General features: G+C 41.7%; 1 long non-coding RNA gene across 1 annotated transcript; it reads left to right on the forward strand.

Annotated features, from left to right (window-relative positions):
* The first annotated feature begins 48,159 nt into the window (after positions 1-48,159).
* On the forward strand, positions 48,160-110,394 carry LOC133576356 (uncharacterized). The gene is made up of 4 exons (XR_009811624.2): positions 48,160-48,274; positions 67,545-67,686; positions 109,911-110,002; positions 110,131-110,394. It is a non-coding gene; the product is annotated as an uncharacterized lncRNA (long non-coding RNA).
* Positions 110,395-130,000: the final 19,606 nt, after the last annotated feature.

Consider the following 130,000-nt stretch of genomic DNA (forward strand, 5'->3'; position numbering starts at 1 on the left):
GATGGGTGGCCATAGTGTATTAAGGGGGCCACAATTTCAAGAGCCCAAGGTATCTGGGACCAGACTTAAAAATGTGGACGTTTCTTTACAGGTAATATTCCTTTGAGACTGCGTTTACTTATTTACAAAGTAAACACGTCAGCTTTCACACTGCACTGTCAATAATTTCATTATTTTTCCCTAGCTACTCATTTGTAGCGTGTGCAGCTAGACAGATAGTTAACAGCATGACGAAAGAGAAGCTAAGTTATGTTGACGTTTGATGTTCCTTCTTTTTAATTATTTTATATGTCTTCTTTTATTTAGGTTTGAAAGACAAACAAAATTAATGTTAGAAAAGTATAATATCCATTGTTAATTTTACATGAATAATGTCCATTGTGTATTTTCCATGAATAAAATAGGAGGTTTAGTGTTAATACACACAGCAAACGTTGCACACATGAGGTTTAACACAATTGAACCTAAGGTGTAACTAGATGTTATTTAACCCCACCCGTTTCTGTTTCGTAGCAATTTCTAACACACTTTCTGTGCACAATTAAATGAAGTTCTCATGAATTGTTTTTTTTAAGTTGCGATTCACATAATGAGATTAATAAGATTGTCTCAGGTTTATCAGGATTCCTCTTCCTTCTACTTTGTAAACACTTTGAGTTTGAACACTTTCCTAAACAGGATCATATTAGTACTTAGTTTGACTAATCCATTTCATAAGTCAATTCCACGTACTGATGGACTAAAGGTTTTAAGTGTTGTACGTGCGCACAAATGTTTTAAGTTAGATTTCTCTATAAGGTTTTATTTCTCCTCTTTTTATTTAGAATTGTTGTACATTTTTTGATAGCACGTCGTCGTTAGCTCTGTGCATATATTTTGCTGTTTGCAAATATATTTAAATTGAATTTCAATATAAGTATAAGGATTTCAACATTCTCGATAACCGAATTTACATGTTTTTATTATTCTAAATGACCGTTTTTGTAACACTCAAGAGTGCTTTTTCAGTTATTTCCCCACAATTCTACTCAATAACTCGTGAGCAGAAGAGAATATGGAGTGATTTTTGGTCCATAACTTCATTAATTATCGAAGTATTTCTGCCACGAAATGTTCATTAGATTTCCTGTTCAATTTATCAGCTATTATTACACCTAAACATTTGATTTATTTTACTCTTTCATTGTCTACTCCGTCTTTTCTCTTCTCCTGTTACTGAATAACCCATCCATCCATCCATCCATTTTCTACCGCTTATTCCCTTCGGGGTCGCGGGGGGCGCTGAAGCCTATCTCAGCTACAATCGGGCGGAAGGCGAGGTACACCCTGGACAAGTCGCCACCTCATCGCAGGGCCAACACAGATAGACAGAAAACATTCACACTCCCATTCACACACTAGAGCCAATTTAGTGTTGCCAATCAACCTATCCTAACATTATTTTAATTTTACTTTGTCAAACCATCTCTTTATTTGTTAATTTCTGATATTATTTGCGTTAGCATCTGTGTGTTCTGTCCTGAACAAAACACGGTGGTATCCTCTGCAAATAGGAATAACTTTAAATCCTTCAACTTTACAAATGTCACAATGAACAGTTTTGGTCTCAGTATTGATCCCTGGTGTACGCCCCAAGATCAATTTAGCTCTGTACTTTAGTTGTGTGTTTGCCTGGCTTTCTGCTGGTTACATAGCTTCTTACCCGGTTCAAGATGAACCCTCTGATAGAGTACTGTTCTAATTTGTTAATTAAGATTTTATGATTAACAGTTTTGCCAATGCCTCCTTGTAGGACCTCTTAAGCTCCATCAGGTTAGATCGGAAGTGTTGGTTTTCATCCAATAAGCCATAGTAATTGTGATTTATTTTTTCCTGTTGGTCACAGTACCCTGAACTTTTGAAAGAAATAATTCCAAACATACGCCAATGTCTTCACATGACATCACATTTTCCCGATGTGAATCCTCAGGCGCTCTTTTCCACATTTTGCCGTTGATTTTGTGGTATCATTTTAATTTCCAATTTATTGCCTGGCTTATTAAACGGATTTTCAAAGTGTTGCTCGGAGAGCTTTCTTGAACGGAAAATTGCATTATGATCTGAAATACCAGTCGATACGTTTTGTGATTTTATAATTATTTCAGGCTTATTAGAGAAGAGCAAATCAATTGGAGTTGCTGAATGAGATGAGACTCTGGCAGAAAGCTGTATTAACTCAGTTAAATTGCGTTGATGTGTGATCTGTTTGAGTTATTTCCTTTCCTTTTTATCATTCCAATTTCTGTTAAAATCCCTTGATAAAAGTGTTTCTTCCGTAAAATTGTCATGTCTGTGTAATCATGTTTTGTCTTAGTCATGTTTTGTTTAGTTATTGGACTTTTTAGTTTCTGGCTTTTCACTCCCTTGTCTTGTTTCCATGATTACCCATTAGTTTCACCTGTTCCACGTTTGGACTCTTTGTGCACTCTTGTTTGTCACCATAGCAACCCATTAGTTTTCACCTGTCACGTCACGCACCTGTTTCACGTTTTGAGTCACGCACCTGTTTTCGTTAATCATGTCTGTAGTATTTAAGTTCATTGTTTTTCAGTTTGTCTTGCTGGTGACATCCCCGCATTTATGCTCTGCACATTTCTGACTCTTTTTTCATGTCCATCGTTCACGCTGCTCCTTTTTGTCCATGCCAAGTAAGTTTTGTTTATTATTGCCACAGTTAGTGTTTTTTGTTGTTCATAGTTTTTGCCTTTGTGCAAGTATTTGTTTTCATAGCCAAGTTGTTTCTCCGCCACTGTGCGCGCTTTTCGTTTGTGCTTTTTTTTGTCCTTTATTAGTGTAAAAAATAAATTATGTACTCTCATTGCCGTCTCGCCTGAGCCAACTTTCCGTTGCCTACTAGAAAAACTAAACCCCAGGACCAAGTCATGACAAAAATTACGCATATTTAAAAGGGCTTTAAATGGTCATGAAAATCGATTTTCTTTTTTAGTGGATTTACAATACAAAGTTAGTGACATTTCAGCAGAGAAGAAGATACACTATATTGCCAAAAGTATTTGGCCACCCATCCAAATAATTAGAATCAGGTGTTCCAATCACTTGGCCAGGCCACAGGTGTATAAAATCAAGCACTTAGGCACGGAGACTGTTTCTACAAATATTTGTGAAAGAATGAGCCGCTCTCAGGAGCTCAGTGATGTCGTAGGATTTTTTTGTATTTTTTATTTTTTTGTCCTGTCTAGCTTCTCAGGCAAATCATATAGTTGATGTAGATGCCCATATCGGCTGTACAAATTTACCTTACAAATGAGAAGTGTGGGATACTTCTCTTGTTGCCTTATTTGTATTTGACTTCATTAAATGCATTTATATTATTATTTGGTGCAGCCGGGCCGGAGCAGGAGGGGATAGAAGGAGAAAAAAAAGGAAGACAGAGGGGGAAATTGTGGGGATAAGACAGAGAGACAACAACAGCAAACACAACAACAATAACAATAGAGCAACATCAGCAAATAGGATCTGTACAATTATGATGGTAAAAGTGATAGCAAAGAAGCAGTTAGTGAAATAAATAATAATACAGAAATGACTGAGCATTATTAAACTACAAATGAAGCGATACAAATACCAATAGAAATAGCACTATTGATAATGAACAATACCAATAATTTACCTCTATTATCAACAATACAGTTGTTCAAATGCAACAATACATATACGTAATGATAACTAGAGATACAAAAGAAAGCAAAAAAGTGGAGAGGAAGGAAGAGAAGCCAGCTATATTAACCTTATAGATTGTTATAGCAAAAATAAGTTAAGCTTCATCAGTGTGCCATGTGTTACCCAGTTTACCCTAAGGTAACAACATTAATTTATGTTAATTTAATTAATTAATTTAATGTTAATTTATGACGCTGCTTTCGATACCGTCGATCATAATATTTTATTAGAGCGTATCAAAACACGTATTGGTATGTCAGACTTAGCTTTGTCGTGGTTTAACTCTTATCTTACTGACAGGATGCAATGCGTCTCCCATAATAATGTGACCTCGGACTATGTTAAGGTAACGTGCGGAGTTCCTCAGGGTTCGGTTCTTGGCCCTGCACTCTTTAGTATTTACATGCTGCCGCTAGGCGACATCATACGCAAATACGGTGTTAGCTTTCATTGTTATGCTGATGACACCCAACTCTACATGCCCCTAAAGCTGACCAACACGCCGGATTGTAGTCAGCTGGAGGCGTGTCTTAATGAAATTAAACAATGGATGTCCGCTAACTTCTTGCAACTCAACGCCAAGAAAACGGAAATGCTGATTATCGGTCCTGCTAAACACCGACATTTATTTAATAATACCACCTTAACATTTGACAACCAAACAATTACACAAGGCGAATCAGTAAAGAATCTGGGTATTATCTTCGACCCAACTCTCTCGTTTGAATCACACATTAAGAGTGTTACTAAAACGGCCTTCTTTCATCTCCGTAATATCGCTAAAATTCGTTCTATTTTATCCACTAGCGACGCTGAGATCATTATTCATGCGTTCGTTACGTCTCGTCTCGACTACTGTAACGTATTATTTTCGGGTCTCCCTATGTCTAGCATTAAAAAATTACAGTTGGTACAAAATGCGGCTGCTAGACTTTTGACAAGAACAAGAAAGTTTGATCATATTACGCCTATACTGGCTCACCTGCACTGGCTTCCTGTGCACTTAAGAAGTGACTTTAAGGTTTTACTACTTACGTATAAAATACTACACGGTCTAGCTCCGTCCTATCTTGTCGATTGCATTGTACCATATGTCCCGGCAAGAAATCTGCGTTCAAAGAACTCCGGCTTATTAGTGATTCCCAGAGCCCAAAAAAAAAGTCTGCGGGCTATAGAGCGTTTTCTATTCGGGCTCCAGTACTATGGAATGCCCTCCCGGTAACAATTAGAGATGCTACCTCAGTAGAAGCATTTAAGTCCCATCTTAAAGCTCATTTGTATACTCTAGCCTTTAAGTAGCCCCCCTGTTGGACCAGTTGATCTGCCGTTTCTTTTCTTTTCTCCTCTGCTCCCCTTTTCCTTGAGGGGGGGGGGCACAGGTCCGGTGGCCATGGATGAAGTGCTGGCTGTCCAGAGTCGTGACCCGGGGTGGACCGCTCGCCTGTGCATCGGCTGGGAACATCTCTGCGCTGCTGACCCGTCTCCGCTCGGGATGGTGTCCTGCTGGCCCCACTATGGACTGGACTCTTACTACTATTATGTTGGATCCACTATGGACTGGACTCTCACAATATTATGTCAGACCCACTCGACATCCATTGCTTTCGGTCTCCCCTAGAGGGGGGGGGTTACCCACATATGCGGTCCTCTCCAAGGTTTCTCATAGTCATTCACATCGACGTCCCACTGGGGTGAGTTTTTCCTTGCCCGTATGTGGGCTTTGTACCGAGGATGTCGTTGTGGCTTGTGCAGCCCTTTGAGACACTTGTGATTTAGGGCTATATAAATAAAGATTGATTGATTGATTGATTGATGTTTGATGAAATGTGATTATATGCATGCATGTATGTATATGTACTTGTATATGTACAGTATGTGTACCGTATTTTTCGGAGTATAAGTCGCACCGGAGTATAAGTCGCACCTGCCGAAAATGCATAATAAAGAAGGAAAAAAACATATATAAGTCGCATTTTTGGGGGAAATGTATTTGATAAAAGCCAACACCAAGAATAGACATTTGAAAGGCAATTTAAAATAAATAAAGAATAGTGAACAACAGGCTGAATAAGTGTACGTTATATGAGGCATAAATAACCAACTGAGAACGTGCCTGGTATGTTAACGTAACATATTATGGTAAGAGTCATTCAAATAACTATAACATATAGAACATGCTATACGTTTACCAAACAATCTGTCACTCCTAATCGCTAAATCCCATGAAATCTTATACGTCTAGTCTCCTACGTGAATGAGATAAATTATATTTTGATATTTTACGGTAATGTGTTAATAATTTCACACATAAGTCGCTCCTGAGTATAGGTCGCACCCCCGGCCAAACTATGAAATAAACTGCGACTTATAGTCCGAAAAATACGGTACATGTATGTTTGTACAGTGAATGTATATGTACATGTATGTGTATATGTTTGTACAGTGAATGTATATGTACATGTATGTGTATATGTATGTTTGTACAGGGAATGTATATGTACAGTATGTGTATATGTATGTTTGTACAGTGAATGTGCGTGTGGATGTACAAACTTTGAGTATGTAGGTATGTACTGTATTTGTGTATGTACGTTGGAGCGTATGTCTGTATGTATGTATGTATGCATGTATGAATAACGGTGTGTATGTGAGTATATGTGTGGGAGCCAGAGTACGGCCCCAGCCACCCAGAGAGCCCAACCCACAAACAGCAGGTGTGGCGCCCAGGAAACACCCGCCCCACGCAGCCAGACCGGCCAGCAACAGGAACCCCAGAGCCCGGCCCAACCGTGCCGCCCGGAAGAGCCAGCAGCAAGCCACAGACGGACACGCCCGGCAGAGGACAAGACACGGGAGAAGCAGGGGACAGCCAGCGTGGAACTGTCATAGGATGCTACCTGTGCAACAAATCCAGTCCTGAAATTTCCTCGCTCCCAAATATTCCAAAGTCAACTGTCGCAGAGAGCTTCATGGAGTGGATTTCCATGGCCGAGCATGCCTGCATGTAAGCCATACATCACCAAGTCCAATGCAAAGCGTGGGATGCAGTGGTGTAAAGCACGTCGCCACTGGACTCTAGAGCAGTGGAGACACCTTCTCTGGAGTGATGAATCACGCTTTTTCATCTGGCAATCTGATGGACGAGTCTGGGTTTGGAGGTTGCCAGGAGAACGCTACACTTCGGACAGCAAATTTGGTGGAGGAGGAATTATGGTGTGGGGTTGTTTTTCAGGAGTTGGGCTTGGCCCCTTAGTTCCAGTGAAAGGAACTTTGAATGCTCCATGATACAAAAACATTTTGGACAATTCCATGCTCCCAACCTTGAGGGAACAGTTTGGAGCGGGCCCCTTCCTCTTCCAACATGACTGTGCACAAAGCAAGGTCCATAAAGACATGGATGACAGAGTCTGGTGTGGATGAACTTGACTGGCCTGCACAGAGTCCTGACCTGAACCCGATAGAACACCTTTGGGATGAATTAGAACGGAGACTTAGAGCCAGGCCTTCTCGACCAACATCAGTGTGTGACCTCACCAATGCGCTTTTGGAAGAATGGTGGAAAATTCCTATAAACATACTTTTCAACCTTGTGGACAGCCTTCACAGAAGAGTTGAAGCTGTAATAGCTGCAAAAGGTGGACCGACATCATATTGAACCCTATGGGTTAGGAATGGGATGGCACTTCAAGTTCATATGTGAGTCAAGGCAGGGGGCCCAAATACTTTTGGCAATATAGTGTATTTATATTTATAAAGTATTTATAAATATTCCAGTGTTCATATTTGAGTGGGCCCCTCTGTAGTGGAAAAGTCAGGCCCCCAAGTCAAAAAGGTTAAAGGGGAACATTATCACAATTTCAGAAGGGTTAAAACCATTAAAAATCAGTTCCCAGTGGCTTATTTTATTTTTCGAAGTTTTTTTCAAAATTTTACCCATCACGCAATATCCCTAAGAAAAGCTTCAAAGTGCCTGATTTGAACCATCATTATATACACCCGTCCATTTTCCTGTGACGTCACACAGTGATGCCAACACAAACAAACATGGCGGAAAGAACAGCAAGCTATAGCGACATTAGCTCGGATTCAGACTCGGATTTCAGCGGCTTAAGCGATTCAACAGATTACGCATGTATTGAAACGGATGGTTGTAGTGTGGAGGCAGGTAGCGAAAACGAAATTGAAGAAGAAACTGAAGCTATTGAGCCATATCAGTTTGAACCGTATGCAAGCGAAACCGACGAAAACGACACGACAGCCAGCGACACGGGAGAAAGCGAGGATGAATTCGGCGATCGCCTTCTAACCAACGATTGGTATGTGTTTGTTTGGCATTAAAGGAAACTAACAACTATGAACTAGGTTTACAGCATATGAAATACATTTGGCAACAACATGCACTTTGAGAGTGCAGACAGCCCAATTGTCATCAATTAATATATTCTGTAGACATACCCTCATCCGCGCTCTTTTCCTGAAAGCTGATCTGTCCAGTTTTGGAGTTGATGTCAGCAGGCCAGGGAAGCTAGGGTCGATAGGGGGTTTAGCTCGCTCGTCTGCGGGAACAAACTGCCGCCATTGCTTGCCGTGCTAGCGAGGTCCTTTGTCCCTGAATTGCTCACACACTCCGGCAGATTCAATGGGGGTCTGGCGGCAGATTTCTTTGACTTTATCGTTGGAAATGCATCTGCTTTGAGTGTCGCAGGATATCCACACATTCTTGCCATCTCTGTCGTAGCATAGCTTTCGGCGGTAAAGTGTGCGGAACAAACGTCCAATTTCTTGCCACTTTCGCATCTTTGGGCCACTGGTGCAACTTGAATCCGTCCCTGTTCGTATTGTTACACCCTCCGACAACACACCGACGAGGCATGATGTCTCCAAGGTACGGAAAACAGTCGAAAAAACAGAAAATAACAGAGCTGATTTGACTAGGTGTTTGTAATGTGTTTGAGAAAATGGCTGATTGCTTCCCGATGTGACGTCACAACGCTTCGAGAGCGAATAATAGAAAGGCGTTTAATTCGCCAAAATTCACCCATTTAGGGTTCGGAAATCGGTTAAAAAAATATATGGTCTTTTTTCTGCAACATCAAGGTATATATTGACGCTTACATAGGTCTGGTGATAATGTTCCCCTTTAAGAACCCGGGATCTAAAAGATAGAAACCATTGGTAAGTTTTCTATGTAGGAAATGCCTTCCAAAATATCTTAAAAATTGTAAAATTTCTTGGGGCCCCTTATACCCCCAACTATTATTTTTCAATTCCTCTATTTTTTCTAACCTTTCTGGGATCCCTGAATTATCTTTGAAGCTGACACATATTCCAACTAAAGCATGCCATGTTTGCATCATATTAAAATGGTGGCATTATCATTACACTTTGGGACCTTTTATTATATTGTTGGCCCCTAAAGACAAACGGTCAAAAAAATGTCCGTTTTTTTCCCGCCCATGCGTCTCCTCCAGTTGTGCTGACAAGCACACATTCCCACTAAAGATGTTTCATTGATGTGCAAACATCTTCCCGGGTGCTAATTTTTTCCTCCCCAGATTAGTTCAAAGACTCGCTGCTATTTGTAGCGTGAGTAATTATTTGGTTAATGTGGGACTCGAAGAGGACGAGCAGTATGTCACTGCAACAACAAGCAAGGTCCACAGAGAGCCCTGCAAGGATGAATGACTGTGATAATGCTCACGGTCTCCCGGCAACAAGGAGACAGTTCCTTTGGACCGGATGGAAGCTGGAGGATGAAAATGTATTAAGCAAATTAATTTAAAAAGCCAATAAAAGAGAGGAGGGGGGAAAAAAACCAACCCGGTGGATTTTCCTGAACAGCATGTGTCCTCCCGTGGGAAGATGTATCCGTGAACAATGAATTTGCTCACAATTAGTTATCGGACCATTACTCTGTGGACAGTTTAGTCTAGGACTTTTTGTGTGGAATGCATTCAAATTATGCCAACTTTAGTTTTTTTTCCTCCATGTATTACATTCTAACTGTAAGGAGGGGGAAAAAAAAGAAAATAAATTCCACATTGTTATGCAGAAATTTACAAATGCACTCGAGAGAGCACACGCCTGTGCCAAGGCTGCGTCTGTACAGACCTCCAAGTGGAAAAAATATGTTTTGTTCATGCATGTCACAAGATAAAAAAAAACTGTGAGAAGAATAAGGCAAATTTGGTTCCTATATTCCATGCTTTCATGAAAATGAGTATTCTTCACAATCAAGCATCGTCCTTCCGTCTAGCGTAGTGGTTCTTAACTTTGTTGGAGGTACCGAACACCACCACTTTCGTATGCGCATTCACCGAACCCTTCTTTAGTGAAAAATATATATATTTTTTTTTAAAGGGGAACATTATCACCAGACCTATGTAAGCGTCAAAATATACCTTGATGTTGCAGAAAAAAGACCATATTTTTTTTTAACCGATTTCCGAACTCTAAATGTTGAATTTTGGCGAATTAAACGCCTTTCTATTATTCGCTCTCGGAGCGATGACGTCACAATTTTCACAAACACCGAGTCATCCATCCATCCATCCATCCATCTTCTTCCACTTATCCGAGGTCGGGTCGCGGGGGCAGCAGCCTAAGCAGGGAAGCCCAGACTTCCCTCTCCCCAGCCACTTCGTCCAACTCTTCCTGTGGGACCCCGAGGCGTTCCCAGGCCAGCCGGGAGACATAGTCTTCCCAACGTGTCCTGGGTCTTCCCCGCGGCCTCCTACCGGTCGGATGTGCCCTAAACACCTCCCAAGGGAGGCGTTCGGGTGGCATCCTGACCAGATGCCCGAACCACCTCATCTGGCTCCTCTCGATGTGGAGGAGCAGCGGCTTTACTTTGAGCTCCTCCCGGATGGCAGAGCTTCTCACCCTATCTCTAAGGGAGAGCCCCGCCACCCGGCGGAGGAAACTCATTTCGGCCGCTTGTACCCGTGATCTTGTCCTTTCGGGCATAACCCAAAGCTCATGACCATAGGTGAGGATGGGAACGTAGATCGACCAGTAAATTGAGAGCTTTGCCTTCCGGCTCAGCTCCTTCTTCACCACAACAGACCGATACAGCGTCCGCATTACTGAAGACACCGCACCGATCCGCCTGTCGATCTCACGATTCACTCTTCCCTCACTCGTGAACAAGACTCCGAGGTACTTGAACTCCTCCACTTGGGGCAAGATCTTCTCCCCAACCCGGAGATGGCACTCCACCCTTTTCCGGGCGAGGACCATGGACTCGGACTTGGAGGTGCTGATTCTCATCCCAGTCGCTTCACACTCAGCTGCGAACCGATCCAGTGAGAGCTGAAGATCCTGGCCAGATGAAGCCATCAGGACCACATAATCTGCAAAAAGCAGAGACCTAATCCTGCAGCCACCAAACCGGATCCCCTCAACGCCTTGACTGCGCCTAGATATTCTGTCCATAAAAGTTATGAACAGAATCGGTGACAAAGGGCAGCCTTGGCGGAGTCCAACCCTCACTGGAAACGTGTCCGACTTACTACCGGCAATGCGGACCAAGCTCTGGCACTGATCATACAGGGAGCGGACTGCCACAATCAGACAGTCCGATACCCCATACTCTCTGAACACTCCCCACAGGACTTCCCGAGGGACACGGTCGAATGCTTTCTCCAAGTCCACAAAACACATGTAGACTGGTTGGGCAAACTCCCATGCACCCTCAAGGACCCTGCCGAGAGTATAGAGCTGGTCCACAGTTCCACGACCAGGACGAAAACCACACTGTTCCTCCTGAATCCGAGGTTCGACTATCACCGAGTCAAATCAGCTCTGTTATTTTCCGTTTTTTCGACTGTTTTCCGTACCTTGGAGACATCATGCCTCGTCGGTGTGTTGTCGGAGGGTGTAACAACACGAACAGGGACGGATTCAAGTTGCACCAGTGGCCCAAAGATGCGAGAGTGGCAAGAAATTGGACGTTTGTTCCGCTCACTTTACCGACGAAAGCTATGCTACGACAGAGATGGCAAGAATGTGTGGATATCCTGCGACACTCAAAGCAGATGCATTTCCAACGATAAAGTCAAAGAAATCTGCCGCCAGACCCCCATTGAATCTGCCGGAGTGTGTGAGCAATTCAGGGACAAAGGACCTCGGTAGCACGGCAAGCAATGGCGGCAGTTTGTTCCCGCAGACGAGCGAGCTAAACCCCCTGGAGGTCTTGGCTCACACCGTCCCTTATGCCACCGAAGATGATCAAGAGAAGAATATCGACCCTAGCTTCCCTGGCCTGCTGACATCAACTCCAAAACTGGACGGATCAGCTTTCAGGAAAAGAGAGCGGATGAGGGTATGTCTACAGAATATATTAATTGATGAAAACTGGGCTGTCTGCACTCTCAAAGTGCATGTTGTTGCCAAATGTATTTCATATGCTGTAATTCTAGTTCATAGTTGTTAGTTTCCTTTAATGCCAAACAAACACATACCAATCGTTGGTTAGAAGGCGATCGCCGAATTCGTCCTCGCTTTCTCCCGTGTCGCTGGCTGTCGTGTCGCTTTCGTCGGTTTCGCTTGCATACGGTTCAAACCGATATGGCTCAATAGCTTCAGTTTCTTCTTCAATTTCGTTTTCGCTACCTGCCTCCACACTACAACCATCCGTTTCAATACATGCGTAATCTGTTGAATCGCTTAAGCCGCTGAAATCCAAGTCTGAATCCGAGCTAATGTCGCTATAGCTTGCTGTTCTATGCGCCATGTTTGTTTGTATTGGCATCACTGTGTGACGTCACAGGAAAATGGACGAGTGTATATAACGATGGTTAAAATCAGGCACTTTGAAGCTTTTTTTAGGGATATTGCGTGATGGGTAAAATTTTGAAAAAAACTTCGAAAAATAAAAAATAAGCCACTGGGAACTGATTTTTAATGGTTTTAACCCTTCTGAAATTGCGATAATGTTCCCCTTTAATATTGTTGACAAAATAATAGAATGGAAATGTACACAATATGTTACTGCATGTCATGTCTGTGTGATCATGTTTTTGTTTTAGTCATGTTCGGTTTTGTTTTTGGACTTTTTGTGCACTTTTGTTTTGTCACCATAGCAACCATTAGTTTTCACCTGTCACGTCACGCACCTGTTTCACGTTTTGAGTCACGCACCTGTTTTCGTTAATCATGTCTATAGTATTTAAGTTCATTGTTTTCAGTTTGTTGTTCTGACGACATCCCACAATTATGCTCTACACACTCTTCATCCTCTTAGATCATGCTTCATGTCCCATGCCAAAGTAAGTTTTTGTTCCATGTTTATAGTCTTTTTGGTTTCATAGTTTGTTCTCCGCCATTGTGCGCGCCTTTTGTTTACTTCTTTTTGTAGTTATAGTGGTTAAAATAAATTATGTACTTACATTCCCGTCTCGCCCGAGCCAACTTTCCGTTGCATCCCGGAAAAGCAAACACCCAGGACCAAGTCATGACACTGCATATGTCAGCAGCTAAATTAGGAGCCTTTGTTTGCTTACTTACTAATAAAAGACAAGTTTTCTTGCATGTTCACTATTTTATTTAAGGACAAACTTGCAATAAGAAACATATGTTTAATGTACCCTAAAATTTTTTGTTAAAATAAAGCCAATAATGCAATTTTTTTGTGGTCCCCTTTATTTAGAAAAGTATCAAAGTACCGAAAAGTATCGAAACAATATTGGTACCGGTGCCAAAACACTACTATATATTATAGCCATCATTTTTGAAGTCTTTCCGAGCAACAATAACATCTAGTCCTCTGCAAAGGAATACATGTGTATCCTCTAGCAATAGCTGCATGGTCATTGAATGCAATACTGAAATATGCAGTGTATACTTTATTTACAGGGAAAGTGTTCTTTTGTTATTAAATGTGGTAATAATACCGGCCTGACAGCCTCCTCTCTTTGCTTAATCGCCATAACCGCCGCATTCTCCGAACAATCTCCATATTTTCCTCATTCCGTCCCTGACACCGGCACAGAGGCCAAACCCCTCGTCTGTGTTGTTGCCATTTTTTCCCATCAATGCAGGGAGATCGTTGTGTTGCTTGGAGAAAATTATTTAGCTCTCTCTCTTTCTCCTCACCCACCCTCCAGCTCCGACTTGCTCCCCGGACCCATGAAGAGGCTGGTTGGACCCTCATTAGGCACATCCGGGATTACAGCTCCTGGCCAAGGCTATTTCCAACTACATGCGAGTGCATTGTAATGAGCCTCTCTGCGCGCAACCCAAACACACTCAATCTCCCGCTTTAATCACAGAGGAGGAGGCTACACTGCCAGCCCTCGGCGACGGCGGCACAAGGGGTAAGGGGGGGCGGTGGGAAAAAAAGGAAGGATTTGTAAATTCCTCCCTTCTCTGATGACATATAATCTCCCTGGGAGATGAGTGTTCTCTCTCAGAGCGCTGATTGACACGCCTCACATTGTCAAGGAGCAAAAAGCTGCAGGAGATGTTGAGGCGGGTTCAAGAGGTCAACAGTGATCCTTCAGCTGTCTTTTCAGGATGCGGGTCTGAGGAACACCACATGCACTGCAAAAAGTCACTGGTCAAAAACAAAGAAAAAAAAATTACAAAAATTAGGGGTATTTAATTTGAACTAAGCAAAATTATCTGCCAATAGAACAAGAAAATTCGGCTTGTCGAGACTTTCCAAAACAAGTAAAATAAAAATATGGTGAGTTTTGAAGCATGTTAAGTGGGTCAAATTAGTGCTCAAAGAGGCGGCGGAAGAATAAGAATAATAATAATAATAAAGAATAAAACGTTACAAATTCAATAGGTCCTTATGTCCCATTGCAATAGGACTCCCGTTGGGATTCATTTTACAATGGGCCATGCGGGCCCTAATAATTAGCTAACCTCAATGAACCCAATACCTTAAAATAAGTATATTCTCACTAATAACAAGTGCACTTTTCTTGGTAGAAAATAAAAATGAGACCTCTTTGCTCAATATGTTGAAAAATATTCTTAAATGAAGTAAATGCTAGTGCCATTATCTTGACATAATGATATGCGCTCGACATTACATTTCTTGAAACCAACAAACTTATACAAAAAACTCATTTATTGTTCTCAATGGAAAAGCAACAAGGCAACCGCTTGTTACTCTCGGGGTCTCCTAGCCGCTCAGGCAAATCATATGGTCTAAAAATAATTTTTTCCATCGATAACATGACATCATCGCGCCAAGTGCGTGCTCTTTCAGTCAATTAGTGCGCATATATACAGCCCGGCCCCCCCGGGCGAACATTTTTTAATTGTAATTTTGAAGAATTTATCTGAATGTGCATGAACTATTTCTGTTCAAAATTGTTAGAAATGTCACATGTTAAATGTTTAAAGGGGAACATTATCACAATTTCAGAAGGGTTAAAACCATTAAAAATCAGTTCCTAGTGGCTTATTATATTTTTCGAAGTTTTTTTCAAAATTTTACCCATCACGCAATATCCCTAAAAAAAGCTTCAAAGTGCCTGATTTTAACCACCCGTCCATTTTCCTGTGACGTCACATAGTGAAGCCAACACAAACAAACATGGCACATAGAACAGCAAGCTATAGCGACATTAGCTCGGATTCAGACTCGGATTTTAGCGGCTTAAGCGATTCAACAGATTACGCATGTATTGAAACGGATGGTTGTAGTGTGGAGGTAGGTAGCGAAAATGAAATTGAAGAAGAAACTGAAGCTATTGAGCCATATCTGTAATGACTTGGTCGCATCGTGATGCGGGTGTGGTTCTCCCAAGGATGCAGACGGCTTTGGACACAGCTTGCAGGTAGGAAAATAATTTATTGAAAATATAAATCGTACGGGGAACGAACAAAAGACGTGCAAATAGCAAAAGGCAAAAACAAAAGGACTAGCGTGGGAGCTAGCAGGCAAAATGGCATAGCGTGAAAAGCTAGCGGGAATCTAAGTTGTCGTTATCAGTTGTATGGGTACAAACTAGGAAGCCAGACCGAGTGAGGCCAGGGCAAAGACTAAATAGCCCTCTGATTAGTGCCCGGGCAACAGGTGCGCGTCCTGAACACTAACCAGAGGCAGGTGAATGTAATCAGTTGACATGGCAACTGAACACAAACAAAATCAAGGTGCTGAAAACATGTGACTCAAACATAAACAAACTATGATCCGGGCAGCGGATCGTAACAGTACCCCCCCCTTAAAGGACAGATTCCAGATGTCCCTTGACACGAAATAAAACTAGAACCCAAAAAACAAGAAACAGTTCAAGAGTCCAGGGAGGGTGGAGGGAGGATTTGGTGGTGGGTCGCCAGGCCACGTGTCCCCGAATCCACCGGGGAAGAGTCAGGTGGCGACGGCGAGTGGAACGCCGCTGCCGCAGGCGAGGCGGGCGACCACGGAAAGGCCACATTCGTGGCTGCCGAGAAGGTGGGCGTGAGTGGCGCCAGAAGTTCAGCAGCCGCAGAGTTCTAAGTCTATGTCTCGGGTGTCGCTGCTGTTTGCGCCACAGGCGTCCATACAGAAAACTCAGAGAGCGCCGCTTGCGCAGCCAGACCACTCGAGGTTGCTGAGACGACGATGAGGGCGAGGAAGGTGGCGGCGTCCTGGAAAAGCCCACCGGAGACGAGGAGAGAGCAGAAGTCGCCGTGGAAGCAGGAGGAGACGTCGTCGCCGTGGAGGCAGGAGGAGACGTCGTCGCCGTGGAGGCAGGAGGAGACGTCGTCGCCGTGGAGGCAGGAGGAGACGTCGTCGCCGTGGAGGCAGGAGGAGACGTCGTCGCCGTGGAGGCAGGAGGAGACGTCTTCCCCGTGGAGGCAGGAGGAGACGTCGTCGCCGTGGAGGCAGGTGCAGGTTCTGGTACCAGCCGTGGAACAGGTGCAGGTTCTGGTACCAGCCGTGGAGCCGGCGCTGGTGTGGGTACCAGCCGTGGAGCCGGCGCTGGTGTGGGTACCAGCCGTTGAGCCGGCGCTGGTGTGGGTACCAGCCGTGGAGCCGGCGCTGGTGTGGGTACCAGCCGTGGAGCCAGCGCTGGTGTGGGTACCAGCCGTGGAGCCGGCGCTGGTGTGGGTACCAGCCGTGGAGCCGGCGCTGGTGTGGGAACCAGCCTTGGAGCCGGCGCTGGTGTGGGAACCAGCCTTGGAGCCGGCGCTGGTGTGGGAACCAGCCTTGGAGCCGGCGCTGGTGTGGGAACCAGCCTTGGAGCCGGCGCTGGTGTGGGAACCAGCCTTGGAGCCGGCGCTGGTGTGGGAACCAGCCGAGGAACTTGGCATGGTGGAGCTTGGCGTGGTGGAGGTACAGGAGACGAAGCTTGGTGTGTCAGCCGAGGTGCAGGAACAGGTGCTAGCCGAGGTGCAGCTGGAGGTGGCCTAGCTGGCGGTTGTGGCTTAGCAGGCCAAAGGACTGGTGGCGGTGGCCGTGCAGGAGGTTGCGGCTTAGCACGCCGAAAGACTGGTGGCGGTGGCCGTGCAGGAGGTTGCGGCTTAGCACGCCGAAAGACTGGTGGCGGTGGCCGTGCAGGGGGTTGCGGCTTAGCACGCCAAAAGACTGGTGGCGGTGGCCGTGCAGGGGGTTGCGGCTTAGCACGCCGAAAAACTGGTGGCGGTGGCCGTGCAGGAGGTTGCGGCTTAGCACGCCAAAGTTGTGCCACCGCACTAGCACAGTTCCCAGTACCAGCCCCCCCCTCAAGACGCGGGTACCAGACGCGCTCTTTGCGGTTTGGAACCGTCTTCAAGGGTGGGTGGAGGGAGGTATGGAGGCGGGTATTCTCCTCCTCTTTAAATTGTCCAAATTGACTATTATCACCCCTCACTTGAGATTGGGTGGGAGCACAGGGGGAAAAAATATGTGCAGTGGGCGGAGCAATAGTCACTGGGGGCGGAACCAAAGTCACTGGAGGTGGAGTCTGAAAATCAGAATGTGACTGACTAGACTTACACTTAATAAAAATGTCCTGATAATGTCTTATCTTAGAATGAAAGTCATTTGGTATTGGCTGACAGAAAGAATTAGAAGATGGAAAAAAAAATTCTTGCTCAATGATGTCATCGGGAGTGGGCGGAGTTACCTCTTCGGGTGGCGCCAATGAAATGACGTCATTGTTGGAAATGTCCATGTGACTGACAGCCCAATCGGAGAAATGTTTGGCGAAGTGGTCGATTGGGTTGCCAAACATCTGAGGAGGGTAAGTTTGAGCTGCATGTAGCTTGCTTCGGTCCGGGGGAGGAGTTTGCAGGAGCGGCGCGTCTTGGCGGCGAGGGAAAGACCTTCTGGCCGGCTTCCGTCTTCGCTGACGCGTCCCGTACTGCGGGGGTGTGGCGATGTCCTCGGGCCAAACGGAGTGGATTGGGACCAGCTTTCCGTTGGGACCCCATATCAGGTCCTGGCGCTCCGAGGGGGAATAGCGAAGAGTTTCCGCCTCCATCGCTCGCAACACCTCCCACGTACCTTCGTCGAACTCCTCGATGGCCGCCGCGGGAGAATTATTTGCTGGCTTCCTACTGTAATGACTTGGTCGCATCGTGATGCGGGTGTGGTTCTCCCAAGGATGCAGACGGCTTCGGACACAGCTTGCAGGTAGGAAAATAATTTACTGAAAATATAAATCGTACGGGGAACGAACAAAAGACGTGCAAATAGCAAAAGGCAAAAACAAAAGGACTAACGTGGGAGCTAGCAGGCAAAATGGCATAGCGTGAAAAGCTAGCGGGAATCTAAGTTGTCGTTATCAGTTGTATGGGAACAAACTAGGAAGCCAGACCGAGTGAGGCCAGGGCAAAGACTAAATAGCCCTCTGATTAGTGCCCGGGCAACAGGTGCGCGTACCGAACACTAACCAGAGGCAGGTGAATGTAATCAGTTGACATGGCAACTGAACACAAACAAAATCAAGGTGCTGAAAACATGTGACTCAAACATAAACAAACTATGATCCGGGCAGCGGATCGTAACAATATCGGATTGAACCATATGCAAGCGAAACCAACGAAAACGACACGAATTCGGCGATCGCCTTCTAACCAACGATTGGTATGTGTTTGTTTGGCATTAAAGGAAACTAACAACTATGAACTAGGTTTACAGCATATGAAATACATTTGGCAACAACATGCACTTTGAGAGTGCAGACAGCCCAATTTTCATCAATTAATATATTCTGTTGACATACCCTCAACCGCTCTCTTTTCCTGAAAGCTGATCTGTCCAGTTTTGGAGTTGATGTCAGCAGGCCAGGGAAGCTAGGGTCGATATTCTTCTCTTGATCATCTTCGGTGGCATAAGGGACGGTGTGAGCCAAGACATCCAGGGGGTTTAGCTCGCTCGTCTGCGGGAACAAACTGCCGCCATCGTTTGCCGTGCTACCGAGGTCCTTTGTCCCTGAATTGCTCACACACTCCGGCAGATTCAATGGGGGTCTGGCGGTAGATTTCTTTGACTTTATCGTTGGAAATGCATCTGCTTTGAGTGTCGCAGGATATCCACACATTCTTGCCATCTCTGTCATAGCATAGCTTTCGTCGGTAAAGTGTGCGGAACAAAGGTCCAATTTCTTGCCACTTTCGCATCTTTGGGCCACTGGTGCAACTTGAATCCGTCCCTGTTCGTGTTGTTACACCCTACGACAACACACCGACGAGGCATGATGTCTCCAAGGTACGGAAAACAGTCGAAAAAACGGAAAATAACAGAGCTGATTTGACTCGGTGTTTGAGAAAATGGCGGATTGCTTCCTGATGTGTCACGTTGTGACGTCATCGCTCCGAGAGCGAATATTAGAAAGGCGTTTAATTCGCCAAAATTCACCCATTTAGAGTTCGGAAATTGGTTAAAAAAATATATGGTCTTTTTTCATGCTTGAAGTAAGAAATTATTACTTTAAAAAAGTTGTTTTATACTCGTGAGTGTTGATGACACAGCTTTGCAACTGTCATGTCTGTGTGATCATGTTTTGTTTTAGTCATGTTCGGTTTTGTTTTTGGACTCTTTGTGCACTTTTGTTTGTTTTGTCACCATAGCAACCCATTAGTTTTCACCTGTCATGTCACGCACCTGTTTCACGTTTCATGTCACACACCCGATTCATTTGCACTTGCACACCTGTCACTAATCATGTCACTGCTATTTAAGCCTGTCTGTGTCTTTTAATCGTCCTGGTGACATATCCGAACCATCCAGACTACCTCTGCTACCCATGATATTCATGTTCCCTATAGTTCATGCTTTATGCCATGCCACAGTAAGTGTTTATTAGTTTCACGTCCATAGTTTTGCCTTTGTCCTAGTTTTTGTTTTCTTAGCCAAGTTTATCTCCGCCTGCGAGCGCGCCTTTTGTTTGTATCCTTTTTTTGTAGTTTGTTAGTGTTTAAAATAAAAGATGTCACTACCTTCACGCCATGTCCGGTCCAAGTTCACTTGCATCTCGGGAAAACAACCACTCCATAGTCTACGTCCTGACAGCAACAGTGGATGTTCTAGTTTCAAGCATGTTTTACTCAATATAGGTCATCAAATCTCAGCAACAAGCTGTAATATTTTACAGTACTAAAAAGTCAGAGAAATGTGACCTTTAAGTGAGCTAGTAAAAGACTAAGTTCATGCATGTCAATGGCAAAACAAGATCCACCATCTCTTCAGTTTGACAACAAAATTGTCGAGCCTTTGTGTCTCTGAGCTCCACAGTGACAGACAACGTGGACCTAAAACCAGAGATGATCCGCAGCGGAGCCCTGGCAGTATCAACCCTGCAGTCACTCAGGAAACAACTCTGGCAGCATCGCAACATCTTACGCAAAACAAAGCTATGGATTTACAATCCGGCAGTGGTCTACATCCTGCTCTAAGGCTTGGAGTCATGGCCCTTGAACAAGACTCTGGCTGTAAGAATGGATTGCTTATTCCAACCATCAAGAACAACAGGTGGGAGTCTGCACATGCCAGCCCAGAACATCCTGTCTGTTTGCGCAGTGTCATACCTGCTGGTTTGGTCGTATCCACAGCTTACCTCAAGACCCAACAAAGCCATTCTCCAGTTAGACCCCAGGGCTGTATGATGGGGACGGCAGCGAGACAAGCCCCGCACTCGATGTCTTGACGTCATTGCGGACAACACAGAGTCACCGTGGAAGACACAGAACTGCTGGCACAAGACAAAACTGGTTGATCTGGTCGGCTCAAAGCATAGTGACAGGGCGCCATCCCCTTTGTGAGGGCTCCTATCCCAAATTGAAAGCAAGACTTCTATTCTATTCTAATAATTGCATTTATAATGATATTCTCTGAAGAGAGGCTCATTGTGCCGCACTTTGAAAACCTTGCTCGAAAGAATAGAACAAACCTGAATGTCCGTAGTAGACCGGTCAGCAACATCATTTGAATTGGATACAAAATTAGATGCATCTATATAATCCGACCCAGAATGTAAGATGAACAACTTTCTCAGTGATGTATTAATCATAAACAATCAATAAAACTCATTTTCTGGCACAGAACGAGCCAAGCAAAAACCGCATGAAATCAGAAGACCAGTAAGGCAGCTTGTCTGATCATTGTTGCTGTACGTGTTGTGTCCTGGGCATGACGTTAAAGTGCATCCGGCAGTGGAGGTTCCTCTATGGGGTCTTGGGGCACTAGGAGGTTAACCCATTTACTACTGTTACCCCAGGTGGCCCTTGGCAAAGGCCTAGTACCTGACTGCCCCCTTGGCAGGGATACGGTGAAGACCTCAACGGCGGAGCAGGCGGAAGACGATAGATGTAAGAACTACCAGAAGAAGGCACCCCCACATCCATGTGGGCCCAGTTATGGGGAAATAACAACCCAAGACCTCAACGGTGGAAAAAGCGGAGGATGATTGCTAACCCTATGGAGCATCACAACGGCTGGGATGGCGGATGAAGGCTGCAACAGAAAAGGGTTCCCAGTCGTCTTGGACTCCATGCCACTGGACCCTGACCCGGATCTGTCAAGAATCGTGTGGTGACTGTCTGTGCACCAGTCTCCCCACGTTAGACAAAGTCACGCACAGGCATCCTCCATAAAGGGATACGTCCCTACCAGGAGGATCGTTATACTCGCTTCGAGTGACCGCCGATGATGTGTACAATAAATGGATCACCACAGATTGTAACTTGTTTGGAGGAATAATTGCCAGAAAAGGCTAATTACGCCTAAAAGTGTTCCCACATAAATACAAAGAAGAAAAGTGGAAGGTGCATACACGTCTTGAGTAGATTTGCCGCTTGTTTGCAACAGAGCCGGCGGGTGTTGGCTTTACGCATTCAGGGGCGGTCAATATAATCCGTCTTTGAAAGAGGGACAGACGTGAGGAGTGGAGCGAGGTGCCGCCCCCGCTAACTGGAGGGGGGGCGGGGGCGCGCTGTGTTACATGCGGCGCGGGTAGCAGCAGTGATGGATTGACGCCAGCTGGTCGGAGGCAGTCCTGAATCACTTACGTTGAGTTCATGAAATTGAAAAAAAGGTAAAGCCACGGATGTGGCGGCTTGTCTTTTTCCACGGGTAATCTGATCAAACCTGTGTTCACCCGATCCCAAATGAGCAATAATGGATGACGGATGCGTTACTTTGCGCAGTTGAAGGAAACACCGAATCCCAAAAGGTTAATATTGTAACTTTTTAGAAATGTTCCACTCAATATTGGAAAGTCACTGAACCCTAAGAAGACTTTATCCTCTCTCTTTGAATATGGCTTTTAGATACCATTGACGCTTCCGTTCCGTTTGCCCTCTGATCGCACGATAACATCTCTGTTGACATTTTTGAAGGTCACACAATTCATCGCGTTTAATTGTCTGTCAGCCATGTCGAAAAGAAAAACACATCTCTTTTTTTTTTTCTTTTTTTTGGTAGGGACTCCGAACCGCTCCGACAACATTTCTCATGCAAATTGGGCAACAATTATCTGCCGCATCAGTGACAGAGGAGAAGGAGGAGGAGGAAGAGGCATCACTCGTTTGTTCCTGATGACATTGTTTGTGATATTGAGCGTGTCATTAAATCCTTCAATGCGGAGGATGCTGTCAGGGAGGAACGCCCCCCTATTCTTCCATCCGGAGCGCTCAGATGAAAAGGCCACCGCAAACTTGACCTCAGTAATACATGCAGACTGTAGTATTAATTCTCCCTTGAAAGAAACAATACACAGTTAACAATGTGATGTTCTTGCTTCAGCAGCAGTCCTCAATAGGTGGACTCCGGTCCAGATCTAGACAAAAACGCTTTTCTTTACAGTAGGGTTGTACGGTATACCAGTATTAGTATAGTACCGGGATACCATACTTGCCAACCTTGAGACCTTCGAATTCGGGAGATTGGGGGGGGTTGAGGTGGGTGGGGTGGTGGGGGTTAAGGTGTGGGGGGGCAGGGTTGAAGTGGGCGGGTTTGGGGGGGCGGGGTTTGGTGGTAGCGGGGGTGTATATTGTAGCCCGGAAGAGTTAGGGATGCTGGGTATTTGTTCTATTGTGTTTATGTTGTGTTACGGTGCGGACGTTCTCCCGAAATGCGTTTGTCATTCTTGTTTGGTGTGGGTTCACAGTGTGGCGCATATTTGCAACAGTGTTAAAGTTGTTTATACGGCCACCCTCAGTGTGACCTGTATGGCGGATGACCAAGTATGTCTTGCAGTCACATTCCTGCGTATGCAGAAGCTGCATACAACATGTAACTGGGCCGTCACGCTGTTTGTATGGTGAAAAAGCGGATGTTAAAGACGGTGCCATCACAGCACGCCCTTAATATTGTTGTCCGGGTGAAAATCGGGAGAAATTTGGGAGAATGGTTGCCCCGGGAGATTTTCGGGAGGGGCACTGAAATTTGGGAGTCTCCCGGAAAAATCGGGAGGGCTGGCAAGTATGCGGGATACTATTGAATCATATTCGGTACTATACCGCCTCTGAAAAGTACCGGTCCACCAGCGGCCCCGCGCCCTCGTTGTCATCACGTCGTGTCATTGCTGGTTTACGAGCAGACGAGCATGTTCGGCAGCGCACAATCACAGAGTACTTACAAGCAGACACAGTGTGTAGACAGAAAAGGGAGAACGGACGCATTTTGGCTTAAAAACAAACGATAAAGGTGAAGTTGTAACACTGTGTCAGGTTCAAACACTGATGACATCTATTAAACAAGACAAGAGGCAAAGAATCAAACAGAGACAGAATTACATTTGGATTCAATATTGACGAGAAATATGGCGGCTGTACTCTCAGTACAGTCTTCAACCACGCTCTGCCACAAGATTGCACTTCTGCTTCTTTATTTGACTTTCTTCCCCCACTTGACCACAGCTGCTTCCAGAGGGAAGTGGGTCGTAAACAGCGTTGCTTTCGGTTACCGAACAGTTCAAAGAGAGTTCCATAAAATAGTTCAAAAAGAGTTCGTAAAATACTTCAAAAAGAGTTCCTCTGGAAGTGGAGCAGATCCCGCCATTTGTCCGCTTTTTGAAGTCCCAGTGGAGTTTTACGAGCCTTCTTCCTCTTGGTAGGCCTCAAAGACAGCCCCTGTCCTTTTGCCTGGAACGTATTTCATCACAAAGTTTTTTGTGATAACATACAAACAATTATTCTAACAGCTGAAACGCATATCGGAAGAGGTGCTTTAAGACATGGCTAGCTCGCTAGCGGCGAACGTCCATTCCCAGTCGGCAGTGTTTTAGCTACTTCTAAATCACTAATCCTTGCCTCTATGCACTTTTTATTATCATAACAATAATAATAATAATTACAGCTGCAAGCAGCGATGGACGGGACCGACTTTGAGGGCTCATAAAATCTAAACCGGAGCAGTAATTAAAACTCTTTCATCAACTTTTAATCAGAAGGGTTCAATCTCTCTCCTGTGCTATTTTGAAGCCGACACAACAAACGCGCTCAGAGGAGATAATGTTTGAAAAAAGGTGACTGTTTTTACTCAACTTTTGTTTTGAAGGGGGCATTGCAAACTTCCTGTTGATTTTTGCTGGGGGGTGTCAGTGTATGAAATCTAGGTCTAAGTGAGACCTACATAGAGGTTTTTGTTTCATGTCTCTACGACATTCCTACTGGGAGTTAAAGGCAGTTTTGTCTGTGTTTTCTTCCTAGGGGGCGCTAGAGCGCAATTTTAATTTTTTTTAATTTTTTTTTATTAGATCGCAATTATTGCCAGTCCTGATGTGTGTGTCTAATTTGGTGAGTTTTGAAGCATGTTAAGGGGGTCAAATTACAGCTCAAAGAGGCGGCGGTATAATAATAAAACGCTAGAAATTCAATAGGGTCCTCTGTCCCAAAGGGACTCGGTCCCTAATAATAATAATAATAATAATAATTAAAGCTGCAAGCAGCGATGGACGGGCCCGACTTTGACGGCACATAAAATCCAAACCGGAGCAGTAATTAAAACTCTTTCGTCAACTTTTAATCAGAAGCGTTCAATCTCTCTCCTGTGCTAGTTTGAAACCGACACGACAAACGCGCTCAGAGGAGATAATGTCTGAAAAAAGGTGACCGGTTTTTACAAAACTTTTGTTTTGAAGGGGGAATTGCAAACTTCCTGTAGATTTTTGCTGGGGGTTGTCAATATATGAAATGTAAGTCTAAGTAAGACCTACATAGACGTATTTGTTTCATGTCTCTACGACATTCCTACTGGAAGTTACAGGCAGTTGTGTCTGAGTTTTCTTCCTAGGAGCAGTTGTGTCTGTGTTTTCTTCCTAGGGGGCGCTAGAGTGCAATTTAGAGTTTTGGGGTTGGGTTTTTTATTAGATCGCAATTTTTGCCAGTCCTGATGTGTGTGTCCAGTTTGGTGAGTTTTGAAGCATGTTAAAGGGGTCAAATTACGGCTCAAAGAGGCAAAAGTGACTGTTTTACTACACTTTTGTTTTGGAGGGGGAATTGCCAACTTCCTGTTGATTTTTGCTGAAAGAAATTAATGTATGAAATATAGGTCTAAGTCAGACCTACATAGAGGTTTTCGTTTCATGTCTCTACGACATTCCTACCGGAAGTTACAAGCTATTTTGTCTGTGTTTTTTCCGAGGTGGCGCTAGAGCGCAATTTTGAGTTTTGGGGTTTGGTTTTTTTATTAGATAGCACTTTTGGCCAGTCCTAATGTGTGTGTCAAAATGGTGAGTTTTGAAGCATGTTAAGGTGGTCAAATTACAGCTCAAAGAGGCGGCGGAATAATAATAATAAAACCTTACAAATACAATAGGGTACTCTGTCCCAAAGGGACATTGCGGTCCCTAATAATAATGCTACAGTAGAATAGTTATTGGATGAAATATTCGACATAGGCTAACTTACTCCTATATTCTTCCTCACTGTGATGCCATTAACTTTTCCATTCCGACACGCTGACAACTAGCCCACATTCCCCTTGTAGTTAGCGGCAAAGGTGATACAATTTGTCGGTCCTGATGATAATAAGGCCGACACATTGACCGTCTCCCACGGGCTTTGCGTGCACGTCTAAATATAAACGGCGGAGAGTAGGCCTGCAGAGCTTGCCAAGTTGACGAGAGTTCACCGAGCCCTCAGCAGAGCCAGAGCCACTCGCTTTCTGCTCCCGATGTGAAATGTTAATTCATGCCGGGGGGAGCCGGTGGAGGGTTCCAGAATTTCGGTGCGAGAAGTCGCAAGCATGTCTCCTCTTCAGCTGAGCGCATCGTGATAGTCTCCCGTCGACTGACCAGGATGGACCTAAAGCCTCCATATAGTCCCTTCCAGTCAATATCCACACAAACAAACAATAAGTCAACAACATATGAGTTTACTAAGAAACGCCACTGATATGTTGGCAGTGGCGCGAGGCCAAGAGATTGAGGCAGTGCTTGTCAAAAGTTGTTAGCACGCAGTGGGAGATATATGCTAATTGGAATTGCAAACTTTTTAAGGCAGGCTTTCACTGCAGCACTCTTTCTTACATTGCCTTCAGCTTCCAACCAGGCAACTAGACATTAGTTATTTGTGAGAACTTATTGAAGTAGTTTGCAATGTTACTTAAGTTCTGGCTTCTCCAAAGGACACCATGTCTGAGTTCATCAAAACTGGTGATGTGCGATACCATTGTTCTGATACCAAGTAAAATCTCAGGCTGGTATCGGCGATGCCGAGCCAATACTTTGTGCAAATATACTTAAAGCGTCTACTAAAAATTGTATCAATTGTGTATTGTTGTTACGTTCCACGTAGTGGTGGTTTGTTTGTTTTCTGTTTCTTCTTCTTTTGTTTGTACAGGTCACACTCAATCACTGCCTCTGCTGCCAATCAACCGGTTCCTGTTCCCAGCTGCTCCTCATTTCACCTGTTGATCAGCCAGCCAATCCCGGTTCACCATTCATCCTCCTTTGCTGCTTAAAATCACCTGCTCACCACTGGATGAGGTGGGTTCTTTTTCTGACATGCTGTGTGGAGCTTTGAGAGACGCTACTTTGTCTTTGGCGCTACTTTGTTTTGTAATCATTTTTGTTAAACTCTGCTAAACTTGTGCCACCTGTTTTTTTGTCTTCTTTTTTGTTTTACCTTTCAACTTTTGTAAGTATCTGCAGCCTAGTCTTGGGAAAGGTTAGACAGAGGCCTCTATACACTACACACTAGTGATGGGTTGATGAGGCGTCATGAAGCGTTTCGACACATTGCAAAACTGTATTGATACTGTGTCACTAAATACTGACATCTGCTGGACATTAAAAATCCCTACAGGCAACCTATGGACCGACTCAACTGACACTGAATTGTTGCCCTAGTACAGGGGTCACCAACCTTTTTGAAACCAAAAACTACTTCTTGGGTACTAATTAATGCGAAGGGCTACCAGTTTGATACACACTTAAATAAATAAATATATTGTCATTTGTAAGTTACACGTAAGTGTGATTTAAACAAGAATAGCTAAATAAATAAATGTATATATATAAAAAAATGGGTATTTCTGTCTGTCATTCCGTCGTACATTTTTTTTTCCTTTTATGGAAGGTTTTTTGGTTTTTTTTGAGAATAAATGATAAAAAAAAAAAAAAACACTTAATTGAACGGTTTAAAAGAGGAGAACACACGAAAAAAATTAAAATACAATTTTGAAACATAGTTTATCTTCAATTTCGACTCTTTAAAATTCAAAATTCAACCGACAAAAAGAAGAGAAAAACTAGCTAATTTGAATCTTTTTGAAAAAATTAAAAAATAATTTATGGAACATCATTAGTAATTTTTCCTGATTAAGATACATTTTAGAATTTTGATGACATGTTTTAAATTGGTTAAAATCCAATCTGCACTTTGTTAGAATATATATAACAAATTGGACCAAGCTATATTTCTAACAAAGACAAATCAGTATTTCTTCTAGATTTTCCAGAACAAAAATGTTAAAAGAAATTCAAAATACTTTGAAATAAGATTTAAATTTGATTCTACAGATTTTCTAGATTTGCCAGAATAATTTTTTTGAATTTTAATCATAGTAAGTTTGAAGAAATATTTCACAAATATTCTTTGTCGAAAAAACAGAAGCTAAAATATTTATTATTCTTTACAATAAAAAATAAATAAAAAATTACTTGAACATTGATTTAAATTGTCAGGAAAGAAGAGGAAGACATTTAAAAGGTAAAAAGGTATATTTGTTTAAAAATCCTAAAATAATTTTTAAGGTTGTATTTTTTCTCTAAAATTGTATTTCTAAAAGTAATAAGAAGCAAAGTAAAAAATAAATGAATTTATTTAAACAAGTGAAGACCCATCCATCCATCCATCCATTTTCTACCGCTTATTCCAAGTGAATCCAATCCAATCCACTTTATTTATATAGCACATTTAAACAACAAAATGTTTCCAAAGTGCTGCACAACAATATTAAACACAATTAAAAACAATATAAAATAAATGTGATTAAAAACAATTTCAAAGGGTAAAACCAATTAAAACAGTAAATAGAAAGCAAAAGCAAAATTTTAAAAACACAGAGGACAACAGAGGACCACACAACTCACGTAGTGTTAAAAGCCAGAGAATAAAAGTGGGTCTTAAGACGAGACTTAAAACACTCCACTGTGGGAGCAGTTCGAACATGGAGGGGCAGAGTGTTCCAGAGCTTAGGGCCGACCACAGAGAAGGCCCTGTCTCCCCTGGTTTTAAGTCTCGTCTTGGACACCACGAGCTGGAGCTGGCTCTCGGACCTCAGAGCGCGCGCAGGATTGTAAGTTTGGATGAGGTCCGAAATATACTGAGGTGCCAGTCCATGTAAAGCTTTAAAAACAAACAGCAAGGTTTTAAAATCAATTCTAAAATGAACAGGGAGCCAGTGCAAACTCTCAAGGATTGGGGTTATATGCTGGCGTCTCCTGGCCCCTGTTAAAAGTCGTGCTGCCGCATTCTGGACTAACTGCAACCGGGAGAGAGCTTTTTGGCTAATGCCAGCATAAAGTGCATTGCAGTAGTCCAGGCGACTTGAAATAAAAGCATGCACGACTTGTTCAAAAAGGTTAAAAGATAAAAACGGTTTTACCTTTGCTAAAAGACGAAGATGATAAAAACACGATTTTAAAACGCCATTGACTTGTTTGTCAAGTTTAAAATCGCTGTCTATAGTGACGCCAAGGCTGGTGACTTTGGGACGCACATAATTTTGCAATGGTCCCAAGTCAGTGAGGGCCGGACCAAACACTAAAATTTCCGTTTTTCCCTCATTCATTATTAAAAAATTCTGGGCTAACCAAGCCTTGACGTCGCATAGACAGTTGAGAAGGAGTGTCAGGGGGCCGTGGCTTTTTGAAATAGGCATATAAATTTGGCAGTCGTCTGCATAAAAGTGATAAAACACTCCATGCCTCTTAAAAATCTCTCCAAGAGGAAGAAGGTACAGTGCAAACAGGATGGGGCCTAGAATAGATCCCTGGGGGACACCACAGTAAAGCGGAGCAGAAGAAGAAGTGGCGTCCCCCAGCCTGACAGAGAAAGACCTTTCTGACAGGTAGGATCTAAACCACTCTAATGCAGTCCCCCTGACACCCACACAGTCTCTCAGGCGATCTAAAAGAATTGTGTGGTCGACTGTGTCAAAGGCAGCTGTAAGATCTAAAAGCACTAAAATGGCAGAGCTGCCAGAATCAGATATTAAAAGCAAATCATTAAAAACCTTTAAAAGTGCAGATTCAGTACTGTGCAAAGCTTTGTATCCAGACTGAAATGGATCTAAAGTGCTATTTTCATCTAAAAAAGGTTGTAGTTGCGCCAAAACACATTTCTCCAAAATTTTTGACACAAAAGGTAATTTAGAAATGGGCCGATAATTTGACAAACTTGTAGGATCAAGACCTGTTTTTTTGATCAAAGGCTCAACAACAGCTCCTTTACAAAAAGAGGGCACACTGCCAGAAATCAAGCTGCTGTTGATGATGTCCCTAACAGATAAGTCAATAGAGTCCCAAACTTCTTTAAAAAAGCGAGGGGGGACTGGGTCTGTGGGACAGGACGAGGGTTTTAATTTGTCGACTATTCCTGTAAGCTCAGGCATGGACACAGGCTCAAACTGACAAAACACAGCCGAGCACCGAGTGGCCACATTGAAACTAAATGGAGAAGGAGAAAGATTTGCCCGAATAGTAGCAACCTTGTCGTTAAAAAAGGAGAGAAATTTTTCACAAGTTTCCCTTGTCATCTCTAGTGAAGTGGCTGGATTCGGATTAAGAACAGAACTAATAGATTTAAAAAGAACACGTGGCTTGTTGATACTATTTGAAATTAAGTCTGACAAATATTTAGTTTTTTCAGCTTTAACCACACTTTGATAGTTCTGACAGCTTTCTTTTAAAATTTGATAAGAGACCTCCAAGTGGTCCCTTTTCCACTTACGCTCCGCCCTTCGCCACTCACGCCGAGCTGTGCGTGTGGTTTCATTGAGCCAAGGCTCCTGTTTTGACTTTGGACGTATAGCTCTGAGGGGCGCTATACTGTCCAGAATCTCAGAACATGTGGAAATAAAAGAGCACATTAATTGTTCAGTGTCTGCAGAGTGTGATATATTCTGCATAGACACAGTGAACAAAGGAGAAAAGGCGGCTGCAGTGTCAGTTCTAATAACACGCTCATGACGCACGGCAGGCGGTTTTACATCAGGGTCCAAACTTAAATTGAACATAACAGGACTATGATCGGAAAACACAGCATCACCAACAACGACATTGTCAACATTAAAACCATAAGACAGTACAAGGTCTAAAGTGTGTCCGTGTACATGCGTTGGGCCAGTAACATGCTGAGCCAAATTAAAACCTTCGATCAAGTCCAAAAACTCTCCGGCCATGGGTTTAGAAGGACAACAAACGTGTACATTAAAATCCCCGACGATTAAAATCTTGTCGTAGCGCACCAGACTAAAAGCAATGAAGTCCGAAAAGTCCTTAATAAAATCTTTGTTGTGCTTTGGTGGTCTGTAGATCACAGCACAAAATACTGGATCAGTCTGTCGCAGCTCGAAACAGCTCAGTTCAAAGGAGGGAAAAGACCACTCCACGATCACCTTGTGATGAACGCTTTCCTTTAAAACAATAGCTAAACCCCCGCCACGACCGCTTGTTCTCGGCGTGTTAATGAAAGTACAGTCTGGAGGTAATAGCTCTGAAAAAGCAGCAGACTCACCGGTGCCGATCCAGGTTTCTGTCAAGAACAGTATATCCAAAGAGCATGATGAGAAAAAGTCCTGAAGAACGAAAGTCTTGTTCATCACGGATCTCGCATTCACAAGTGCACACCTCGTAGACGTTGTTGTAGCCACGTACGGTGCCCAGCTCAGCGACCGAAGATTAGCCAGGGACACGCCACCTGAGCCCGGGTGAGACGAGCGAAGAGGGCGCAGCGCGCAGGGATCCTCCCGCTGTCCGATGATTGGCACCAACCAAGACCCGACCAGCCGAAGCGCGCGGCGTGACAAATAGCGACCAAAACAGTCGCTGTACTCCCGGGGAATTGCCGAGGACCTCACTGCGTCAGGATACAGTGCCAGCCAAGCTTTCACCTTTAGCAGTCGGCCGGATCGTACTCCTCGGCGTTTCCGCTTCCTGGGCAGCGGCGCGTTCACCCGACGGAAGCACTCAGGTAGGTTAGCATGGAAACATGAATCCGGGTCTCTTGCATTGTAAAGTTCACATGACTGTACTGACTCCCCAATCCTCAACAACTCCTGGCGTTCATACACTAGAAGTGAGTCGATGGTCCTCGAAACACACGTCAACATAACCACAAAACAGACAATAGTGATCATAGACAAGCGGCGAGCCAGACACACCGGCGCCATCTTGTTTCTACCGCTACCACTTGATTGAAGCAAGTGGTAGCGGTGAAAGTGAAGACCAAAGTCTTTAAAATATTTTCTTGGATTTTCAAATTCTATTTGAGTTTTGTCTCTTTTAGAATTAAAAATGTCGAGCAAAGCGAGACCAGCTTGCTAGTAAATAAATAAAATTTGAAAAATAGAGGCAGCTCACTGGTAAGTGCTGCTATTTGAGCTATTTTTAGAACAGGCAAGCGGGCAACTCATCTGGTCCTTACGGGCTACCTGGTGCCCGCGGGCACCGCGTTGGTGACCCCTGCCCTAGTATATACAATAATATAAACCAAGTCATTGTATTTCATTTAGGATTATTTCATATCTTCATTTAAATAAAAATATATTTTTATCTTTTTTAGATACAGTCAATAAATAATGTGAACATGTATCATAACATGGAAATCTAAGAGAACGTGTTGTGGATGATTGTGGTCTGGGAATTTTTTTAATTTTATTTTTTTACACATTTTTATAAAAAAATAAATAAAAAAAAAGTTTTTCTGACGTATTACATTTTAGACGATTTCTCTTCTTAGTTATTATTTCTCCGGCTGTAGAAAAGACACGCTCACAGGGCACAGAGGAGGCGTCAGTGCGACACAGTTTGCGTATCGGTCACGTGACCAAAACAGCTCATGATCGGTCACATGACTTTCTAAAAGCGGTACGCGCAGGGTTTTGCTCTATGAGCTCGACGCATGCGCCGATGCATCGGTGTTGCCGGACCCATCACTACTACACACGTAGGATTTGTTTGTGTGTAGAGACACTAGGCTTAGTGGTGGTTGTCACCCTTGTATGTTTTGGACCCCTCTTTGGCTAGAGTAGGTAAGTAGGTTTTTGGTTTATGCTAATTAAATAGCTTTAGTTAGTCAGCGTAACATAAATTGGGGGCTTGTCCGGGATAGATAACGTTTATATCTAAAAAATAAACAGTAAAAATGTAAGAAAAAAGACGAAAAAAATCGGAATGTAATGAGAAAAAGCTGACATTTTAAAAGATGATCCCCTGCTGGCCTCCCAATGGACTGGACCTTCGCATGAAGTCGGGACCTGGGGGTGGACAACTTCTTATGCATCGTTCGGTTTCGTCTCTACGCCCCGACTTGTCTACATGCAAGAGGATCACCTGCTGGCCCCACTATGGACTGGACTCTCACATACAGTCGTGTCATGGCTGTCTTGAGTTTCCAATAATTTCTACAACTCTTATTTTTCTGTGATAGAGTGATTGGAGCACATACTTGTCGGTCACAAAAAACATCCATGAAGTTTGGTTCTTTTAGGAATTTATTATGGGTCTACTGAAAATGTGAGCAAATCTGCTGGGTCAAAAGTATACATACAGCAATGTTAATATTTGCTTACATGTCCTTTGGCAAGTTTCAATGCAATAAGGCGCTTTTGGTAGCCATCCACAAGCTTCTGGCAAGCTTCTGGTTGAATTTTTTCACCACTCCTCTTGACAAAATTGGTGCAGTTCAGCTAAATGTGTTGGTTTTCTGACATGGACTTGTTTCTTCAGCATAGTCCACACGTTTAAGTCCGGACTTTGGGAAGGCTATTCTAAAACCTTATTCTAGCCTGATTTAGCCATTCCTTTACCACTTTTGACGTGTGTTTGGGGTCATCGTCCTGTTGGAACACCCAACTGCGCCCAAGACCCAACCTCCGGGCTGATGATTTTTGGTTGTCCTGAAGAATTTGGAAGTAATCCTCCTTTTTCATTGTCCCATTTACTCTCTGTAAAGCACCAGTTCCATTGGCAGCAAAACAGAACCAGAGCATAATACTACCACCACCATGCTTGACGGTAGGAATTGGTGTTCGTGGGATTAAAGGCCTCACCTTTTCTCCTCCAAACATATTGCTGGGTATTGTGGCCAAACAGCTCAATTTTTGTTTCATCTGACAAGATGATAAGATGATAAGAACTTCTGGAGGAAAGTGCTGTGGTCAACCGTAATTACTCGGCATCCATTGCAACAGTCACCCACATCTACCGTCTCTTCCAGGGTTCCACGTTGCTCCCATTGGGTTGAGTTTTTTTTCTTGCCCTGATGTGATATCTGAGCCAAGGATGTCGTTGTGGCTTGTGCACATACTTGCCAACCTTGAGACCTCCGATTTCGGGAGGTGGGTGGGGGGGTTGTGGTCGGGGGCGTGGTTGGGGCGGGGGCGTGGTTAAGAGGGGAGGAGTATATTTACAGCTAGAATTCACCAAGTCAAGTATTTCATATATATATATATATATATATATACTTGACTTTCAGTGAATTCTAGCTATATATATATTTATTTTATTTTATATATATATATATATATATATATATATATATATATATATATATATATATATATATATATATATATATATATATATATATAAATAAGAGAAATACTTGAATATCAGTGTTCATTTATTTACACATATACACACACCTACTCAGTGGCCTACCTACTCAGTGGCCTAGTGGTTAGAGTGTCCGCCCTGAGATTGGTAGGTTGTGAGTTCAAACCCCGGCCGAGTCATACCAAAGACTACAAAAATGGGACCCATTACCTCCCTGCTTGGCACTCAGCATCAAGGGTTGGAATTGGGGGTTAAATCACCAAAAATGATTCCCAGGCGCGGCCACCGCTGCTGCCCACTGCTCCCCTCACCTCCCAGGGGGTGATCAAGGGTGATGGGTCAAATGCAGAGAATAATTTCGCCACACCTAGTGTGTGTGTGACAATCATTGGTACTTTAACTTTAACTTTAACATAACACTCATCTACTCATTGTTAAGTTAAGGGTTGAATTGTCCATCCTTGTTCTATTCTCTGTCACTATTTTTCTAACCATGCTGAACACCCTCTCTGATGATGCATTCTGCTTCGTCTCCTTGATGTGTGCGCAGTTGTGCACTGCACTCTCTAAAAGCCCTAGATGTTATTGCCACATATGCATGTACAGTAGATGGCAGCATTGTCCTGTTTAAGAGTGTCACAACATTGCTGTTTACGGCAGACAAACTGTTTTACGGTAGACGAAAACGTGACTGCTGTTGTTGGGTGTTGTTACCGCGCTGGGAGGACGTTAATGAAACTGCCTAACAATAAACCCACATAAGAAACCAAGAACTCGCCCTCGATCATTCTACAGTTATAACGTGATTGGGCAGGCACGCTGTTTGTATTGTGGGAAAGCGGACGTGAAAACAGGCTGTCGACACGTCACTCAGGTCCGCATGGAGCTGGAGGGGGCGTGGCCTCCAGCTCCGCCTGAATTTTGTGGGGTTTTCGGGAGAGGCGCTGAATTTCGGGAGTCTCCCGGAAAATCCGGGAGGGTTGGCAAGTATGCTTGTGCAGCCCTTTGAGACATTTGTGATTAAGGGCTATATAAGTAAACTTTGATTGATTGATTGATTGATTGATTGATTGATTGATAGAAACCCCTTATCAATAATACTAGAAGCTCTCAAAGTAAAAACACAATATAATTAAAATCTAAGCAAAGTTTAGTCAGGAAATTAAGAAATACAATAATAATTTATGATTTAATTTGAAAAATTACAACACAGGGACATGTGTAACAGAACATTATTTTCACACAGGCAGAATTTTTGACACACTAGGTTTTGCAGTTAAACAACCGTATTATTTATAGGAAATTATTACATGGGGGGGAGTAAAAATGTAACAAAAAAATGGTAAAATGGTAAATGGGTTATACTTTTATAGCGCTTTTCTACCTTCAAGGTACTCACTGCGCTTTGACACTATTTCCACATTCATCCATTCACACACACATTCACACACTGATGGCGGGAGCTGCCATGCAAGGTGCTAACCACGACCATACTTGCCAACCCTCCCGAATTTTCCGGGACACTCCCGAAATTCAGCGCCTCTCCCGAAAACCTCCCGGGACAAATATTCTCCCGAAAATCTCCCGATTTTCAGCCGGAGCTGGAAGCCACGCCCCCTCCAGCTTCATGTGGACCTGAGTGAGGACAGTCTTTTTTCATGACGGGAGGACAACAGGGTGACAAGAACTAAATCATCCAGACTAGAGATAAATTGTATTATTATGTTTATCTTACCTAAAAATAAATATATTTATTAATTAAAAAAAACAAAAAAACGAAATACATTTTTACTATATTTTGCTAAAAACATCAAAATTAATTGTATTTTTATTTGTATTTTTTTGTGACTCCTTATTACATCCAGCCATAGAATTATACATTAAAATAAATATATTTGACATAATTGATTTTAAATTATCATAATAATTCATTTAAAATGACCATATTTAATTATTCAAATAATTGCTTGTTTATCAACAACTTTAGCATTTTATTCATTACATTTTTGAAACTCTCAGAAGTCAAGTTATGATATATTCCTTAATATTTATTTATGCAAGTTTGAAGTATCAAGTATCTAAACACAGTTTTGTTTGCATATTTTCAGGATGTAGATATACATGTACTCAATGACCAATAATACAAAGCTAATGCAATATCTGTTTTAAATTTTTATTTTTTTTAGTAAAAAAAAAAAATATCAATCTAGGCTTTGACTTTTTCATATGCGGCCCGTGGTGGAAAATCTTTGGGCACCCCTGGACTAAAGTATCAAAAGTATTGATATTTTGATTGGAGGATCCATACTAGAGCATAACGATATGGTATTGCCGATATCGATATTTCAGTATCGATCTGCACATCACTAGTCAAAAACAAAAAAACGCCTCCTCTCAAATGGAGACTCTCTCTGGACACCATTGAAGGAAGTATGGTGCTACCACTCTGGGATTAGGAATGAGAAATTTGCCGACACATTCCTCCTTGAGACGTGTGAGTCACGAGGATTCCCAATAGGAAAAAAAAAAAAATGCACGCTTCAAAATGTCAGTAAAAAGTGAATTCATGCTTAACTGTCTGCCAGTCTCACACCTCTTCTCCTTTTTTTCCACAGTGACTGATGGAAGTCATATCTAAGTGTTCCTGTAAAGCCGCATTTAGTCCCTCTTGCAACTTAACCAAGGTTGTGCACGTTCGACCAGGCGTGCATAGCAACAGAAAGTGACTTGAAAACCTGTGCTGGGAGGATTTTCGACACCAGACAAACTGCAGCATCTTGTATGGCTCGTCATCAAAAGTACATACAGCCACATTTTTATATGCAAAAAAGAAAAATCATATATACGTCCACATTTCGTAGAAATATTAATAGTTTTTTTTATAAATCAAATATTGCTGGAACATAATAAAAACTGTTTACGACCTTTTAAATACATTGTCAACATTCTTAGAGCCTCCCAGACGTGAAATAACGCCCACATAGTCACTTTTAAACCAATATTGTAATGCTGTCTGTGGCTGAGCCAACCAGCAAGCAGGAATCGGCGCGTTTGGTTTGGTCCCATCTAGTGATCAATACTAGAGATGTCCGATAATATCAGACTGCTGATATTATCGGCCGATAAAAAAATTTAAAATGTAATGTCGGAAATTATCGGTATCGGTTTCAAAAAGTAAAATGTATGACTTTTTAAAACGCCGGACGTAGGGAGAAGTACAGAGCGGCAATAAACCTTAAAGGCACTGCCTTTGCTTGCCGGCCCAGTCACATAATATCTACGGCTTTTCTCACACACACACAAGTGAATGCAAGGCATATTTGGTCAACAGCCATACAGGTCACACTGAGGATGGCCGTATAGACAACTTTAACACTGTTGCAAATATGCGCCACACTGTGAACCTACACCAAACAAGAATGACAAACACATTTCGGGAGAACATCCGCACCGTAACACAACATAAACACAACAGAACAAATACCCAGCAGCACTAACTATTCTGGGACACTACCATATACACCCCCCCCCCCTCCCACCTCAACCCCGCCCACCTGAACCTCCTCATGCTCTCTCAGGGAGAGCATGTCCCAAATTCCAAGCTGCTGTTTTGAGGCATGTTAAACAAAAATAATGCACTTTGTGACTTCAATAATAAATATGGCAGTGCCATGTTGGGCATTTTTGTCTCCATAACTTGAGTTGATTTATTTTGGAAAACCTTGTTACATTGTTTAATGTATCCAGCGAGGCATCACAACAAAATTAGGCATAATATAGTGTTAATTCCACGACTGTATATATCGTTATCGGTTGATATCGGAATCGTTAATTAAGAGTTGGACAAAAAAGCCATCATCGGACATCTCTAACCAATACTACTGTAGTATTGATATTGTTGGTTCATTTAGCCGATGCTATGCTTGAGCATAGCATAGGCTAAATGAATATGGGGCGGTATAGCTCGGTTGGCCGTGCCAGCAACTTGAGGGTTACAGGTTCGATCCCCGCTTCCGCCATCCTCGTCACTGCTGTTGTGTCCTTGGGCAAGACACTTTACCCACCTGCTCCCAGTGCCACCCACACTGGTTTAAATGTAACTTAGATATTGGGTTTCACTATGTGAAAGCGCTTTGAGTCACTAGAGAAAAGCGCTATATAAATATAATTCAATTACATTCAAAATGCTTAATTTAGGTCAACGATGTTGTAGAATATGCTTTAAAAAGAAACACAGTATGTGGGCAAAAAAAAAAAAAAACACATGAAAACAAGAGGGAAACACCAGGAACACAAAAGGATGACACAAAAGCACAGAGCTCCTGCCACCAGCAGCCACTACAGCAATTAACTCATTGACATTTAAAAACTAATATTCCATCCATTTACTACCGCTTGTCCCTTTCGGGGTAACATTTTAATAAATATCACACTTTTCTTAAAGAACTTCCTTGTTTATTTTGGTGCAAAGGAAATAGTGACATACCGTATTTTTCGGAGTATAAGTCGCACCGGAGTACAAGTCGCACCTGCCGAAAATGCATAATAAAGAAGGACAAAAACATTATGCAACTTTCATAAACTATGAAAAAAACTGCGACTTATTGTCCGAAAAAAAAAAAAATATATATATATATATATATATATATATATATATATATATGTATATATATATATATACAGGTAAAAGCCAGTAAATTAGAATATTTTGAAAAACTTGATTTATTTCAGTAATTGCATTCAAAAGGTGTAACTTGTACATTATATTTATTCATTGCACACAGACTGATGCATTCAAATGTTTATTTCATTTAATTTTGATGATTTGAAGTGGCAACAAATGAAAATCCAAAATTCCGTGTGTCACAAAATTAGAATATTACTTAAGGCTAATACAAAAAAGGGATTTTTAGAAATGTTGGCCAACTGAAAAGTATGAAAATGAAAAATATGAGCATGTACAATACTCAATACTTGGTTGGAGCTCCTTTTGCCTCAATTACTGCGTTAATGCGGCGTGGCATGGAGTCGATTAGTTTCTGGCACTGCTCAGGTGTTATGAGAGCCCAGGTTGCTCTGATAGTGGCCTTCAACTCTTCTGCGTTTTTGGGTCTGGCATTCTGCATCTTCCTTTTCACAATACCCCACAGATTTTCTATGGGGCTAAGGTCAGGGGAGTTGGCGGGCCAATTTAGAACAGAAATACCATGGTCCATAAACCAGGCACGGGTAGATTTTGCGCTGTGTGCAGGCGCCAAGTCCTGTTGGAACTTGAAATCTCCATCTCCATAGAGCAGGTCAGCAGCAGGAAGCATGAAGTGCTCTAAAACTTGCTGGTAGACGGCTGCGTTGACCCTGGATCTCAGGAAACAGAGTGGACCGACACCAGCAGATGGCATGGCACCCCAAACCATCACTGATGGTGGAAACTTTACACTAGACTTCAGGCAACGTGGATCCTGTGCCTCTCCTGTCTTCCTCCAGACTCTGTGACCTCGATTTCCAAAGGAAATGCAAAATTTGCTTTCGTCAGAAAACATGACTTTGGACCACTCAGCAGCAGTCCAGCTGGTGTCGGTCCACTCTGTTTCCTGAGATCCAGGGTCAACGCAGCCGTCTACCAGCAAGTTTTAGAGCACTTCATGCTTCCTGCTGCTGACCTGCTCTATGGAGATGGAGATTTCAAGTTCCAACAGGACTTGGCGCCTGCACACAGCGCAAAATCTACCCGTGCCTGGTTTACGGACCATGGTATTTCTGTTCTAAATTGGCCCGCCAACTCCCCTGACCTTAGCCCCATAGAAAATCTGTGGGGTATTGTGAAAAGGAAGATGCAGAATGCCAGACCCAAAAACGCAGAAGAGTTGAAGGCCACTATCAGAGCAACCTGGGCTCTCATAACACCTGAGCAGTGCCAGAAACTCATCGACTCCATGCCACGCCGCATTAACGCAGTAATTGAGGCAAAAGGAGCTCCAACCAAGTATTGAGTATTGTACATGCTCATATTTTTCATTTTCATACTTTTCAGTTGGCCAACATTTCTAAAAATCCCTTTTTTGTATTAGCCTTAAGTAATATTCTAATTTTGTGACACACGGAATTTTGGATTTTCATTTGTTGCCACTTCAAATCATCAAAATTAAATGAAATAAACATCTGAATGCATCAGTCTGTGTGCAATGAATAAATATAATGTACAAGTTACACCTTTTGAATGCAATTACTGAAATAAATCAAGTTTTTCAAAATATTCTAATTTACTGGCTTTTACCTGTGTGTGTATATATATATATATATATATATATATATATATATATATATATATATATATATATATATATATATATATAAATAAGAGAAATACTTGAATATCAGTGTTCATTTATTTACACATATACACACACATAACACTCATCTACTCATTGTTAAGTTAAGGGTTGAATTGTCCATCCTTGTTCTATTCTCTGTCACTATTTTTTTAACCATGCTGAACACCCTCTCTGATGATGCATTCTGCTTTGTCTCCTTGATGTGTGCGCAGCTGTGCACTGCACTCTCTAAAAGCCCTAGATGTTATTGCCACATATGCATGTACAGTAGATGGCAGTATTGTCCTGTTTAAGAGTGTCACAACATTGCTGTTTACGGCAGACAAACTGCTTTACGGTAGACGAAAACGTGACTGCTGTTGTTGTGTGTTGTTACCGTGCAGGTAGGACGTTAATGAAACTGCCTAACAATAAACCCACATAAGAAACCAAGAACTCGCCCTCCATAATTCTACAGTTATAACGTGTTTGGGCAGGCACGCTGTTTATATTGTGGGAAAGCGGACGTGAAAACAGGCTGTCGACACGTCACTCAGGTCCGCATGGAGCTGGAGGGGGCGTGGCCTCCTGCTCCGCCTGAATTTCGGGAGATTTTCGGGAGAAAATTTGTCCCGGGAGGTTTTCGGGAGAGGCGCTGAATTTCGGGAGTCTCCCGGAAAATCCGGGAGGGTTGGCAAGTATGCTTGTGCAGCACCAGCAGCCACTACAGCAATTAACTCATTGACATTTAAAAACAAATATTCCATCCATTTTCTACCGCTTGTCCCTTTCGGGGTAACATTTTAATAAATATCACACTTTTCTTAAAGAACTTCCTTGTTTATTTTGGTGCAAAGGAAATAGTGATATACCATATTTTTCGGAGTATAAGTCGCACCTGCCGAAAATGCATAATAAAGAAGGAAAAACATATTATGCAACTCTCATAAACTATGAAAAAAACTGCGACTTATAGTCCGAAAAATACGGTATATAGGAATTAACATTCACACATTTGTCCCCCACTCCTTTTTTTGCTCGAGCTCATCTGTTTTCACACTTTGCTTTCACTCTGCCTCCCACTTTGTCCTCGGAGCTCGCAACCTTTCCCTCAGACAGCCACGTCACTTCTCTTTAGTCCGGCCGCTCGCAGCGAGCGCTTGCTCAGCTGTAATAGTCGGAGATGCCCACTGAAGCTTTTGGCAGAGGGTGCTCGGGGTGGGGGTGAGTGGTGAAATCAAGAGGGACAAGTGGGTGAAGAATGAAGGCTGCAGCCATCCTCAAAGGCAATTAATGACTTTGACAACAAACCTCTGTCTCCTATCTCTCTGCCAAACCTCTTTTCCTACTTATCTCTTGCAGTCATCTCATGTTTGAAGCATCTCCCGCAGATGTTTGGAGGGCCTGTGCTTCCCTTTTTGTTGCTTCTGTTAGCACAGACAAGCATTGAAGGCACAATAATTGTATTCTGCCCTCTCACTATCTGCTCATTTCACACAATATTCTGTGTGACAGTGCAGGGTTCCCCTTTGGGATATGGTGACTGATGTAAAAGCAAAGACTAAATCAGTGAATCAGTCTGTGCACTGTAGGCTAGACAGGGAGGTATTGGTATGACAAATTCATATCAAATTTATAGTGACCAAAATCATCATACAATTGTTGAATGTCCTAGAAATAGATGTATACAGTAGTATATATACACTACAGTAGGGATGTCCCGATCCAGGTTTTTGCACTTCCGATCCGATACCGATATTGTTTTTGCATTTCCGATCCAATACCGATACTGACCGATGTATCATGTATCAGGTGAGGCCCCGCCTCACCTGCCATCATGGAAAGAAAAAAAAATGTAAAAAGAAAAAAAAAAAATTAAATTGTTAAATGTATCCAGTGATTATACTGACCGATACTGGCCTATCCGAGCATGTATTAAAGTTTAAAGTTATTTCGCCTACTTAGTTGTCAGAATCATGTTGAAAAGGGTTTTAGTACTCTTGATAACAACTAGCCAGCTGAATTAGGGGAGTTTGAATAATACACAATGGTTGGTAACAAGAAACTGACATGTTTATTCAAGGATAAACACAAAATAGACAAAATTATACATGACAAACAGAAATGGCATCATTGAACTAGGGCTGGGCGATATGGCCTTTGTTTAATATTGCGATATTTTAAGGCCATATTGCGATACACAATGTATATCTCGATATTTTGCCTTAGCCTTGAATGAACACTTGATGCATATAATCACAGCAGTATGATGATTCTATGTGTTTTGATTGATTGATTGACACTTTTATTAGTAGGTTGCACAGTGAAGTACATATTCCGTACAATTGGCCACTAAATGGTAACACCCCAATAAGTTTTTCAACTTGTTTAAGTCGGGGTCCACTTAAATTGATTCATGATACAGATACATACTATCAGATATATACTATCATCATAATACAGTCATCACACAAGATAATCACATTTAATTATTTACATTATTTATAATCCAGGGTGTGGAGGGGGGCGCCGGATGTAAGTGTCAAAAACACAGCCAAAAGAGTTTGATATGAGAATAAATCTAAAGTTAAAATATAAGGTAGAAATGCACCCATTTGCAGGAAATGTAGTCTTGATTTTCAAAATTTTCTTTCAAGGCTTGCATGTCTACATTAAAACATTCTTCTTCATACTGCATTAATATATGCTACTTTTAAACTTTCATGCAGATAAGCAAATCACAACTAAAAAAATCAATAATTTTTTCATACGGTGTTAATGTGGAAATTTTTGCCTAAGCATTTTGATGGTGTGGACGTGTGGCACCAAATGGAGATAAGCGTCTCGATAGACGTCACAATATTTGAACAATAATGACGAAAACTGTTTTATCTGTCGTGTCGGTGTGTTGAAAATTGTTATGCGCTTATTTTTTTATTAGATTTTGTGCGTGGCATAGATTTGCTATGCGCAGAGGACGCTTAAACAGTGCGCAATTGCACAGGCGAGCACCTTAGAGGGAGCGTTGCTCGCACGGCTGCGCTAGCATCACAGCTAACGTTAGCCATGCTGCTACCTCTCTGCTCGGGGAGGACGTATACGCATGTGACGTATGACGTGACAGTATGTGACGTGTGTAAGAAGGTGCGCTGCTGTCTGTGAGAGGGAGACACAGGAGAGAGTGAGAAGAGCCTGTCGTGTAATGCCAGCAGCTAAAAGCAAGTGTGTGAGAATTCACAGACATGTGGATGTGTTGAAGGTGTGCTGGAAAATGTGGAACGGAAATTACGGAGCAGCAGAAAAGTGGAATGTATTATTTAAATCGGTGCGTTAGAAAACACGGACCGGGGTTTTTTTTTAAACTGGATCTGGATCGGCATTTTCCCATGCCTTGCCGATACCCAATTTTTGGCAAATATCGGCAGCCGATCCGATCCAAATATCGGCGGGGCCTCACCTGCCATCATGGAAAGAAAAAAAAATGTAAAAAGAAAAAAAAAAAATTAAATTGTTAAATGTATCCAGTGATTATACTATAAAGTTATTTTCCATTTAACTTCACCAGTTTTAGATTATTTTTATTCAAAATCGCTGAATTTTCACATTTGCCGTTCAAATACTGAGAAGAGACGGTGCGGTGATCAGCAGCCAGTTGAGGCACGTCACTCAGTTGTGCCTCACCATGGATTGCGGACTCGGCTATCTGCTGGCCTGCTGTGCAGTGAGACCGTATTGCTATATGAACTATATTATACATTTCCATAGTTTAGTTAGCTGAGGTATATAATGTACAGTGTATTTTGTCAACAACTGTATGTGTGTAACGTATTTCTTGTGCTGAGCAATCATAAAACTGCTGCGAAGACGCACTGTGTGAGGCTCGCAGTAATCCCGCCTCCTGGTGACAGATAAGCACCCTCGCCGTAGAATGCACCCCCCGATGGGAGGGTTATATCAACTAATGCCCACACTTAAACTTTCCACGTGCAAGATTGAATCTATTTAAAACAGTTATTTAATAAGAAGCCAAAAGTGCAAAAACAATAATGTTCGTGTTGGAGGAGTTGTGAATGACTGCAGGGCCACAACATTAGGTACACCTGCAGACTGCAGCACGGATTTCATATTTCATTCATTCACAACTCCTACAACACGAACATTCTTGTTTTTGCACTTTTTGGCTTCTTATTGAGCTGCTGCATTTTTTTGGTTGGGTTGTTTATTTCTATTGAGTAACTTCTACATTTCTAAAAGGGGAGTAATGTAATAGAGTGATCTATGTTTGTCTGTTGCCATCTCCTGGTTAATGTTGGCTATAGCGTACTGTGGTTACTTTTTGGTTGGCCAACGATTTACGTGGTGTTGCGCACCTGACGTCAAGTGTGTTGAGTCTGTTCTGAAGTCTACAGGAAAGAGACGTACTTCATCACCTCGCCTGGTTATTGCCTCCAACCCAATATATTACATAAAGGTAAGACCATAATAACGTTTTTTTTTTTATTAAATGTGCTTTTTTGTGTGCTACAGTTTGTATGTGTAAAGTTAAAGTTAAGTTAAAGTACCAATGATTGTCACACAGACACTAGGTGTGGTGAAATGTGTCCTCTGCATTTGACCCATCCCCTTGTTCACGCCCTGGGAGGTGAGGGGAGCAGTGGGCAGCAGCGGTGCCGCGCCCGGGAATCATTTTTGGTGATTTAACCCCCAATTCCAACCCTTGATGCTGAGTGCCAAGCAGGGAAGAATGCTGGTATGAGCTTTTAAACATAATCCGTTAACTGCTGCCAATCAAATGGTGAATAAGATACTCTTTAGGGTTCATATGTTTGTAAATCTGACTGTGATGAAGTCAGTGCCTCACCAGCCATCAGCCTCACCGCACGTCACTGATACACTATATTGCCAAAAGTATTTGGCCACCAATGCAAATGATCAGAATCAGGTGTCCTAATCACTTGGCCCGGCCACAGGTGTATAAAATCAAGCACTTAGCAATGGAGACTGTTCTCAGGAGCTCAGTGATTTCCAGCGTTGGAACTGTCATAGGATGCCACCTGTGCAACAAATCCAGTCGTGAAATGTCCTCGCTCCTAAATATTCCAAAGTCAACTTTATTATAAGAAAATGGAAGCGTTTGGGAACAACAGCAACTCAGCCATCATCATCATTTCTTTTTATTCCTTTCATGAAAATGCATATATACAAGCCATATACAGTTGACACTTTCATTGTTTTTTTGTTTCTTATAATCAGAAAGGAGCAGATGGAAGAATACTATTTTTATATTTATCCGCCCCCTTTTTAACACAAATTATTTAGATGACTTTATCACTGCTCCCTCCACCAACACCCGAACTCCAACATACTTTTAATTTCCGTTTAAGCATTTTCAAAATGACACGTTCCAATAAATCAAAATCAAAAATCAGTTTGATATAATTCCAGTTGTCTCTTTTTGTAGCTCCTCTTAAATTCAAAAATATTCTTGCAACTTCTTAAGTCTTTGTCTAAAGAATTCCATGCTTTCACACCAGCAACAGATAATCACATTTGCTTCAAACTTGTTCGCACTCTTGGATGTTTAAAGTCATACGGCCTTCTGTGGTTCTCATCTTCCGACGTGAACACAAATAACTTTTGTAAGTCCTTTGGAAGAACTTTATTTCTAACTTTGAACATCACTAATAATGTCTTTTAGTTTTAGCCATGAAGGGGTAGGCCACGTAAACTGACAAGAGAGGGGTCAGCGGATGCTGAAGCGCATAGTGCAAAGACTTTCTGCACAGTCAGTTGCTACAGAGCTCCAAACTTCATGTGACCTTCCAATTAGCCCACATACAGTACGCAGAGAGCTTCATGGAATGGGTTTCCATGGCCGAGCAGCTGCATCTAAGCCATGCATCACCAAGTCCAATGCAAAGGGTGGCATGCAGTGGTGTAAAGCACGTCGCCTCTGGAGTCTAGAGCAGTGGAGAGGCGTTCTCTGGAGTGACGAATCACGCTTTTCCATCTGGCAATCTGATGGATTCTCCTAGGTTCCTAGGAGAACGGTACATTTCGGACTGCATTGTGCCGAGTGTGAAATTTGGTGGAGGAGGAATTATGGTGTGGAGTTGTTTTTCAGGAGTTGGGCCAAGCCCAGTTCCAGTAAAATGAACTTTAAATGCTCCAGGATACCAAAACATTTTTTTCACAATTCAATGCTCCCAAACTTGTGGGAACAGTTTGGAGCGGGCCCCTTCCTCCACCAGTGCACAAAGCAAGGTCCATAAAGACATGGATGACAGAGTCTGGTGTGGATGAACTTGACTGGCCTGCACAGAGTCCTGACCCGAACCCGATAGAACACCTTTTGGGATGAATTAGAAAGGAGACTAAAAAGCCAGGCCTTCTCGACCAACATCAGTGTGTGACCTCACCAATGCGCTTTTGTAAGAATGGTTGAAAATTCCTATGAACGCAATCTGCAACCTTGTGGACAGCCTTCTGTCGGAGGCAGATATTTACATATATCCGTATTTAAGTGTTACTTCTTTTCATTTCATAATCATATTACAAAACAGCTAGTGTTTTCTTCCAATTGTGGTCTTTTGGTTGTCTGCAATTACTGTGTGCTTAAACCTTGAGTGAGGAATGTAAGAAAGAGAGATACTCCTTTCTCTTATCTAGCCTTATGTCCAGGTGCGGAGGACAATAGGCATGTGTTTTGGCTGGAGGGACAAGACTGCGAGGGTGGGAGGAAGAGAGACTTAAGAGGGGAGAGGGTTTTTCAAGGGGGGGCAGACCATCTTGGTGGCGCGATTGAATGTTCTATGCTGGACTGGTCTCAATGTATTTACAAAGCTTTGCAAATATATTACAAAATACCTATTCTGTCTCTGGTGGTTTTTCTACTCAGCTTTAAGTGTCGTAAAGAGCTTGGGAGCGACTTGTGACTTGAATTCCCTGGGAGGAACAACTGGTCCAAAACGCAACACTTCCCAGAAGAGTTGAATCTGTAATAGCTGCAAAAGGTGGACCGATATCATATTGAACCCTATGGGATAGGAATGAGATGGCACTTCAAGTTCATATGTGAGTCAAGGCAGGTGGCCCAATACTTTTAGCAATATAGTGTAGGTATCGAATCCGGTACACTAACCAAATGCCATACTTTTGGGTATTTAAATGAGGATTTTACATGTATTACCGGCATTAAGTGCCCATGGAAAGACTCATTTCCCTCCACATTCATGTTTTTATGTTCTCCAACCTTGGCGCAATGTTGTTGAAAAAGCAGCACACATCTATGATTTGTAACACCTTTTCTGGAATATAAAATCGCAATCCAGAAGAGACACTTTAAGTAATTTCATGTTTTTCAAGTGTTGTGGTTGTACACATATTTTGTGAAGTGCATAAATGATTCTATTCATAATGTTGGGTTGATTCGACGGCGGAACCAATGTTTGCTCTGTACATGTTGTGGTGTGGGACGTTAATGATTGATGCACACTGCTACACTGTGTCACAGGAAAACAAGGTCCCTTTCAAGTTGGCAGTGTAACCACCCAAACAACTTTATTCACCCTTTGAGTGAATGCAGCCAATGAGGTAACCTAAAAGCAATCATTTTCTGTACTCTGACTATGATTTTGATATGACGCTTTTTGAAGTTATTATGCTAAACGTTAGCATGCTAATAGTTAGCCTGCTAATAGTTAGCCTGCTAGCACTTTATCAGGCCTATATGGTAAATATGTTTGTGCTGTATTATTTAGTTAAATGGAAAGTTATTTCAGTAGTAAATACATGTTTTATGTTCTCTGAGGATTATATTGTGTTGTATTGTACTTCCATCCATCCATCCATTTTCTACCGCTTATTCCCTTTTGGGGTCGCGGGGGGCGCCGGAGCCTATCTCAGCTACAATCGGGCGGAAGGCGGGGTGCACCCTGGACAAGTCGCCACCTCATCGCAGGTACTTTGTAATAAAGTCAAATACAAATAAGGCAACAAGAGAAGTATCCCACACTTCTCTTTTGTAAAGTAAATTTGTACGGCAGATATGGGCATCTACATCAACTATATGATTTGCCTGAGAAGCTAGACAGAACAAAATAATAATAAAATAAATAAATAAAACGACAACCTCCCGGCATGATGGACCGATGCACCACTGTCCTCTTGGGGGCGACCCAGAGTCGTATATACGGCTCTGGCATGACAACAACCTAATGTAAGGGCTCGTGCAAAGCCAACAGATCAAGCGTGTAGCTGTCATTTTTAAGGAAACTTATTTATTTGTTTTTCCATTTCATAATTTGCCTATTGAGACAGACTGCCGAGAAATATGATGAACATTTCCAAGCATTTACAAGCACTTCACCCCAAATTCAAGCATTTTTCAAACCTTGAAAACACAACATTAAAATCCAAGCATTTTCAAGGTTTTTAAAGGGGAACATTATCAATTTCAGAATGGTTAAAACCATTAAAAATCAGTTCCCAGTGGCTTATTATATTTTTCGAAGTTTTTTTCAAAATTTTACCCATCACGCAATATCCCTAAAAAAAGCTTCAAAGTGCCTGATTTTAACCATCGTTATATACACCTTTTCCTGTGACGTCACATAGTGAAACCAACACAAACAAACATGGCGGAAAGAACAGCAAGCTATAGCGACATTAGCTCGGCTTCAGACTCGGATTTCAGCGGCTTAAGCGATTCAACAGATTACGAATGTTGTCGGATGGTTGTAGTGTGGAGGCAGGTAGCGAAAACGAAATTGAAGAAGAAACTGAAGCTATTGAGCAATATCGGTTTGAACCGTATGCAAGCGAAACCGACGAAAACGACACGACAGCCAGCGACACGGGAGAAAGCGAGGACGAATTCGGCGATCGCCTTCTAACCAACGATTGCTATGTGTTTGTTTGGCATTAAAGGAAACTAACAACTATGAACTAGGTTTACAGCATATGAAATACATTTGGCAACAACATGCACTTTGAGAGTGCAGACAGCCCAATTTTCATCAATTAATATATTCTGGAGACATACCCTCATCCGCGCTGTTTTCCTGAAAGCTGATCTGTCCAGTTTTGGAGTTGATGTCAGCAGGCCAGGGAAGCTAGGGTTGATATTCTTCTCTTGATCATCTTCGGGACGGTGTGAGCCAAGACATCCAGGGGGGTTTAGCTCACTCGTCTGCGGGAACAAAGTGCCGCCATTGCTTGCCGTGCTAGCGAGGTCCTTTGTCCCTGAATTGCTCACACACTACGGCAGATTCAATGGGGGTCTGGCGGCAGATTTCTTTGACTTTATCGTTGGAAATGCATCTGCTTTGAGTGTCGCAGGATATCCACACATTCTTGCCATCTCTGTCGTAGCATAGCTTTCGTCGGTAAAGTGTGCGGAACAAACGTCCAATTTCTTGCCACTTCCGCATCTTTGGGCCACTGGTGCAACTTGAATCCGGCCCTGTTCGTGTTGTTACACACTCCGACGAGGCATGATGTCTCCAAGGTACGGAAAACAGTCGAAAAAACGGAAAATAACAGAGCTAATTTGACTTGGTGTATGAGAAAATGGCGGATTGCTTCCCGATGTGACGTCACAACGTGACGTCATCGCTCCGAGAGCGAATATTAGAAAGACGTTTTATTCGCCAAAATTCACCCATTTAGAGTTCGGCAATCGGTTAAAAAAAATATATGGTCTTTTTTTTCTGCAACATCAAGGTATATATTGACCCTTACATAGGTCTGGTGATAATGTTCCCCTTCAAGCACCCGTACAAACCCTGTTTTCCGCTCAATCGTGCGGTGTTCTACAGAAGAAAGTTGCCACGACAGAAGTTGACGTTTGTATCTTTGAGTAAAAGAACACGGACCTCTAATAAATAATTTCAGCTTGATACGATAGTGCGGGAGGAATTAAAAATGTTTTACATGTCTTCCACCCAGTGCTGCGTATCCTTTATTAAACGCAGTAAGCTATGCTAAAAAGTCTGGCAATTCCCCCCGGTGTATTGAAGCAGTGTGTTGAAAGGTTGACTTTTCCGCGTCTTTGCTTGAAAATCTTTGACCCTGTGCAAAGGTTTGCCGAGCCTTGTAATCTCTGCCTCTTTGCAAACTGCACCCACGTCAATACGATGAAAGGGCAATTACTCGTACAATAAATACTTCATGTTTCCTCTGTGGCGTCAATGGAAACAAGTAGCAAGAGTGTGTGTCAAGTGGGAGAGTATTATCGTATAACATGAAGTCGAATGATCATAAAACGAAACTTTTTGTTGTGTTTTATGACCAACGCGTTAATTCTCCTCCTCTTCCACTCAAAAGTCGTTAAATTGCATTCAAAGATTTCCTCGTTTAACCTCTCACAGTTTTGTCATTTCCATCTGACACATTTCTTTTGTCTCTGTGACTTTCTCTGTTTAATTAAGCAGAGTTAGTCTTGATTGATTGATTGATTGAAACTTGTATTAGTAGTTTGCACAGTGAAGTACATATTCCGTACAATTGACCACTAAATGGTAACACCCGAATAAGTTTTTCAACTTGTTTAAGTTGGGGTCCACTTACATTGATTCATGATACAGATATATACTATTTTCACAATACAGTCATCACACAAGATAATCATCACTGTATATAAATTGAATTATTTACATTATTTACAATCCGGGGTGTGGTTGGTTGGTATCAACACTTCAGTCATCAATAATTGCATCATCAGAGAAATTGACATTGGAACAGTGTAGGTCTGACTAGGTACATATGTACAGCAAGTATTGGACACAGAGAGAGAGATCAGAAATTATAAGAAAAAGTGACTACATTTGATTGTTTACATTTGATTATTTACAATCCGAAGAGGTATGATGATGAAGGGAGGGTGTTAGTTTAGGGTTGAAGTTGCCTGGAGGTGTTCTTTTAGTGCGGTTTTGAAGGAGGATAGAAATGCCTTTTCTTTTACACCTGTTGGGAGTGCATTCCACATTGATGTGGCATAGAAAGAGAATGAGTTAAGACCTTTGTTAGATCGGAATCTGGGTTTAACGTGGTTAGTGGAGCTCCCCCTGGTGTTGTGGTTATGGCGGTCATTTACGTTAAGGAAGTAGTTTGACATGTACTTCGGTATCAGGGAGGTGTAGCGGATTTTATAGACAAGGCTCAGTGCAAGTTGTTTTACTCTGTCCTCCACCCTGAGCCAGCCGGTAGGAGTGAGGTGTGATCTGGGGTGGAGGTCTAGAAGTAATCTGACTAGCATGTTCTGGGATGTTTGGAGTCTAGATTTGAGGGTTTTGGAGGTGCTAGGGTACCAGGAGGTGCATGCGTAATCGAAAAAGGGTTGAACGAGAGTTCCCGCCAGAATCTTCATGGTGCTTTTGTTGACCAGAGAGGAGATTCTATAGAGAAATCTCGTTCGTTGGTTGACCTTTTTGATTACCTTGGTTGCCATTTTATCACAGGAAAGATTAGCCTCTAGAATGGAACCTAGGTAGGTGACCTCATCCTTCCTGGCGATAACAATGTCACCCACTTTTATAGTGAAGTCACTGACTTTCTTAAGGTTGATGTGGGACCCAAACAGGATGGATTCCGTTTTACCTAAGTGTATGGATAGCTTGTTGTCAGCTAGCCAGGTGCAAGTTCTACAGAGTTCAGCACTGAGGATTTTCTCCACCTGTGACTTGCAAGGGCCGAGTCATCCGCAAACAAAAACAATTCACAGTCGTATGCTGATGACAAGTCGTTTATGTATACTAGGAACTGTAAAGGCCCCAATACACTGCCTTGGGGGACTCCACAGCTTACTGAGAGGGGGGGGGGGGGACACGGTGCCGTTCACCTCTACCACCCTCCAAGTAAGATTGCATCCAGCTCGATGAGGTTTTATCAAAGGCCTTCTGAAGGTCCAGCATGACCATGCCGCAGTATTTGCCCGCGTCCACCTCATGTTTGATGTGGTCGGTCAGATAGAGAAGGCATGCGTCAGTGGAGTGGTTAGTTCTGAAGCCGGATTGGAATTTGTACATGAGTTTATTAGTGGCAAGGTAACTATCGACCTGTTCATAAACTATTTTTTCCATTACTTTGGAAATGGAACTGAGAATAGAAACAGGTCGGTAGATTCTCTCCATTATGTGATTTTTACATGGCTTATAGGAGCTTTCTTCATTTGCTGGGATAGTTGGTCGAGCTACACTATATTGCCAAAAGTATTTGGCAACCCATCCAAATGATCAGAATCAGGTGTCCTAATCACTTGGCCTGGCCACATGGATGACAGAGTCTGGTGTGGCCTGCACAGAGTCCTGACCTGAACCCCATACAACACCTTTGGGTTCAATTAGAACGGAGACTGAGAGCCAGGACTTCTCGACCAACGTCAGTGTGTGACCTCATCAATGCGATTTTGGAAGATAGGTCGAAAATTCCTATAAACACACTTCGCAACCTTGTGGACAGCCTTCCCAGAAGCGTTGAAGCTGTAATAGCTGCAAAAGGTGGACCGACATCACATTGAACCCTATGGGTTAGGAATGGGATGGCACTTCAAGTTCATATGTGAGTCAAGGCAGGTGGCCAAATACTTTTGGCAATATAGTATATGTAAGAAAAGGGTAAGGTAGGGATGGACAGAGGGCGGGAGAGTGGGGGTGGAAATCCCCCCCTGGCCACCCTTCGGGGGCAGGTCACACTAAATATCAAATCAATACCCTCCGGCAAGGGGCGCTAACAAGGTCTGTCTAGTGTTGCGCTCTGCTCTAATGTCAGGGGACAAACGTGCAGGCTCCCACAGTTAGCCCATCAGACTTCAAATAGAGGTCTTGTGTGTGTGTGTGTGTGTGTGTGTGGGTGTGTGTGTGTGTGTGTGTGTGTGTGTGTGTGTGTGTGTGTGTGTGTGCTTTATACAGACAAGGCCTAATTCACATGACTTCAATATGTAGCTTTTCATTTCGCCCCTCAATTGACAGTTTATATTGAAAATACAGCACTAATGGTGTTTGCACCCCTGGATGGGAAATGAGCACTTACCGTATTTTACGGACCATAGGGCGCACTGCCGATGAATGGTCTATTTTTATCTTTTTTTATATATTAGGCGCACCGGATTATAGAGCGCATTAAAGGAGTCATAGTATTATTATTTTTTTATTCTAAATGTAAAACACTTCCTTGTGGTCTACATAACATGTAATGGTGGTTCTTTGGTCAAAATGTTGCATAGATGATGTTTTACAGATCATCTTCAAGCCGCTTTCTGACAGTCGCTTCAGGATGCGCCGTTATGTGGGCGGTCTTATTTACGTGGCTCACCTTCGGCAGCGTCTTCTCCCCGTCATCTTTGTTGTAGCGGTGTAGCGTGCAAGGACGGGTGTGGAAGAAGTGTCAAAAGATGGAGCTAACTGTTTTAATGACATTCAGACTTTACTTCAATCAATAACGGAGCAGCATCTTCTCATCCGGAAATAACAACACAGGAAACGTGTCCCGTGAAAAACCGACCGGAACTCTCTAATATCTGAAGTTACTTGGGTGAATAATGTAAACTCACTACACCGGTATGTTTTAGTGCTTTCATGGCGAGTTTACTGACAGATATAAGTAAGAACTTTACACTACTTTGTATTAGAAATGGCAACAGCGGAGGATGAATATCCCATACGAAGAAGATAGAGGAAAAAGAAGAAGCTCATCAACTTGCGGACGCGCACAATTTTTCAGGACTTATGCAGATCCCAAATACAGATCAGCAGGTACTAGAAGGTAAGAAAAGTTGCTTTTGCATAATGCAAAACAAAACGCTAGATAATATGTCTTACCTTATACACACACCATAATAATAATTGTATGTTTAATATGCAGACATTTCTTCAAGCGGTGCGGCTCCATAGCTTATCAAAGTCGTAGTAAAAAATTTTGATAGATTTTCAAAAGCCGTGTGTAATGTTTTATATTTTCAATGGAACATTTAAAATGTTGGTGTTGTTTACTTGGGACATATTGCAATCACTTATCTGTTATGTTTGACTGCCATCTGTGGTCACACTTATCATTACACCATGTACCAAATAAAATAGCTCCGAGGTGAGTAAGCTCAACCAAACATATTCCTTACATTCGGCGCACTGTCGAATTTTGAGAGAAAAAAAATAATATTTTAAGTGCACTTTGTAGTCCGGAAAATATGGTAATCTGAAAAAATCTGGAACAAAAACAACATCAAGACACACAGACTTAAAGGGGAACTGGACTTTTTTTGTTCACAATCATTATGAGAGACAAGAAGACAAAATTTTTAGTTTTTTTCCCGGTTTCAAACGTGTAAAAATTGTCTCGTTCCAGGCTGGCTAGAAATGAAGCTAATGGAAGCAATCCATTCCACCTCTAGATCACTTTAAAAATGCATTAAAAAAAACCATCAACAATACTTCATGTGCGCTATGTAACCTATATAATAATAGCCAAGCGGTAGCAACATTTTTCTAGCGTAGTAACACATCGCCTTGCTATGGTATTAGCCGTAAAAGCTAACTATGGCAAGAGATAAGCTAGCTTCTACGTCAACACGAAACGCTTTTGAGTTTGTAACGCACAACACTGCGATATGACACCAATGTGTACTGTGTGAAAAAAAATGAACAATCATATTACAGTATCCGTAAAGTATTAGCCCACATTTCATGTTTTGTTTGTACACAGCTAGCTCAACAGCGTATGTACTGTGGTTGTACTAACATGCATGACGCGCTGCGTGTATCAGTATCGATAATAAAGTGACAGTTGTTCATCTGGTCCAGCTGGCCAAGGACGTTCACTGTTGATTTGGGTAAGCAATCAATTTATGTCGAAATAGCTTGTCTCCAATTTCCATAATGGGAATTGGTGAATTTTTCCTCTTATCAACACTCCTTATGTGAGACAAGACCAAATGTCTTTCTCCTTTCTGTGTGTGCTAAATAGTAAAACACTGCTAGCAAGAGGTGGCTATCAATGCAGGTACAGTATGGAAGAGATTCCTACGGCCCAATTCCTGGGTGAATCTTGCGTGAGAGGAAGAGGTGGGGGTTATTAATTTTGCAACGCAGTCTGCTGACAATGATGGAAATCGCCACTCTTTGTTGCAACTGACGGTGTGGTCAAAGTTGGAATTGCCACAAAACATATTTGAAAATATTCAACTCCCTCCTGCCATCTGGCAGCTAAAGTGAATAGTGCATTCCCCCAATTCGTCACGTTTCATGTGTCAGGTAAACCGCTAGGAATGGGGCCAAATGAATCTCCTTCCCTACTGTAATAGGGATACGATTTATTCCACCTGTAAGCCCTCTAAAATGATCCATAAACCAACAACACTTTATATACATGCTGTAAGTATATATATATATATATATATATATATATATATATATATATATATATATATATATATATATATATATATATATATGTATAGCATCCCGGAAGAGTTAGTGCTGCAAGGGGTTCTGGGTATTTGTTCTGTTGGGTTTATGGTGTGTTACGGTGCGTATGTTCTCCCGAAATGTGTTCGTCATTCTTGTTTGGTGTGGGTTCACAGTGTGGCGCATATTTGTAACAGTGTTAAAGTTGTTTATACGGCCACCATCAATGTGACCTGTATGGCTGTTGACCAAGTATGGTTGCATTTGTCAGGCTTGTCCCTGACAGTTTGACTGTGTTTTAGTTTTCCCTCTGCGTTTGTCTTAGTTTTCTGTCAGCGCTTTTATTGTGTCTTCATTTCCTGATTGTCTCCCTGAGTGCTGCTTCCCCTCAGCTGTGGCTGATTGGCACCTGGCCACACCTGGTGTCAATCAGCCAGCTGCTATTTAAACCTGCCTTCCCCTCCAGTCAGTGCTGGATTATTGTCATTGTCGCTAATACTTGTTGTCACTGCTACCTGTCATAATACTTGTCGTTGTAGCTCTGTCTACTTTTGTTCACTCTGCTCTTGTCATAGTTCCTTCGTGTCACAGTAAGTGTTTTTGCTTTTTGTCGACAGTTAGCCTTTGTGCTATTTTAGTTCATAGCCAAGTTTGTTCTCCGCCTTGTGCGCGCCTTTTGTTTGTACCCTTTTGTTTGTTTTTTTGCCATAGTGTTAAATTAAATCATGTTTTCCCGCACAATGCCTTCCGCCTTCTCTGCATCTTGGGGTTCGTCACCAACAAAATGTGACAGTATTCACTTGTGTGTGTGTGTGTAAAAGCTGCATATAGTGTATGACTGGGCCGGCACGCTGTTTGTATGGAGGAAAAGCGGAAGTGACGACAGGTTGTAGAGGACGCCTAATGCAGTGCCGTTAAGGCACGCCCCCAATAATGTTGTCTGGGTGGAAATCGGGAGAATGGTTGCCCCGGGAGATTTTCGGGTAGGGCACTGAAATTCGGGAGTCTCTCGGGAAAATCGGGAGGTTGAAACCGATACCGATAATTTCCGATATTACATTTTAAAGCATTTATCGACATATCTAATTTTGGTGATTTAACCCAAAATTCCAACCCTTGGAGGGCTGAGTGCCAAGCAGGGAGGTAATGGCTCCCATTTTTATAGTCTTTTAAAGCAGATACAGCTCTCATGGGCTCTCGCTCCTCCGCTAGTCTGTACTTCCCGTACTGAAAAGCAAAAGGTTTTTAAATGGAGCGTTCATACAGGTGTTTCAGATTCAGTTTCTCCCTCAGATTGCATCCCGTTTCTCTCGGAAAAAATAAAAACCTGCTTGAATATTTACTGGTAGAAGAGTAGTAGAAACATTTTCAATACATGTGCACGTACACATTCACATACAAATACATATTTTTCCCCCATCTGCTAGTTGATTTGCCTGAGCTCTGGACAAGTGTGCATTTGTTGTGCAATCTCAGAGACAGCATGCAGATGAGTATGGCAATTTGTGTGTGCTTTCAATTTTTCGTTAGCTTTTTTTCCAATTTCTGAAACCCAGAAGGGATAAAGGCGAGCTCTGATTTGACAGAAAAATAGTGTGAGTTTGTCCAGGTTAATTAGACTTAGACTTCTTTGTATTGTCATTCATATTTGAACTTTACAGTACAGATAAGAACAACATTTTGTTGCATTAGCTCGTGGCCGTGCAGGATAAACACTGCAAAAATTCAGTGTTCAAAAACAAAAACAAAAAATGCAAAAAATTAGGGGTATTTTATTTGAACTAAGCAAAATTATCTGCCAATAGAACAAGAAAATTTGGCTTGTCAAAACTTTCCAAAACAAGTAAAATCAGCTAACCTCAATGAATCCAAAAATACCTTAAAATAAGTATATTCTCACTCATAACAACTGTACTACTATATGAGTACGCATTTTCTATTGTTTCTTTGAAAATAAAACAGCAAATTCCATTTGGTTGTCATCTGTTTTAAAGGCCTACTGAAATGTGATTTTCTTATTTAAACGGGGATAGCAGGTCCATTCTATGTGTCATACTTGATCATATTGCGATATTGTCATATTTTTGCTGAAAGGATTTAGTAGAGAACATCGACGATAAAGTTAGTAACTTTTGGTCGCTGATAAAAAAGCCTTGCCTGTACCGGAAGTAGCAGACGAGTATCGTGACGTCACAGGTTGTGGAGCTCCTCACATCCGCACATTGTTTACAATCATGGCCACCAGCAGCGAGAGCGATTCGGACCGAGAAAGCGACGATTTCCCCATTAATTTGAGCGAGAATGAAAGATTTGTGGATGAGGAAAGTGAGAGTGAAGGACTAGAGGGCAGTGGGAGCGATTCAGATAGGGAAGATGCAGTGAGAGGCGGGTGAGACCTGATATTCAGCTGGGAATGACTAAAACAGTAAATAAACACAAGACATATATATACTCTATTAGCCACAACACAACCAGGCTTATATTTAATATGCCACAAATTAATCCCGCATAACAAACACCTCCCCCCTCCCGTCCATATAACCCGCCAATACAACTCAAACACCTGCACAACACACTCAATCCCACAGCCCAAAGTACCGTTCACCTCCCCAAAGTTCATACAGCACATATATTTCCCCAAAGTTACGTACGTGACATGCACATAGCGGCACGCACGTACGGGTAAGCGATCAAATGTTTGGAAGCGTACTCACGGTATCGTTTCTGCGTATCCAACTCAAAGTCCTCCTGGTAAGAGTCTCTGTTGTCCCAGTTCTCCACAGGCCAATGGTAAAGCTTGTCTGTCATCTTTCGGGAATGTAAACAATGAAACACCGGCCGTGTTTGTGTTGCTGAAGTCGGCCGCAACACACCGCTTCCCACCTACAGCTTTCTTCTTTGCTGTCTCCATTGTTCATTGAACAAATTGCAAAAGATTCACCAACACAGATGTCCAGAATACTGTGGAATTTTGCGATGAAACAGAAGACTTAATAGCTGGCCACCATGCTGTCTCAAAATGTCCGCTACAATCCGCGACGTCACGCGCTGACGTCATCATACCGAGACGTTTTCAGCAGGATATTTCGCGCGAAATTTAAAATTACACTTTAGTAAACTAACCCGGCCGTATTGGCATGTGTTGCAATGTTAAGATTTCATCATTGATATATAAACTATCAGACTGCGTGGTCGGTAGTAGTGGGTTCCAGTAGGCCTTTAATATGAGTAGGCCTTTAATATGAGACCCAATTGTGTCAAAGTCATGAATTTTTTTTTCATGCTTGAAATAAGAAATGATTACTTTAAAAAAGTAGTTTTATACTTGTGAGTGTTAATGACAGAGCTTTGCAACAGTTGATATTCTAGTTTCAAGCATGTTCTACTCAATATAGGTCATAAAATCTCAGCAACAAGCTGTAATATCTTACTGAGATCATTTAGGACCAAAACCCTTAAAACAAGTAAAACACTCTAACACAGTGGTTTAACCTGGGTTCGATCGAACCCTAGGGGTTCGGTGAGTCGGCCTCAGGGGTTCGGCGGACCCTCCGCCGCGGAGGTCGAGACACACCCGGCTCATCGTGTAAATAAAAACTTCTCCCTATCGGCTTATTATGGATACGGCAACAGCAGAAGTCACACTGATTGGCAGGTGTGTAATTTGTTGTGAGTTCATGCACTGTTGGTTTTGTTCTTTGAACAAGGTGATGTTCATGCATGGTTCATGTTGTGCACCGGTAAAAAAACATATAACTTTGTCTTGAATTTGAAAATATATACAGGTAAAAGCCAGTAAATTAGAATATTTTGAAAAACTTGATTTATTTCAGTAATTGCATTCAAAAGGTGTAACTTGTACATTATATTTATTCATTGCACACAGACTGATGCATTCAAATGTTTATTTCATTTAATTTTGATGATTTGAAGTGGCAACAAATGAAAATCCAAAATTCCGTGTGTCACAAAATTAGAATATTACTTAAGGCTAATACAAAAAAGGGATTTTTAGAAATGTTGGCCAACTGAAAAGTATGAAAATGAAAAATATGAGCATGTACAATACTCAATACTTGGTTAGAGCTCCTTTTGCTTCAATTACTGCGTTAATGCGGCGTGGCATGGAGTCGATGAGTTTCTGGCTCTGCTCAGGTGTTATGAGAGCCCAGGTTGCTCTGATAGTGGCCTTCAACTCTTCTGCGTTTTTGGGTCTGGCATTCTGCATCTTCCTTTTCACAATACCCCACAGATTTTCTATGGGGCTAAGGTCAGGGGAGTTGGCGGGCCAATTTAGAACAGAAATACCATGGTCCGTAAACCAGGCACGGGTAGATTTTGCGCTGTGTGCAGGCGCCAAGTCCTGTTGGAACTTGAAATCTCCATCTCCATAGAGCAGGTCAGCAGCAGGAAGCATGAAGTGCTCTAAAACTTGCTGGTAGACGGCTGCGTTGACCCTGGATCTCAGGAAACAGAGTGGACCGACACCAGCTGGACTGCTGCTGAGTGGTCCAAAGTCATGTTTTCTGACGAAAGCAAATTTTGCATTTCCTTTGGAAATCGAGGTCCCAGAGTCTGGAGGAAGACAGGAGAGGCACAGGATCCACGTTGCCTGAAGTCTAGTGTAAAGTTTCCACCATCAGTGATGGTTTGGGGTGCCATGTCATCTGCTGGTGTCGGTCCACTCTGTTTCCTGAGATCCAGGGTCAACGCAGCCGTCTACCAGCAAGTTTTAGAGCACTTCATGCTTCCTGCTGCTGACCTGCTCTATGGAGATGGAGATTTCAAGTTCCAACAGGACTTGGCGCCTGCACACAGCGCAAAATCTACCCGTGCCTGGTTTACGGACCATGGTATTTCTGTTCTAAATTGGCCCGCCAACTCCCCTGACCTTAGCCCCATAGAAAATCTGTGGGGTATTGTGAAAAGGAAGATGCAGAATGCCAGACCCAAAAACGCAGAAGAGTTGAAGGCCACTATCAGAGCAACCTGGGCTCTCATAACACCTGAGCAGTGCCAGAAACTCATCCACTCCATGCCACGCCGCATTAACGCAGTAATTGAGGCAAAAGGAGCTCCAACCAAGTATTGAGTATTGTACATGCTCATATTTTTCATCTTCATACTTTTCAGTTGGCCAACATTTCTAAAAATCCCTTTTTTGTACTAGCCTTAAGTAATATTCTAATTTTGTGACACACGGAATTTTGGATTTTCATTTGTTGCCACTTCAAATCATCAAAATTAAATGAAATAAACATTTGAATGCATCAGTCTGTGTGCAATGAATATATATAATGTACAAGTTACACCTTTTGAATGCAATTACTGAAATAAATCAAGTTTTTCAAAATATTCTAATTTACTGGCTTTTACCTGTATATATATATATTTCACTAAAGAAGGGTTCGGTGAATGCGCATATGAAACTGGTGGGGTTCGGTACCTCCAACAAGGTTAAGAACCACTGCTCTAACATAAAATCTGCTTAGTGAGAAAAATTATCTTATGAGACAGAAAATAAGCATACATCACCCTTATTTGAAATATTTAATCTTACTTGGATTTCAGTTTTTGCAGTGAAAGAGCAATATGTTTTGTTTTTTGAGCGTTTGCATTTACAAAAGAAGGTGCAGCTATAAATGCATTACTGTACAAATAAATATATGGCACTTTTGCATACGCATCCACGTTTATGGATGTGTGTTATATTGTCTTTATAGTCCAGCGAGTTAATCCGTTTTTTGGGGGGAGTGCAAAACTCCCTTCTGTACGGCATTATCTTGAAAACTTCAAGTTTTGTTTGACACAACTTGAGTGTCCATGAATTATGGATGTGGCAAATGTCACATAATGCCACTGACCCGCACTTACTGCAAGCAAGCAACACCATGATTTACTTTTTTGTCAACTCTTATAAAATATCCACTGTTGTTTGTTACCCTTTTTTTGACCTGTCGGTTTTCTCCTGGATCTCCTTCACTTTGACTCCCTGCCTCAGGCCCTTGACGTTCCTGCGTGCCATTAACATATTTACAACAGGCAACAGTGTATATAGCAGGGGTGAGCCGTCAGGGCCAGCAAGGCTTTCTCTGCTGGCCTAACATTACCAGAAATCATGATCATAATTAAAGGCCTACTGAAACCCACTACTACCGACCACGCAGTCTGATAGTTTATATATCAATGATGAAATCTTAACATTGCAACACATGCCAATACGGCCGGGTTAGCTTACTAAAGTGCAATTTTAAATTTTGCGCAAAATATCCTGCTGAAAACGTCTCGGTATGATGACGTCAGCGCGTGACGTCACGTATTGTAGAGGACATTTTGGGACAGCATGGTGTCCAGCTATTAAGTCTTCTGTTTCATCGCAAAATTCCACAGTATTCTGGACATCTGTGTTGGTGAATCTTTTGCAATTTGTTCAATGAACAATGGAGACAGCAAGGAAGAAAGCTGTAGGTGGGAAGCGGTGTATTGCGGCCGACTGCAGAAACACAAACACAGCCATTGTTTACATTCCCGGAAGATGACAGTCAAGCTTTACCATTGGCCTGTGGAGAACTGGGACAACAGAGACTCTTACCAGGAGGACTTTGAGTTGGATGCGCAGACGCGGTACCGTGAGTACGCACGCAGCTGCAGCTTCCAAACTTTTGATCGCTTGCCCGTACGTGCGTGCCGCTATGTACATGTTACGTACGTAACTTTGGGGACTTTGAGGAAATATATGTGCTGTATGAACTTTGGGGAGGTGAACGGTACTTTGGGCTGTGGGATTGAGTGTGTTGTGTAGGTGTTTGAGTTGTATTGGCGGGTTACATGGACGGGAGGGGGGAGGTGTTTGTTATGCGGGATTAATTTGTGGCATATTAAATATAAGCCTGGTTGTGTTGTGGCTAATTGTGTTTATTTACTGTTTTAGTCATTCCCAGCTGAATATCAGGTCCCACCCGCCTCTCACAGCATCTTCCCTATCTAAATCGCTCCAACTGCCCTCTAGTCCTTCACTCTCACTTTCCACATCCACAAATCTTTCATCTTCGCTCAAATTAATGGGTAAATCGTCGCTTTCTCGGTCCGAATAGCTCTCGCTGCTGGTGGCCATGATTGTAAACAATGTGCAGATGTGAGGAGCTCCACAACCTGTGACGTCACGCTACTCGTCTGCTACTTCCGGTACAGGCAAGGCTTTTTTATCAGCGACCAAAAGTTGCGAACTTTATCGTCGATGTTCTCTACTAAATCCTTTCAGCAAAAATATGGCAATATTGCGAAATGATCAAGTATGACACATAGAATGGACCTGCTATCCCCGTTTAAATAAGAAAATCGCATTTCAGTAGGCCTTTAAAGATACAATTAATTTTTATTTTCTTTCCCTAAATATCTAAATGTATTCATATTCTCTTCATGTCATATTATTCTTCATGTCGTTTTAGTTTGTATCCAATCACAATTCAGTTAGCTTATGTTGCCATGCTGTACGAAATCTGCCAGGGGCCTTCAGAATCAACAATGCAGGCGTCTATGGGCTGTAAGTGAACGGGGACATACAGTTGATAGACAGTTGCGATAGTCAATCAGATCACGAGTTGTTGTCAGTAAGGCCTTCTCGCTGGCCTAAGGTTGAACGTGGCATTTATGCGTCCTGTTGATTGGATGCTCATCGGGACCGTTAGCGGATGCATTTGAGAACACATACAGTTGATAGGACTGAATTCAAAGTCTCCCTACTAACCCACCAGTGCCTCCATGGAAATGCCCCCCTTTACCTCAAAGAACTACTCACCCCCAAATCCTCCACACGACACCTCCGCTCCGGACAGACTAACCTCCTCCAACCTCTGAGGACAAAGCTACGCCGCTCACAGTCTGTGGAACCTTCTCCCTGACCACCTGAGGGAACCACAGACTGTGGATGCTTTTATAAAAGGCTTAAAAACCCTTCTTTTTAAAAAAGCCTTTTTTTAGATACATGCATACTAGTTTTAGCTATTTGGCTTTTCTATTTTTTTTTATTTTTTTATTTTTTATTATCTTTTTATTTTTATTCTTTTTTTTATACACTTTAGCACTTTGAGGTTGTTTACTCAATGTAAAGTGCTTTTTACAAATCAAATTTATTATTATTATTATAATTATTAGACAATTGCGGTAGCCAGTCAGATCACAAGTTGTTGACAGTAGCTAAGTATCTAAGTAGCCTGATGATAACGAGACTGTGATTGGATACTCACTTGTCGTTCCAAAGTGAGTATCCATTCACAAGTTTCAATTTAGCAGGAAGCGGGAAGTGTTGCGCGGTAGCCAGACCAGGATAGCAGAGAAGGAGAACAAAACGTTGATTAGGTGGCAGATATATATTTGTAAGGCCATTTTCAAGAAGGATATTTAAAGAGAAACTACATCTTGTGAGACGATGTCGGCCAACCCCGGAAGCTAGCTCAGCTGTTCTGGCGATGAAATGGGGAAACGCCGCGCCATTTCCACTCGAATAAGTCGACGACGAGGGGTACCACTGGCTTATATGGCGTCGAAAAGGTTAGATAAATTGTGAGTTCAAATATATTATTTTTCCACTTTTAATATGTTTTTTGCTATTTTAATTTTGACAGTACCACATAAGACATGTTTTAATTGCTGATGCGTTTTAATTGTTTTTTTAAATGCGCCAGAAAATAACCAGTTTTGTACATTGCACAATAGGACGTAAATGTGTTCCTGTATCGTATTTCTCCTGCAATGGTCATGTGGTGACATCAATTCTGGTAATTTGAGAGGTAATCATTGAAGTCGGACATTACTGTACATAGTAAGAGCTATATTGATGCATGGTTGGTTATGGTTTGAATTTATATCCAACAATTGCGAGAACGACTTTTTACTGTCAATATCGGCTGCTAAGTTTCATTTGTTTATGTTTTCTGCTGGAGGTGTGCCTTGGGATTTTTTCAATGGGAAAAAATGTGCCTTGGCTCAAAAATGGTTGACAAACACTGACATAGAATATGTTGACCACTTCACCCATCTTGGAAGTAACATCTCAAGTACACATACTTGCCAACCCTCCCGGATTTTCCGGGAGACTCCCGAAATTCAGCGCCTCTCCCGAAAACCTCCCGGGACAAATTTTCTCCCGAAAATCTCCCGAAATTCAGGCGGACCTGAGTGACGTGTCGACTGCCTGTTTTCACGTCCGCTTTCCCACAATATAAACAGTGTGCCTGCCCAATCACGTTATAACTGTAGAATGATCGAGGGCGAGTTCTTGGTTTCTTATGTGGGTTTATTGTTAGGCAGTTTCATTAACGTCCTCGCAGCGCGGCAACAACACACAACTACAGCAGTCATGTTTTCGTCTACCGTAAAGCAGTTTGTCTGCCGTAAACAGCAATGTTGTGACACTCGTAAACAGGACAATACTGCCATCTACTGTACATGCATTTATGACATTAACATCTACGGCTTTTGGAGAGTGCAGTGCACAACTGCGCACACATGAAGGAGACGAAGCAGGATGCATCATCAGAGAGGGTGTTCAGCATGGTTAGAAAAATAGTGACAGAGAATAGAACAAAGATGGACAATTCAACCCTTAACTCAACAATGAGTAGATGGGTGTTATGTGTGTGTATATGTGTAAATAAATGAACACTGAAATTCAAGTATACCAACAGCAACCTACGCCTGTGAGACGTGGATGAAGACAGGCAGTATCACGAACAAGCTGGAAAAAACTACACACTGTATATCACGGGTCCTTACGTTTTATTACTGGTTGTGGAAATCTTGTCCACCACTGTACTCTGTATTCAAAGGCAAACTGTCCATTTTTAACTGCCCGATAGATAGTTGTTATATGTAAATGTATTCTTGGACTTGTCCCTACCTATCTGTGTTCCTTTGTGTGTAGAGACTCCAGTCATTACAGCCTACGCTCACAGGATGTCCTCCACATGTTGGTTCCTAGAGCCAACACAGAACTTGGTAAAACAGCCTTCAATTATGCTGCTCCCTGGTCATGGAATGACATCCAGAAAAATCTGAAGCTAACAGAATTGATCACTTCGGGAGAGTTAAAGTCCTATTTAAAAGATCAAGAAACCAGATCTCTTGGGAAATGTACTTACTTTTAAATTGAATTATTACTTAATCGTTTTAAATTATTTTTGATCTGTTGTGGTATGACTGCTGTTGTCCTGTTGTATTGTCTTGCTGTAATTATTATTGCAACTTTGTTTGTGCTGGCCTTTTTGTCAGGTCGATCTTGAAAAAGAGATTTTAATGTCAATGAGTCTTTACCTGGTTAAATTAAGGACATTGATTGTTTGATTGGATGTCTTCCACCGACGATGCCTCAGATCCATCCTGAAGATCTCCTGGATAGACCACATTTCCAACGAGGAGGTGATGAGAAGGGCAGGTGTAGCAACTCTGTCTGATATTGTCTCCGAAAGGAGAAGGAGAATGATGGGGCACTTACTACGACTGCCAAGAGAGACCAGCAAGTGTGGCAATGGACTGGATGCCAGAAGGTGGAATAAGGCAGAAGACGTGGAGACAGACAACCAACTAAGACCTAAGAGAGATGGGTGTCATGATCCGTTACCCGGATCATGACTTGATTTATGTCGATAATGTTTCTGTTTTAGTCTGTTTCCTGGGTGCTGCCGGAGGCAGATATTTACATATATCCGAATTTAAGTGTTACTTCTTTTATTTCATAGTCATATTTGAAAACAGCTCGTGTTTTTCCATTTGTTCTCTTTCTGTTAGTCTGCAAGTAAACTCTGTGTGTTAACCTTGAAGCTTTGGAATGTAAGAAAGAGAGATAATGTGCATGTATTTTGACTAGAGAGACTTAAGAGGGGAGAGGGTTTTGTCGGGAGGACAGACCATCTTAGCGGGGCGATTGAATGTTCTATGCTGGACTGGTGTCAATGTATATCTGCAAAGCTTTGCAAATATATTACAAAATACCTATTCTGTCTCTGGTGGTTTTTCAACTCAGCTTTAAGTGTCGTAAAGAGCTTGGGAGCAACTTGTGACTTGAATTCCCTGGGAGGAACAACCGGTCCAAAACGCAACAGAAAAGTTGCCTGGGTGCACACTCTTTCCCTGTTTACTGTTGGTTTCCATGGGCACTGATTCTCCTCACCTGTCTTAGTTAATTAGTGTTCCCACCAGGTGTTTTGGTTAATCACTCCCCTTTATAGTTTCCTGTCACCCAGCAGTAGTTGCTGGGTCAGTGTTTGCAATTGGCAGCAGTTACGTTCTCCTGGTTTTTCTCCTCGCTCTAGGGATTTTTGTACCTCCTAGCTTTCCTCGTTTTTTCACCCTTGGTGACATTTTGGTTTTGTTTGGCTCCACGCTTGCTAGCGTCCTCAGTTTTGTATTTTTGTTAAAATACTTAATCTTACCTCCACGCTACTCCTGCTTGTCTTCTGTATTGGAAGGAATGCTACCAGCGCAGCAATGCGTCCCCGAAGACGTAACAATGGGTGTCAGCTGGCACGAAGCAAGAAGAGCCGCCAGAGACCGGATAAAACGGAGGGCACTCGTCGGCCAATGTTCCAGTACGGGAGGAACTAAGTCTAAGTAAGTAAGATGAACATTTTTGCCAAGCTTATAAAAAACATATATTTAATCTTGGACTCGGCAACCTTTGTTCCAAATCCAGAAACAATGGACTCCGATTTTTGAGGTTTCGATTTAGAAACCTTAAAAATCGGAATCAATACATTGATTGGACATTTTAAAATTAAAATTTTGGAGTTTGACCCAAAGTTTGGGTAAATATCGAGCCTTCAGCGCTCCTGACCAGACCTCATTCACTTTTCTGGGTTGTCAAAGAAGACGCATTGGGTCAATCTCTCTGCTAACCAGCTTAATGAAATCGCATCAACAGCGCTGATTCCCAGTCTGACTTCAGTGGTTCTAGCAGAGTGCAAGCTATTTTAGCCGCAAATTGAACCCCCTTTTTCTGGTTAGCTGCACCTGATTGAAAGGTTTGGCTCAAGCTCTTTGGTTGTCGCCGCTCGTTGTAACGTCGTCATCGTTGACAGGAGCGCAAATTGGTATTGTTTGTCCACTCCGTTCTACGTCCTGCATGTTGTACACCCTGACACAACAGTTTAGCTTATTTTCAGTCGATCTGCAGTTGCCTGAGGGTGGGAATGTTCACAGTGCATCTGGAAAGTATTCACAGCGCTCTACTTTTTCCACATTTTCTTATGTGACAGCCTTATTCCAAAATGGAATAAATTATTTTTTGTTCTCAAAATTTTACAGACAAAAATTTTTTTTTTTTTTTTTTTATATAAGAAACTAAAAAAATCCCATGTACAAAACCCAAAACAAGGTTGTGTAAATGGTAAATAAAAACAGAATACAATGATTTGCTAATCCCTTTCAACCTATATTCAATTGAATAAACTGCAAAGACAAGATACTTAACGTTCGAACTGGTAAACGTTGTTAATTTTTGCAAATATTAGCTCATTTCGAATTAGATGCCTGCAACATGTTTCAAAAAAGCTGGCACAAGTGGCAAAAAAGACTGAGAAAGTTGAGGAATGCACATAAAATACTTTTTTGGAACATCCGACAGGTGAACAAGCTAATTGGGAACAGGTGGGTGCCATGATTGGGTAAAAAAAGCAGCTTCCATGAAATGCTTAGTCATTCACAAACAAGGATGGGGCGAGAGTCACCACTTTGTGAACAAATGCGCGAGCTAATTGTTGAACAGTTTAAGAACAACATTTCTCAACGAGCTATTGCAAGGATTTTAGGGATTTCGCCATCTATGGTCCGTAATATCATCAAAAGGTTCAGGGTTCAAGGTTTCACCCCTGTCAGTAACTACAGTTGGTCGCTACATCTGTAAGTACAAGTTAAAACTTTACTATGCAAAGTGAAAGCCATTTATCAACAACACCCAGAAACGCCGCCGGCTTCGCTGGACTGGAGCTCATCTAAGATGGACTGATGCAAAGTGGAAAAGTGTTCTGTGGTCTGACGAGTCCACATTTCAAATTGTTTTTGGAAACTGTGGACATTGTGTCCTCCAGACCAAAGAGGAAAATACTGTTATAGGCGCAATGTTCAAAAGCCAGCATCTGTGATGGTATGGGGGTGTATTAGTGCCTAAGGCATGGGTAATTGCACATCTGTGAAAGCACCATTAATGCTGAAAGGTAAATAGAGGTTTTGGAGCAACATATGTTGCGATCAGTGACGTGCAGTCACTAGAGGCAGGTGAGGCGGGGCCTCACCTTCCATCATGGAAAGAAAAAAAATGTAAAAAGAAAAAAAATGTATTAAATTGTTAAATGCATCCAGTGATTATACTATAAAGTTATTTTCCATTTAACTTCACCAGTTTTAGATTATTTTTATTTAAAATCGCTGAATTTTCACATTTGCCGTTCAAATACTGAGAAAAGACGGTGCGGTGAACAGCAGCCAGTTGATTGCGGACTCGGCTAACTGCTGGCCTGCTGTGCAGTGAGACCGTATTGCTATATGAACTATATTATACATTTCCATAGTTTAGTTAGCTGAGGTATATAATGTACAGTGTATTTTGTCAACAACTGTATGTGTGTAACGTATTTCTTGTGCTGAGCGATCATAAAACGGCTGCAAAAGACGCACTGGCTGAGGCTCGCAGTAATCCCGCCTCCTGCACCCCCGCCGTAGAATGCACCCACTGACGGGAGTGTTATATCAACTAAAGCCCACACTTAAACTTTCCACGTGCAAAATTGAATCTATTTAAAAAAGTTATTTCATAAGAAGCCAAAAAGTGCAAAAACAATAATGTTTGTGTTGGAGGAGTTGTGAATGACTGCAGGGACACAACATTAGGTACACCTGCAGACTGCAAGTGTACCTAATTCACAACTCCTCCAACACGAACATTATTGTTTTTGCACTTTTTGGCTTCTTATTAAATAACTTTTGTAACCTATTTTTATGGGCTTTCCTCTTTGTGATGTTAAGTTCCTGTTATGCGCTGCAGTATATGCCTTGAGCTCTTATTTTGAAAGCGCTAAGAGCGGAAATGATGACACGTTGGAGTGGAGCGGAGGTTTTTGAAAGTAGGTAAATAAAGTGGTCCTCGTGTAAACTGGAGCCTCTGTGTTTGTTATTTTGTAGTTTCATACAGTATAGGCGACATTTATAAACCCACTTTTTTTAAATAGATTCAATCTTGCACGTGGAAAGTTTAAGTGAGGGCATTAGTTGATATAACACTCCCGTCAGGGGGTGCATTAATCCAGCACAACAGCGGTGCATTGACTTCATTTATAAGTAAAGGTAAGACCATAATAATGTTTTTTTTATTAAATGTGCTTTTTTGTGTGCTACAGTTTGTATGTGTAAAGTTAAAGTACCAATGATTGTCACACACACACTAGGTGTAATGAAATTTGTCCTCTGCATTTGACCCATCCCCTTGATCACCCCCTGGGAGGTGAGGGGAGCAGTGGGCAGCAGCGGCGCCGCGCCTGGGAATCATTTTTGGTGATTTAACCCCCAATTCCAACCCTTGATGCTGAGTGCCAAGCAGGGAAGAATGCTGGTATGAGCTTTTAAACATAACCCGTTAACTGCTGCCAATCAAATGGTGAATAAGATACTCTTTAGGGTTCATATGTTTGTAAATCTGACTGTGATGAAGTCAGTGCCTCACCAGCCATCAACCTCACCGCACGTCACTGGTTGCCATCCAAGCAATGTCTTTTTCATGGACGCCCCTGCTTATTATTTGCCAAGCCACATTCTGCACGTGTTACAACAGCGTGGCTTCGTAGTAAAAGAGTGCAGGTTCTAGACTGGCCTGCCTGTAGTCCAGACCTGTCTCCCATTGAAAATGTGTGGCGCATTATGAAGCCTAAAATACCACAATAGAGACCCCCGGACTGTTGAACAACTTAAGCTGTACATCAAGCAAGAATGGGAAAGAATTCCACCTGAGAAGCTTAAAAAATGTGTCTCCTCAGTTCCCAAACGTTTACTGAGTGTTGTTAAAAGGAAAGGCCATGTAACACAGTGGTGAACATGCCCTTTCCCAACTACTTTGTCACGTGTTGCAGCCATGAAATTCTAAGTTAATGATTATTTGCAAAAAAAAATAAAGTTTATGAGTTTGAACATCAAATATCTTGTCTTTGTAGTGCATTCAATTGAATATGGGTTGAAAAGGATTTGCAAATCATTGTATTCCGTTTATATTTACATCCAACACAGTTTCCCAACTCGTATGGAAACTGGGTTGATTTGTATATATACACTGTATGTGTACTGTATATATTCACGATAACACTATCCAAACTGTTTAAAGTATCTCTCTTTCATACTATATAAACATTCTACTTTTCTTTTTTTTTTTAATCATGATATACTATGAACCTCCATGCGACACATAACTCTATCATCCATTTTAATTAGACTTTAGAGCTGGTTCCAAGCACTGCAAACTCCTGTCCTACTTAATTGCTTTGGTTAACAAAGTAGCAATCAATCATACCATCTGCTGGCTACCTGTCACCCTGAAATAGACGAACGCCATTCCATTTTTTTTATTTCTACCCAACCATCAATCCAGCCATCTTGAACTTTGAGTAAAGATGTGGTAAACATTTTTAGAATGTCCATCTTCATCTTGGGGCTTTGAGCTTTTCATAATTGAGCACTCAGAGTGAAAGGAAAAGGGCAGAATATAATTAGCAAAAGAGCTTGCATCTGTAGAATATGCACCCGAGAAAATGGCAATGTCCTTAATTGCGTTCTATCAATTAGAGCGCACTATATTGGGATGGGGTTATCATTTTTAGAGCTTCTCCCTGGTATTGCAGTGTGCAAAAGAATGGCTTTCAGGGAACTTTATCATTTGATTAATGGAGCATTGATATGCATAGCTCATGAAATGAAACGCTGGGAAATTGCTATCCTCTCCTGGTGGCCTGATAAAGTGAACGGGAAAGCCGACTTGCTCAGTCAACAGCACCTGTCATTACACTTTTGGTCCCAATCAGGCGGCCAATCAGCTTTTTCGGTGTAATCTCCTGAAGCAATCAAGACTTTTTATTTTTTCTTTCCCACCACATGTATATGGCAAATTACGAATCGCCGTCCGTTTTGGCGTGCGGATTGAAGTCGGTGGCTCAAGTCTGCTAAAATGAAGGTTAAATGGTGTCATCCGTTGGGAACCAACTACAATCTTGTCTCTCAAAGTATCATTTGTAGAGAGAAACTGCTAATCTACCAAAAAAGTTAGTAAAGTACAGTTTTGATGATTGAACACCGAGTGTAAGACTGGCTGTCAGGGGCGCCGCTAGGGATTTTGGGCCCCATGAAAATAATCTTTATAGGGCCCCCAACACAGTGTCACTATTTTTTCTGTATTATAATTTCATCATCATTAGGGGCCTCTCTGGGCCCCCCTCCATCATGAGTCCCTAGAATCCGTCTCCTTTACCCCCCCTTTTCGGCGCCCCTGCTGGCTGTCATACTTTATATTCAGATTGTAGAGAGTTACACTTGCAAACCAAAAAGATATAACACCAAAGCAAGTCGGCGCTTTTCCTCCTACTCTATAATTGAATTATTTCTTCATTTATTGTTAATACCTGTAGTTAGTAGTGGACCTGCTGCGCCAGGTCCACTACTAACCACATTGTGGAGACACAACAGTAGTGGGCCTCATCCGTGACCACAACGACATGGACTACAGCATACTTGCCAACCTTGAGACCTCCGATTTCGGGGGGTGGGGGGCGTGGTCGGGGGTGGGGCGGGGCGTGGTTGGGGCGGGGGGCGTAACAGCTTCTTCCCTCAGGCCATCAGACTCTTGAACGCATCATAATAATTCCCTCAATTCCCCCACCAAAAACGGATTAACTCACTGGAATATAAAGACAATATAACTTACATTCATAAACGTGGATGCATATGCAAAAGTGCAATATATTTATCTGTACAGTAATCTATTTATTTATATCTGCACCTTACTGCTTTTTTTATCCTGCACTACAACGAGCCAATGCAAGGGAATTTTGTTCTTATCTGTACTGTAAAGTTCAAATTTGAATGACAATACAAGGAAGTCTAAGTCTAAGTCTAATATATTTTAATATGTTCAATGCATTCTTAGTTTCATTCATTTTTAAATGTTTTATTTGTACTTTATTTTTAAACTCCTACTTTTCTTCTTCTCTGTTTCCTTCATTCATCACAGCATAAGCTACCGTACATTCTGTATTTTTAATGATTAAATATGTAAGGACGGGTGTTGTTTTAATCAGTATTAGTGTTAGTGTATTTCAAACATATTACAAATCACATCAGAATACACACATACCTCGTATATTGTACACAATTTAACATGTCCAAAAGGGAGTAGTAAGGCGCAGAGCTTAGTTATTTTTACCCCTTGTCCATAGCATAGCGAACATTTTAGCTCACTTCCTGTGCTAAATGATCACTTGTTTTAATGCTACGCTCAAGCTGGTTGACCATTGTGTCAATTAAGCCACGTAACATCAAAACCACAGGAAAAAAAAGTAAATTACGCTACAGTAACATTACGTATACGTCCAACAATACAACATGTACGACTGATTTAGTGCGACAAAAACTAGTCAAAAGTGCTAATAACTGATATTGCGGGCGCTTGTATTATTATTTACACTTTAGAGCAGACATCTTTGAAACCCAACTCGGGGGTTGCGACAATTCGGAAAATTCCGACTTCCGAGTACAAATGGAACCCAACATTTGCTTGTTGAGTTGTGGACTGGATAAATGTGATACTCACTAATGGAACTAATGACCATGGCCATGGGGAGCATGGACAAGTTAGCAAAAACCATTGGAGGAGTTATGATGCTATATTAGGATAATTACAACCAATGAAGCAGCATCAGTAAAGGGGAACATTATCACAATTTCAGAAGGGTTAAAACCATTAAAAATCAGTTCCCAGTGGCTTATTTTATTTTTCGAAGTTTTTTTTCAAAATTTTACCCATCACGCAATATCCCTAAAAAAAGCTTCAAAGTGCCTGATTTTAACCATCGTTATATACACCCGTCCATTTTCCTGTGACGTCACATAGTGATGCCAATACAAACAAACATGGCGGAAAGAACAGCAAGGTATAGCGACATTAGCTCGGATTCAGACTCGGATTTCAGCGGCTTAAGCGATTCAACGGATTACGAATGTATTGAAATGGATGCTTGTAGTGTGGAGGCAGGTAGCGAAAACGAAATTGAAGAAGAAACTGAAGCTATTGAGCCATATCGGTTTGAACCGTATGCAAGCGAAACCGACGAAAACGACACGACAGCCAGCGACACGGGAGAAAGCGAGGACGAATTCGGTGATCGCCTTCGAACCAACGATTGGTATGTGTTTGTTTGGCATTAAAGGACACTAACAACTATGAACTAGGTTTACAGCATATGAAATATATTTGGCAACAACATGCACTTTGAGAGTGCAGACAGCCCAGTTTTCCTCAATTAATATATTCTGTAGACATACCCTCATCCATTCTCTTTTCCTGAAAGCTGATCTGTCCAGTCCAGTTGGAAATGCATCTGCTTTGAGTGTCGCAGGATATCCACACATTCTTGCCATCTCTGTCGTAGCATAGCTTTCGTCGGTAAAGTGTGCGGAACAAACGTCCAATTTCTTGCCACTTTCGCATCTTTGGGCCACTGGTGCAACTTGAATCCGTCACTGTTCGTGTTGTTACACCCTCCGACAACACACCGACGAGGCATGATGTCTCCAAGGTACCGAAAACAGTCGAAAAAACGGAAAATAACAGAGCTGATTTGACTCTGTGTTTGTAATGTGTTTGAGAAAATGGCGGATTGCTTCCGAGAGGGAATAATAGAAAGGCGTTTAATTCACCAAAATTCACCCATTTAGAGTTTGGAAATCGGTTAAAAAAATATATGGTCTTTTTTCTGCAACATCAAGGTATATATTGACGCTTACATAGGTCTGGTGATAATGTTCCCCTTTAAATAACTGTTGAGATTCTAAGGAAAATCTTGTCTTTTTACTGTCTTTGACATTGTCTTAAAGTACTTTTTCCCCAAAAAACAGGTCTTGCGAAAGAATGGTCATCATATACCCGTAGTACCATAACTACAAATAATAGTTTGCACTGAAGTGTATTTCTGGTTGTGGGGGGGCGTGGCCTGCGGCGAAACGGGGTGTGCCAGGATCGGCTTTGAGATCAGCGGCAGGTGCGTAGATGACACAGCTGTGAGTGTTTGTCTGATCACCTGTCGCTCTGTTAAAGGCAGCAGTCGGGAAGGAGAAAGGGTTGTTGTTGTTGGTGATGGCGGTTGGTGACACACGGACACTCTGGGAGAAACCATTCATGTGCTCGAGTGAGAAGGAGACGGACAGAAAATTACTGAACAAGGTCCAAACGAACATCCATCCATCCATTTTCTACCGCTTATTCCCTTAGGGGTCGCGGGGGGCGCTGGAGCCTATCTCAGCTACAATCGGGCGGAAGGCAGGGTACACCCTGGACAAGTCGCCACCTCATCGCAGGGCCAACACAGATAGACAGACAACATTCACACTCACACACTAGGGCCAATATAGTGTTGCCAATCAACCTATCCCCAGGTGCATGTCTTTGGAGGTGGGAGGAAGCCGGAGTACCCGGAGGGAACCCACGCAGTCACGGGGAGAACATGCAAACTCCACACAGAAAGATCCCGAGCCTGGGATTGAACCCTAGACTACTCAGCACCTTCGTATTGTGAGGCAGACGCACTGATCCCTCTTCCACCGTGCTGCCCTCCCAAACGAACATTTATTGCAAAATAAATTATTGTTCGCCAAGATGAATGCAGCTGTCATGTCCGTCATTGGTGGTCCAAGGAACCCGGAGGAGCGAGACCTCCACACTGGTCTTGTTGTCCTCGTCCGGACAGAAGGATGCGGCTGGATCAAAAGAGACGTCGGAGACGCTGTACTGAACCAAAAGTTGCTTTATTACAAGCGAGCGTCATTACACAAGACTGCGGTTCCTGAAGGACTCTTAACCTGGAGAAGCCAAACCACCAGTCTTATATTCCCACCTCCTGACTATGTGTGTGCACTGGGTCAGGAGAGCACATCCTGACCATAAAAGGAGATGTTCGTGGGTAAGTGTCTGGAAAACAACTGCCTTAAGTCATAACTTAAATGTTGGCGTTGAGCTAGACAGGTAGTCTCCGCTCAAGGATATGGTTATCACTTTTGAATCCCGAAGCCCCAATAAGTGATCCAATCCACCTGCGAATATCAAACTCCGGAGCCTTATCTTAGTATGTGCTCAAATCAAAATACCACTGTTTGCTTAAACTTGGTGGTTTGCTTTCTCCAAGATGAATATGAACATTCCCCATATGCAGAATTAATTCACTTCAGCACGCTAATAGGTTTCTTAAACAGCACTTCGACAGTATTTGGCATGCCGTTACATCCACATCATGTGTTTTAGCACGACTTCTTACACTTTATGACTTTGCTTACGATACAAGTCGTGTGAGGTGTACTTGCTTTTCACTTCGGGTTGAGGGCACAGCGACGCAAGACAGAAAACTGAATAAAAGGCGCAAGTCTCCAGAGACTCTTTGATAATGTTCTTCAGCTGTGCAGAGGAGGGGGCCTAAGCCCACTTGATGCGGGCTGTTTTATCTGAAAACTACGAGAAAGGAGGCAAACAGGGAAGGATTTGCAAGTCCACACATCTTTTTAACCTGAAATTAAGTAGTGAGTACCTGCGCAGCTTTCACTTTCATAGCTCTTTACCGTTCGAGCGTTGGAGGTGAAAGTCGGAAAGGGTTCAAAAGATGAGGAAAAATAAATAAAAACTTGAGTTGATACACTGCAAAAAGTCAGTGTTCAAAAACAAAAACAAAAAAATTAAAAATTTGGGGTATTTTATTTGAACTAAGCAAAATTATCTGCCAATAGAACAAGAAAATTTGGCTTGTCAAGACTTTCCAAGACAAGTAAAATTAGCTGACCTCAATGACATACTTGCCAACCTTGAGACCTCCGATTTCGGGAGGTGGGGGGTGGGGTGGGGGGCGTGGTGGAGGGGCGTGGTTAAGAGGGGAGGAGTATATTTATAGCTATAATTCACCAAGTTAAGTATTTCAAATATATATATATTTATATATATATATTATTATATATATATATATATATATATATATATATATATATATATATATATATAAGAAATACTCAAGTATTTCATATATATATATATATATATATATATACTCAAGTATTTCATATATATATATGAAATACTTGACTTTCAGTGAATTCTAGCTATATATATATTCATTTTATTTTTATATATATATATATATATATATATATATATATATATATATATAGTATAGCAGTTCTCTAAAAGCCCTATACGTTATTGTCACATATGCATGTACAGTAGATGGCAGTATTGTCCTGTTTTAAGAGTGTCACAACATTGCTGTTTATGGCAGACGAACTGCTTTACGGTAGACGAAAACATCACTGCTGTTGTTGTGTGTTGTTACCGCGCTGGGAGGACGTTAATGAAACTGCCTAACAATAAACCCACATAAGAAACCAAGAACTCGCCCTCCATCATTCTACAGTTATAACGTGATTAGGCAGGCACGCTGTTTATATTGTGAGAAAGCGGACGTGAGAACAGGCTGGCCGCTGTCGACACGTCACTAAGGTCTGCATGGAGCTGGAGGGGGCGTGGCCTCCAGCTCCGCTGGGAGATTTTCGGGGGGAAAATTTGTCCCGGGAGGTTTTCGGGAGAGGCGCTGAATTTTGGGAGTCTCCCGGAAAATCCGGGAGGGTTGGCAAGTATGCTCAATGAACCCCAAAATACCTTAAAATAAGTATATTCTCACTAATAACAAGTGCACTTTTCTTGATAGAAAAAACAAATATGAAACTTTTTTTCTCAGTATGTTGAAAAATATTCTTAAATTAAGTAAATGCTAGTGCCATTATCTTGACATAACGATATGCGCTCGACATTATATTTCTTGAAACCTGCAAACTTGTACTAAAAAAAATATATATATATATATATATATATATATATATATATATATATATTAGAGATGCGCGTATAGGCAATTATTTCATCCGCAACCGCATCAGAAAGTCGTCAACCATCCGCCATCCACCCGACCTAACATTTGATCAGAACCGCACCCGCCCGCACCCGCCTGTTATATATCTAATATAGACGATGCAAGGCATTAGTGAGGTTATAAAGCTTTTGCCTGTTAAAGAAAGGAGACTGATCCAATGCAGTACAGACATTCGCGTGCCACGCTGTCACGGCCCAGACGCACACCAGTACGCAATCATATGGGAGCCGCGCTGAGCGCACCTCCAAGCGCGTCTCGCTGCCGGCGACGGCCGGGTATGGGCCCGACGCTCCAGCGCCATCCATTTTCAGGGCTAGTTGATTCGGCAGGTGGGTTGTTACACACTCCTTAGCGGGTTCCGACTTCCATGGCCACCGTCCTGCTGTCTATATCAACCAGGGTGAGCCCCACCCCTTTCGTGAGCGCACTGCGCGCGGAGTGACCCCTGTTACGCGCCCCCGGCAACAGGGGTGGCGGGCAGGTAAGCTGCGCGGGCGGAGCGTGCGGAGTGACCCCTGTTACGAGCCCCCGGCCACAGGGGTGGCGGGCAGGTAAGCTGCTTACCTGCTGCGCGTGACGCCGGCTGCGGCGAAGGCGGACGAGGCGGGGTGTCGGTGCGGTGGGCGCGGTGGTGACCCTGGACGTGCGTCGGGCCCTTCTCGCGGATCGCCTCAGCTACGGCTCCTGGTGGGGCCCTCTCGGGGGAAGGGGCCTCGGTCCCGGACCCCGGCGAGGCGTCCCTTCTCCGCTCCGTAAAAGTGTCCATCTCTTTTTTTTTTTTTTTTCTGTTGTGGCATATGCAGCAGGTGCCTGCTCGTTTTTCGTATGTGGGTAACAACATTTAACTATGTATATATATTTCCGAATTGGTTTAACTGCCACCCGCCTGAATCTATTTAAAATCTAATTTTTTTTTATTTTAACCGCCCGACCCGACCCGCGGATAAAAGCTAATTTTTTTTTATTTCATCCGCCCGATCCGCGGATAATCCGCGGACTCCGCGGTTGTGCCCGCAAACCGCGCATCTCTAATATATATATATATATATATATATATATATATATATATATATATATATATATATATATATATATATATATATATATATACCGTATTTTTCGGAGTATAAGTCGCTCCGGAGTATAAGTCGCACCGGCCGAAAATGCATAATAAAGAAGGAAAAAAACATATATTGTCATGACTTGGACTGTGGAGTTTTTGTTTTCCCAAGATGCAAGAGAATTTGGATCGGACATGGCTTGAAGGTGGGTACATGATTTATTTAACACTATAACTACAAAGAAAGGATCAAACAAAAAGCGCGCACAGGGGCGGAGGTACAAAACTAGACTATAAAACACAAAACTTGCACATTGGCAGAAACTATGAACAATTAAACAAAACACTAACTGTGGCTTAATAAACAAACTTACTGTGGCATGGGATCGTGAACAGGGCTTGAAACGCGAGGATAGCAGGGTGAGAAAGGCTATGACTCCAGGACAAACAACAGAAAATGAAAAGCTTAAATAACACAGACATGATTAACAACAGGTGCGTGACTCAAAACAGGTGCGTGACATGACAGGTGAAACTAATGGGTAACTATGGTGACAAGACAAGGGAGTGAAAAGCCAGAAACTAAACAAAACATGACTGAGACAAAACATGATTACACAGACATGACATATATAAGTCGCACTGGAGTATAAGGCCCCTTTTTTTTAGGGAAATTTATTTGATAAAAGCCAACACCAAGAATAGACATTTGAAAGGCAATTTAAACTAAATAAAGAATAGTGAACAACAGGCTGAATAAGTGTACGTTATATGAGGCATAAATAACCAACTGAGCACGTGCCTGGTATGTTAACGTAACATATTATGGTAAGAGTCATTCAAATAACTATAACATATAGAACATGCTATACGTTTACCAAACAATCTGTCACTCCTAATCGCTAAATCCCATGAAATCTTATACGTCTAGTCTCTTACGTGAATGAGATAAATAATATTATTTGATATTTTACGCTAATGTGTTAATAATTTCACACATAAGTTGCTCCTGAGTATAAGTCGCACCCCCGGCCAAACTATGAAAAAAACTGCGACTTATAGTCCAAAAAATACGGTAGAGCCCGGCCCACGGGCAATTTTTTTTTTATTGTAATTTTGAAGAATTTATCTGAATAAGTATGAACTATTTCCGTTCAAAATTGTTTGAAATGTCAAATGTTTAAATATTAACTGTCAGTTTACTGTACTGTGCCAACTGTACTACTATATGAGTACGTATTTTCTATTGTTTCATTGAAATTAAAACAGCAAAGTCCATTTGGCTGTCATCTGTTTTAATTATAAGACACAATTGTGTCAAAGTTATGATTTTTTATTTCATGCTTGAAATAAGAAATTAAAAAAGTACTTTTATACTTGTGAGTGTTGATGACACAGCTTTGCAACAGTTGATATTCTAGTTTCAAGCATGTTTTACTCAATATAGGTCATCAAATCTCAGCAACAAGCTGTAATATCTTACTGAGATAATTTAGGACCAAAACCTTTAAAACAAGTAAAACACTCTTAACATAAAATCTGCTTAGTGAGAAGAAGTATCTTATCAGACAGAAAATAAGCAAATATCACCCTTATTTGAGATATTTAATCTTATTTAGATTTCAGTTTTTGCAGTGTAGTCACCAGTGGTGCAGGGGAGGTGGAAATAAATGACTTAATCAAAGGGAATGTTGCTTGTTTGGAGTCAATAAACCTCAGAGCTCATGAACGGGTGTTGGCTCAAACGGGTGCCAAGGAAGTCGCAGATTATTTTCACAGACAATTATTACATGTGGGTTTTTGACTATTGGGAAACCAAATAACTGGTCTAAAAAATAATTCAAAACGATTACAAGCGCCAATGAAATCAACAATGTTGCTTTGAAGCCATTGCATTGTTAATATCTGCCTAGGGCGTGCAAAAATGGTAGCCCATATTTCAGACGCACCTGCAACCCAGTCGGCCTGTGGAGATAAATCAGGTGCGCCGGATATTTACGGCCGTTTCCCCAATGACACAAATATATTCTGCGTGTAGTGCCTTATTTTGTTTCCCGTTAACAACTGTTGAAGTATTAAAAAAAAAAAAATGCCCTGAAGTCTCTTATTGCTCATCACATTAATTCAGAGATATTTGCATAACATTCAAGAAAAGACAGATGCAGGTTTCGAACAGGATTATTACATATACACAGCCGAGTCATACCAAAGACTATAAAAATGGGACTCATTACCTCCCTGCTTGGCACTCAGCATCAAGGGTTGGAATTGGGGGTTAAATCACCAAAAATGCTGCTCACTGCTCCCCTCACCTCCCAGGGGGTGATCCAGGGTGATGGGTCAAATGCAGAGAATCATTTCGCCACACCTCGTGTGTGTGTGTGACAGTCATTGGTACTTTAACTTTTTAACATCGCACATTTTTTAATTTTTTTTTATTTTTTTTAACCGTATTTCATTTGGCACATTTTTGTCCGAAATTAAGCATTTTCAAGCATAAAAATGGCTAAACGCACTGAAAACTTATCAGTTGTACAATAGTATTGGCAACTTGAGACCAAACCAATCAATTTTTAAAACTATTATATATATATATACTACAAACGCACTAATGGCTCAAACTGTCTTATCTCCTTGTTTTACTAGTGAGTCTGTCCAGAAGAGTGTAAGAGGTGTCCAATTCTCAGCGTGTTGCACCGGACGAGGCCCCCAAATTGTTGCGTTTCATGACCTTTTGTTCCTCCCAGGGAATTCAAGTCACAAGTCGCTCCCAAGCTCTTTACGACACTTAAAGCTGAGTAGAAAAACCACCAGAGACAGAATAGGTATTTTGTAATATATTTGCAAAATTTTGCATATATACATTGAGACCAGTCCAGCATAGAACATTCAATCGCCCCGCTAAGATGGTCTGCCCCCCGAAAAACCCTCTTCCCTCTTAAGTCCCTGGCAGTCATGTCTCTCTAGCCAAAACAAATGTCCATTATCTCTCTCTCTAACATTCCTCACTTCAAGGTTAAGCACACAGTTTTGCAGACAACTAAAAGACCACATTTGGAAGAAAAACACTACCTGTTTTGTAATATGAAAATAAAATGAAAAGAAGTAACACTTAAATTCGGATATATGTAAATATCTGCCTCCGACAGTAGCCACTGATTGGCTCAGTGTCAGTCACCACTAATAGATTGGAAAAGCGATTTCACTCTCATATTGTTGAAAAAAAAAACATATTTAGATAGATAAATAGATAGTACTTTATTGATTCCTTCAAGAGAGTTCCCTCAGGAAATTTTTAATTCCAGCAGCAGTGTACAGAATTGAGATATAATTTAAATAGTAAATAATGGAGGTTCAAATGGAAATAAAATAGAAATAAGAACACAAATAAGAAGTAACAGAATACAAATATAACGGTAAAAATAAGACTATAACAAGAGAAATTAGGCAGTAGTGACCATGTTATGCACATTTTAAAAAAATGAAGAAAAAACGGTAATACTGTAGAAAAAATATTAATTGTTATCAATGATTACTACTTGCAGATTTTCATCTCTACGAGGGACAGCTGTTGTTGTATTAAATAATGTTATAATAATGTACAGCGTGTTTTGGAGAGCGGACTTCTGCTTTACGGTATTTCAGCTGCTTCGCTGTCAAAAACACAGTCAGCAGCTTCTCAATATTCTCATGGATAAATGTCCGCCGTTCAAAGATTATTTCAACGCATTCTGCGTACGAGCAAGTACGGCCAATTTGTTGGAAAGTGATGGCAAAAATGAAACACAAAAATCCACCACACCCAGTTTTTCCAACAGGGCAACAAAAAACTGCATTACAGGATGTTCAATATTTATTGAAGTGCAATTGTTGCTAACAAAGACTGAGAGTCCATTTCATATTTATTGTATGTTTACTTATTTAGAATGATTAAAAGTTATTGAGCTTCCAATTACAATGGTAAAAAAAATAATGAGGAATCAATCAAAGTTTATCTATCCAGCCCTCAACCACAAGTGTATTGTGTTTGAAATGAATACCGTATTTTTCGGACTATAAGTCGCAGTTTTTTTCATAGTTTGGCCGGGCTCCAGTGCGATTTATAGATGGTTTTTTTCCTTCTTTATTATGCATTTTCGGCAGGTGCGACTTATACTCCGGTGCAGTGACGTGCGGTGAGGTTGATGGCTGGTGAGGCACTGACTTCATCACAGTCAGATTTACAAACATATGAACCCTAAAGAGTATCTTATTCACCATTTGATTGGCAGCAGTTAACGGGTTATGTTTAAAAGCTCATACCAGCATTCTTCCCTGCTTGGCACTCAGCATCAAGGGTTGGAATTGGGGGTTAAATCACCAAAAATAATTCCCGGGCACTGCGCCGCTGCTGCCGACTGCTCCCCTCACCTCCCAGGGGGTGATCAAGGGGATGGGTCAAATGCAGAGAACAAATGTCATTACACCTAGTGTGTGTGTGACAATCATTGGTACTTTAACTTAACTTTAACTTTACACATACAAACTGTAGCACACAAAAATGCACATTTAATAAAAAAAACTTTATTATGGTCTTAGCTTTACTTATAAATTAAGTCCATTCGCCGCTGTTGTGCTGGATTAATGCAACCGCTGACGGGAGTGTTATATCAACTAAAGCCCTCACTTAAACTTTCCACGTGCAAGATTGAATCTATTTAAAAAAGTGTACTCGAGGGTTTATAAATGTCGCCTATACTGTATGAAACTACAAAAGAACAAACACGGAGGCTCCAGTTTACACGAGGACCACTTTATTTACCTTATTTCAAAAACTTCCACTCCACTCCAACGTGTCATCACTTCCGCTCTTAGCGCCTTCAAAATAAGAGCTCAAGGCATATACTGTATAAGAGCGCATAACAGGAACTTAACATCACAAAGAGGAAAGCCCATAAAAATAGGTTACAAAAGTTATTTAATAAGAAGCCAAAAAGTGCAAAAACAATAATGTTCTTGTTGGAGGAGTTGTGAATTAGATACACCTGCAGTCTGCAGGTGTACCTAATGTTGTGGCTGTGCAGTCATTCACAACTCCTCCAACACGAACATTATTGTTTTTGCACTTTTTGGCTTCTTATGAAATAACTTTTTTAAATAGATTCAATCTTGCACGTGGAAAGTTTAAGTGTGGGCTTTAGTTGATATAACAATTCTACGGCGGGGGTGCAGGAGGCGGGATTACTGGAGCCTCAGCCAGTGCGTCTTTTGCAGCCGTTTTATGATCGCTCAGCACAAGAAATACGTTACACATATACAGTTATTGACAAAATACACTGTAATGGTATAAATGGTAAATGGGTTGTACTTGTATAGCGCTTTTCTACCTTCAAGGTACTCAAAGCGCTTTGACACTATAAACTGAACTGTACATTATATACCTCAGCTAACTAAACTATGGAAATGTATAATATAATTCATATAGCAATACAGTCTCACTGCACAGCAGGCCAGCAGTTAGCCGAGTCCGTCCATGTTGAGGCACTGAGTGACGTGCCTCAACTGGCTGCTGTTCACCGCACTGTCTCTTCTCAGTATTTGAACGGCAAATGTGAAAATTCAGCGATTTTTAATAAAAATAATCTAAAACTGGTGAAGTTAAATGGAAAATAACTTTATAGTATAATCACTGGATACATATAACAATTTAATTTTTTTTTTTCTTTTTACATTTTTTTTCTTTCCATTATGGCAGGTGAGGCGCCGCCTCACCTGCCTCTAGTGACTGCACGTCACTGCTCCGGTGCGACTTATACTCCGAAAAATACGGTACTTGCATTCTTATTTAGTATGTTTCCATGAATTTGGTCTCGAAATAATGCTGAGAGTAATATCGTTTGTCGACAAAATACATTGTCCAGCAAAATGTATTATCGGCTCAGGCCAAAGATCGTATCTTACATGGTTCATTATCTTCGTTTCCATGCATTCAATTAGTCTGATTTCTCAATTTGTCTCAAAATAAGCATTATACAACCCATGGAAACACCTTAATCTGATCGTGGACTAACAAAAGTCGGACTAACACGACTAGATTAAGCGATTGAAAAGCAGATCTCTCTCGAGAGAGGGTGTGTTCCGCCGCAGTGGACCCTTCGTCAGTCTCAGCGTGGGATATAACCCATGAAGTGCATCCATGGGAGGAGAAAAAGGATATTTATTCATTTAAAAAGGTAGCTAATTAAATGGAGGATGCGAATACGAGTGAGATGGAAGACAAGCAGGTACTGTATATTACGAGACAAGAAAGCGTACACAAACCTCTTCACGCTAGATTTGTGCACTTCAAATTGATTAGCAATAACTCTAGCAAGCTTGTCCACAACAAGTGGTATCGGGTCTTTTCTTTCCGACTTAAAACCCCTTCCTTATACACCAGTGGTGTGCCGTCAGGGCCAGCAACGATTTGTCATTCATCACACCAAGCGACAATTGTCAATTTTACAATGTAACTAAAACAATTCACATTTGCTTAACCAACCCGTGCGTGATGTTTGTAGGGGTGTTTTCATGCATATTTGTACGTGTTATCGTATTGTAATGAAGCTTGCGTCGTAAGCATTAGCTAATATGCTAACACGTCTATGAGTGTCTGTCTTAGTATTATTATCAATCAAACTTTATTGCAGACTCCAACGTCCAAGTAGACATACAATCACATACAGTACATAAAACAAACAAAAGCAAATACCGTATAAAAGGCATTATCACGTAGTATTAAAAATAGTGTGTGTACATGTTCAGTAAAATGCATCTAATAAATAAATAAAAGCAGCAATAAAAAAAAAAAATATATATATATATATATATATATATATATATATATATATGTATATATGTATATATATATATATATATATATATATATATATACATATATATATATATATATATATGTATATATATATATATATATATATATATATATATATATATATATATATATATATATATATATATATATATATGTGTATATATATATATATATATACATATATATATATATATGTCTTAATAAGGTTATCCGAAAAATAGTGCTCGATACCGTAGTAGAGCGCAATATATGTATGTGTGGGAAAAAAAATCACAAGACTATTTCATCTCTACAGGCCTGTTTCATGAGGGGGGGTACCCTCAATCATCAGGAGATTTTAATGGGAGCATTCACATACCATGGTTTATATAGGGCACAGAGTGGGTGGGTACAGGCTGGCCTAGGGGCGTGGTGATTGGCTCATGTGTTACCTAGGAGGTGTTTCCGTCTATGGCGGCATGTTGTTACAATTTCGCTGCGCTTGTTGAGGGATGACAGGTCTGGACGGTAAATAATAAACAGTTTCTCTTTCATTTGCTGGATGCAAGAATTTGCCATGTTATTGAATATTCAACATTATTGTCTTTGAGGTCCCAAATGTGTTTGCTGAGTTCTGTGGTATTTCGCAGGTTTTTGTTCCTGAAAGAAGCCTTGTGATTGTTCCATCTGGTTTTGAATTCACCCTCGGTTAATCCTACATATGTGTCGGATGTGTTAATGTCCTTGCGTATTACCTTAGATTGGTAGACAACTGATGTTTGTAAGCACCCCCCGTTGAGGGGGCAATCAGGTTTCTTTCGACAGTTACATGCTTTGTTGGTTTTGGGGTCGCTCTGACTGGGGGTCGACGGCTCATTTGCAATTGTTTTGTTGTGGTTTGAGATGATTTGTTGTATATTGTTCATGCAGCTGTAGCTCAATTTAATGTTGTTGTTGTCAATCTAAGGTAATACGCAAGGACATTAACACATCCGACACATATGTAGGATTAACCGAGGGTGAATTCAAAACCAGATGGAACAATCACAAGGCTTCTTTCAGGAACAAAAACCTGCGAAATACCACAGAACTCAGCAAACACATTTGGGACCTCAAAGACAATAATGTTGAATATTCAATAACATGGCAAATTCTTGCATCCAGCACACCTTACAATAGTGGTAATAAAAGATGCAACCTATGCTTGAAAGAGAAACTGTTTATTATTTACCGTCCAGACCTGTCATCCCTCAACAAGCGCAGCGAAATTGTAACAACATGCCGCCATAGACGGAAACACCTCCTAGGTAACACATGAGCCAATCACCACGCCCCTAGGCCAACCTGTACCCACCCACTCTGTGCCCTATATAAACCATGGTATGTGAATGCTCCCATTAAAATCTCCTGATGATTGAGGGTACCCCCCCTCATGAAACAGGCCTGTAGAGATGAAATAGTCTTGTGATTTTTTTTCCCACACATACATATATATATATATATATATATATATATATATATACTTTAAAAATATGTCTTGTTCTGTATAATGTACAGTATTTTGGTATGTATATAGAGTTTTGTAAATTGTACAGGATTGCTTATTATTTGTATTGGATAGTAGTCTATTTCAATTGTTAGTTTTTTTTTTTCTTTATTACCTCTTGTGTAATTTATTTTTACCCCATATTTGTTCCCACTACCGCACCTTAAGTTGGAGTCCTTAAAGGGGAACATTATCACAATTTCAGAAGGGTTAAAACCATTAAAAATCAGTTCCCAGTGGCTTATTTTATTTTTTGAAGTTTTTTTCAAAATTTTACCCATCACGCAATATCCCTAAAAAAAGCTTCAAAGTGCCTGATTTTAACCATTGTTATATACACCCGTCCATTTTCCTGTGACGTCACACAGTGATGCCATTACAAACAAACATGGCGGAAAGAACAGCAAGGTATAGCGACTTTAGCTCGGATTCAGACTCGGATTTCAGCGGCTTAAGCGATTCAACAGATTACGCATGTATTGAAACGGAAGGTTGTAGTGTGGAGGCAGGTAGCGAAAACGAAATTGAAGAAGAAACTGAAGCTATTGAGCCAAATCGGTTTGAACTGTATGCAAGCGAAACCGACGAAAACAACACGGCAGCCAGCGACACGGGAGAAAGCGAGGACAAATTCAGCGATCGCCTTCTAACCAACGATTGGTATGTGTTTGTTTGGCATTAAAGGAAACTAACAACTATGAACTAGGTTTACAGCATATGAAATACATTTGGCAACAACATGCACTTTGAGAGTGCAGACAGCCCAGTTTTCATCAATTAATATATTCTGTAGACATACCCTCATCCGCTCTTTTTTCCTGAAAGCTGATCTGTCCAGTCCAGTTGGAAATGCGTCTGCTTTGAGTGTCGCAGGATATCCACACATTCTTGCCATCTCTGTCGTAGCATAGCTTTCGTCGGTAAAGTGTGCGGAACAAACGTCCAATTTCTTGCCACTTTCGCATCTTTGGGCCACTGGTGCAACTTGAATCCGTCCCTGTTCGTGTTGTTACACCCTCCGACAACACACCGACGAGGCATGATGCCTCCAAGGTACGGAAAACAGTCGAAAAAACGGAAAATAACAGAGCTGATTTGACTCGGTGTTTGTAATGTGTTTGAGAAAATGGCGGATTGCTTCCCGATGTGACGTCACGTTGTGACGTCATCGCTCCGAGAGCGAATAATAGAAAGGCTTTTAATTCGCCAAAATTCACCCATTAAGAGTTCGGAAATCGGTTAAAAAAATATATGGTCTTTTTTCTGCAACATCAGGGTATATATTGACGCTTACATAGGTCTGGTGATAATGTTCCCCTTTAATCTCGTTATATGCAAATATAATGACAATAAAGTCCATTCTATTCTATTCTATTCTATTCTATTCTACAGCTTGCCATTGTAAGCGTCTGTTAGCTTACAATGGCATTATTTTTGTATTGTTTCGGTTTCACAAATTGCGCAGTAAATTCAGCAAAATGTCACCGTGGAGTTATTGAGTCTGTTGAGCTGATTGGAGAGCTACCTTCCGCAGCTAGTGTGACCTCTGTTTTTTTTTTGATCAGCTGTTTTACTGCCGTGTCACAGACACCGTTTGGAAACAATTAAGTATGTAAAAATAATATAAAAAAATATTTCTGTGTAAATATTCATTTCAAAATAAATATATCTGTGGCTTATAGTCTAGTCTAGTGCTACTGATAAATGGAAAAATATTTTTTTCTTTTAGAATTTAGTGGGTGCAGCTTAAATCCCGGAAAATACGGTATTTTTTATTTTTTTATTTCATTGTTTTACCTTTCCAATCCAGTCTTGCATTGCGTAATTGTACATGTGCGCCACCCGCATAATGTGTTGCCGCAGAGGACAAAGTAATCTAATAATAGGCCTGACATCCACAGTTAGAACATTAGACATAAATTAAATATGGCAAGATTTGGGTCTGGACAATTGGATTTTGATGGGAATAATTGGCTATTACAATTCAGCGGCATGTAACACAGATGTTTACCGTGTGTGACTCATTTCTTGTCGGAACAAACAAGACAAAACACGAGATAATATCACAATAACCAGTCCATCTTAGATGAATGCAAACAACTAATGGTTTTCAGTATCAGTCAGAAATTAGAAGCTGAAGTCATCCTGTCCCACAACCACAAAGCTACGAATGCTGTTACAAAGATGTTGACTTGAGACGTTATCGGTCATGACAATGTACGGATATCTCGGAATCGAGTTTGCTTTATGGTTTATGAACACACCTTCGACGCAGAAGAGCAATGCATTTGATTAGCGTCTCTTCTCCCGGGCGTCCGCTTGGTTGATCAAAGAAAATGGGCGAGACAGAAAGTTCGCCATCCACGCTTGTCTCCACGTTATTGAACGATTTATCTTCCTTTTTGTGTTGTTCGGCACTCATTAGTCTTGATTTAATTTTCTCCTGTGCCCACTTGCAAGGGGAATCCAATTAGGGTTTAGGCTATTACCTCTCGCTTCCAACTCTCGGCGAGCGTTGGCTCGACTCCTGTGATCAGGAAGCGGGCAGGTTGAAAAACAAAGGCTAATTGATAACGAACGCCGTCTTCGAGCTAATCAATCTGGGTGTGGTGGAGTTCCTGAAGGGTTTGTTTAGAGGAGCACTACGTGAGCTGGTTATACAGCATGTTAAATGGTGTATTTACTGTATCTCTTAGATACTACCTACACCCTCATACATCAAAGAAAAACAACAGAATCCCATGAATAGTTGTCGTCAGAAGCAAGGAAAAACAGGCCCTTCTGACTCCTTAATGAAAATTTTAATAATAACTACAATGTGGAATTTCTGACCTTTTGAACCATATTTTGTGTCTGTCGAAGTCCGAAAAGAGAACGAGGTCGAAAAGCGTTAAGAATGTCTGCTCGTTTCTTTTTTTTTTGTATTCTGTGCCATTGAAGGAGCATATGTGGGTGAGAGTTGAATATATGGCCGGTCTGACCATTCTACAAAATGTTTTGATTGTTTGTTATGGCTAAAGGGTTCAAGAAGGTTGCAGAATAAACAGGTCCAAAACAACGGGACCTTGACACATGAGGAAAACAGATAAATGGCCAAGTAAACCATACTTGCCAACCCTCCCGAATTTTCCGGGTGACTCCCGAAATTCAGCGCATCTCCCGAAAACCTCCCGGGACAAATATTCTCCCGAAAATCTATCGATTTTCAGCCGGAGCTGGAGGCCACGCCCCCTCCAGCTCCATGCGGACCTGAGTGAGGACAGCCTTTTTTTCATGACAGGAGGACAACAGGGTGACAAGAACTAAATCATCCAGACTTGAGACAAATAGTATTATTATGTTTATCTTACCTAAAAATAAATATATTTATTAATTAAAAAAAAAAAACAACGAAATAAATGTTTACTATATTTTGCTAAAAACATCAAAATTAATTTTATTTTTATTTGTATTTTTTCTGACTCCTTATTACATCCAGCCATAGAATTATACCGTCCATCCATCCATTTTCTACCGCTTATTCCCTTTGGGGTCGCGGGGGGCGCTGGAGCCTATCTCAGCTACAATCGGGCGGAAGGCAGGGTACACCCTGGACAAGTCGCCATCTCATCGCAGTAGAATTATACCGGTACATTAAAATAAACATATTTGAAATAATTAATTTTAAATGATCATAATAATTCATTTAAAATGACCATATTTAATTATTAAAATAATTGCTTGTTTATCAACAACTTTACCATTATATTCATTACAATTTGAAGCTGTCAGAAGCCAAGTTATCTTATATCCATGTTATATTTATGCAAGTTTGAAGTATCAATTATCTAAACACAGATTTGTTTGCATATTTTCAGGATGCATATATATATATATATATATATATATGTATATGTATATATATATATATATATATATATATATATATATATATATATATATATATATACAGATGTGGGTAGAGTAGCCAGAAATTGTACTCAAGTAAGAGTACTGTTACTTTAGAGATGTATTACTCAAGTAAAAGTAAGGAGTAGTCACCCAAATATTTACTTGAGTAAAAGTAAAAAGTATGTTGTGAAGTACTGAGTAACTGATGAGTAACATATATACACACACACACACACACACACATATATATATATATATATATATATATATATATATAGACACACACACATATATACATACATTGATATATACAGTATATAATTTATATTTATTTATTTTGCCGTTTTTGTTTACATGTTAAAGGTGTTTTAATGAATATACATGCATGTTTAACACATATAGATTCCTTTCTTTCATGAAAACAAGAATATAAGTTGGTGTATTACCTGATTCTGATGACTTGCATTGATTGTAATCAGACAGTAGTGATGATAATGTCCACGTTTTCAAATGGAGGAGAAAAAAAGTTTCTCCTTTCTGTCTAATACCACATGAAAGTGGTTGGTTTTTGGCTTCTTATTTGTCCAGCTTCAATATTCGTTTTTATACACTTTTCAAGAAATACATTGGCGGCAAACTCCGTAGCTTGCTAGCTTGCTAGCTTGTTTGCGCTGGCTTTCGGAGACTCTTATTTTGAAAGTGCAGGCGCGATGGAGCGGCACTTTTATTGTGAAGACAGGAACTGTGCAGTCAGTCTTTAGGCTTTTGACGGGATGTACGGTTGAAATAAAAAAGGGTCTTTTTTCCTTCACACTTTTGATTGATTGATTGAAACTTTTATTAGTAGATTGCACAGTACAGTACATATTCCGTACAATTGACCACTAAATGGTAACACCCCAATAAGTTTTTAAACTTGCTTAAGTCAGGTCATGTGACCCGTGGCTCTGTTTGATTGGTCCAACGTCACCAGTGACTGCATCTGATTGGTGGAACGGAGTGAACGTCACCAGTGACTGTATTTGTTGAAACGCAGGCACTCTGGAGATCTGTCTGACAGACCAAAACAAACAAAGCGTGCATTAACAGATCGATAAAAATTAGTAGCGAGTAGCGAGCTGAATGTAGATAAAAGTAGCGGAGTAGAAGTAGCGTTTCTTCTCTATAAATATACTCAAGTAAAAGTAAAAGTATGTTGCATTAAAACTACTCTTAGAAGTACAATTTATGCCAAAAGTTACTCAAGTAGATGTAACGGAGTAAATGTAGCGCGTTACTACCCACCTCTGTATATATATATATATATATATATATATATATATATATATATATATATATATATATATATATATATATATATATATATATATATATATATATATGAAATACTTGGTGAATTTTAGCTGTCAATATACTCCTCCCCTCTTAACCACGCCCCCGACCACGCCCCCACTCCCCACCCCCCCACCTCCCGAAATCGGAGGTCTCAAGGTTGGCAAGTATGAAGTAGTCCAAGCCTATGTGTGATTCGCATGATTCTCGATTCATCCAACGTCTCCGGAGGACGTTGTCTGTTTACATCGGCAATTCAATCCGACTTTGTACCATTTGATTATGGGTAAATAAAACTTTTGTACTAAATTCACTTTTGTTGCTGTTTAAGATTCGGACCGTCTACCACAACAATCAGACTTTGCGGGTAAAATTTGAGTCCAGAACCTTCTACTTTTGCCTATAAGAAGTGTGAGCTACACGTTTTAGAAGCTCGGCTAAACAGATCCAGCTTAAGTGAAACACCAAGCATCATGTAGCTAAACAAGAAATACAAACCACAAACATAATCAAACGATCGCTTACTGTACAATGTCTGCTCTCACTGTGACGACGACTGATAGGATGTCCATATTTTCCCGTTTAGATGAATACCATATTTTTCGGACTATAAGTCGCAGTTTTTTTCTTAGTTTGGCCAGGGGTGCGACTTACACTCTGGAGCGACTTATGTGTGGAATTATTAACACAATACCGTAAAATATCAAATAAGATTATTTAGCTCATTCACGTAAGAGACTAGATGTATAAGATATCATGGGATTTAGCGATTAGGAGTGACAGATTGTTTGGTAAACATATAGCATGTTCTATATGTTATAGTTATTTGAATGACTCTTACCATAATATGTTACGTTAACATACCAGTTGGTTATTTATGCCTCATATAACGTACACTTATTCAGCCTGTTGTTAACTATTCTTTATTTACTTTAAATTGCCTTTCAAATGTCTATTCTTGGTGTTGGCTTTTATCAAATACATTTCCCCAAAAAATGCGACTTATACTCCAGTGCGACTTATATATGTTTTTTTCCTTCTTTATTATACATTTTCGGCCGGTACGACTTATACTCCGGAGCGATTTATACTCCGAAAAATACGGTAATTAATTTTAACCCACGCGACGACGGGTTAAAAAAGTTGCTGCTGACATTGTTTTCTGTTGTAGTGTGTGTATGTGTCTCTCCATTTCCGTGTATAAATTGAATGTCACAGATGAACAACTTCTAGATTGATGGCTAAATCCTCCTATTATCCAGAAGAGAGGCATGATTTATAATCTAGAATAACTTTGACGATCCGAGACATCGCCGGCTTAATGCCCAACTTCTAGATTCATGGCTAGATCCTCCCATTAACCAGAATAGAGGCATGATTTATCATCTAGAATAACTTTGACGATGCTGCAGTTTTGCATAAGCTTCCTTTTCTTTAGAGTTTAAGGGCAGGTTGCATCGTATTTGTTGCATTACTGCCATCTTCAGTTCCATTGTATAATTACATTAAAAGTCCAGTGCAGCATAAACTATAGTTAGCTCTTGGTTATCAATGCTAAAAATTGTTTGTCTGCGTTAGTGCTTATAATAACATTATTAATATATGGTTAATATTAATAATATTCTAGTCATACCAATGACTATAAAAATGGGACCCATTACCTCCCTGCTTGGCACTCAGCATCAAGGGTTGCAATTGGGGGTTAAATCATCAAAAATGATTCCCGGGCGTGATCACTGCTGCTGCTCACTGCTCCCCTCACCTCCCAGGGGGGTGATCAAGGTTGATGGGTCAAATGCAGAGAATAATTTCGCCACACTTAAGTGTGTGTGTGACAATCATTGGTACTTTAACTTTAACTTTAATATTCATGTCAGGAGATGTAAATAGAGTATAGGTTTTGGATGGTTATTTAGAGAATTTTGTGGGCAAAATAGAGAGCCCCCATTGACCCAATTGTTAGCGGACATTTTATTTTGTTATTTATTTACGACTTGGAATGCAAAAAAATATATATAGGGATGGTGAATGATAGACAGGACATCTCTCTGTAATTGTTGAGTATTTCCAGTATGACTGATATGATAACATGGTCAGAGTGCAGAAGCGTTGCTCCTTGGTGACGTCAATCTCCGTAAATAGCTAAATGTATTCGTAGTGAGATATATTTAAAATGGCTGACTGAATTTGTGGCATTTTGTGATGTTTTGACGGTATTTTCAGAGACTTTGCAGATTGTAAATGCAATTAGATAGGGTTTAATGCAGCGGTATCAAATGTACGGCCCGAGGGCCGGATCAGGCCCGCGAACAGGTTTTATCAGGCCCGCGGGATGAGTTTGCTAAGTATAAAAATTAATCTGACATTTTTGAATGAAAGAAACAGCTGTTCTAATTATGTCCACTGGATGTCGCAATAGCAATTATTTGTATCTTTGTCGATGATGCTACAGATGTACAACATAAACCACATGATGTTAGTATATCAGTCGAGGGAAATGATCAAACATAAATAACATCCTGTAATGTGATTTTGATATAATTTTTAAAATCTTAATAGATTGAAAATTAACACCAATGAGTGATGAACATTATCACATAATTTTTTCAGAAAATATAAATAATCCGTCAAATAAAGATAGAATACTATTAACTGTAAAAAAAAAAAAAAAAAAAAAAAAAACTACATTTGTAGAATTTCTGAATGTGCTTGTTCAATTTTTAAACAAACTAAACAATCTGTAGTTGTCTTTATTTTTAAGTTATCGTGCCGTGATTTTACCAGTTTGGCCCACTTGGGAGTAGATTTTTCTCCATGTGGCCCTCGATCTAAAATGAGTTTGACACACCTGGTTTAATGGATACAAGGAAACACAATCAGGCACTTAAAGTCAACTTCTTTTTCCACTCTACTTGTACTTTAATACTGGAAATCCTGCTGTCTGTCACATAGGGCTGCAACTAACGACTAGTTTAATAGACAAGTCAGCCATTATTTTTTTGATTAATCGACGAGTCGAACAATTATTGCTTTACACGTTTAGACTTAGACTTAGACAAACTTTAATGATCCACAAGGGAAATTGTTCCACACAGTAGCTCAGTTACAAAGGATGGACAGTGTTAGGATGGAAAGGATAGTGCAGGTATAAAGTAGAGAAAAAATGTACCGTAGTAGCAATATAAAATATAACATATATGTAATATTTGCATATTATATATACAGTAAATATATATATATATATATATACTGAAATATTATATTATATTTTTATATAATATATACAATATATAAAAATGACCATGTACAATATTACAGTATATGTAAAATATTTTAAATAATATCCAAAAGCTATTATGGTAAATTGTAACAAAATAAACATATATAACTATGGAAATAATGGTTTTCCACAAAAATAAATAAACATGAAGTGAAAAATGTCCTGTAGACCTAAATTTCATTTCAAACAAAAACCATGAAACATTTTTTTGTTTTAAATTTAATTTCCTTTAGTCACCTAAATGAATATTTCTGTAAATGTTATTTATCAATGTAAAAAAAAAATAAAAAAATTAGTACATTTCAATAAGAACAAATGCTATGTGTTTTTTTAAAAGGCTTCCATGGAAGGGCATGCCTACTATATCGTATACCCGTGTCCTATTACCGACAGGCCAGTATAAAAGAATGTGTGGGTGGTGAAGCTTCTATACATTTTACCCTCGTATTTTTAGCTGAACAAGCACTTATTCAAGTGGACATTGGCTGCAGGTCACGTACTTCCAGCCACTCGCTCGCCTACATGTGCAAGCCACACAAAGATCTTATCTGGCGTGGAAGTGAAAGTCGCTCTCACCTCGGGCTCCTTTTTTTTTTTGAATAACGAGACGAGAGCCCTCATCACTCATAAAGGCATTGATCATCCATAACTGTTTCAGATAAGATCCAAAAATATAAAAAACAAGATGATGTAGAAATGGCCTTTTTAACAATTCGAGTTTAGTGTCCTTAACCTTGAGGAGTGACAGATAATAGTCCCCGTCATTGGAAAGTGTCCACCCTTCCGCATTAAGCACCTTTTAAAGGAGATATATCACTGGTGTCTGCCTGATGAAACCTGCCGTGTTTTGGAATTATATCTCCATTTATTCTCATTTGCTGTCCTGAGGGTCCTCTAATTTGAATGACCCAGGCGGGCTCATTAAAGCAGAGGTTATCAGCTCTGTCTCGAAGGATGAGATGTTACAGGACCCTTTTTTTTATGTGTGCTCACACATTCCTGAAAAAAAAAAACCTGCTACTTCAGAGAACCCTCAAAGAATCTAATCACAGTCTGACATTCAAGATCTTCACTAACCTTCTGCCTGATTATGTCTTTTTGAATCTTCAAATTGTAGGTTTTCTCAGAAACTCATAAAATGTTTTTCCAATAGCATTCAATAACAACAATGCTCAATAAACTGCCGCAAGCGTTAGCTTGGGAAGAAAAAAAACGGTGTATTCCGAATGTGTGTGGTTCTTTTCTTTGATAGGCTGTGACAGATTAAGGACACCCTCACAGTAGGCAATATGTACTGTGCTCAAGTAGCCCTGACATTCAAACTGCTGATTGTATGATTTATGAGCGCGCTCTACACTGTGCATGGTCGCTTCCCTTGACCCAGCACAGTTGGAAGGGGTGTACTTGGGCATGAACCTGACTCTCGCCAGACCCTTGTAGGTCGCTGAGCTCAACACAGGGGTCTGGGCTCGAAGGCAATGCAAACTCCTTCCAGATAGCAAAAAATAATGAACCAATCAGGATCGCCAGGCGGGATTTCATAGATGTGACGTAGCCATACTTGCCAACCCTCCCTTCTAGGGAGACTCCTGAATTTCAGTGCCCCTCTCGAAATTCTCCCGGGGCAACCATTCTCCCGAATTTCTCCCGATTTCTACCCAGGAAAACAATATTGGGGGCGTGCCTTAAAGGCACTGCCGTTAGCGTCCTCTCTCACCTGAAAAGGAGACTAGTATATATGTCTCCGTTATCCATAGGTTTATCTACAACCCATAAAGTAGGCAGGCACGGAGCTATTTCTCAGCGTGTGTTTATTCCAGTCGGCACGTTAATCATTATGCAATGCTTCAAAACTACGGCAAGTAGTAATGTCCAAAAACATAACAGAGACGAAGCAGAAGAACGGAGAAGAGACATGTAAGATGAAGAAGTACGCTTGCAAGTTCCAAAATGATTGGAAAAAATTATTTCAGTTCATCCAAGAGTGTACTTGGGCATGAACCTGACTCTCGCCAGACCCTTGTCGGTCGCTGAGCTCAACACAGGGGTCTGGGCTCGAAGGCATTGCAAACTCCTTCCAGATAGCCAAAAATAATGAACCAATCAGGATCGCCGGGCGGGATTTCATAGATGTGACGTAGCCATACTTGCCAACCCTCACGATTTTCTAGGGACAATCCCGAATTTCAGTGCACCTCCCGAAAATCTCCCGGGGCAACCATTCTCCCGAATCTCTCCCGATTTCTACCCAGGACAACAATATTGGGGGCGTGCCTTAAAGGCACTGCCTTTAGTGTGCTCTCTCACCTGAAAAGGAGACTATTATATATGTCTCCGTTATCCATAGGTTTATCTACAACCCATAAAGTAGGCAGGCACGGAGCTATTTCTCAGCGTGTGTTTATTCCAGTCGGCACGTTAATCATCATGCAATGCTTCAAAACTATGGCAAGTAGTAATGTCCAAAAACATAACAGAGACGAAGCAGAAGAACGGAGAAGAGACATGTAAGAAGAAGAAGTACGCTTGCAAGTTCCAAAATGATTGGAAAAAATTATTTCAGTTCATCCAGGAGTGTACTTGGGCATGAACCTGACTCTCGCCAGACCCTTGTAGGTTGCTGAGCTCAACAAAGGGGTCTGGGCTCGAAGGCATTGCAAACTCCTTCCAGATAGCAAAAAATAATGAACCAATCAGGATCGCTGGGTGGGATTTCATAGATGTGACGTAGCCATACTTGCCAACCCTCCCTTCTAGGGAGACTCCTGAATTTCAGTGCCCCTCTCGAAAATCTCCCGGGGCAACCATTCTCTCGAATTTCTCCCGATTTCTACCCGGACAACAATATTGGGGGCGTGCCTTAAAGGCACTGCCTTTAGCGTCCTCTCTCACATGAAAAGGAGACTATTATATTTGTCTCCGTTATCCATAGGTTTATCTACAACCCATAAAGTAGGCAGGCACGGAGCTATTTCTCAGCGTGTGTTTATTCCAGTCGGCACGTTAATCATCATGCAATGCTTCAAAACTACGGCAAGTAGTAATGTCCAAAAACATAACAGAGACTAAGCAGAAGAACGGAGAAGAGACATGTAAGAAGAAGAAGTACGCTTGCAAGTTCCAAAATGATTGGAAAAAATTATTTCAGTTCATCCAGGAGTGTACTTGGGCATGAACCTGACTCTCGCCAGACCCTTGTAGGTCGCTGAGCTCAACACAGGGGTCTGGGCTCGAAGGCATTGCAAACTCCTTCCAGATAGCGAAAAATAATGAACCAATCAGGATCGCCGGGTGGGATTTCATAGATGTGACGTAGCCATACTCGCCAACCCTCACGATTTTCTAGGGACACTCCCGAATTTCAGTGCCCCTCCCGAAAATCTCCCGGGGCAACCATTCTCCCGAATTTCTCCCGATTTCTACCCAGGGCAACAATATTGGGGGCGTGCCTTAAAGGCACTGCCTTTAGCGTCCTCTCTCACCTGAAAAGGAGACTATTATATATGTCTCCGTTATCCATAGGTTTATCTACAACCCATAAAGTAGGCAGGCACGGAGCTATTTCTCAGCGTGTGTTTATTCCAGTCGGCACGTTAATCATCATGCAATGCTTCAAAACTACGGCAAGTAGTAATGTCCAAAAACATAACAGAGACGAAGCAGAAGAACGGAGGAGAGACATGTAAGGAGAAGAAGTACGCTTGCAAGTTCCAAAATGATTGGAAACAATTATTTCAGTTCATCCAGGAGTGTACTTGGGCATGAACCTGACTCTCGCCAGACCCTTGTAGGTCGCTGAGCTCAACACAGGGGTCTGGGCTCGAAGGCATTGCAAACTCCTTCCAGATAGCGAAAAATAATGAACCAATCAGGATTGCCGGGTGGGATTTCATAGATGTGACGTAGCCATACTTGCCAACCCTCACGATTTTCTAGGGACACTCCTGAATTTCAGTGCCCCTCTCGAAAATCTCCCGGGGCAACCATTCTCTCGAATTTCTCCCGATTTCTACCCGGACAACAATATTGGGGGCGTGCCTTAAAGGCACTGCCTTTAGCATCCTCTCTCACATGAAAAGGAGACTATTTTATTTGTCTCCGTTATCCATAGGTTTATCTACAACCCATAAAGTAGGCAGGCACGGAGCTATTTCTCAGCGTGTGTTTATTCCAGTCGGCACGTAATCATCATGCAATGCTTCAAAACTACGGCAAGTAGTAATGTCCAAAAACATAACAGAGACGAAGCAGAAGAACGGAGAAGAGACATGTAAGAAGAAGAAGTACGCTTGCAAGTTCGAAAATGATTGGAAAAAATGATTTCAGTTCATCCAGGACAGCTCGAAGGGGAAGGGGTATGCTGCCTGCACGTTTTGTAGATCAGACTTCTCCATTGGCGGCCGAACGGATACACTCATTCATGAACGGATTATTTATATATATAATAAATACTTGAAAATATATACAGTACACCCCCCGCTACCCCCCATCTCCCAAATTCGGAGGTCTCAAGGTTGGCAAGTATGGACGTAGCGCCGAAGCGACTGTTTGATTCAAACAACCATGGCGGCACGGAGCGAGGAGTCGTGTGCTGACATTGATTCTGCCATTGCAACTGTTTTGCGACATCGATCGAATATTAATTCTTTAAAAGATGAACAGAGAACGGTTTTGAAGTCATTAATTGGGGGCAAGGATGTTTTGGCTCTTCTTCCGACCGGGTTTGGATTTCCCAGCATCGCTCTCGTCAGAGTCACGGGTTGATTTGGATGTGAGTGGTTGAAGTAGCACGTCATTCAAGATAACGGACAAGTGGTTTATCCAATCACATACAATGATTTTTTTCTACAAGGCCCCCACCTTCTGAAATACATCTCCTATTGAGAACTCCCAGATCAATGTGTGGAGCTCAGCGAACGACAAGGATCTGGCGAGAGTCAGGTTACTTGGGCATAGTACGGTTACTCATACCACTGTGTTGGAGTGTTGATTAACAGGGGATTTGAATGTTGATAACTACAGTATCGTATTTCAGTGCCTCCAGGATTTCGCGATTGTGTCAATCAACCAATTCCCAAAGTCCATAACTGACCCACACATTTTGGACAATCAGCGTCATTTCCGACAATCGTTTTTGTCTCTGGGCATCGCTCAGATCAACTATCTCATCAAAACTGATGTTAGTTTATTGAGAGTTGTGTTATCTCCCCTGTTTGCTTCTTTGTCTTGACTTGTCTTGTCTGAACCATCTTGTTGCCTCTTTTTGCACTGCTCTCCAAATTTAAACATTGGAACTAATTAACTGCCCTCAACGAAATTGACAAGATCTTAGGTTTGGGGCAACCTGCTAGTCGTGACGGAGCGGTTGTTGCTGGACACACGACGGAATCTTGGTAGAAGAAGGAGTGAAGATATCCACCTATTCGGAATTATGACAACAGGACAACTGCTGATTGGAGTAAGCGTTGCTCTGGTTTGTCGACAAATTGGAAGTTGCTGGCAGTCTTCAAAGTACCCCAAAGGTGCCACAAATGATTGGAAGATGCGGGCAGAACTGTGTTTTGGATAACACCGGACAGTCTGCACTGCAGGATGAAAAATATTATTTTCACTCGCATACAAATACATTTTAACTTGGTTTGTTTCTCTGGCTTCGAGACTCTACCGAAGGACGGTGCGGCGAAGACACAAAAAATTCCCTTCTTGTCTCTCATGGACACACACCTGTTGTTGTTGACTTTGGACTGACTGGCAAGAACACCAAGGCTGCAGAACAGAGACACGCGGAAAGCTTACACAGACACACATGCATCCACAAAAACTTGATGCGAATCCCTTAGGCGTGATGGACGGCTGGGCAGCGCCTGAAGAGCTGCAGCCTGCCACCGTAGCCCCCACTCCCTCCCCTCTGTTGCAAGTCTTGAGATGTATGTTGTAATATGTATGTGTGCTTTGCTATGGAGGTTTTTCTCCACTCCAGATTAGGGAGCCCAGTCTAGATTATATTTTTTTACTCTTCCTCTGTCACGATTGGGGGGTCGCATCTTTCTGCGGGGTTCATTCTCCCGGGATGCAGACGGACTACTCCGGACAAGGCGTGCAGGTAGGAACATGATTTAATTTTCGAAAATCAAACACGTACCAAAAACAAAAAACAAGCAGAAGGAAAAACGTGCCGATCGCACGTGAAGCTAAGGTACAAACTAGCACAGGAAGCTAAAACTAGGGGACAAGACATACTAACGTAACCTGTTGCGTACGGCAAACAATGAAGCCAGACTGAGCGTGGCGAGAAGGGTGAATAAATAGCTCTCTGATTAGTGGTTGACAACAGGTGAGCGTGCCGACCATTAACCAGAGGCAGGTGAACCCAATTAATCCCCATGGAAACTAAAACAAACCCAGAGGTGCACAAACAGGAACTTAGGGAGTCCAAAACTAACAGAAAATAACAAAATATGATCCGGGCCACGGATCATGACATCCTCTCCCAGCGTTGACCTTTTCCCCATCTTTTACGGGGCGCCTTGTGGCGACCCATCAGTGTTCCTGTTCTATAACCCTGTACACTGTTTGTTTATCTAATCTTGAACGGGTTTGTGCTGAAAACAAAGTTTTGTTGAACTTGTGCAATGACAATAAACACCTACTTACCTACCTACCTATCTACCTACCTAGACAAAGCAGGAACAGCAATGTGTAACAATATCTCTGGACCGGCGGCCCCCAGGACCCCGGCTTATTTTCAGTTCAAACCCATGGTTTCAGCCTTTCAAAGCTTCTCTTGGACAACCGATTTTTGACCTCGGTATTTGTAAAATCCTTGTTACGGCCCTGTATCCAATACGTATTATCTACACGACATTCAACATAGGCCCCCTTTAAGGTTTTCGAGGTTTCTCCAAGCTGATTTGTTTTCTTCGTTTTTTTGTAGCAGTTTAAGGAAGATTAGATATTTTATCATAATCACAGTTCTTTCAATTTCTCTTGCCAATAATGGAAGTTTTGCTCATCCGATGTACAAAATGCACTTTAAAAGCAATGCATTAGTACTTTTTATTTTTTTCCCCAACTTTTTTTATTGGCATTTTCAAATACACAGAAAAAAGTGCAAGTCGAAACAGTACAATTTTAAAGTCAGTAAATTATTCACACCCTTTTCCTTAGAACCCAAACCACCCACCCACCCTCCCACCCCACTCAGGTCCCACCAACGAGGGACATATGGCACAATTATATAACAAGTAAGACGACAAAGACAGACACATTCTCACCATACTTGCCAACCCTCCCGGATTTTCCGGGAGACTCCCGAAATTCAGCGCCTCTCCCGAAAACCTCCCGGGACAAATTTTCTCCCGAAAATCTCCCGAAATTCAGGCGGAGCTGGAAGCCACGCCCCCTCCAGCTCCATGCGGACCTGAGCGACGTCAGGTGCGCAACACCACGTAAATCGTTGGCCAACCAAAAAGTAACCCTAGTACGCTATAGCCAACATTCACCAGGAGATGGCAACAGACAAATATAGATAACTCTATTACATTATTCCCCTTTTAGAAATGTATAGAAGTTACTCAAAATAAATAAACAACACAACCAAAAAATGCAGCAGCTCAATTAAAAAACTGTACTCAAGCCACATTATTTTTCTTTTTTTTTTAGTACTGAACTCTTAACCCTCATTTGTAAAAAAATGACATGCTTATTATACAAACAGTATTTGTACACCTTTAACACAGATTTTTATACTGTCTTCAGAGATTCAGTTTTTTTGGTGGTACTCGAAACCTTTCTGGGTACCTGCGAAAGGGTGTTCAGCATGGTTAGAAAAATAGTGACAGAGAATAGAACAAGGATGGACAATTCAACCCTTAACTCAACAATGAGTAGATGAGTGTTATGTGTGTGTATATGTGTAAATAAATGAACACTGAAATTCAAGTATTTCTTTTATTTATATATATATATATATATATATATATATATATATATATATATATATATATATATATATATATAAATAAATAAATATGTATATATATATGTGTATATATATATATATATATATATATACATATATATAATAAAATCAATATATATACAGTTAGAATTCACTGAAAGTCAAGTATTTCTTATATATATATATATATATATGTATGAAATACTTGACTTGGTGAATTCTAGCTGTAAATATACTCCTCCCCTCCTAGCCCCGCCCCCAACCACGCCCCCGCCCCACCTCGACCACGCCCCCCACCTCCCGAAATCGGAGGTCTCAAGGTTGGCAAGTATGATTCTCACACACACACACACACACACATATGAGGCCAGAGACAGACAGGCTGAAAAGGAGAGAGAGGGGGAAAAAATATATTAAAAAAAATAAAATAAATAATAATAAAATAAAAATAAAAAGAATTGTACTTTTTATTTTGATATAAGCTGACCAATAATACATACTCGCGCTTGTTCATACGTTATCAATTTGACGCTTTCACGCATCTTACAAAGGAGTTTGGAGAGCGAATGGGCTAGTGCAACTATTTAGAGTGTGCATGGCTCATGGAGCTCTGCATAGCCTTCTAATAATGGTTCGCAAGATTGAAAAATTGGGGTGATTTTTTACCCCCAAAAATGTCACTGCGGGAGTGACCAAAAAAAAAATGACAACAGAAAGTACATCAAAAACCAAGGCGAGACAAGGCTTTCTTTCAAATGCATGATGTGTTGGCCCTAAGACCTGATATTGAACACATAAGCCTTTTATAATTGAAGCCTGGGGCAACACACTTACGCGTAATGAAAACACTCCCACTTAACACAAATTGGAATTGGGAATTGAAGCGACGGAATGTTGTTGTTGCTGTACGGTAGAAAATGGTGCTCAACTAATAACCTGAGTGAATGAGCAAAAGTGTTACCTAGAGCGGTGCGAGTAACAGGTTTGTGTCGGTCAATTTCACCTCTCTGGGTGTTTCCTTTGTATTTGAATGGCAAACCCAGATAACACGAGTTGAGTGATTTAAAGTTTATCACTGGAAAAACTATTAGCATTTTATCTGAGTGAACGCTGAAGTGACAAATGAATACTAAGTTAGAGGAGCATGTTCGGCAGCGCACAATCATAGAGTACTTACAAGCAGACACAGTGTGTAGACAGAAAAGGGAGAACGGACGCATTTTGGCCTAAAAACTAAAGATAAAGGTGAAGTTATAACACTGAAACGCCCTCAGGAAGAGGTGCTGTAAGACATGGCTAGCTAGCTAGCGGCTAATGTCCATCCGCAGTGTTTTAGCTACTTCTAAATCACTAATCCTCACCTCCATGGCGACAAATAAAGTACGTTTCTTACAAGTATCATCCCTGCAGGACGAGGAATAGCTAAACATGTAGGAGGATACGATAGCTCACCGGCGTCACCGCTAACAAAAGATAGCGCTCCACTGTAATGATACCAAGTACAAGAGCGTATCTAATCGTTACTACTATGATTACATCAATATTTTTTATTAACACAATTTTTTTTTCCCTTTTTTTAAAATTCATATTATGTTTATAAACTCATGAAATATGTCCCTGGACACATGAGGACTTTGAATATGACCAATGTATGAATCCTGTAACTACTTGGTATCGGATCCATACCTAAATGTGTGGTATCATCCAAAACTAATGTAAAGTATCGAACAACAGAAGAATAAGTGATTATTACATTTTAACAGAAGTGTAGATAGAACATGTTAAAAGAGAAAGTAAGCAGATATTAACAGTAAATGAACAAGTGGATTAATAATCAATTTTTACAGTTTGTCCTTTATAATTTTGACAAAATAATAGAATGATAAATGACACAATATGTTACTGCATATGTCAGCAGACTAATTATGAGCGTTTGTTTGTTTACTTACTACTAAAAGACAAATTGTCTTGTATGTTCACTATTTTATTTAAGGACAAACTTGCAATAAGAAACATATGTTTAATGTACCCTAAGATTATGTGTTAAAATAAAGCCAATAATGCCATTTATTTGTGGTCCCCTTTATTTAGATTAGTATCAAAGTATCAAAATATTGGTATCGGGACAACACTACTGCAATGTAATAATGAATATTAGACGGGTTTATGCCAAAATCGGGACCAGCACCCGCAGGCACGGTCCAATTACAGTCTTTTAAAGGGGAACATTATCACCAGACCTATGTAAGCGTCAATATATACCTTGATGTTGCAGAAAAAAGACCATATATTTTTTTAACCGATTTCCGAACTCTAAATGGGTGAATTTTGGCGAATAAAACGCCTTTCTATTATTCGCTCTCGGAGCGATGACGTCACAACGTGACGTCACATCAGGAAGCAATCCGCCATTTTCTCAAACACCGAGTCAAATCAGCTCTGTTATTTTCCGTTTTTTCGACTGTTTTCCGTACCTTGGAGACATCATGCCTCGTCGGTGTGTTGTCGGAGGGTGTAACAACACAAACAGGGACGGTTCAAGTTGCACCAGTGGCCCAAAGATGCGAAAGTGGCAAGAATGTGGACGTTTGTTCCGCACACTTTACCGACAAAAGCTATGCTACGACAGAGATGGCAAGAATGTGTGGATATCCTGCGACACTCAAAGCAGATGCATTTCCAACGATAAAGTCAAAGAAATCTGCCGCCAGACCCCATTGAATCTGCTGGAGTGTGTGAGCAATTCAGGGACAAAGAACCTCGCTAGCACAGCAAGCAAAGGCGGCAGTTTGTTCCCGCAGACGAGCGAGCTACACCCCCCTGGATGTCTTGGCTCACACCGTCCCTTATGCCACCGAAGATGATCAAGAGAAGAATATCGACCCTAGCTTCCCTGGCCTGCTGACATCAACTCCAAAACTGGACAGATCAGCTTTCAGGAAAAGAGAGCAGATGAGGGTATGTCTACAGAATATATTAATTGATGAAAATTGGCCTGTCTGCACTCTCAAAGTGCATGTTGTTGCCAAATGTATTTCATATGCTGTAAACCTAGTTCATAGTTGTTAGTTTTCTTTAATGCCAAACAAACACATACCAATCGTTGGTTAGAAGGCGATCGTCGAATTTGACCTCGCTTTCTCCCGTGTCGCTGGCTGTCGTGTCGTTTTTGTCGGTTTCGCTTGCATACGGTTCAAACCGATATGGCTCAATAGCTTCAGTTTCTTCTTCAATTTCGTTTTCGCTACCTGCCTCCACACTACAACCATCCGTTGCAATACATGCCTAATCTGTTGAATCGCTTAAGCCGCTGAAATCCGAGTCTGAATCCAAGCTAATGTCGCTAGAGCTTGCTGTTCTATGCGCCATGTTTGTTTGTATTGGCATCACTGTGTGACGTCACAGGAAAATGGACGGGTGTTTATAACGATGGTTAAAATCAGGCACTTTGAAGCTTTTTTTAGGGATATTGCGTGATGGGTAAAATTTTGAAAAAAACTTCGAAAAATAAAATAAACCACTGGAAACTGATTTTTAAAGGCTTTAACCATTCTGAAATTGTGATAATGTTCCCCTTTAAGACTGCTAATTCATTCTGAAGAATCCCATGGCTCATCTTAATGAGTATAAATGTCACATTGAGGCATATATATATATATATATATATTAGAGATGCGCGGATAGGCAATTATTTCATCCGCAACCGCATCAGAAAGTCGTCAGCCATCCGCAATCCACCCGATCTAACATTTGATCAGAACCGCATCTGCCCGCACCCGCCCGTTGTTATATATCTAATATAGACGATGCAAGGCATTAGTGAGGTTATAAAGCTTTTGCCTGTTAAAGAAAGGAGACTGATCCAATGCAGCACAGACATTCGCGTGCCACGCTGTCACGACCCAGACGCACACCAATCATATGGGAGCCGCGCTGAGCGCACCTCCAAGCGCGTCTCGCTGCCGGCGACGGCCGGGTATATGGGCCCGACGCTCCAGCGCCATCCATTTTCAGGGCTAGTTGATTCGGCAGGTGGGTTGTTACACACTCCTTAGCGGGTTCCAACTTCCATGGCCACCGTCCTAGCTGCTGTCTATATCAACCAGGGTGAGCCCCACCCCTTTCGTGAGCGCACTGCGCGCGGAGTGACCCCTGTTACGCGCCCCCGGCAACAGGGGTGGCGGGCAGGTAAGCTGCGCGGGCGAAGCGCGCGGAGTGACCCCTGTTACGAACCCCCGGCCACGGGGGTGGCGGGCAGGTAAGCTGCTTACCTGCTGCGCGTGACGCCGGCCGCGGCGAAGGCGGACGAGGCGGGGTGTCGGTGCAGTGGGCGCGGTGGTGACCCTGGACGTGCGTCGGGCCCTTCTCGCGGATCGCCTCAGCAACGGCTCCCGGTGGGGCCCTCTCGGGGGAAGGGGCCTCGGTCCCGGACCCCGGCGAGGCGTCCCTTCTCCGCTCCGTAAAAGTGTCCATCTCTTTTTTTTTTTTCTTCTGTTGTGGCATATGCAGCAGGTGCCTGCTCGTTTTTCGTATGTGGGTAACAACATTTAACTATGTATATATATTTCCGAATTGGTTTAACTGCCACCCGCCTGAATCTATTTAAAATCTAATTTTTTTTTTATTTCAACCACCCGACCCGACCCGACCCGCGGATAAAATCTAATTTTTTTTTTATTTCATCCGCCCGATCCGCGGATAATCCGCGGACTCCGCGGTTGTGCCCGCAAACCGCGCATCTCTAATATATATATATATATATATATATATATATATTATTATTTATTTATTTTTTTTTTTTTTATTTATTTATTTTTTTTTTTATATAATATAATTATATTCATAAGCTTTACAGAAAGTAGAGGATTACAACATTCCTTCAAACCCAAAAGATGTCTGTCCTACTTACTCATGCATAGTTTTTTTTGGGGTGTTTTTCTGTGAGCCGGAGGTGTTGCCAATTAGCGGCGACACTCGTTAATAGGAATTTGAGTGAGAGCGTCCCAACTAAAAAAAAACGTCCGTCAGCGGGTCAAAAAGTCAAAAGGTGAAATCCAATTAATTACACTTCATGCGCGCAGATAACAACACTGAATGCAAATTACCAACGCACTTGCGAATATTAATGAATGTCACTGTAATTAACCTCCCCCCTGGGTACAGCTCTAATTAAAGTCATAGATAAACTTAAAAAAAAAAAAAAAAAAATTGAATACAATCTACTCCCCTCAATGAACTCATGTTGGAGAGTGCACACGTTGAACCTGGCTAATTGAAGTCTCTTGAAAGAATTGCAAGTGTCTCTTCAAACATTAATATGACCCACTAGGATTAGGTCTTTATTAAAAAGGGGGAAAAAAATGGATGCAAGTGATTAATTGTCTCCACCCTTGGAAAATACAATAGGATGGACTTTTGGTGTCATTGTTATATTTAGAAACACAGAATTGCAGATGACCCGCCAGCAGAGCACATATAGACAAGACATTTATGTTCCAGTTAAAAAATATATGTGTAAAAAAAAAAAATGAAAAAATGGAAGTCATAAATTGGCATATAAAAAAGGTCGAAAAGGCGGTGGGCGGGGCGAGGGGGATCACCAGTGACAGTTTTTATGACCCCTCTGCAGAGCCTTCCTGTCTTCCACTGTGGTGGCGGTTTAAGTTTGAACGTGCATACAATTTAAAACGTCACAATTTCTGTTTTCAACATGTTCGAAAAGGAGTAGGAAGAAGCAGAGCTTATTCAATCCCGTCCCTTTTAAAGCCAATCTTGTTACGGGTGTACAGGGGAAGAAGACGGCACAGACAGCAGGTACGTCGTTTTAACTCTATATTTATTCATATATATATATATATACATATATGTATATATACACAATAGAATGGAGTGTGACTAATCCAAATTATGTGTGGTGTGCGACTATGTGTGGAAATTAACAGAGGAGTGTTACCAGTAGTGTGGAGCGAGAGGCGGAAGTGCAAGAGGGGCAAGGCTGGCTCGGAGGTCCGTGAGTAGGCGTGAGGTCAAGGCGCAGGAGAGAGGCGTCAAATGTCCGTGTCCAGGCGGCGGGAGGTCGAGATCCAAGAGGCAGCCAGGAAAGCAGAGGGAACACGGGGAGACGAGACGCACAGCTGGTGACGCGGTAACGGAGGTATGCTGCTGGAAGGCGACAAGGGGGACACGAGACAAATGAACACGGAGGGCATACTTGCCAACCTTGAGACCTCCGATTTCGGGAGGTGGGGGAGGTGGGGCGTGGTGGAGGGGCGTGGTTGGGGGCGTGGCTAAGAGGGGAGGAGTATATTTACAGCTAGAATTCACTAAGTCAAGTATTTCATATATATATATATATATATATATAATAAATATATATATATATATATATATATAAGAAATACTTGACTTTATATATATATAAGAAATACTTGACTTTCAGTAAATTCTAGCTATAAATATATATTTCTTTTATTGTATATGTATATATATATATAAAGTAAATACTTGAATTTCAGTGTTCATTTATTTACACATATTCTTGTTGAGTTAAGGGTTGAATTGTCCATCCTTGTTCTATTCTCTGTCACTATTTTTCTAAGCATGCTGAACACCCTCTCTGATGATGCATTGCTGTGTGGCACGCACAAAAGTGTTTTCATCAAATGCACAAGATGGCAGTATTGTCCTGTTTAAGAGTGTCACAACATTGCTGTTTACGGCAGAAGAGCTGCTTTACGGTAGACGAAAACGTGACTGCTGTTGTTGTGTGTTGTTACCGCGCTGGGAGGACGTTAATGAAGCTGCCTAACAATAAACCCACATAAGGAACCAAGAACTCGCCCTCGATCATTCTACAGTTATAACGTCATTTGGCAGGCACACCGTTTATATTGTGGGAAAGCAGACTCACGTCCGCATGGACCTGAGTCCGCCTGAATTTCGGGAGATTTTTGGGAGATAATTTGTTCCGGGAGGTTTTCGGAAAATCCGGGAGGGTTGGCAAGTATGACGGAGGGGGAGAAACACAGAGAGAAAGAATGCAAGAGCTTGATATGTTCGGCTTACTGTACAGGACAGGTCGCTACGTTCTGGCACAGGATAGCAGGTTGCGCTGGCTTAAGGAGGCAGGAGAGCTCGTCAGCGACAGGTGTGTAGATTGCTGAATGGCGATTGAATGTAGCCGCATTAAAAGCAACTCCAGTGTCAGTGCGACAGTCTATAAATATGCAAAACATAGGAAAGAAAGAAAATAAATGGTGCAAAAGGAGGTAAGGTGCACAGTCCAGTCCTGAGAACGAATGTTCTGAATGTGTTGTTTAAATATTAAATATTATACTATATACATATATGATATTAAAGTGAAAAATTACAACCATAATAAACAGTTAAATATTATTATTATTATTATTATGCAGCTACACAATTGTATTATTTATATGTTTATGCTATTCTTACATGGGGAAAATAATTGAACTGTAAAAATGTAAAATAAAAGCAAAAAATCGGTATGTAATGAGAAATCATTCTGAAATGTTCTAACTTAGAATTTATAATAATATACTTATATTATATTATAATATAATTTTTTTTTTTTAGATTAACAAAAAATCAATATGGCTGCCGCATACTTTGACTGATCGGTATGCGGGCCTTGGTGGAAAAAGTTTGGACACCCCTGATCTAAAGTATCAAAAGTATTTTGAGTTGAGAATCGATATCAGTGCATGAAAATCTGATATTGCCGGTTTCGCTACGCATTCACATCACTATTTAACGTGTTAACCCCGAAAGGGACAAGCGGTAGAAAATGGATGGATGGATGGAAGGCATTAGACGTCATCAAAAAAAAGACGTGCGATTTACCGACATATGGAAAATGAAATGGGGATTGAGGATGAATGTAACCGTTGACTACAACAGTAAAATCTGAAATGCGAGAGAAAGGTATTAATGATTAAACAGCCAAGCCCGCTGTCTCACTTCTGTGCGTCTTTGCATGTCAATGGATTGCCGAGCGGGGTCATTGGTCATTCGAGGCTCGCGGCTCGCCTGTCTACTCGAATATACGCTAACTGGCCTTGCCTGCGGCAGCCTTTAAAGAATATCGCTTTGTGGAATGAGGGTGAGGGGGTAGGCGGCGGCCGATGGGATGGATTGAGGAGGGGTGCATCAGCAGGGCAGACCTTGGCTGAGCACGGTCCCTTTGGTTCAAACTCCTGCTTGACCAGATTGTTGACTCATGAGGACCCTTTCCAGTTGAACGCCGCTTGTTGCAGTTGTCTTTCCAAAGGCAGTTTGTTCTGTTTTTGTTTTGGGTTTTTTTTTTTTTTTTGCCTTTTGGTTCGGGACCCTTTGGGGCTGTGTGACAAGGGGTGGAACTTTCGTGTCTTCTGCGGTGCTTTTTTGTGAACTTCTGGATCTGCCTCCCGGGAGCCCTTTGGCCGTGGAGACCGGGTGCTGGGTCTCTGCCGCACCAGAGTCCGTTTGGAGAGACTGGAGGAGATGCGGATGAAGAGACAGGGCTGCGGAGCTGGTGCTGAGTCCCGTGACGGACAAGCTACACGGAGTCTAGGCTGAATGAGCAGGTATTGGACGCCTCGGTCTCCTTGGACGCATCCTCGCTCGTCCATGCGGACTGGACACTGGCCGAGAGTTAGTGGGCGGCCGAGGGTGGTTGCTTTGTTGGGTCTGCTCCTGTCTCTGGCCATGCTCGCCCCACCCCAGCAGAAGATGACGTGGAACACCGCAGTTTTTACTTTTGTAGCTGTGTGTAGAAATGGCTGGTTGCATCAGCTCTGCTCTTTTAAAGGGGAACATTATCACAATTTCAGAAGGGTTAAAACCATTAAAAATCAGTTCCCAGTGGCTTATTTTATTTTTCGAAGTTTTTTTCAAAATTTTACCCATCACGCAATATCCCTAAAAAAAGCTTCAAAGTGCCTGATTTTAACCATCGTTATATACACCCGTCCATTTTCCTGTGACGTCACACAGTGATGCCGATACAAACAAACATGGCGGATAGAACAGCAAGTTTATAGCGACATTAACTCGGATTCAGACTCGGATTTCAGCGGCTTAAGCGATTCAACAGATTACGCATGTATTGAAACGGATGGTTGTAGTGTGGAGGCAGGTAGCGAAAACGAAATTGAAGAAGAAACTGAAGCTATTGAGCCATATCGGTTTGAACCGTATGCAAGCGAAACCGACGAAAACGACACGACAGCCAGCGACACGGGAGAAAGCGAGGACGAATTCAGCGATCGCCTTCTAACCAACGATTGGTATGTGTTTGTTTGGCATTAAAGGAAACTAACAACTATGAACTAGGTTTACAGCATATGAAATACATTTGGCAACAACATGCACTTTGAGAGTGCAGACAGCCCAGTTTTCATCAATTAATATATTCTGTAGACATACCCTCATCCGCTCTCTTTTCGTGGGGGTCTGGCGGCAGATTTCTTTGACTTTATCGTTGGAAATGCATCTGCTTTGAGTGTCGCAGGATATCCACACATTCTTGCCATATCTGTCGTAGCATAACTTTCGTCGGTAAAGTGTGAGGAACAAACGTCCAATTTCTTGCCACTTTCGCATCTTTGGGCCACTGGTGCAACTTGAATCCGTCCCTGTTCGTGTTGTTACACCCTCCGACAACACGCCGACGAGGCATGATGTCTCCAAGGTACGGAAAACAGTCGAAAAAACGGAAAATAACAGAGCTGATTCGAGCGAATAATAGAAAGGCGTTTAATTTGCCAAAATTCACCGATTTAGAGTTCGGAAATCGGTTAAAAAAATATATGGTCTTTTTTCTGCAACATCAAGGTATATATTGACGCTTACATAGGTCTGGTGATAATGTTCCCCTTTAATGTCCTTAATGTCCTTTTTGCTCTTTGATGTTTCCCTTTTACACACATGCTTATTATGTGTGCTATGGCTATGAGATTGTGTTTAGTCATTTTCCTTTGCCTCAGTCTGGACCCCCTCTCCAGGGGTCCAGTCTTAGACCCCCCACAAGAGGAGTTTTGAAATGCTGAAATCATGGGTCAGGCATGTGATATGAACTTAATGAAAATAAGCCGGGGGTCTGGTGGCCGCCGCTCCCCCAGTCCCCAGCGTGTATCGGACACCTCGGTCTCCTTGAATGCATCCTCGCTGGACTGGACACTGGCCGAGATTTGGCTCTCTTGGTTGCTTTGTTGGGTTTTCTCCTGTCTCTGGCCATGCTCCCCCCACCCCAGCAGACGATGGTTGTAAGCAAAAATGTGAGTTCCAAGCATCCCAGAGTGAACCCCATAAAATCGGACAAAAACATCTGGGCTTAGCTGAATGCGGCTCTGTAGCGCCGCCCTAGTGGCTCCTTGGACCTCTTTCAGAGATGTGTGAAAATGGAAAAAGATGAAGACATTTTTTTTTTTTTTTTTTGTAATATATTTTCTGTACATGACACAAACCCTCATAATTGGTAGAAATCCCATTGTTTATGTCATACATGCTTCACTGATGAGAGAATTTGGCGAGCGCCGTTTTGTCCTACTAATTCCAGCGATCGTTGAACTCATCGTAGTTTGTTTACATGTCCAACTTTCTCCGACGCTGCCACAGAAAGACGTGTTTTATGCCACTTCTTCTTTGTCTCATTTTGTCCACCAAACGTCTTATGCTGTGCGTGACTGCACAGAGGTGAGCTTTGTTGATTTTATTGATTTGCTGGAGTGCTAATGAGAGATATTTGGTCAATCCATGACTGCAAGTTAATCGGTGCTAACATGCTAAATGTTTTTTTGTTGTTGTTGTTTTTACTTTTGTAGCTGTGTGTAGAAATGGCTGGTTGCATGAGCTCTGCTCATTTAATTCCTTAATGTCCTTTGTGCTCTTTGATGTTTCCCTTTTACACACAAATGCTTATGTGTGCTATGGCTATGAGATTTTTTTTTGTTTTTTTCCTTGGCCTCAGTCAAGGTGGTCCAAGAGGAGCTTTGAAAGGCTGAAATCATGGGTCAGGCATGTGATATGAACTTAATGAAAAAGACTGAAGATAAGCATGGGGTCTGAGGGCCGCCGCTCCCCCAGTCCCCAGCGTGTCCTTGGACGCATCCTCGCTGGCCGAGAGTTGGTGGGCGGCCGAGGGTGGAGCAGCATACTTGCCAACCTTGAGACCTCCGAATTCGGGAGATGGTGGAGGTTGAGGTGGGCGGGAGGAGCGGTGTTTGGTGGTAGCGGGGGGTGTATATTGTAGCGTCCTGGAAGAGTAAGTGCTGCAAGGGATTCTGGGTATTTGTTCTGTTGTGTTTATGTTGTGTTACGGTGCGGGTGTTCTCCCGAAATGTGTTTGTCATTCTTGTTTGGTGTGGGTTCACAGTGTGGCGCACATTTGTAACAGTGTTAGAGTTGTTTATATGGCCACCCTCAGTGTGACCTGTATGGCTGTTGATCAAGTATGCCTTGCATTCGCTTGTGCGTGTGTGTGAAAGCCGCATATATTATGTGACAGGGCCGGCACGCTGTTTGTATGGAGAAAAAGCGGGCGTGATGACAAGTAGTAGAGGACGCTAAAGGCAGTGCCTTTAAGGCACGTCCCCAATATTGTTGTCCGGGTGGAAATCGGGAGAAATTCGGGAAGCACTGAAATTTGGGAGGGTTGGCAAGTATGGGTGGAGTCGGCTCTCTTGGTTGCTTTGTTGGGTCTGCTCCTGTCTCTGGCCATGCTCTCCCCCAGCCTTTACCTGTTTCTCACTCGTCAGCGATCCTGTTCTGTCTCCCTGTAATGTTTAATATTGATACAAATATTATTTTAATAAAGTATTTCTGATTCTGATTCTGATTCTGATTCAGCATCACTAACTGGGCACTGATGGTATTGTAAGAGGTAAACGACTGTATTACGTGGGGGGAAATGATATTGTTTCTTCCGTGGCTGTCTAATGCATGGATAAAAAACTTAAAGTGCCACCAAGTCTGTCGCCCGGTGACTCGTCTTGGCGAAGTGTTGCTCTCTCAGCCAGCCTTCTCAGCTCCACTAATTAGACTTGCCAGGCTTGACAGGAAATCTGTGGCCGTCCGCCTGCTCACAAATGGCACTTGGCTGTTAGTCACTCAGTCGGAGACGTGCGAAAAAAAAACGGAGAGATGTCACACTCGCTCATGGAAACACCTGCGCCGCGGAGCGAGCGGAGAAAATCCATCTGTCTCGGTCCAACACGGACACGCTCTTCCACCGGCAATGATCAATAACTTTTTTTTTTTGTATTAATTACACACAAATCATTGTCTGATTTAGCCTGTTAATTAGCTCCATCAATCCTTAATTTGCTCAATTTGTCGGTCTGAAACACTTTTGATTGTTGTTTCAGATTATAAATGTTGCAGCTTGTATTCAGTCTTTGTTACAAAGACAATTCCGAAAACAAAAACAAAGACTCAGCCGATAAATGCTCTTTTTATCCATCCATCCATCCATCCATCTTCTTCCACTTATCCGAGGTCGGGTCGCGGGGGCAGCAGCCTAAGCAGGGAAGCCCAGACTTCCCTCTCCCCAGCCACTTCGTCCAGCTCCTCCCGGGGGATCCCGAGGCGTTCCCAGGCCAGCCGGGAGACATAGTCTTCCCAACGTGTCCTGGGTCTTCCCCGTGGCCTCCTACCGGTCGGACGTGCCCTAAACACCTCCCGAGGGAGGCGATCGGGTGGCATCCTGACCAGATGCCCGAACCACCTCATCTGGCTCCTCTCGATGTGGAGGAGCAGCGGCTTTACTTTGAGCTCCCCCCGGATGACAGAGCTTCTCACCCTATCTCTAAGGGAGAGCCCCGCCACCCGGCGGAGGAAACTCATTTGGGCCGCTTGTACCCGTGATCTTGTCCTTTCGGTCATAACCCAAAGCTCATGACCATAGGTGAGGATGGGAACGTAGATCGACCGGTAAATTGAGAGCTTTGCCTTCCGGCTCAGCTCCTTCTTCACCACAACGGATCGATACAGCGTCCGCATTACTGAAGATGCCGCACCGATCCGCCTGTGGATCTCACGATCCACTCTTCCTTCACTCGTGAACAAGACTCCGAGGTATTGAACTCCTCCACTTGGGGCAGGGTCTCCTCCCCAACCCGAAGATGGCATTCCACCCTTTTCCGGGCGAGAACCATGGACTCGGACTTGGAGGTGCTGATTCTCTTCCCAGTCGCTTCACATGGATCGGTTCGCAGCCGAGTGCTCTTTTTATGTTACAAATAAAACCCTCCAGGAATTTGCGACGTCACGATCGTGCCAATCCACACAATTCCAACCAACCCGTCAATTACCGTATTTTCCGGACTATAGAGCGCACCAGGATATAAGCCACACCCGCTAAACTTTAGAAGAAAAAAACTATGTTTTCCATATATTAGCCACACTGCACTACACACCTGCAGATAAATATGTTGTGAATTTAGTTATTTAGACAGAAACGTTTACTTACATATATTAATTGTATCCAAATGGTGTCTACAACAGGGCAGTAAAACGGCTGATCAAACAAAACAGAAGTCATCGTCACGGACTGTGGTGAATTTAGGAAAACTGAATTGATTGATTGATTGAAACTTTTATTAGTAGATCGCACAGTACAGTACGTATTCCGTACAATTGACGACTAAATGGTAACACCCGAATAAGTTTTTCAACTTATTTAAGTCGGGGTTAATCAATTCATGGTAAACATCCATCCATCCATCTATCTTCTACAGCTTGTCCCTTACGGGGTCGCGGGGGTGCCAAAGCCTATCTCAGCTGAAACAATACAAAAATAATGCCATTGCAAGTTACTGATACTAACAAAAACACTTGTAAACAAGTTAGCATAGTAGCTAATGCTAACGACGCTAGCTTCGTGACATTACCATAGCACATACCAATGTGCATGCAAACACTCCTAAAGACATCACATATGGGACGATTTAATACGTACAAAATATACTGTAAAACTTACAAATGTTGCTTGTTAAATGAAGAATCCACACGAGTAGAAACCTTATGGACGGATAGAAGACGGGCAATGCAGCAACTGCAGCACCTCCAGTGGGCAAACTCGTCCTAAAGATGGCGCCATAGCACAAACAATAACACAACTATTCAATGTGTGTTTTTATTTATTTTTTTAACTATTTACATAATAGCCGGCTGTCAGCAAAAAGAAACCCGTTGTCAAGGCGGGGGGGTCGCAGCTTACTGCGGGGTTCGTTCTACCGGGATGCAGACGGACCACTCCGGACAAGTTGTGCAGGTAGGAACATGATTTATTCCTTAAAAATCAAACACGTACCAAAAACAGACAACAAGCAAAAGGAAAGGGTGCCGATCGCACGGGAAGCTAAGGCGAGACTTAGCGCAGGAATCGAGAAGCATAGGAGACAAGGAATTTACCCAACGTAACTGTTGCATGTAGCAAATGATGAAGCCAGACTGAGCGTGGCGAGCAAGGTGAATAAATAGATTCCTGATTGGTGGTTGACAGCAGCTGAGCATGCCGACCACTAATTAGAGGCAGGTGAACCCAATTAATCCTCATGGAAACTAAAACAAACCCAGAGGTGCACAAACAGGAACTAGGAGAGTCCAAAACTAACAGAACATAACAAAACATGATCCGGGCCACGGATCATAACACCCATAAGTTCATACTTGCCAACCCTCCCGAATCTTCCGGGAGACTCCCGAAATTCAGCGCCTCTCCCGAAATCCTCCCGGGACAAATATTCTCCCGAAAATCTCCCGATTTTCAGCCGGAGGTGGAGGCCACGCCCCCTCCAGCTCCATGCGGACCTGAGTGAGGACCACAGGGTGACAAAAAGGTTGGCAAGTATGCATAAGTTAGCCACAACGTTTTCTAAGCCACAGGTTTCACAGCCATAGGAAAAAGTAGCGGCTTATAGTCCGAAATTGACAATATATTCGAGTTTGCAACTTTGTCCAATGCCGGTAACTTCCATGCACATTTTGGCAAAATTGTCTCTAAAGTGTGCGTCAACTGTCTAATCAAAACGTATGTTTGTTTCTTGTGTAGACGAAGCAGGCACAGCAACGTGAAACAAATAATATATTAACTCTTTATTGCTCAAACGGAACAATTGTCAGATCTACTTCCCGTTCCTGTCTACAGCGCTAAGCCTTCTGGGTAATGTGGTATATAAACCAGAGATGATATTATCAGCCGATAAATGCTTTAAAATCATACTTGCCAACCCTCCCGGATTTTCCGGGAGACTCCCGAAATTCAGCGCCTCTCCCGAAAACCTCCCGGGACAAATTTTCTCCCGAAAATCTCCCGAAATTCAGGCGGAGCTGGAGGCCACGCCCCCTCCAGGTTTATTGTTAGGCAGTTTCATTAACGACCTCCCAGCACGGCAACAACACACAACAACAGCAGTCACGTTTTTGTCTACCGTAAAGCAGTTTGTCTGCCGTAAACAGCAATGTTGTGACACTCTTAAACAGGACAATACTGCCATCTACTGTACATGCATATGTGACATTAACATCTAGGGCTTTTAGAGAGTGCAGTGCACAACTGCGCACACAACAAGGAGACGAAGCAGAATGCATCATCAGAGAGGGTGTTCAGCATGGTTAGAAAAATAGTGACAGAGAATAGAACAAGGATGGACAATTCAACCCTTAACTCAACAATGAGTAGATGAGTGTTATGTGTGTGTATATGTGTAAATAAATTAACACTGAAATTCAAGTATTTCTTTTATATATATATATATATATATATATATATATATATATATATAATAAAATAAATATATATATATAATAAAATATATATATATATATATATATATATATATATAGCTAGAATTCACTGAAAGTCAAGTTGTCAAGTATTTCTTATATATATATATATATATATATATATATATATATATATATATATATATATATGAAATACTTGACTTAAGGAATTCTAGCTGTAAATATACTCCTCCCCTCTTAACCACGCCCCCAACCACGCCCCCGCCCCACCCCCCGACCACGCCCCCCGTCACCCCCACCCCCCACCTCCCGAAATCGGAGGTCTCAAGGTTGGCAAGTATGTTTAAAATGTAATATCGGAAATTAACGGTATCGGTTTCAAAAAGTTAAATTAATAAATTTTTAAAACGCCGCTGTACGGAGCGGTACATATCAGGTAAAACACGGACGTAGGGGGAAGCACAGAGCAGATGCGTCTCCCAGTCAGCCGCCCCTCCCCTCTCCTCTCTCCCACACACAACACAGGAGTTGACGACTGCAGCATGAGAGGTTTACTGGCGACGCTTGATGACCTCATCGAACCGCCGAGGGCGCAGCATAACAACAACAAGAGTGTGTTGATGCCGGTGCTGTAGCCGTGGCTAACAAGCGAGCTTGGTTTGGGATTATTTGGTTTGGGATTATTTTAAAGTGTCTCCGACGGAAAAAAAACTGGCAATTTGCAATGACTGCAAAAAGTTGTTTATGCGAGGAGGAACCAAGACGTCTTCCTTTTAATACGAGCAATTTTAACTCCCACCTCTTCAAGAATCATAAGGAGATACACGATGAATACAAGCGGAAGATGGATAAAAAGCAAACACGGGAAAAAAGTAGTACCACACTGTTGTCGCTTATAGACTCCGCCGAGAAAAAACAAGAAGACAACAAAAACCACCCCAAGGCGGTGACTGGTAGGCCACTTCAAGCACTCACCACCAGCTTGCAGCACTTTTTTGTTACTCATACAAATACGTTAGAGCAGGGCAGATTGAGCCCAGTTTATTATTTCCTGTTATACAGTATGCCAGGCAGTCTTGCACTAAAGGAGGACTATGTTATTGTTTACTTTATTACTCTAGTATAATCTGGACTGAAGCTGTGTGCCTTCATTGTTATTTTGAGGCACGTTTAAAAAAAATAATGCACTTTGTGAAAGTCAAAGTATAGTATTTCCCATAGTTGTAGTGGGTATCAGGATTTTCTCAGGGAGAGCATGTCCCAAATTCCAAGCTGCTGTTTTGAGGCATGTTAAAAAAAAATAATGCACTTTGTGACTTCAATAATAAATATGGCAGTGCCATGTTGGCACTTTTTTTCCATAACTTGAGTTGATTTATTTTGGAAAACCTTGTTACCTTTTTTAATGCATCCAGCGGGGCATCACAACAGAATTAGGCATAATAATGTGTTAATTCCACGACTGTATATATCGGTATCGGTTGATATCGGAATCGGTAATTAAGAGTTGGACAATATCGGAATATCGGCAAAAAAGCCATTATCGAACATCTCTAATATAAACCATTTGCGACAAACTCACTTCTTCGTTGACATATATTTATATATTTATTCAACCTTTTTATATTTTTATCCACGTTAAGTCAATTAAGAAAATATCATTTGCAATGCTCTTCTCGCAAGAGATGGCATTTTCATGACAGAGATGTTGAAGTGTGATGATAATCATTTATCAACAAAAAATCGGTCGCTCTCAACAGTTCACAAATTTTCTTAATATGTGGGGGTGAATGAGTTGGAACATAAAATAATAAGACAGACTGTGGCCAAAAATGAAGCATTTCTTTCTATAATCATAAATATTTATTACTATTATTAGTTATGATTAATTAAAACAGTACAGTAATTTGCCAATGATCTCTGAGTATGTGATTTTAATGCCATTTCATGTCTACTTTACTAGTTTATTAATTACTATACGTTTTCACATTTTGTTAAAATCCCGTGCTTCATAATAAGGTTACAAGGAACACATAAAACATGGATGACAACATTCTTAAATCACAATCATTTCAATGTTATTGGAAAAAAAAAATGCTTCAAAACATTGCAACTTTTGCGTCAACGCTCGGAGAAAGCGACTGCGATTTCAGGCATTTTGGCGGGCCGCGATCACAAAAGAACCCTGTAAAATCCTGAAGGGAATGAATAATAAGCAATAGTTTGACCGTTGCGTCACATTTTTTCATCAATTTATGAGCCTTGGAGGACTTTGAAACAGTCCATCACAGGAAAAAGTTAACCAATCTTCGCTGTAAATTGGATTTGATCCAAACTAACTACAGTAATTGTGGTGCAGACCAAAACTGATGCAGGAAATGACCCGGCCATGAGTTATTTCACTCCTGCGACACGCACCTCCATTATGACTACTTTTACACTGCATGCCAAAGTGAACCGAATTGGAACTTTTTTTTAATTTTATTTTATTTTTTTAGCTGGCTGTTTGGATTACTTTATCTTTATCTTTATTTTTATCAGACTCCGGTGTAAACGCGCACAGCGCATAGATGTCACTTGCATGCGCAGTTCGATAATGTGAAAACAAAGGAAGTTGCCCGTATTCCGTAAATGAACAAGGAAGTCGTTCGTACTAGTACTTTGCAAGAAAAAGTTGCCACATCTAAAAAAAAAAAAAAAAAATGTTGTACTAACTAAACTATTTAAATGAATACAATTTATATATATATATATATATATATATATATATATATATATATATATCTGCGATGAGGTGGCGACTTGTCCAGGGTGTACCCCGCCTTCCGCCCGATTGTAGCTGAGATAGGCTCCAGCGCCCCCCGCGACCCCAAAGGGAATAAGCGGTAGAAAATGGATGGATGGATGGATATATATATATATATACCGTATTTTCCGCACCATTAGCCGCACCTAAAAACCACAAATTTACTCAAAAGCTGACAGTGCGGCTTTTAACCCGGTGCGCTTTATATATGGATAAATATTAAGATTCATTTTCATAAAGTTTCGGTCTCGCAACTTCGGTAAACAGCCGCCATCTTTTTTCCCGGTAGAACAGGAAGCGCTTCTTCTTCTACGCAAGCAACCGCCAAGGTAAGCACCCGCCCCCATAGAACAGGAAGCGCTTCTTCTTCTACTGTAAGCAACCACCCGCCCCCGGAAGAAGAAGAAGAGCGCGGTGCATGCTGGGATATGTGACGTTTCATTTCCATTTGTGTGTTTATGTAAAGACCCCAAAATGGCTCCTATTAAGTGTGTTGTCTGTCTAATTATAAATAATGCAGACGAGGCGTGTTAACTGAGTTCTCAACGTTTACTCACAGCGTGCTCATAACCACATTCTAACTGCCAGCACATACAACAACGCTTCTCAGGGCTACCGCGCATGCTCGTCACTATCGTTGCATGCTGGGTAGTGTAGTTGTTATATTTGCTAGCTCATAACATCACATTAAGAGACACGCTTACGCGCTTAATTCAATACTCGCCGTCATTCCGGGTGGATTGACAAAAGACCTGCAGCCGCTGGATATTGGTGTCAACAGGGCATTCAAATCACGACTGCGAACGGCGTGGGAACAATGGATGACCGAAGGCGAACACACATTCACTAAGACAGGGAGGCAGCGCCAGACGACGCCAACATCTGCCAGTGGATCGTAAATGCCTGGGCAGATATTTCGGTCACAACTGTGGTCCGAGCTTTCCGGAAGGCAGGATTCACAGAACTGCTGGACAACAGTGACACTGACTCCGATGACTTCGACGAGACGGAACCGGCCATTTTGGATCCCACATTTGCCCAACTTTTCAATTCGGACACCGAAGACGAAGAATTCGAAGGATTTACGAATGAAGAATTACTTCAGAAAGTGAGCGCTATGTTTATTTTGTGTGTTGTGACATTAACGTTCGAGCAACATTATGTTGCTATTGCTCTGCACTATTTTGAATTTTACTATGTTTGTGATTGCACATTTGCGTACATTTTGGGACAGAGTTGTTAGAACGCTGGTTTTTAATATATTATTAAAGTTTGACTGACCTATCTGACTGTTTTTTTGACATTCCCTTTAGCGCAGCGTAGGCGCGGCTTATAGGTGGACAAAGTTTTGAAATATGCCATTCATTGAAGGTGCGGCTAATAACCCGGGGCGGCTTATAGTGCGGAAAATACGGTATATATATATATATATATATATATATATATATATATATATATATATATATGTATATATATATGTATATACAGTGTTGGGACTAACGCGTTACAAAGTAACGCGTTACTGTAACGCCGTTAGTTTCGGCGGTAACTAGTAATCTAACGCGTTATTTTTTTATATTCAGTAACTCCGTTACCGTTACTACATGATGCGTTACTGCGTTATTTTACGTTACTTTTTATGTAGTATAAAGTGTGTTTTATCGGAAGTTTTATGTGTCGTTCTGATTCTTCTTGTGTCACAAGCCGGAGAAGAGAGAGAGACATGCGCTCTGTGTGGGTGTGTCTGAGTGTGAGTGTGGGGAGCGAGGGGGGGGGCGTGTCTGATCATGGCGGAGCAGAAGTCGAGTTTGCTAACATGGAGATATTTTCACTACTTTTCTTTTGTCGAGCACAAAGAAAATAACATTTTAGTTAAATGTAAATTGTGCTTTGGATCAAAGATGCCATCTACTGCCCAAAACAGCAATTCAAATCTGCTGAAACACGCTACATAGCAACATGCTTCGACGAAGCTAGTAAAGAGAGACAGAGACTCTGATGCCACTTTACCTCCACCACCACCATTCACCGTTGAAGGTACACACACTCTGTCAATCAATGTTCCCTCTAATTGTTCATGTGTGTGAGCAAATGCAAAAAGTCCCTGAGCATTGAGTGGAGTCCATGTGAGCAACATCACACGTGCACACTGTGGCTACACCAGCAGCACACCTGTCCCAAACCTCACTAAATAACAACTTACATCTCCATCCATCCATCCATTTCCTACCACTTGTCCCTTTCGGGGTCGCTGGAGCCTATCTCAGCTGCATTCGGGCGGAAGGCAGGGTACACCCTGGACAAGTCCCCACCTCATCACAGGGCCAACACAGATAGACAGACAACATTCTCTTATTATTATAATCAAATGACAGCAGTCATTTCCATTTCTAATATAAGTGTTTAGGCCCACTTACAATGACAATAGCAACAAATATTGTTTTTCATGAACTGTGTACTTGTATTGTTTGTCTGGGCGGAGGTCCTGCTTTGGAAATAATTTGTACCCCTTTCAGACATTGCATTTAGTTCCCATTAAAACATTCACATGTTGCACAATGAGATGTAAGCAGGGGATCATGTGTACATTCCTGCAACTTCCTGTTTGTAAAAAATATATTTTTATTAGTATTTATTTAATATACTAACAGCATTTCATGATTAATATTTATAAATTAAGATTCCTAATAAATGACACTAGAATAAGCACACATTTGATTGGTAAATCATAGTGTAACGACCTGGAATGACACTTTATGTGTGGTGTTGGAGTTGTCCGACTTTTTGTGTGGCTGTAAACGCATCACTGGCTAAGTGCCATATGTGCAAGTGTTGGCGCACGTGAGAGAGCGAGCGGCTGCTGTTGATATAACAAAGTTGCTTTTGGTCTGGTTTGTACTGCAGAAAATGACCAGTTTTGCTAGATATAATTTTTTTTACTAATGTTTTGGTGATGTGTTTATGGCCGACAGTAAAGAGTTTTGCTCAGTAAAGTGATGGATGGAATTCATGTCCTCAAAGCGTCTCGACAGACGTTACAATATTTGAACAATGATGACGAAAACGGTTTTCTCTGTCGTGTCCATGTCGTGTCGAAAATTGTTATGCGCTTATTTTTTTATTTGATTTTGTGCATGGCATAGATTTGCCGTGCGCAGAGGACGCTTGAGCAGTGCGCAATTGCACATGCGCACTCCTTAGAGGGAACGTTGCTGTCAATTCTCTTATATACTCTTTCATTCTAGACTTCTAGAGTGTTTGATTATCACATCACTCTAAATGTATAGACTATAAAGTTCACAAACATAAAGAGGGATGCTGGTGGGCCAGGCCAAACTTTCCTTATCTCTAAACTAAAACTGGGGAAATGTGTAGTGTTCTGGGTTTCAGACATGATTTTGTATAAGAATTACTTGAGGAAGAAAATGCCTGGTTAGACTTTGTGTATGTAGTGTGTGCCTTTCTTGCTTTACAGCTATGCTGTTATTATGCTGTTTGTTACTTATGTATGTTATGTTGCAGCTATTTAAAATAGTTTTGTTAATTTGTTCTGGCCAGAAACAAATTGGCCTTTGTAACATATCTTTGTCTTTGTGTGTTGTATGTAGACCACATGGCTTAGCAGAGTTGAGTGATGCAAATGCATGTCAAGTTGATCAACACATTGTATTATTCTCCAGTGCAATAACACTACTGAAATGAAGGCTAAAAGGGCATTAATTGGAGCTTTAAAAAAAGGGGGAAAAAAGAAGTAACTAAATAGTTACTTTTCACAGTAACGCATTACTTTTTGGTGTAAGTAACTGAGTTAGTAACTGAGTTACTTTTGAAATGAAGTAACTAGTAACTGTAACTAGTTACTGCTTTTCAGTAACTAACCCAACACTGTGTATATATATATATATATATATATATATATATATATGTATGTATGTATGTATGTATGTATGTATGTATGTATGTATGTATATATATATATATATATATATATATGTGTATGTACGTATGTATATGTATGTATATATATATATATATATAAATATGTATATATATGTGTGTATATATATATATGTATGTATATATATATGTGTGTGTGTGTGTGTGTGAGTGTGTATATATGTGTGTGGACCACGCCCCGATGCAAGATGGCGCCAGTATGTGCTTTGGCCTGCCGTCTCTCGCTGTCAGCTCTGTTCGTTTTTGTGTTTTTTGCGTCTATTTTCGTTTCTGTCAGCTCACTGCTTGTGTATGACCGCCAAACACTGTTGGATCTTTGCCCCTCTCCCACTGATATGATCAACTTCGACGTTGGTTTTTCGACGTCCCAGTCAGCTTTTTCACCTGGCCGGATTCCTGCCTTCCTTTCCCGCCCCCTGGCTCCTCTCCCCCGGCGGAAGCGTCTCCGGCGCCGCGGTAAACGTGGCGGCCAGCTGGTGAAAGTTAGGGCACTCCTGGCCCGGCTTCCCGTGGCTCCCCGAAGGATGAATGGTGCGGTATCCGGTCTCCTCCTGCACCCACGCTCGCTCGATCCGATCGGCTCCTGGCTGGTTCCTATCGTTGGTTTGGAGGAAGAAGCTTGCCGTCGTCGCTCCTGCTGTCCCCGCCCCCGGAGGCGCGGGGTGGATCACCGCCACCTGCGGGCTGTGTGTCGGGCCCCACCCGGATTAATTGCGGCCTTGGACGTGCTGGCCCCCGCCAGGTTCGGTCTTGTGAACGCAAGATCTTTGACAAACAAAACTTTTATCCTGAAGGATTTCTTCACTTCCCGCGGACTGGACTTCCTCTGTGTGACGGAGACATGGCTGAGAGCCGGTGAGTCCGCCCCTCTTAATGAACTTCTGCCTCCGGAGTGTTCCTACTTTAATTCCCCACGGCCGTCCGGTCGAAAAGGAGGAGGATTAGCAGTCGTTTTTAAAAATGACTTTAAATGCCGTCAGATCCGCCTACAATCCTCCTTTTCAAGCTTCGAACTGTGCATGTTTGAACTGGGTCTTTCTGATGTCGTCCTGTGTGCCGTCATCTATCGACCACCCAAGTACCACAAAGACTTTATAACTGACTTTTCTGAATTTCTGGCTGAAATCCTGCCCAAATATGATCGTGTCCTTATTGTGGGTGATTTTAATATTCACACCTGCTGCCCAGATGAGCCGCTTTCCAGGAGCTTCCTGAATATAATCGACTCATTTAACTTTGTACAGTCTGTGTGTGGTTCTACACATGAACGCGGGCATACACTCGATTTAGTGCTCTCGTATGGTTTGTGTGTTTTTAATTTGGACATTTGCGACGCTGTGTTCTCTGATCACATGCCGATCCTGTTTGATATTGCCACGCAGTGTCCAGTTAAATTGTGCGCACCGCCCCAACGCTCTCGCATGTTTAATTCTTCGTCTCCTGCTCGGTTCTCCTCTATTTTTTTGACTCTTTGTGATGATAATTCTGCAGCATCTGTGTGTCTGAATACTGAAGAGTTGGTTTCTGGGTTCAACTCTATCTGTTTACAAACACTGGACACGATCGCGCCTTTCAAATTCCGCCGCGCTAAAACCACGCCTCAACCCTGGTTGAATGACGTCACTCGGGCTGCCAGGCGCGTATGTAGAAGAGCAGAGAGAAAATGGAAAAAAGACAGGCTGCATGTGTCCTTTGCCATTTTTAAAGAAAGCCTGTTTTCCTTTCAGATGACTGTAAAAGCAGAAATGAATATATATCTATCTCAGATTATATCTTCTAACTATAACAACCCCAGAGTTCTGTTTAAAACTATTAACACTGTCATTGATGCTCCCAAATCTGCTGGTTTTGATGCTTCTTTTGAATTCTGTGAAAATTGTCTCCATTTTTTCACTGACAAAATTGTGTCAACTAGAGCCAGTCTATCTCAGCCTTCATATGACCCTTCTGTTCCCCTGCATTTCTCTTCTGTTTTCCATCAGTTTGAGCCGGTGTCCTTTTCTTTTTTAAGTGACACAGTTAGTCGTATGAAGCCCTCTGGTTCTCCTGCAGATGCCCTCCCACCTCGCCTGTTTAAGGAGGTACTTGCTACTATTGGATCAAGTGTCCTTAACATTATCAATAGTAGCCTCTCTTCTGGAATAGTTCCAGTAGAGTTTAAACATGCAGTGGTACGACCTCTACTTAAAAAACCCAGCCTCGACCCCTCTCTCCTCTCTAACTTCAGACCTATCTCTAATCTTCCATACATTTCCAAAATATTAGAGAAGGTTGTCTACAGTCAGTTGCTGCCCTTCTTAGAGGATAATGGTATCACTGAGCTGTTCCAGTCCGGTTTTAAAGCCCTCCACAGCACAGAGTCAGCGCTTCTAAAAGTTTTTAACGATATCCTCCTGTCCACTGATTCTGGTAAATATGTTGTCCTGGTGCTTTTAGATCTGTCTGCTGCGTTCGACACCGTCGACCACGCCACCTTAATCACTCGTCTTGAGAACTGTGTGGGCATTAAGGGCGCCGCCCTCAACTGGTTCCGGTCGTACCTAACCGACAGGAGTTTTTGTGTAAAAGTAGACAGTTTTATGTCGTCCACAGCTCCTTTACCACATGGGGTCCCCCAGGGTTCAATCCTTGCCCCAATTTTATTTGCGCTTTACCTTCTCCCCCTTGGTTCTATTTTTAGGAAGTACAGTATTGCATTTCATTTTTATGCCGATGATTGCCAGATTTATTTTCCCATGGCACAAAATAACACGGTTCAAAGTCTTATTGACTGCCTGCACGACATCAAAGTCTGGCTTTCAGCTAACTTCCTGAGCCTAAATGAAGACAAAACAGAAGTTATGTTGTTCGGTCCAAGTCGCTCTCCCTCCCCCAACGTTGACCTCGGCACTCTGACCCCGTATCTCAGCGACTCTGTCACAAACCTGGGGGTAAAGTTTGACTCAGATTTTAAATTCGAAAAACAAATCAGCAGCGTCGTTCAAAAAAGCTTTTATCAATTACGCCAAATAGCGAAGGTGAAACCGCTTTTATCAAGACATGATCTTGAGAAATTAATCCACGCTTTTATCTCGACTCGTCTTGATTACTGTAATGCCCTGTATGTTGGCATTAGCCAGGCCTCCCTCGCCCGCCTGCAGCTCGTACAGAACTCTGCTGCTCGTCTGCTAACACAGACCCGCAGACGTGAGCACATCACCCCTATTTTAGCGTCCCTTCACTGGCTCCCTGTGCGTTACCGAATACATTTTAAACTCCTTTTATTTGTTTTTAAATGTCTAAACAACCTCGCGCCAACCTAT

The sequence above is a fragment of the Nerophis lumbriciformis genome, linkage group LG03 (genome assembly GCF_033978685.3).
Source record: "Nerophis lumbriciformis linkage group LG03, RoL_Nlum_v2.1, whole genome shotgun sequence".
Lineage (NCBI taxonomy): Eukaryota > Metazoa > Chordata > Actinopteri > Syngnathiformes > Syngnathidae > Nerophis > Nerophis lumbriciformis.